The sequence below is a fragment of the Erinaceus europaeus genome, chromosome 11 (genome assembly GCF_950295315.1).
Source record: "Erinaceus europaeus chromosome 11, mEriEur2.1, whole genome shotgun sequence".
NCBI classification, from domain to species: domain Eukaryota; kingdom Metazoa; phylum Chordata; class Mammalia; order Eulipotyphla; family Erinaceidae; genus Erinaceus; species Erinaceus europaeus.
Genome location: NC_080172.1, coordinates 60,702,191 through 60,846,369, shown reverse-complemented (window position 1 = coordinate 60,846,369; position 144,179 = coordinate 60,702,191). Strand labels below are relative to the sequence as shown.

The following is a 144,179-nucleotide window of genomic DNA, read 5'->3' as shown; positions in this document are numbered from 1 at the left end:
TCAGCTTTCTGGTCCTTTTTCCAGCCATGACATCTTCTTCTCAGACAATAACTTGGATCCACCTGCATATTAGATTTCAGGCTCAGCGGAAAAAACAAACAAACTAGTATAGTTACCGGCCCTTTGTAATATAACTAAAATAGGCCTACTAGCTATCTACAAAACAGAGAACCCCCAACTCTTCATCTGCACTATTCCAACCTTTAGGCTCATGATTACTCAGCAATTTTTTTGGCTTTGTATGTTAACTTTCTCTTCAGCCACCAGGTTCCAGATGCTACCATGATGCCAACTAGACTTTCCTGGACAGACAACGCTAGCAATGTGTCCTGGAGACCTGCTTCCCCAGAGCCCTGCCCCACTAAGGAAAGAGAAAGACAGGCTGGAAATATGGATAGACCTGTCAATGCCCATTTCAGCAGGGCAGCAATTACAGAAGCCAGACCTTCCACCTTCTGCAACCCATAATGACCCTGGGTCCATAATCCCAGAGTGATAAAAATAGGAAAGCCATCAGGGGAGGGGTTGGGATACAGAGTTCTGATTTTGGGAAAGTGTGGAGTTGTACCCCTCTTATTTTGTGGTTTTGTCAATGTTTCCTTTTTGTAATAAATAAATAAATAATAAAGGGAGCCAGGTGGTAGTGCAGCGGGTGAAGTGTGCATGGCACAAAACTCAGGGATTGGCTAAAGGATCCAGGTTCAAACCCTCAACTCCCCACCTGGAGGAGAGTTGCTTCCAAGGCAGTGAAGCAGGTCTGCAGGTGTCTTTCTTTCTCTCCTCCTCTCTGTTTTCCCCTCCTCTCTCTGTTTCTCTACTCTGTCCTATCCAACAAAGACAACATCAATAATAACTATGACAATAAAACAATAAGGTCAACAAAGGGAAAAAATAAATATTAAAAAAGAAAAAGAAAGTGTGCAAGGATCTAGGATCAAGCCATTTGTCCCCTCTTCTAGGGGAAAAGCTTCATGAGTGGTAAAGCAGTGCTCTCTCTCTCTGTCTCTCTCTCTCCCTCTCCCTCTCTCTATTTATATCCCCCCTCTCAATTTTTCTGTCTCTATTCAATAATGAATAAATAAAAAATATTTTTTTAAAAATCAGCCAAGTTCTGGATGAGTTGAAAGTGACTTAAAATCTAGTTAATGCAGAAATAAAACAAAACAAAAATCCATAGAGCAATCATAGAATGTTATGATCTCTAATCTCTGTTTTGAAAGAACAAAGAATAAGGGAGGTAGTAGTTCCAGCATCCTTTGTGCTCAGCAGACCACATCCAGAGGATCTGATTCTTATCTGGGAGCTCCCTGTCTGCCTTTGAGACATCTTGGATTAAGAACTTGGTGAGTGGGGCTGCCTGGATGGGGCAGAGTCTTATAGTCCTGTTGCATGCTGGCCAGTTTTGGGAAACTGGGATTTATTTAGCCCAAAGAAGGAGAGAGAATCGGAGGATGCCTGACAACCATTTTAACATATTTGAATGTCTGCCATGGAAAAGAGAAATTTGATTTATCCTTTGAGGCTTCAGTGGGTAGAATTGCTCTGGACTGATGGTTTTGAGTTACAGGGAAGCAATTTGGCTGTGGAATATGGGGAAAGAGCTAATAAAGAAGAGGTCTGGGCTGCCCCTTCAAGTGGCAGGTTCCTGATTTCCTGTCATTGAAATACTGTCCCTGTCCCCCATCCCCAGGAGATGACAACCAGGAAAGCCTAGGAACTTTGTGAGTTGGGAGGACTATCCCACTAAGTGACCTTCAAAGTCCCTGATGACTCTGAGAGTCACCTTGTGTGAACAGAGTCTGGTAGGTTTCAGAGAATTTTCTTGAATTAAGACAAGAAGTCATGTCTTGATTTTGTGCCTGGAGAGACACTGGGGTATGTAGGAATTAGTCTAGTGGTTTCTGGAAAGATGGCATAGAAAGAGACCACTGCTCAGCTTTATATCTCAGCCCTCTGACCTCCTATCTTTGCATCATGGAGAATACCTTGGAGACAGAACCATTTTTGGAAAAACTGTAATAGCAGGGAAACAAAGCAAATATGTGAGTGCTGTAGGAGGGGAGCACTTGCTAGAAGAATTTGCCTTATTCCTCTCCTTTGGTCATTTTTAAGCAGCTTGGCAGCAGACCCATTGGAGATGATTTCTGTGCTCTCCAGTGTGAGTTTCCAAGCATTATAGGCACAGATGTTTTGGAAATCTAAACAGGCTGTCGGCAGCTCCCTTTTAAAGCGAAGAACTGTTTTCAAGTAATGTAGCACTCCACTTCAACTGAAAATTTAAAAATATTCTGTGTTTGTATAAAGAATGATTTTAATTCCATGGCTTGACTGTAACTTCTTCATGGTGATTACCAAAGTGTTTGTGTTCTTGAAATTTGGAGTCATAGAAAACCAGTCAGCAACCAAGGAGATATGCCCCCATCAACCCTTTGAGTCCCCCCATATAAAACTTTTCTTCTTTCAGGGTGGATAAATGAAGTCTCTGTGCCACTGGTCTCAAGTGCTAATATAGTTACTAAATTTAAATCTTCAGGAAGTGGAAGATACAGATTGTGAAGTATTTCTATCCACATAGAGTGACTTGAAGATAGCTGCAAGGTAGCTGACAATTCTATTGGTGGCAAAGAAGGAGTCAAGTCATGCTTACTACCTTACATTCCAGCACAGCTAATGTAACTGCTCTACTTGGCCTCTGTTCTTTGGGTGGCAAATTAGAAAGGAATATCAAGGAAGAACTTGGTATAAACTTGCTGGCAACATAAAGTTTGTTATCTCAAATTAGCTCTAACTAGGGGTAGAAAGCTTTGACAGCTGCATTCAGTAACTCTGGCTAATTGATGCTGTCATATGAATTGATATATAGCCATTCACCATATATATGTTGTCTTTTCCCTTTATTACTTAACGTCTAACTTGGTTGCAAGATAGTCTTGTTCCCACTGAAAAGACAAACTTGTGAACACACATCCTAACCTGCTAGAAACAAAGAATTGGTTGAGTCATTCTATTCTTCAACCATAGGCCAAAAGAAATTCTCTAGAATTGTTTTGCTTGTTAGCTATTCTATATTGCTCCTTAAAAGTGTCTTTTTTTTTCATTGTTGTAGTTGTTGTTATTGTTGTTGATTCTATTGTTGTTGTTGTTGGATAAGACAGAGAGAAATTAAGAGAGGAGGGGAGAGAAAGACACCTGCAGAGCTGTTTCACTGCTTGTGGGGAGCCAAGGGCTTGAGCAGGGATCCTTGCTGCCAGGTCTTGTGCTTCACACTATGTACGCTTAACCCAGTGTGCTACTGCCTGGACCTCCCTTGAAAGTGTCATTATTTGGGTCTGGTGGTAGAGTGTACACGTCATGTGCGAGAAATAGGGTTCAAACCCTGGGTACTTATCTATAGGAGGGAAGCTCAATGAGTAACAAAACAGTGTTGAAGGGTCTTTCTTCAGTTTCTATTTCTCCCCCTACTTTCTACCTCTATCTCTCTGTCTCTCACCTTCTATCAAAATGAAAGAAAAAAAGGAAAATGTAGCCTCCAGTAATGATGTTGTTCAGACACTGAGCTCCAGTGATAACCCTGGCAGCAAGAGAAAGAAGGTGTCTATTTTTTTTAAATGTGTAATAAATAGTTACAATGGGAAAGGAAGAAAAATAAAGATCCATTGACAGGAAGAAACAAACACTGTGTACTACTTAGAGTTAAGAAAGTGAAAAATGACTTCTCTTTCTGGTAATAATTATCCATCTGAAGAGATTATGCCATTATTTGCTCAATTCTCATGAACCTTACTAGTGACGGTGCCTTCCACAAAGAGAAAATTACATAAAAGGAGAGAAAGTGGACAGAAGACTCTCCCTCTTAACCCCGAAGGCCTCTTGCTGTATCCCTCACTTAAGGGACAATAGTTACAGAAAGGATATTAAGTCCGGTTACCCAACATCATATAATCATTTTATCTTGTTAAAAATTGCAACATTGGTTATTCCCTCATGATTATTCTCTCATGATTTTTATTTCCCCAACTAGTGGTGGGGTCATAGTCTCTGCATTAATGCTGGACACACAGCCTTCTGTCAGAGCCTCGTGGTTCAGTCTCTAGGAGATGCCCAGCCCAGTGCCAAGTGTGTTAGCATCTCATTCAAACTTCACTGGAAGCTAGTCTATCTGGTTTCTGCCTCCAGGGCTTTCCCCCTTAGATTAATGAACTATATTTACTAACCCAATTTCTTTGCTCCTAGATGTCAGTCTGCACAACAAGAATTGATTAAGCATGAAAGTGGAAAGGTCTTTGGGTTGAAGGGGTGGTCCTGAAAGCCCTAGAGTAGTAGTTGTTTCATTTATAAAATTGACTGAAGGATTTTTTTTTTAACTAGGTGGGTTAATGGTTTAAATAGATTTGATTACTGCCACATATGTAAAATTTCTTAGTTTTCAGCAAAACATTCTCACCCCCACCCTAGGTCTTCTTCCACCATCATGAAGTAAGACCTGAAAGCCCCCCCCAGTTTATCCCCAATGCTAGAGTCCTTTACTTTGGTGTAATACACCAAACCCAGTCCAAGTTTCTATTTTGTGTTTCCCCTTTCTGCATTTATTTCTCAATTTCTGCCCATGAGTGAGATCATTCCACATTCACCCTACTGTTTTTGGATTATCTCACTTAACATGATCCCTTCATAAATAGAATAGAACTGAGAGCCTAGAAATAACCCTCCCCCACAGGTATGACTGAAGGACTTTAATGAATGCAGAGTTCCTTTAGAAATTTTAAATATCTCTAAAAATACAAGAGGTTATTCTTAGTCATCGGATACTGCAATGGCAAAAAGCTTCATGGGAGTCCTGGTGCATGGTGGTGGAAAATCACTAAAGTTGGGGGAGAGAGTGCTCTGTAGACATATACCATAGTGGGGGTTGTGAAACTGTACCCATATGCCAACTTCTATGTACAATTAGCATCATCTCCAATAAAATGACCAAAAAGTGAATAATTAAAAAAAAGTTTCATCTCAAATTCACATTCCCTGGAAATTTTTGAGTGATTTTGACTTCTTATTTATTGTCTAAATCTAATATCCCATCTAGTTCTTTTTTAATTTTTATTTATTTTTATTTTATTTTATTTTATTATTTATTTTAAAAAGGAGACATTAACAAAACCATAGGAGAAGAGGGATACAAGGCCACACAAGTCCCACCACCAGATCTCCATATCCCATCCCCTCACCTGATAGCTTTCCTATTCTTTATCCCTCTGGGAATATGGACCCAAGGTCATTGTGGGATACAGAAGATGGAAGGTCTGGCTTCTGTAATTGCTTCCCCACTCAACATGGGAGTTGACTGGTCGGTCCATACTCCCAGCCTGCCTCTCTCTTTCCCTAGTAGGGTGGGGCTCTGGGGAAGCAGGGCTCCAGGACACATTGGTGGGGTCATCTGTCCCAGGAAGTCTGGTTGGCATCATGCTGGCATCTGGAACCTGGTGACTGAAAAGAGAGTTAACATACAAAGCCAAACAAATTGTTGAACAATCATGGACCTAAAGGCTGGAATAGTGCTGATGAAGATTTGGGGGGCCCTCAATTTTGTAGATAGCTAGTAGGCATGTTTTAGTTATATTCCAAAGGGCCTGTGGCTATACTAGGTTTTTTCCCCGACCCTGAAATCTGATAGGCACCCACCTAGTTCTTACCTCTGTGACACTTGATCCTGATTCTTCTCTTGCCTTCTCTTCTCTTCTCTTCTCTTCTCTTCTCTTCTCTTCTCTTCTCTTCTCTTCTCTTCTCTTCTCTTCTCTTCTCTTCCTTTCCCTTGCCTTCCTTTCTCCTCCCCCCTCTCCTCCCCTCCTCTCTCCTCTCCTCTCCTCTACTCTCCTCTCTTCTCCCCTCCCCTCTTCTCACCTCCCCTCTTCTCACCTCCCCTCTCCTCTACTCCTCTCTTCTTCTTTTTCATTTTCTTTTTTCTTTATTTATTTCCTTTTGTTGCCCTTGTTGTTTTATTGTTGTAGCTATTATTGGTGTTGTTGTTGGACAGGACAGAGAGAAATGGAGAGAGGAAGGGAAGACAGAGAGGGGGAGAGAAAGACAGACACCTGCGGACCTGCTTCACCACTTGTGAAGAGACTCCCTTGCAGGTGGGGAGGCAGGGGCTCGAACCGGTATCCTGATGTCAGTCCTTGTGCTTAGCATCATGTGTGCTTAACCTGTTGTGCTACTGCCCGACTCCCCTTATTTTCTTTTTTAAATATAGAGACAGAGAGGCTGAGAGAGTGAAAGAGATCACAGCACTGAAACTTTCTTCGGTGTGGTGAAGAGTGGGCTTAAGGCCGAGTCATTCATATAGCATAGGAACACACTACCTAAGAGAGTTGCTTTGCTGACCTGGGACCTGATTTTTCTTTCTTCTGTTTCTCCACTGTGGTCCAGTACCTCATTTACCAACTTTTGACTCACATATTTCCTCTCCCCCTCTTGCTTTTTTTCTCTCTTTTCATTTTATTAGTGATTTAATATTGATTTACAAAATTACAAGCTAATAGGGGTACAACTCCTCACTGTTCCCACCACCAGAGTTCTAAATCTCTAATCCCTCCATTGTAAGCTACAGCAGTTCACCCAAGGTTCCAGATATAAGTTAACTATTATTTCTACAACAATTCATCTATATTTGTATATATTTGCCCATTTTTTTTTAAGATCCCATCTTCTCTCCCTTTCCAAGTCACACATAAACCTATTACTACATCCAAATGTCCCTTTTTCCCTCTTCTCTCTCCACGTCCTGATAGAATTGGAGTTCAGGGCCCTCTGGTCATCTTTCCCCTATCATTTCTCCCCCTTTGGAAGCATGGACCAAACTTCTTTATGGTATGCAGAAGGTGGGAGTTCTGGCTTCTGTAATTGCTTCTCTTGGACATGGGCATTGACATGTTTCTCCATACCCCCAGTCTGTTTCTGTCTTTTCCTAGTGTGGTAGGACTCTGGAGTGGTGAGGCTCCAGGACTCATTGGTGAGGTGGTCTGCCCAGGGAAATCAGGATGGAATCATAGCAGCACCTGCAACCTGGTGACTTAAGGCAGCAAGATATAAAGCAGGACAAAATGATCAATGAACAAGTAACAAAAAGGATGAGCGCAGATGAGAACAGGGATCTTAGGGTAGAAAGAAGGTAGAAAGTCAATTTTAGGCAAACTCCTAGGGGCCCACAACTATCATAGTGTTTTGCCTGAGTTTTACAGCTAACATGCAGTTGAACAAAAAAATTGTCTGAGAAGATGGTGTCAGAGAAGAGCAAAGGGCTAGAAAGTGAGATTAGGAAAGAGAGTAGCTCCCATTCTTAAAAAAAAAAAAAATCTATGAATAAAATTAACTGTTTACCCCATCCACCTGACCTAGGGCCCATATACATATTTATATTTAGCCGCAAAGCCTGTGTAACCTCTGAGTCCCTATTAGTTCTGAGCTCACAGCTCATGGTCACAGCCAGGAACAGTGAAACGCTGTAGTCATTTCAGGACCAGTCTTCCTGGAGTGGCAGGAAAGGATACTCCAGCCTCCCTTTGGAGCCTGGGGAAGTCCCTATCATTGCTGCTTTTATGGTGAAGGTAATGTCCTGAGAAGGCCTGCAGACCTCTTGTTTTCTCATGAGAACCAGGGATGAAGCTCCTGCTTGTTGTTCATACAGCTGCTGTGTGACTTTCTACTGACCTCAGCATCATTAACACATTCTTAAAATTAAATATATTTGCCATTCTAGGATTGTAATTCAACTTTCTTATTTTTAAATTCTTTTAACTCTATTATTGACTTTAAAAAAAAATCTTCTATTTCAGGCATTGTGTTCTATGTTGACAAATATTTTTTTTCTTTTTTTTTTCAAAGTATTGCTTAACTGGTTTATAGTGGTGCTAGGGACTGAACATGGGAACTCAGAGCCTCAGGCATGAAAGTTATTTGCATAACTATTATACTGTTTCCATAGCCCATCAAATCAAAATACCTTAAGGCTATGACACTTAGTGTCAAGGCATTTCTGTGGAGGATGAAGGATTTGGGTTTGAATTTTGGCTCTGACATTTACCAGCTGAGTTGCTGGCTTTGAAAGTGACTGGGATCCATGTGGATTCAGTTGGCTAGGAAGGATCGTCAGTTTCCCCAATGAATGGGTACTCACGAGATGCACCACGGGAAGGTCGATCCAATGCACCCCAGACTTGTCTCAAGTGGCCTCCCACAGGGCTCTGTTCTGGCTCCTATGCTATTTAATATTTACATCAATGACCTCCCAGAAACTTCTTCAAGGAAGTTCATCTATGCCGATGACATCTGCTGTGCAACTCAGGCATCCAAGTTCGACATCCTCGAGGAAACACTCAGGAAAGACATGTCTCTGATATCTGATTACTGTAAAAAATGGCGACTAATCCCTAGCACTGCAAAAACAGTATCATCTGTTTTCCATCTACACCATGCCTCGGCCTCGCGCGAGCTTAATGTGCAGCTTGGCGATACGAGAATCCGGCATGAAGCCCAGCCAGTCTATCTTGGCGTTACTCTAGATCACACTCTGTCATTTCACAAACATCTCATAAAAACTGCAGCAAAGGTGGGCGTGAGGAATAACATCATTGCAAGACTGGCCAGCTCCTCATGGGGAGCGAGCGCTTCCACACTACGATCATCATCTCTGGCATTATGCTATTCCACTGCAGAATACTGTGCCCCAGTATGGTTCCATAGCCCCCATGTCCACTTGGTCGATTCCAAATTATATTCCTCCATGAGGATAATTTCTGGAACCATCCATTCCACCCCAGTTCCATGGCTGCCAGTTCTTAGCAACATCGCCCCGCCAGATATTCATCGGGATGCGGCATCATCTAAGTTCATTTCCCATGTCTACACTCAACCGGACCTGCCAATATACATGGATATCTTCGCCCACCCTGTCCAACGCTTGATGTCTCATCATCCAATCTGGTCTCCTACACCTACACTGAACTTCTCTGTTCCAGACTCTTGGAAACAGTCAGCTGAGGTAAAGAACAAACACCTCATCACAGACCCCTGCAAGCATCAACCCGGCTTTGACCTAGCACGTTATGATTGGGCCCTCCTCAATCGCTATCGAACAGGCCATGGCCAGTGCACTGCTATGTTCCATCACTGGGGAGCCAGAGATGACCCGAACTGCCCCTGCGGCTACAGACAGACTATGACCCACATAGTCAATGACTGCCACCTCTCCAGATTCAAAGGAGGTCTCTAAACTTTACATCAGGCTCAACCTGATGCTGTTGACTGGCTACGGAAGAAGGGCAAATGCTAGAAGAAAACCAGCTGAGTGATCTTGGTTAAGGTGCTAAGTGCTTTTGGTTAAGTTGCTGGTGCCTCATGTGGTATTATAAGTAGATGAGATAATGTCTGACTGGACTATTGTAAAAACATTGGGTGCTATCAGAAATAACATCATAAACCCTTTTTTGGGCCTCTACAGGACCTTGACTTCTATGTAGAATAACAATGATAGAAATTGCCCCACTCTCCGAAGAGAGGCTAGGTGAACATACTCTGTCATTTGAGGAAGATGGGTCCTGAAATGAGTGTACCCTAGAATGTTCCTAGCTATGACCACAGAATGAGAGCTCAGATTTATAGGGATGCAAAAGTTACATAGGCTCCTGTGCTGAATATAAATAGACATGGGCCCCAGATCAGATCGATGGGTTCTATAGTTAACGGTATTTATATACGTTCCCCATAATTGGGAGCTTTCTAGTCCTATTTCCAACTCAGACACCATCTCCCCAGACAATACCTTTAGCCCACCTGCATATTAGCTGTCGGGCTCAGGCAAAAATTAGTCAAGTCATGGACCCCTTGAAATATACCTAAAATGGACTTCCTAGATTTTTCCAAAATGAAGACCCCAAATCTCATCTGCTATATTCTTACCTTTAAGTTCCTGATTATTAAACATTTTGTTCTGCTTTATATCTTAATACTTTTCAGTCACCAAGTTACAGTTGCTCCCATGATGCCAACCTGTCACCCCTAGCAGATGACCTCACCAATGTGTCCTGGAACCCCACCTCTCCAGAGCCCTGTCCCACTAGAGAAAGATAGAAACAGGCTAGGAGTATGGATCGACCAAGGCCTATGTTCAGTGGAGAAGCAATTACAGAAGCCAGACCTTCCACCTTCAGTACCCCATAATGATCCTGGGTCCATACTCCCAGAGGAATAAAGGAAAGGGAAACTTCCAGTCAGGAGGGGATGGGATATGAACTCTGGTGTGTTGCTTAGGAGTTATTCTGATGCAGTCTCCGCCCCCAGGTTTTATTACACCGCGCGAAACCCTAGCATTGCCCCCTTCAACCAATCCTGGCCCTACAAGTCACCTCTGGTTGTCGCCCAATAAAAAGCCCCCTCACCCCCACCCTCTGGGCTCTCAGCTCTCCCTCTCTGAGGTCTCACTCCCTGCTCTCCCCCTGTGGTCGGCCATTGCCGGCTGGCTCCATGTGGTCCAAACCAAACCCCCCCATCCTATAATAAAGATTTGTGTACCCCTTTGCTCTGGACGTCTGCTCTCTTCTCCGTGGTGCTGCCCGACACCAGACCACCACAACAACATCTGGCGCCCAATGTGCAGCCCGACACCAGACCACCACAACAACACTGGTGGAGGGAATTGAATGGAATTTTATCCCTCTTATCCTAATATCTTATCAGTCATTGTTATATCAACAAAAATTGTCAAAAAACCCCACTGTATGCTACTATTATTATTATTATTATTAAAGTTAGCCAAACAGCACCTTCAATTCATTCACTGTACACAGTTAATGCAGGAAAAAAGGAACTGATGGGCTCAGCTGAGATTGACTAGAGGCCTATGTGTGAAGCACAAGTGAAGTATTCTTGGGCTGGTTGGCAGCACACCCAGTAGAGTGCACATATTACCATGTTCAAGGATTGGGGTTCAGCCAACCATTTCCCACATTCAAGGGTAGTGCTCATGAATAGTGGAGTAGTACCTCAGATAGCTCTCTCTCTCTCTCTCCCCCTCTTTCTCTCTCTTTCTCTCTATCCCTCATTCCCTCTCAATTTCTCTCTGCCTCTATTAAGAAAATAAAGAAGAAAGAAAAGGAATGCCACCAGAAATGGTAGATTTTTCATGCAGTGATAACCCTGGTGGCAATAAAAAAATTATGTGAATTACTTTGGTGATGTCACAAAATAACTGAGTCGAGTTTGGCAAAGAAATTCAGTTTCTGATTGTACTGGGCCTCAGTGTAGGTATTGTAGCTTTTCTCCTCACTGCCAGGCAGAGAATATCAGGCCACCTGCCTCCCTGTCTTCCCTCAATGTCTTCTTTCAGTGTTTGCATTTGCACTGCATTTCCTTTCCTAACACTCTGTGCTTCCATTTCTGCTAGGAAACGTAGCTGAATGTGCCTGCATTGCACTGTAACTTTTTTTTTCCTCAGAGGTTTCACAAGCTTCTTGAGTTCAGGGAATATTTTGCTTATGTTTATACCTCCTGCAATGCTCCAGTAGTGGGTATTTTGTTGGTCTGCTTCTAATTCTGCTTCTAAGATCCCTTCTGTTTTGCTTGACATGCTTAATCCTGTGGTCTATTTACATAATCATTGTTTTGTTTGAGACCTGCACTGGTTCTCGCATTTTTTCCTTCTCCCCACCCCCTATCCTATGTAATTCCTCTTCTGACCTGACACTTCTGCCTCAGGAGATATAAAGGACAGGATTTTCTAATGAAGATTGATTGATTGCACTGCATTCTCACTCATCAATAAAGATTGAACTGCGTTCTCAGCTCAGCCATGAGTCCCTGGTCGTCTGTCCCCCGCTCGAGAAGCTAGCCCGGCAGTGTTTCAAAAATATGTTTTGTATACTTAAACTGAGATTCAGTGATTCTCCCATTGATATTCTTATCACCTCAAAACTTAGCCCACAGCCAAAGTGTTCCATTAACTTCAATTTCCATTATTCTCTATGGCTGCTTTTGACAATCCAATTTCCTCATGATCCTGGGAAAAGATAATGTTTATTGTTTTCTGATAGTAGAGTAGTAAAATTCCACAAGCTCTGGTTCCAAAGACACCTGGATTTGAGGGTCAGATCTATGTATATTGGAAATGTATGTTTTGGGGATGATAAGCTTTATGATCAATCCAGAACCTAATCTCATTTGTAAAATGGGGGTTATAAAAAGTAAAGCTTCACATAAAGTACTTGGAGCATAATAGGTGAAATATCAGTTTCAATTCCCTTCTCATTTTCTCTGTAATCACTTCTAGAGATGCTATTTTCCTTGATGTACCTCAAATCTGTTTGCCCCCAATTTTGGTATGTCTGTGTCCTACCACTACCATTAAATCTTTTCATTTTCAACCCACTTGGATGTACTATTCATTCATTAATTCATTAATTCATCAAATGCTTTTTTGTTGAAGTAATACATTGATGTATTTGTAATAACATTAGTTCACTAAAGTATTGTCCCATTGTCTTTTTGATAAGATAGACATAATTTTTACACACCAATGTTCTCTTTTTATTTTTTTCTTCTGGTGAGCATTTACCTATCTCTTGAAGTTAGTCATGCCATGTGACTTGCTTTAGCTAATCAGGTTAAGCAGAGTTGACAGTGCCACATTCAGGCAGAAGTTGAAGAAGTGCCTAACTTATTCTTGTCCTATGTTTTTCTGTGAATACCACAAAACTTAACCTCTTTCAGTCTGAATCTCTTAGGATGACAAGGAGCAGAATTCTGTCCCACTATAACTTATGAAAGACATGCCACACAAATGAGAATTGAAGCAATGATAATTTTATATTTCTGAAATCTGCTAGATGGTCGTTACAGCTTTTCATTAGTCAATTAGACTGAGCACAAGAGCTGAAACTTCACCTACTTATGCAAGTCATATGGTACCTCAAGTAGAATGGCGTGTCTACTGGGTTATTAGTGCCTATTAAACAAACATGTTTTCATTCAATCATAAGCACTTGGAGAATGAGAGAGAGTACCAAGTTCACCTAGTATCAATATTCATTTGTTTAAATCTTATCTATAGCTTTTCTGCCTGGTGTTGAGGTTATTAAAATAATCTCAGTGATAGGCGACTCTTTTCGTTCAAGACAGATTCTCCCTTTAATATTTTCCTCTTCTTCTACCTCCTCTTTTCTTCCTTCTTTATGGAACATAATTCACCTAGACTGTTTAGCCAGGATATAAGCTGATCTCATGTTGCGTCCTACCTTTTGTTTGAAACCCTTCTCAAAATCTAAGACACATAGTAACCTGTGAGTTCTACTCCTGACTGTGCTGGTGCAGAGGAGAAGGGGCATGCTTCTCATCTGAGAGGATATGCATATAGGGACACATGACAGCCTGGACTCTCCTTCTTGCTCAAGAAGAGCTTCCAAAGACCTCTGGTAACTCATAGACTACTTTTGAAACAGATAACTTGGGCACAACCACCACACAAAGGAAGTTATTTTCTTTGGCTCTTCTCCAAGTAGTACTATACATTAATAGAGATGGGGAGGGGATTAAGAAAGGTAGGAAGACTCAGTGATCATAATTTGTGAAGACAAATAGGCATAATGCAGGATTTCATCAATTTTTTTCTCCATAGATGTGAAGAAGCAGCTGCAACTATTGACCACAAAATCACACTCCCCTCTCCAGTCCTGACTTCATTGGTGCTGTGTCTGACCACAGACCTTGCACTTTCTCAAGGGAAAGCTCCCTGATTATGAACTGTGGGAGGCTCCTCTAGCAAGGATATTTCTGGCATGGATCTGAGTAGAAATGAGGGGGTAGTGATTTATTTCTCTGGCTTTGCAGGGGTGGGCTCTTCAGAGGAGTGATTATTATATACTCAAGAGCCTTCATGGCTCTGGAGCTATTCCAGACTCAGAAGAGTCCAGAAAGTTGACAGATGCACAGTAGAGGAAGTCATAACATGTAGTAAGTGGTTCTAAACTATAGGAAAGTGAGCTTTTCTTGTAAACTGTTTTGTTTCTCTAAATTAAAAAAAAAACACCCACAAAAGCTCTTAGATCACAGGAAAACATGATCAAGAGATTTAGACAATTTAAGGGATTGTTCACTCTTTTTTGCCCTTCTTCCCCCTTCTCTTCATTTGTCAAGTCCAAGAAGGAGGAAGCACAATACTATGTTAAGATTTGTGAGAAATGGGTTCTATGACAATTAGAGGAGTCTGTAACTTTCCAAGTCCAAGAGATCCAGTTTTCTTCAGGAAGATAGAAAGAAGAAAACTCGAAACATGGTAAATGTATCTAATTTATCTACTTTCTGTTTTGTAAATACTGGACACATGAAGAATAAGATGCCATTCTTCTCTTCACAGTTGACCTGTTCAATTAATAAATAAAAATTATTTTTATATCTGTGCACACGTACAGTTACTATAAATAAATCAGCTTTCATACATATAATAAGTAATATTTGTTTGGTACCACTACATGTCCATAACTCACTGTTTCCTACTAAAAACTAAAGAAGGTATAGTTATTGCTATGATTTTTCTGTATAGATAGTAGAACTGAGGCATAAGGTGACTAAGTAACATGGTCCAGATCACACAGCAAGTTAAGAGGTGACATAGCGACTAGAAGTTGATCAGTCTGCTTCTATCACCAGTGGATTTAATCCCATATACACATGTGCATGCGCACGCGCGCGCGCACGAACACACATACACACACACACACACACACACACACACACACACACACACACACACTTTACTTAACCCTCCCACCAAACCTAGAAGTTACAACTATTATCCTTGCTTCTCAATGAGGAAATGAAGGCAGATTGAGTAATAACTTTCCCAGAGTCACAGCCAGAGAACAACAAGCTGGGACTTGACCCCAGGTTTATTTTCTAGTGGAAGCCCTGGAGGACAGTCCTAGGCAGTGGGTCAGGACAGAATCACACTCTCAGATACAGCAGAGGTATCCCACACTAACTAATACTCAGCATGGTGCCTGGCATCAACTAGACTCTCTGTGTTTATTGAACAGAATGTAACCTAACCTCCACTTCAACTCCTTAGTCAGTGAAGAATGAGATTTAGGGAAGGATAAGTCTTATCTGAGTGTACTTCATTAGTAAATATAATCAAATAGAGAAGTTACATGCAAGAAGACAAGGGCTGATTATTGAAATTAGGAGTATTCATCAAGATATGCTTAGTTTATCTTTTAGCATTATTGTGACATTTGGGATTTTTAGTAGTATTAATTGAATGGAGTGAGGGGCAGGTATGAGGGCAGCAAGAAAATACACATATATTTGTGAGGAGAATCTTATGATATTCCAGGTTGGAGAGGGTGAACATCTATGACAGGACAGTGTTTGCAGGAAGAGAGGCAACAAATGTGAAAAAATCAGAAGCTAAAACTGGCAGATCACTGGGAATTCTGAGTTACACCTTAGGTTCAATTCTTTTCTCTATCTTAATGCTCCAAAGTTGACTATAAGGAGGATCAAGGCACAATGGAAAAGCCTCAAATGAAAAAAGACTCTTGGAGGAGATTAGGGGAAGAATAATAGCTTGGAAGCAGTGGTATGAGCCCAATGCAGCTCCCTCTCCACTCCTACCTTCTTTTAGGAAAAATGGGGAATAGAGTTGTGAAAAACAATGGAAAGGGTGATACTGGGACAGGGGTATTCTCAGGAAGTGTGAGACTGCAGTTAGTTAGAGGGAAGAGATACAATGAATGATGTTTCCTAGACTGTAAAGGGATGAGAAGAGGATATATATGCTGATTGGAACCAGGAAGAGACAATATAGCACCATGAATATTGTCAATAGATTGATATGCAGTCAGTCACCTTTGTACTCAAGATGCCTTAGTAAAGACCAGAACATTCAGGCATAAGTTCTATTAATTGGACAGAGAAAAATTGAGGGGGAGAAGGAATATAGAAGGGGAGAGAAAGAAATATACCTCCAGCACTACTTCACTGCTCCTGAAGCCTTCTCCCTGCAGGTAGGGACTGGGGACTTGAACATGTCCTTGTGCATGTGTGCCCTCAATCAGGTGCACTTTGCCCAGCCATGGGCACAAGTGCTGAGTGCTACAATGGTTCAAAGACATAGATTTTTTTTTCTCATTGGGCTGAGGGTTATTATCAATGTGATTGTAATGGTTTATGAGGATTAATATGAATCCAGGTACCATTCAAGATGCAGACCCTCTCCTCTCTTCATATGAGAGGATAATCATGGCAAATTCTCTTATAGTTATCTAAAATGTGAAAACAAAGTGTTTTAAGATAACTCATTTATCCTCCTTTTTCTTCTCTTCTGTTAAAACCAGGGCACTGCTCAGCTATGGTTTACGGTGATACTAGAGATTGAACCTAGGACCTCCAAGTCTCAATTATGAAAATATTTTTGTATAGCCTTTATATATTTTTGTATATACCTTTAGGTAGTATAAAAATATAGTATATTTTTATATACTACCTAAAGGTCCACACATAATAACATTCCTATAATTTAAATTTCTCTAATTAAATAGCAGATCAATAAGCCTGACATTATCATTAAAATGTTACTAATGAGAATCCATGCTGCGGACCTATGATTTCCACCTACTCAGTTTTCTAGTAGTTTAGACTAACTGGAATAAAATAGAAGAGAGGAGAAGAGAAATTAAGATTGGCCAATGCTGGTGTTCTACTGGGGTAATTTTGCCAACAATATATCTCTATTGAGCTTACAAGTTGGCATCTTAATGAGCATAAGTCTTCACATATTTCAACAAGGAAGGTGACTTTATGAAGACACTGTGCCCAAATATAGATTTTGTTTGTAATCTGTAGGTCAAGAAAGGCTGATGATGTGGAGAGAAACTTTTTTTCTGATTTTGGGGATTAATAAGTCAATAATAAAATACAGTAACAAAAAATAAAATACAATAGTTTGTACATGTATAACATTTGTCAGTTTTCCAGAAAACAATTCAACCCCCTCCAGGTCTTCTGACATAATGTTCTAGGACCTTAATCCTACTCCCCTACCCCAGAATCCTTTACTTTGGCACAATACACCAAAACCAGACCAAGTTCTGCTTTGTGTTTTCTTATTTTTCAACTTCTTCTTTTTAAATTTATTATTGGTGAGTTAATAGTGATTGACAAGATTGTGGGATAAAAGGGGTACAATTCACACAATTACCACCACCAGAATGCCATATCCCATTCCCTCCATGTGAAGCTTCACTATTTTTTTTCCCTCTGGAAGTATGAACCAAAGCTCTATAAGGGATGCAGAAGATCAGAGGTCAGGTTTCTGTAATTGCTTCTCTGCTAGACGTCAGCATTGACAGGTATATCTATACCCCCAACCTGTCTCTACCTTTCCTTAGTTGGGTAAAGCTCTTGGGAGGTGGGGTTCTAGGACACAAAGATGAGGTCATCTCCCGGGGAAGACAGGCCGGCATCATGGTAATATTTTTCAACTTCTGCCTATGAGTGAGATCATGCCATATTCATACTTATCTTTCTAACTTATCTTACTCAACATGATTCCTTCAAGCTCTATCCAAGAATGGGTGACCAAGTGAAAACATCATTTTTATAGCTAAATAGTATTCCATTGTGTATATATACCACAAATTTCTTAGCCACTCATTTCTTGTTGGACACCTGGTTTGCTTCCAGGTTTTGGCTATTATAAATTGTGCTGTTATGAGCATAGGTATACATAAATCTTTTTGGATGAGTTTGTTTGGTTCCTTAGGATATATCCCCAGGAGGAATTGCAAGGTCATAGGGAAGGTACACTTCTGGACTTCTGAGAGTTCTCCAGACTGCTCTCCATAGGGATTAGACCAATTGACATTCCCACCAGCAGTGCAGGAAGGTTCCTTTACCCCAAGAACTGGAGGGAAACCTAATTTAGAGAATCTATTGGCTATTTGTTCATAGAACCTTCACTGAGCATCTACTTCTGTGTAGGTTCTGGGCTAGCACTAGGGTGTTTCTTCCCGGGCAAGTACTCTCTGGGTTGGAGAGAGCTCAACCGGAGCCAACTTGGGCTAGTGCTTACTCACGGGGGAGAAACCAGGAACTCGTGGCGAGTGAAACGCAATACATCTTTATTGATCAGAGACAATGCTTTTATATCTTAGAGAACCACAAGTGGCAAGTCGGAAAAGGAAATGGCTAGGAAAATGGGTAGAAAAAAGGAAACAGTGGGCTAATGGTAGAAACTCCCTTAGCAACTGTTGCGAAGGTTTTAACCAGTGGGATTAATTAATACCCTGAAGGCAGGGCAGGTCTCTTAAGGTAGAAAGAAGATAGATCAGGAAAAACAATGATTATGTAAATAGGTCATAGTGTTAGCAATGGAGGATAGAGCAGGGGGGCTGCCCAACAGTGTAGGTATGTGGAACAATTGTGATTAACTGCAAGTATCTTCATTAGCAGGAATATAGTCCTAGGGGAGGACTTAAATTCATCTGTATGTGAATGATCTTGCCTATCTAGATGCCACACTTCAATGTACAGTCCCCCTCCCCTTTTATGTCCTGGCATTATATAGCCACATCTCCTAAGACGGTACTCTGAGGTACCACTGTGTTCATGAAAAATGATCTAGACCATTTGGCAGTTTCATTCACTTCTTCATTATTGATCTTCAATAATGTTCCACTTTTAAAAATTTATTTATAAAAAGGAAACATTGACAAAAGCATAGGATAAGAGGGGTACAACTCCACACAATTTCCACCATCAGAACTCCATATCCCATCCCCTCCTGATAGCTTTCTTATTCTTTAACCCTCTGGGAGTATGGACCCAAGGTCACTGTGGGATGCAGAAGATGGAAGGTCTGGCTTCTGTAATTGCTTCCCCACTAAACATGGGCATTGGCAGGTGGATCCATACTCCCAGCCTACCTCTCTCTTTCCCTAGTGGGGTAGGGTTCTGGGGAATCAGAGCTCCAGGAAACATTGGTGGGGTCATCTGCCCAGGAAAGTCTGACTGGCATCATGCTAGCATCTGGAACCTGTTGGCTGAAAAGAGAGTTAACATATAAAGCCAAACAAGTTGTTGACTAATCATAAACCTAAAGGCTGGAATAGTGCAGATGAAGAGTTGGGGGGGTGTCTCTGTTCTGTAGATAGCTAGTAGGCATGTTTTAGTTATATTCCAAAGGGCCTGTGGCTATACTAGTTGTTTGTTGTTTGTTTTTTCCCCCCTTAGCCTGAAATCTGATATGCAGGTTGATCCAAATTATTGTCTGGGAAGATGATGTCATGGCTGGAAAAAGGACCAGAAAGCTGGATCTGGGAAGAGAGTAGCTCCCAAATATGTGAAAGTTGTATAAATATTGTTGACTATAAACCCCACCTTTTCTTTGCATTGATTTGGGGCATGATTTTTCCCCCTAATTGTGGGATTAATGATTTACAGTACAGTTGTTGACAAAATTTATCATCTTTCCATGACATGTGTCTGCAAAACACTCTCACCCTGCAGCCTAGCTACTTTTCCATCATCAAATACCTGGTAGACTTTTGATGTTGGACTCTTATTTTTTTACCTTGATACTCAAGAATTTTCCTATGTTCACTATTTATTGTACCTGCTTTGAATCTTTCTGCTCTTACTGCTTCTGTTCACTCTTCTTTCTGAATTAGCTTGATCCTTTGAACCTTCTTTCTTATCTTACTTTCCTAAGATGATACCACCTATTATTTCTACTGCTTTCTTCAGGGAGAGGGTTTGATGACCAGTTCTTAAATTATAAATTAATTTTCTCTGCTACCCAGTTGAGCTTGAAACTGTATTCTTCCTTAAAGTGTTGTGTTCTCAAAGAATGCCAATATCTTCCCACTTCTATACTGGCCCAAGGAAAGTAAATATAAGAAGAGAAGCAAGTGATTATTCTGTGTCTGTAGTCTCTGTGTATACTTAATGCTTGTAAAATAAATACAGAAACATTTCATCTACTTTATCTCCTTTGAGTTACCTATAAGACCACTATACCTCATATGGCAATAACCTAAGACATAATTTTCTATAATATAAATGGAAAATACCCCCTTTCATAGTCCCTACTAGCAAGCACTCCATAGAACTAATGCTCTATGGAACACATCATGGGGAAGGCTGAGCTAAATCTAGCTGTCTTTCTAGAGATTTTGTGATTGTCATTAATGTTTAGATTTTTCTGTCAAACAAATCAAGGTTTTACCACATGTGAAGCACCAAATGCATATAGACCAGTCCTTCTTTGATGGCAGATGAGTTAAATTTTCTTTGACTCTTCATGATTACAGTTGTTATCCACATGGCTGCCTGAGTGATTTTTTTTTTTTTTTTTTTTTGCCTTCAGGCTTATCACTGGGGCTTGGTACCTGCAACATGAATCCACTACTCCTGGAGGCCATTTTTTCCCCATTTGTTGCTGTTGTTGTTATTGTTGCCATTGATGTTGTTGTTGGATAGGACAGAGAGAAATCAAGAGATGAGGGGAGACAGAGAGAGGGGAGAGAAAGATAGACACCTGCAGACCTGCATCACTGCTTGTGAAGTGACCCCCCTATATGTGGGGAACTTGGGGCTTGAACCGGATCCTTATGCCAGTCCTTTGATTCCACAGAGACTTCGTCATCTATGTAAAATGTTCTCTGTGGTTAATAATTTTTTCATTTTGAGTAATTCTTTATATTTTTAATAATATCTAAATATTGTTTGCTAAACAACAAAATCACATACACACACACTCACACACCTTCTACCCATGCTGAAAATTAGATCTCTAAGATCCATGATGTAACCCAGGTTATAATAAATTATAAAGCATTTTGATTTCTTAAAGGCAATTGACAACATAGCTTATGAAGGTCTTGTAGGTGTGATCAACATGTGGATGAAGGGTTAATTGGCAATTAAACTTAAATAATACTGGTTGTAGTTTGGAACTGATGTGGAGTCAAGTGTTTATCTTGACCTTATCTTCCATCTACTTTCAAATACCGTGGTGACCACTTTTCAGCTTCTATTTTTTCTAGGTATTTCCTTTCCACCAGACCTTTTGCAGAAGTCTATTGTCTCTGTCTAAGATTTTCCCATTTTTCAACCTAACTTGATTGGTCTCACTTATTCCCCACCCACATATAATTTTCTCCTCTTCAAATATTTCAGATTCTTCTATTGTGTGACCTCACATAATTCTATTTGTAGCACTTGATGGATATTTATTTAATGGTAGATTCTCCTTCACCTATCTATAAGTTTCATGTCTGATTTCTTTCACCATCCTTAGCAACCATACAATCATTGGTTTGAGTGAATGAATGACTGAATTAAAATCTAAATTCCAGAGCTAAGAAAATGCATGACCTGGGAGTCATTATGTAGTTACTTAAGATAAGAAGTTGGCAGAACAAATAAAATAAGGAGCTAGTATTCAGATACAATGAGTGCATAGTGATTTTCTTGGACCAAGGTCACATACACAAATGTTTCTTTTAAATTTTTCATGGTGTCTCAACTTTAACTCATAATTATTTCATAGTTAAGAAGATTTATCAGTATATTGGATTCCCAGATCAAGATCCAGAAAGGACACACGATCACCTCAAGTTATTGAGCATCTCCTTCCAGTCCCATACTGTATCCTCTAGAGGGAGCTCAAAATTTCCCCCACCTCTCACTAGATGACTAAGAAGGAAAGGGTGGGACTCTTAGTAGGAGAAATAATGGTTTTACAAATGAAGCCAGGCTGAACAAATATTCTTTTATTCATCATCTATTTCACATTTTCTCTTTTTTGTTTTTGTTTATTTTATTTTTCTTCCTGGCTGTATTTGTTACTAGATGGTTTTATCTGAATGAATTAATAAAAGTCCTGCATAACTCAGAGGTGTTCCAGGTTGCTAGGGTGGTTTGAATCTAGGAATTCATTTTCCATAAACTATTTTCCTAAGTACTTTTCCATGCCAAATATGACTTCATTAAACATGCACACACACAACAGCAATGGGTTAGCAGTGGGTAACACAAATGGGTTAGAAATTTGGACAAATGTGGGATAATGGAGTAGAATTTTCTTCCCTAATGACTTAGGGGTAGAAATATAGAATAGTCCAAGATGGGTCAGAGAAGGTGGGTTCATTGTTCTTGATAGCTGCATAGTATTCCATTGTGTATATATACCACAGCTTTCTCAGCCACTCATCTGTTGTTGGGCACCTGGGTTGCTTCCAGGTTTTAGCTATTATGAATGAACTAAGTCAGAAAGATAAAGATGAGTATGGGATGATACCACTCATCAACAGAAGCTGACTAAGAAGATCTGAAAGGGAAACTAAAAGCAGGACCTGATCAAATTGTAAGTAGGGCACCAAAGTAAAAACCCAGTGGTGAGGGGTAGGCATGTAGCTTCCTGGGCCAGTGGGGGGTGGGAGTGGGCGGGAGGGATGGGTCACAGTCCTTTGGTGGTGGGAATGGTGTTTATGTACACTCCTAGCAAAATGTAGACATATAAATCAGTAGCTAATTAATATGAGAGGGGGAAATCAATTGTATGTCTCAAAGTTTCTCAAAAGACAAACTGAATCTTTTTAATATATAGGCTATGTATTTGATATGCGGACTCTCTCAAAAGCCTAGACCAAGTAGATTAGAAGCTTCCAATAGCACAGCTATATACAAGATACTGGGTACTGTCCAGCAAACCATAACAAAGGGACTTTTCAAAGTTAACCCAATTAACAAATAATGTGATGATAATATTAACTATTGAGTGTCTTTTTGAACCCTAAGACAGCAGGAACCTCACATCTTCACTATAGAGCCCCTACTTTCCCCAGTCCTGGAACCCTTGGATAGGGCCCACTTTCCCGTATGCATCTCCCAATCCAAACCAAATAACATTGCATCTGCCGATCACAACCTAACCAAGGCAACGATTGCTACCTCAACATGCTTCACCTCAGAATGTATCCAGAGACTTCACGTGTGGAATGACAACCCTTCAGCTTCATTACTCGGGTGAGACCTTTCCTTTAATAGTACACTCTAATTTCATCTCAGGTAGTTCACTTTCTAACAAAGTCCCATAACCTAGATATACACCAGTTTCTGTGAGAGAGAGCTTATGTGCACACGTATCCATAAACTACTGCAAAATATATACCTGAAAGCAGGACTACACTAGAGTTTGCAGTGAGTACCTCCCTAACACTTCCTCTCCACTATTCCAAGCTTGGGATCCATGATTGCTCAACAAATTGTTTGGCTTCATATGTTAACTCTGTTTTCAATCACCAGGTTCCAGAGGCCACCAGGATGCTGGCTAGGCTTCCCTGGATTGAAGACCCCACCAATGTGTCCTGGAGCTCAGCTTCCCCAGAGTCACACCCTACTAGGGAAAGAGAGAGGCAGACTGGGGGTATGGACCGACCAGTCAACGCCCATGTTCAGCGGGGAAGCAATTACAGAAGCCAGACCTTCTACCTTCTGCATCCCTCAACGACCCTGGGTCCATGCTCCCAGAGGAATAGAGAATGGGAAAGCTATCAGGGGAGGGGGTGGGTTATGGGGATTGGGTGTTGGGAATTGTGTGGAGTTGTACCCCTCCTACCTTATGCTTTTGTTCACTAATCCTTTCTTAAATAAAAAATTTAAAAAAAAAAAAAGAAATATAGAATAGTAACATGTACATACCTTATATGGTATATTGATAATAGTGATACTCATTGTGCCCTTCTGGACCCATTACTGTTTGCCACCTAAATTGTGCATAGTCTCTTTGTTAAAACAGTACTTAGTTCCAACCATAGTCCATATGGGCTGCACATGTCAGTCGACTGAGCCATATTCATTCAGTGACACAACCAGGATTCTTATTTAAATGCTGTGTTCTTTTTCTAATACTCTTTTTGCATGCCTCTGGGATCTGGGTATTCCATTTTAATTGTGCCTTTATTGTCTTATGTAGGACAAAATCTTTCATAATGAATAAGCAAATTGAAAAGCTTTCTCTTCTTAAAAACCTCTATGACTCACAAAATACACACAAACCACAACTCAATAAAGCCCTGATTAAAGTCTATTTAGAGTAAATCTCTCAGCAAGTAGAATTTTACATCCTGTTACCACAAACCATCTAAACCCTTTGATGTATGTTGGGCCCTCTTGCTCACAGACCTCTATCTAATCATCACTTTCTCCAGTCATGAATCTTTTGTCTGTGTAATTTCTCAGTGGAAAAGAAGTGTTGTCTAACAGGAGGCACAGAAGGGAAGCTCCTGGAACATGTGGAGAAAAATCAGGAAAATGATCTGAGCAAAAGGTAAATCCACAAGAAGAAAATCAGCAGCAAATAGATAACTTTCCTGGCTGACATTTTTGTCTGTACTCAATCTAAAGGTTTTTGAAATATATGAGCAAGACTAATTTGTTGAGAATTTTGCCCACAGCTTGGTCTTCTGGCACTTGTTCCATGCATAATCATGTCTCTTAAAAATAGTTTTGTTATTGAGACAAAATATTTTCATGAGATTATCTTATATTTTCCAAATATTATTGATAGATGTAAACCAAAAACTGTTACTATATTATCTGAATATATGATATTTGATACACACATATAACATTTGATTTGATTTTAATTCTTTTTAGCAATTGTTAATTCTGAGAGAACTATCTAGCCATCTGTTGTGATCAACTTGAAGTGGTTTGAATTCTTTGCAACTTTTTTTTTTTCAGAAAAGTTTTTCTTAAGGTGAATGGATGCCCCATTGTATGTGTGTGTGTGTATGTGTGTGTGTGTTCATGACATTTTACACAAAATACTGACATGAAAAGGGAAAATGACTATAGATAAAGAGAAGAATCAACCAAAGAGAAAAGGGATATAACTGGCTGTTATTTTAAAAAGACATTATTCAGATATGACAGACTGTAAATAAACTATATTGCCCTTTAAGGCTGAGTTCCAGAGGTAGAAACTCTATATATGGCCACCAAGGGGTCTGTGGAGGGTAGTTTTCAAAGGCTTCAAGTGACTACTGTTGTGGTCTGGCTATGGAGTTCTTCCATTTAAAACTGAATGAGGAAAATTCAGAAACTGATGAGAGCTACTTCTTTTACACACTTTACTGTGACATTTTTCATTTTTACAACTACCACAGAGTTATATCAAGCATTATGTAAATTTCCCAAGTTGAAGGAAAAACAACTTCTCCAAGAAGCTTTAGGACAGTCCATATCATCTGACGCAGATAAGGGTGACTTTTCATTTACCTGCTATTAGGATGGAGAAACAAGCTCAGAGAAGAAATTAAGCTTGATTGGACTGAGAGGGAGAAACTGCAGCAGGCCTCTCTTGTGGTGCTATGCTTGTTACCAAGTCTCCTCCTCCTCCCCCTCCTCCTCTTTCTTTTCCTCTCCTCCTCTGCCTCCTCCTCATCAGTATGGTTCTTCTGTTCCAGTCTGATCAAGAGAGAGAGAGGGGGAAGGAGGAGAGGGAGAGAAAAACAAATAGACCACAGCACCAATGCTTCCTCCAATGCACTGGGCTTCAATCTAGGTTGAGTACATGGCAAAGCAAAATATTTCTCAGGTGAGATATTTTCCAGTCTCCAAGTATCCTTTCCTACAAGTAGGACTGAGTCTGGTCTATGAGGCACATGCCTTTCTGTCTGCTTTGCTGACCAACACACCCTTGAGACTGACTCATGCTACTCTGACATGGGCCCATGGTTGCCCCTTGGGATAAGTTATTATCCCTTTGAGACTTTTTTTTTTTGTCTATATCACATTCTCTCCAGAGTTATTCATATTTATTCTTTTCTCTAACTTCTTCCCATCAAGGGAGAGTAGTAGGGCTGACCTTATGGGACACTGGTCCAGGAGGGACACTAAGGCACAAGGTATATTCTCAGTAATTGGAACTAGAGCCAAGAATATTATATTCAGCATCAGCTAGGACAATGAAAACCAAAAAGATGAGTCTGATTAAAGTTTTCTTAGTTAGGGAGGAGGCTAAGAGCAAGAGGAGATCTGGCAAGATAGTTCATTTTGATGTTGTATCTGCTTTGCCTTGTAAGCAGCTCAGGTTTGAGCCCAACCCCCACCACACTAGCTGAAACTTTAGTGCTGTAGTGTCTTTGCTTCTCTCCTCTCTCTCTCTTTCCATCAGAAAAAGAACCTGGAGGTGGACACTCCAGTGATGACAAAGAAAAAATTATTAAAAAAAGGAAGAAGGGAGTCAGGCGTAGCTCAGCGGGTTAAGCGCAGGTGGCGCAAAGCACAAAGATCAGCATAAGGATCCCGGTTCCATCCTCCGGGTCCCCACCTGCAGTGGAGTCGCTTCACAGGTGGTGAAGCAGGTCCGCAGGTGTCTATCTTTCTCTCCCCCTCTCTGTCTTCCCCTCCTCTCTCCATTTCTCTCTGTCCTATCCAATAACAATGACAGCAATAACAACAACAACAAGGGCAACAAATGGGGAAATAAATAAATAAATAAATAAGGAAGAAAAAATGAATGAATGAAAGAAAGAGAAGAGGAGGAAAGGAAAGGAAAGGAAAGGAAAGGAAAGGGAAGGGAAGGGAAGGGAAGGGAAGGGAAGGGAAGGGAAGGGAAGGGAAGGGAAGGGAAAAGGCCATTAGGAGACAACATATGTTCTTTGCCCTTGCTACTCAAAGTGTGGTCTCTGTTGTTTCATCTGGAGGACTGTTAGAAATGCAAGATCTCTGGGTACGTTATCCCAGAGGGATAAAGGACAGGAGGGCTTCCAATGGAGGGAGTGGGATATGGAACTCTGGTGGTAGGAATTGTACCCCTCTAACCATACAGTCTTATCAATCATTATTAAATCAATAAAAAATGCAGGATCTCAGCACTGGAAAAAAGCATCAGACTCTCAAATATGAGTCCCTGAGTTCAAGCTCTGACAACACATGTGCCAGTGTGATGATCTGTTTCTTTCTTGCTCTCACTAATAGATAAATACTTAAAATTAAGAAAAAATGCAGGATTTCAGTTTTTTAAATTTATTGATTTAATTATGATCAACAAGTCCATTAGATAAGAGGGATACAACTTCACACAATCCCCACCACCAGAATTCTGTGTCCCATCACCTCCATTGGAAGCTTTCCTGTTCTTTATCCCTCTGGGAATATGGACCCAGAATCATTATGGGGTGCAGAAGGTGGAAATTCTGGCTTCTGGAATTGCTTCTTCTCTGGACATGGTCATGGGCAGGTCGAGGATCTCAGTTTTCTAACCCCGAATTAGATATCTGTGTAATTAAAGTAAACATTAAAGTTTGAGAAATACTCCCCTGGAGAAATCCAGGTAAGAATGTGGTCAAGGGAATGGGCAGAGTCTAGAACTTAGCGGGGATGAGGTGGGCATGCTCACTGGCCAGGATCTAGCAGGTAGAAGCTAGGTTGAGGAGTCAGGTTGATGGCTGCCAGCACAGCAGAGGGGAGGAGGGGTGGAGGTCTGTGCTCTATGACTGCACTAAGGCTGAGGGATGAAAGTCCAAAATCTTCTAGTCAGCCTCTAACTCAGATATAAGGGTCAGGAGGACTGGAGGAAGTGTGTGGATGAAGGTCTTCTTTCTTGACACAAGTACAGTATCTGTGTACCAAGATGTGCAGTTGGTGTCTGCTAAACTGAACAAATTCCCTCACTCTGTCCTGTCAGTCACACAACTTGGGTGACCACAGAGAAGAGCAGCCATCAAACCTGCCTTTCCCTCAGAGAGTGTTCCAGTGAGATAATATCACTGTGGTATTTTTTTCTTTAAAAAAATTTTCTTTATTTATTAGATATGATAGAAATAAAGAGAGGGAGGGGGAGATAGAGTGGGAAAAAGAAAGACACTTGCAGCACTGCTTCACTGCTTGTGAGGCGTTTTACCTTACAGGTGGGGGTTGGGGGCTTTGAACTTTGGCCCTTGTGCATGGTAACATGCACTAAGCCAAGTGCACTACCACTCGGGCCCCTGAGGTATTTTCTTCAGCAACAACATCCCTTCTGCATCAGAGAGGACCCAGCTTCATATCCAGGCAGTGTCTTGAGAAGACACAGGTCCCCATTTGGGTTTGAACCCACCAGTCTGTCATTTATGTAAAAGGGAAAATGGACCTGTACCTTCTTGCTATTGCTACTCAAAAATCAGGGCTTGGCTGACAAGTCCAGAACTTTGCTGTGCACTAGGGACATTCTTATTGCCAATCTCTGTAGAATCTCAGGATCCAGCTCTATTTGCAGTCACTTCTCCAGGCAAGAGTTAATGCTAAGGTGCAGCCCAAAGAATGTGAAGGCTGGTTCGCCAGCTCAGGATTGCTATTGCAATCAGAAGACAGCCCAAGTCAGAGCTCCAAAGCTCTTTGAAGGGATGCCAGCTCAGACACATGTTCCCAATTATCATAGGCAATCTCGAGACAGTGTGCAAGTTGCACTTTCATTATGTCAAAGTGAAAGGATGGGGAAGGCAAGATAAAGGAAGAGAGACTGCTCAACCAGAGCTCATTCTTAGCTGTGGCATCAAATGTTAGCCAAGGCACTGAGCAGCTTCTCACCATGAAGGTAGGGCTCAACAATGCCCGAGTTTAGCACCTCTCTTTCTCCTACTTATTTTTGAAGCCCAGTAGATTCATCTGACAACTTGGAGGAGGACCCCGTTAGGAGCTACATAACCAGCTCTTTGGAATTTATCTGACACATAGTTTTTGTGTGTGGAGATTGCATAATAATTATGTAAAAATATTCTCATGCCTGAGATACTGAGGTCCCAGGTTCAACCCTTCACACCACCATAAGCCAGAGCTCTGTAGTGCTCTAGTTTTTTTTTTTTTTTAATGTGTGTGTGTTTGTGTGTATGTGTCCAGTAATAATCTTGCAATTGATCTTCTAGTTCCCCAGGGTCTGAGAGTCTAGCATTAGCTCTTCTCTCTCTCACTTGAGATTCGGCAACTGCTTGGTTGGGACTTACCTTGTTTATAAATCTGGAAGGAGTTCAAGCACAAACAATCAATTCTTTTTTTACCCAAACAGTTTCTGTCAGAAATTCTTCACTGGTTTCCTTTTTCACCCAATTGTTTCTCATCACTGCATCATATTGAGGAAATTTCCTTGCACTAATTTGTAAGTTGCTCTGTGTTTTTAAGTCAGTGTGTGGATTGCCTGAGCATGTAGAATGGACACTTCCTGACTGTTTCTTGGTAGTGAGGGAGTATTTGTATATTGTGTCTCTATGTGGAAACATATGTATAAATAGTTGTGTGTATATTTACATAGGCTTTAGTAACAATAAACTACTATGTGCCAGGTATTGGATCAAGTACCCCTCACTACCACTGCCCCCCAGCCTGCAACTCAGCATAGATGGTTGTATTATTACCACACACATTTACCAATTAGGAAAACTAAAGAGAGCTAAGGCCATTTGCCCGGTACCACTGTCATGCTGGTCATGAGGCTGGAGTTTGGACCAGAGAGCTTACCCTATGACAACAGCTTCTGAAAGCCATGGGAATGACTCTTATGTAGTAGGTTCAGGAAGGATCTTGTCTTCACCTCAGACTATTATCACATTCAGTGTGAGGCACAGGTGGGGCTGTGTGTGGGGATGGTGGATTTGTCTCACAAGCCCTAAGATACTGATTGATTTCCTACCTAATAAGGGCCCAGAAGCCAGGGCTCACAAGTGGAACACTTTTATTTTCTTTTTGCCATTAGGGTCATTGCTGGGACTTGGTGCTAGCACTATGATTTCACCACTCCTGGTAGTGGCTATTTTTCATTTTTTAATTTACTTTCCATTTTATTTGGTAGGACAGAGAGAAATTGAGAAGGGAGGGGGAGAGAGGGATAGAGAATGAGAGACACCTGCGGATCTGTTTTTGTTGTTCATGAAGCTTCCCACTTGTAGGTGGGAGAGGAGGGGCTCAAATCTAGGTCCTTCTGCTTGAGAACGTGTGTGCTTGACTGGGTACTACACTGCCCAGATCCCCATCCTTGCTTTTAAGAAGCAACTCTGGGCTGAAGGGAACCTCTTGGGCTTGCTGCTGTGGGGGTACCCTCCAAGATTAATTTTGGGTCTGGGCCTCCTGAGCCAGCTCCACAAAGCCAGGTGAACTCTGAGGAGGTCAGAGCTTTCCAGCTGTAAACCCCAGTGAATTGGAGCAAATGTGCTCCACGTGCTTGCCACGTGCATTCTCAGTGGTTCAGAAACTTGCCAAGGGCCACAGAGGAAACAGAGCCCAGTGAACACCAAAGAAGTTCTCTGACAGTGATATAGACACAAGAAAAGCCCAGCCTTTCGGCACTTTCCTGAAGGCGTTCTGACTGAGAAGTCAGGGGCTCAATCAGAGCTGAGTCCACAGACACTGTTGAGTGCTATGCTGGAGGGTGGTAAGCATTTAGCAGATATTAATGTTCACTATTAGCATTGTTTGTCACAGAATGAATTTGCAACATATTCATAAAGCTGTTAGCCAAGCTCCATGCCTTGTTGAAAGTTCTCATTTTAACATTGTTTCAGGGGTTCTTAGCCAACTATCCATTTCAAAACTAAAACTTATGATATACTTCTCAAATGTCAAGCATTTATATATATCAAAATCCCTAACTTCATCTGCTCTATTTATTCTCTTTTGTTCCTGTTCATTAATCATTTTGTCTTGCTTTATATCTTACCACCTTTCAGCCATCAAATTGCAGATGCTGTCATGATTCTATCCTGACTTCCCTAGGCAGACAACCTCACCAATGTGTCCTGGAACCTCACCTCTCCAGAGCCCTACCCCACTAGGAAAAGACAGAAACAGACTGGGGGTATGGATCAACATGTCAATGCCCATGTCCAGCAGAGAAGCAATTACAGGAGCCAGAATTCACACCTTCTGCACCCCATAAAGAATTTTGGACTGGGAGTCCAGCAGTAGCGCAGTGGGTTAAACGCACGTGGCACGAAGCGCAAGGACCAGCATAAGGATCCGGGTTGGAGCCCTGTCTCCACACCTGCAGTGGAGTCGCTTCATAAGCAGTGAAGCAGGTCTGCAGGTGTCTATCTTTCTCTCCCCCTCTCTATCTTCCCCTCCTCCATTTCTCTTTGTCCTATTTAACGACAGCAGCAGCAACAACAGTAATAATAACCACAACAATGATAAAACAACAAGGGCAACAAAAGGGGAAAAAATGTTCTCCAGGAGATTTGTGGTGCAGGCCCCGAGCCCTGGCAATAACCCTGGAGGCAAAAAAAAAAAAAAGAATTTTGGTTCATGCTTCCAAATGGGGAGAAATGATAGGGAAAGATAACCAGAAGGCTCTGAACTCCAATTCCATCAGGATCTGGAGAAAGAAGAGGAAAAAAGAATGACATTTGGAAGTAGTAATAGGTATAAGTGTGACTTAGAAAGGAAGATAAGGCAGAACCATACAAAAATGGGCAAATGTCTGTAAATATAGATAGGTATAGAAATAGTGAGGGGGGGGCAGAGCCAAGATAGGGACTTGGAGGCAGCTGCTGGTATGAGCTCCGCCAACAGCGCCCAGATAGGCAGGACATTACACTGTCAGCAGGACGGTGAAAAAGGGGTCCTAAGTGTGACACCAAGGAGGTGACTATACCTCAACCTTGGGTTAGAAAATGAAGGAAAAAGAAAGGAAATCTTCTGATTTTTCCTAAAGTGCAGCCCCCCCCCCCCCCAAAATCAGACCTCAGGGGCTGGATAGCTACTACTAGTAGGCTTCCTGCTGAGCTTTTTTCTTTACCAAGATTCCTGGCTCAACATTCCAATTCTTTTCTTATTTTATTTCCTTCTCTCTCTCTCTCTCTCTCTCTCTCTCTCTCTCTCTTTTTCTAAGTGGAAGGAGCTCTATTTGAGTAACAAAATATATGACCAATCAGAGCCTCACTACTGCCTGGGAAAGACTACCTGAGGGTTTTTTAAAATCAGCGGTCATTGCTCAGGCTGCCTAGTCTGCCAAGCTGCAGACTAAGTGTTAAGGTTTTTTACTTTATTTTATTTTATTATTACTATTATATATCCACATGTTCCTCTCCCTCCTCCTTCAGGTTGACCAAAATTAACTGTTATTGTTTTCTCCACTGCTAGGTGACTGGCTGTCCTGTCCATTTTAAGAGGAACTTGTCTCATTCCACCTTTTCCATCCACTCTCTCCTTTTTTTCCTCCTCCTAGCTAATTAAAAAAAAAAAAAAAAACTCTTTCCGTTCACTGATGTTTTTTTTTCTTCTTCTTGTTCTTATTTTCTTTTCTTCCCTACTCCTTCTTCTGCTTTCTGAATTTACTGGTACTCACTTGTGAATTATTTTGGGGAAGAAATCTGACTTAGAGTGGACTATGTGTATATCTCTCTTCTCTACTTCCCTTTCTCCCTTTGCTATCCCTGGAATTTACAGTGGAGAGTAGATTTGCATAATTGTCTATTCTTGCTTTCCTTTTTTTTTTTTCTTTCTCTTTCTCATTCATTTAGATTTGGTTGCTATTTTTTCTTGGACCTTAGGTGTTGTTTAGCTAACTGGTATTGGTTAAACTGCATCAATCCTTGCTTCAGTTACTATTGTTGCAATTTCTGAGGTTGGTGACTGCATTTGTCATAAAAAGTGTTTAGCATGCTTGGCTTATACTCAAAACACAACAGCTGAAGAATGACAGAACAGAAAAATAAAAAACACATCAATTAAAAAAATGGTCAAATCAAGAGGAAATAAAACTGCAACCACAATTAATCAAGACAGGATCCCAGAAGAAACTCCAAATCAGTCAGAAATAACCATAGGTAAGAAAAGTATGCAAGCAATAGTAAACTTAATAATCAGAGAATTGAAGACAACTATGGAGGAAAGGGCTATCAGAATTAGGGAAACAACAGATGAGACCCTCAAGGAAAATACTAGCTACCTCAAGGTAATCAGAGAACTGAAATCTGAAATAGCTGAACTAAAAGGTCAATTAGCAGAACAAGCTAAGACTATAACTGAACTGAAGAAAGAAGCTGAGGGAAGGAAAATCAGGCTAACATAAGCAGAAAACAGAATTATCCAGACAGAGGATGAACTAGAGAAAACTAAGAAATAGGTAAAAGAGTACAAAAAGAGATTGAGAGACACTGAAAACAACAGAGACATATGGGATGATCTCAAAAGAAGTAACATTCGTATCATTGGCCTACCAAAGGAAGAAAGAGAGGAAGAAGAAGTAAATATTCTAGAGGAAATAATAAAAGAAAACTTCTCAGACCTAAACAACAGAAAGGACATTAAGATTCAAGAGGTCCAGAGAATCCCAAACAGAATCAACCCAGACCTGAAGACACCAAGACACATCACAGTTACAATGAAAAGAAGTAAGGATAAAGAAAGGATCCTACAGGCTACAAGAGAAAAGCAAAAAGTCACATACAGGGGAAAATCCATAAGATTATCAGCAGACTTCTCCACTCAAACTCTAAAAGCCAGAAGACAATGGCAAGTTATCTATCAAGCCCTGAAGGAAAAAGGGTTTCAACCAAGGATAATATATCCTGCTAGACTTTCATTCAAACTAGATTGAGTCATCAAAACCTTCTAAGGCAAACAACAGTTAAAGGAGGCAACAGTCACCAATCGTGCTATGAAAGAGGTTCTAAAAGACCTCTTATAGACAAGAACATCACCATAATACTTAGCATATAGCAGAGCAAATAAAAATTGTTGAACAATGGCACTACAGTACATTAAATCCATAATATCAACAAATGTCAATAGCTTAAACTCACCCATTAAAAGGCACAGAGTGGGAGGATGGATCAGAAAAACACAACAAAACCATATGCTGCTTGCAAGAATCCCACCTGACTCAACAAAACAAACACAGACTTAAAGCGAAAGGATGGAAAACTATCATACAGGCTAATGGACCACAGCAAAAGGCAGGAACAACCATTCTCATCTCTGACACAATAGACTTAAAATTCAATAAAGTAATAAAATATAGGCAAGGCCATTACACAATGATTAGAGGATCAATAAACCAAAAAGACTTAACAATTATTAACATCTATGCACCCAATGAGGGACCATCTCAATACATCAAACACCTACTGAGAGAACTACAAAAATACATCAACAGTAATACAATAATAGTGGGAGACATTAACACCCCACTCTCACACTTAGATCAATAAATAAGAGAATCAACAAAGAAAGAAGAGAATTAAATGAAGACATGGACAGACTAGACCTCCTGGACATTTTCAGAGTTCTTCACCTCAAAAGACTCGAATACACATTCTTGTCAAATCCACACAATACATACTCAAGAATAGATCACATGTTAGGCCACAAAGACAGCATCAACAAATTCAAGAGCACTGAAATCATCCCAAGTACCTTCTCAGACCACAGTGGAGTAAAGCTAACATTTAACAACAAACAGAAAATTACTAAAAGACACATAATTTGGAAACTAAACGATATACTGCTTAAGAGCCACTGGGTCAGAGAGACACTCAAGCAAGAAATTCAAACATTCCTAGAAACAGATGAAAATGAAGACACAAGCTATCAAAACATTTGGGACACAGCTAAAGCAGTACTGAGAGGGAAACTCATAGCCATAGATTCACATATAAAAAAAATCAAGAAAAAGCCCAAATAAATGACCTTACTACACACCTTCAGGACTTAGAGGAAGAGGAACAAAGGAACCCTAAAGCAACCAAAAGGACAGAAATCACTAAAATTAGAGCAGAAACTAACAACATCGAAAATAAGAGAACCATACAAAGGACCAATGAAGCCAATATTGGTTCTCTGAAAAATTAAACAAGATTGACAAACCCCTAGCCAGACTCAGTTTAAAAAAAGGGAGAAGACTCAAGTTAATAGAACTGTAAATGATAGGGGAGATATCACAACTGACACTACATCCATAAAATCATGTGAAACTTCTATGAAGAACTATATGCCACCAAGCTAGAGAATCTGGAAGAAATGGAACAATTCCTAGAAACATATGCCCTTCCAAAAATGAACCAAGAAGAACTACAGAACCTAAATGCACCAATCACAGACAAAAACATCAAAACTGTTATTAAGAATCTCCCCAACAACAAAAGTCCTAGACCAGATGTCTTCACAAACGAATTCTACACAACTTTCAGGAAACAGTTAATACCTATACATCTAAAACTATTCTACAAGATCAAAGAAACAGGAATACTCCCTTCCACCTTCTATGAAGCCAACATCACCCTGAGACCAAAAGCAGATAGGGACATAATAAAAAAGGAAAACTACAGACCAATATCTCTGATGAACATAGATGCCAAAATATTTTATTCATTTTTAAAAAATATTTATTTTATTTATTTATTCCCTTTTGTTGCCCTTGTTGTTTTATTGTTGTAGTTGTTATTGTTGTTGTCATTGTTGGATAGGACAGAGAGAAAAGGAGAGAGGAGGGGAAGACAGAGAGGAGGAGAGAAAGATAGACACCTGCAGACCTGCTTCACCGCCTATGAAGCGACTCCCCTGCAGGTGGGGAGATGCCAAAATCTTAAACAAGATTCTGGCCAACCGGATACAGCAGTGTATCAAAATGATTATTCATCACAACCAAGTGGGATTTATCCCAGCAATGCAAGGCTGGTTCAACATATGTAAATCAATCAATGTCATTCACCACATCAATAAAAGCAAAAACAAACACCACATGATTATCTCAATAGATGCAGAGAAAGCCTTTGACAAAATCCAACACCCATTCATGCTCAAAACACAACAAAAAATAGGAATAGATGGAAAATACCTCAAGATAGTTAAGTCCATATATAGCAAACCTACAGCCAACATCATACTCAATGGACAGAAGCTGAAACCATTCCCCCTCAGATAGGGGACTAGACGGGGATGTCCACTATCACCACTACTCTTCAACATAGTATTGAAAAGTCTTGCCATAGCTATCAGGCAAGAGAATGAAATTAAAGGAATACAGATTGGAAGGGAAGAAGTCAAGCTCTTAGTATTCGCAGATGATATGATAGTATATATAGAAAAACCTAAAAAATCCTGTAGAAAACTACTGGAAGTTATTAGGCAATATAGCAATGTGTCAGGCTACAAAATCAATGTATAAAAATCAGTGGCATTTCTCTATGCAAACACTAAATCTGAAGAAGAAGACATTCAGAAATCACTCCCATTCACTGTTGCAGCAAAATCAATAAAATACCTAGGAATAAACCTGACCAAAGTAGTGAAAGACTTGTATACTGAAAACTATGAGTTACTATTCAAGGAAATTGAAACTGATACCAAGAAATGGAAAGACAACCCATGCTCATGGATTGGAAGAATAAATATCATCAAAATGAATATTCTTCCCAGAGCAATATACAAATTTAATGCGATACCCATCAAAGTTCTACCAAACTTCTTTAAGAGAATAGAACTAAAACTACAATCATTTATCTGGAACCAGAAAACACCTAGAATTGCCAAAACCATTTTGAGGAAAAGAAACAGAAATGGAGGCATCACACTCCCAGATCTCAAACTATATTACAAGGCCATCATCATCAAAACAGCCTGGTACTGGAACAAAAATAGGCACACAGACCAGTGGAACAGAATTGAAAGCACAGAACTAAACCCCCACGTCTATGCACATCTAATATTCGATAAGGGGGCCCAAAGTATTAAATGGAGGAAAGAGGCTCTCTTCAACAAATGGTGCTGGGAAAACTGGGTTGAAACATGCAGAAAAATGAAACTGAACCACCTTATATCACCAGAAAAAAAACCCCAACTCCAAATGGATCAAGGACCTGGATGTTAGACCAGAAACTATCAAATACTTAGAGGAAAACATTGGTGGAACATTTTCCCACCTAAACCTCAAGGACATCTTTGATGAAACAAACCCAACTTCAAGGAAGACTAAAGCAGAAATAAATCAATGGGACTACATCAAATTGAAAAGCTTCTGCACAGACAAAGAAACTATCACACAAACAAAGAGACCCCCTCACAGAATGGGAGAAGATCTTCACATGCCATACATCAGACAAGAGGCTAATGACCAAAATATACAAAGAGCTCAGCAAACTTAGCAACAAAAAAGCAAATGACGCCAACCAAAAATGAGCAGAGTATATGAACAAAACATTCACTACAGAGGAGATCCAAAAGGCTAACAAATATATGAAAAATTGCTCCAGGTCACTGATTGTCAGAGAAATGCAAATAAAGACAACAATGAGATACTACCTCACTCCTGTGATAATGGCATACATCAAAAAGGACAGCAGCAACAAATGCTGGAGAGGCTGTGGGGCCAGAGGAACCCTTCTGCACTGCTGGTGGAAATGTGAATTGGTCCAGCCTCTGTGGAGAGTAGTCTGGAGAACTCTCACAAGGCTAGACATAGACCTTCCATGTGACCTAGTAATTCCTCTCCTGGGGATATACCCCAAGGACTCTATAACACCCAACCAAAAAGACATGTGCACACCTATGTTCATAGCAGCACACTGCATAATAGTTAAAACCTGGAAGCAACCCAGGTGCCCAACAGCAGATGAATTCTGAGAATGCTGTGGTATATATGCACAATGGAATACTATACAGCTATGAAGAACAATGAACCCACCTTCACCATATCCTGGATGGAGCTAGAAGAAATTATGTCATGTAAGTCAGAAAGATAAAGACGAGTATGGGATGTCCCCACTCATCAACAGAAGTTGAGAAAGAAGAACACAAAGGGAAACTCAAAGCAGGATATGACTGAATTTAGAGTAGGGCACCAAAGAAAAAACACTGGTTGGAGGGTGAGAGTGAATGTTCAGCTTCATGGGGCAGGGGGTGAGGTGGGGTGGGAATGGGACACAGTCTTTTGGTTTTGGGAATGATGTTTATGTACATTCCTTACAATTTGCAGTCATATAAATCACTATTAAATTAATATAAGAGGGGAAAAATTTATTGAATATCTCAAACTTTTTAAAGAACAGACTGAGTCTTTTTAATACATAGGCTGTCTTTGATATGTTGACTCTCTTAAAAGCTTAGTCCAGGGAGAACAAAAGCAACTAGTTGCATAGCTGTATGCAAACAACATCAAAGGACATGAAATATGGTGAGGGTGTATATGACACAGCAAATACTTACAAAGGGATTTGTCAAAGTTAACCCAATTGCCAAACAATGTGATTATTGCAATAACTATCTATTGTCTTCTTAAACCCTAAGACAACAGGAATCTCCCACTCCATCTATAGAGCCTATGTTTCTCCCAATCCTGGAACCTCTGGGGTGGGCCTCACTTCCCTGCATGCTTCTCTCAAGTGAGGCCAAATGATATTGCATCCACTGATTCCAACCTAATCAATGCACCAAGTACCATCTCAGCATGCTTCACCTCAGACTGTATACAGAGACATCAGGCATGGATTGCCACCCCTTCACCCTCATCACTCGGGTGAGACCTTTCCTTTCATGGTAGTCTCTAATTCCATTCCAGGAGGTTCACTTACTAACAAAGTCCCAAAACCTAGATATAGGCCAGGTCCTGTAAGATAGAGCATATGTTCACATGTATATATAAATTAGGGCAAAATATATTTCTGAAAGGAAAAAAATGCACAATAGTCTTTAGTGGATCAGTATCAAGTTCATAATGAAATAATGTCCACTTAGACTTAGATACCCTCCTCACCTACTTCCTATTACAGTTCTCCCACTCACTCCAAAGCTAACCTTAGCAAAGCAAGGACTGCAAAAGCTGAATAAGGGCAAGAGACTGGCATACGTTAATGATGACCCTTTAGTCACTATCAGGCCATTCCTCCAGCTGGGGCCCTAATCGGGGAATCCTGAGTCTCCCAAACAGACTTGATGGACCTAGACCTCAAATAAATCCCTCTCTCCATTGTTTCTGGTCATCTCTATCAGGAGCAACAAAATAGACCCCTCTGTGTGCCCCCATAGGACCTTGCCCTCAACCTGGATCAATAATGGTAGAGAATGTTCCATCCTCCGAAGGGAGGATGGACAACATAATCTATGATACACCTGAGGAAGAGGGGTCGATACTGGGGCAGCACGGAATGTTCCTACTCATGACCACAGAATGTGAGCTCAGATCTATAGGGATGTAGAGGTCACACAGGCTCCTAAGCTAATTATGGGCCCCAGATCAGATAAAATTCTTGGGTTTTACAGTAATATTTATACCCTTTTCCCATATTAGGGAGCTACTCTTATCCCTGATCCAGCTTTCTGGTCCTTTCCCAGCCATGACATCATCTCCCCAGACAATAATTAGGATTCACCTGCATATTAGATTTCAGGCTCAGGCAAAAAACAAACAAATACTAGTATAGCTACAGGCCCTTTGAAATATAACTAAAATATGCCTACTAGCTATCTACAAAATGGAGGACCCCCCCACTCTTCATCTGCACTATTCTAGCCTTTAGTATGCTTATGTCCATAATTGTTCAACAGTTTGTTTGACTTTGTATATTAACTCTCTTTTCAGCCACCAGGTTCCAGATGCTAGCAGGATGCAACCTGACTTCCCTGGACAGACAACCCCAATAATGTGCCTTGGAACTCTGCTTCCCCAGAGCCCTTCCCCACTAGGGAAAGAGAGACAGGATGGGCGTATGGATCAACCTGTCAACGCCCATGTTCAGCAGGGAAACAATTACAGAAGCCAGACCATACTCCCAGAGAGTTAAAGAGTAGAAAGCTATCAGGGGAGGGCTTGGTATATGGAGGTCTGGTGGTGGGAACTGTGCAAAGTTGTATCCCTCTTACCCTATGGTTTTGTCAGTGTTTCCTTTTTATAAATAAAAAATTTTAAAAAAAGAAGAAATAGTAGGCAACCATATCTGTGACCTTGGGAGAACTACAGCAGTTACCAGTGGAGGTAATGGGGACACAGAATTCTGGTTGTGGAAATGATGTGGAAATATACCCCCTGTTTTCTCAAAATTTGTAAATATATATTAAATCACTAATAAAAAATTAAAGAGAAAAGTGCTATGATTGTTTGCTTTTCATAGAAGTAGAAAGTGAAACTCATACAAGTGAAGCACCTTACCTATGTCAATGTACCTTGTGCATCTGACTTTAACACCTGTGCTCTGAGCCACTACCTGAGAACTTCTAGAAGCTAGATGATCTTTCTCAGCCATCTTGGGGTGCATTGGATTGACCTTCCCGTGGTGCATCCCGTGAGTACCCATTCATTGGGGAAACTAACGATCCTTCCTAGCCGACTGAATCCACATGGATCCCAGTCACTTTCAAAGCCAGCAACAAGCAGCTCCTGACAGCTTTCAAGCTGTTGGTCCTGCTCTTCAAGTCCTCCAACTTAATGTTGAGGGGCTGTCCTTTGCCAAACGAATTCTTGTTGGTCAATTGGCGATACAGCATCAGGCAGATGTTATCTGCCTACAAGAAATACATATAGCAGTTGATGAAGCTGCTCGATTCACCATCAGTGGATTCGATTTAATATGCTATAATCTCCATCCTAAACACGGCCGAGCCATCTACGCCAAATCGTATCTGGTGGACGTTTACCATATGGCCTCTTCGACCTTCTACGACTCCATTACTATTGGAACTATTCAGCTCGTCAACGTATATAAGCCTCCCAGTGCCTCATGGGATAATGAGGTCCTGCCTAGCCCGAATCACCCAGCTGTTTACGTTGGAGACTTTAATAGTCATCACCAAGACTGGGGATATTCCTTCACTCATGCTGACAGCTCTATCTTAGCCGACTGGGCTTCAGCGAATGACCTCTCCCTATTATACGATCCCAAACAGCCAGGCTCTTTTCACAGTGCTAGATGGAATAAAGACTCATCACCCGACCTGTGCTGGATTAGCACAGTCAATGGCCAAGCCTTTCCCGCTACGAGACAAGTTCTCAAGATCTTCCCACACAGTCATCACCACCCAGCTATCATCCACATTTGTCTCCAGCTCCCACTGATTCTGTGCTCGGAGAAACTAAGATGGAACTTTCGGAAAGCAAACTGGCATCTGTTCAGTGATCTTACCAACAAATCTATTCCTGCAATTCCAATTAACTCTATCCCCTCTGAAGATTCCTACAGGCGCTTCTGCCAAGCCATCTTCAAAGCAGCTTCCCAAGCTATTCCTTGTCTTGATGCTGAATGCGAGCAACTACTAAAGCAGTATGATGAGTCGGGCGACCCAGATGTGGCTGACCATCTCATTGCCTCCCTGGATGCAGCACGCCAAGCCCGCTGGCAACAACTCACGGAAAGTCTGAATTTCACCCACTCAAGTAGGAAGACCTGGAAGCTTCTTCATAGTCTGGGTCCCAGTAGCCAACCATCTCCCGTCTCACATCCTCCAAACTCAGTGGCCAGTTACCTAACTCAAGTTGGACATGCTAAGATTGACCCAGTCTAGAAAAGAGAAATTTCCCATGAGTGGTCATCCCACTTCCGTTTATCTTGTCCATCTCCAAAACTCTCTCCCTTTACACTGTCTGAACTGGAAGATGCTTTGAAGAGGGTTAAACCAGGAACGGCTGCTGGCTATGATAATATCACCCCAGAACTCATTCTTAACTTGGGCCCCGCGGCAAAGAAGTGGCTCACTACATTCCTGCCCCACATCTTGGAATCCGAATCTATGCCCAAAATATGGCATTGTGCGAAGATAATAGAAGTTTTGAAACCAAAGAAAGACCCAACACTGGCCGCCAGCTATCGACCAATTTCTCTCCTCTCCGTGTGTTACAAACTCCTTGAGAGGCTGCATCTGTCACGAATTTCTCCTCTTACAGAGAAATTCCTATCACCCGCCCAAGCTGGTTTCCGCCCAGGAAGATCTACCTGCGAACAAGTCCTGGCCCTCTCAACTTACATTGAAAATGGATTCCAGAAGAACTTAAAGACGGGTGCTGTCTTTGTTGATCTCACAGCAGCCTATGACACGGTCTGGCACCGTGGTCTTCTAGTCAAGATCTCAAGATGCCTGCCTCCATGGGTGGCCAACACTATATCATTTCTTCTCCAAAACAGAAGATTCTGGGTGCATCTGGGTGACAAGTCTAGCAGATGGAGACTTGTCTCAAGTGGCCTCCCCCAGGGCTCTGTTCTGGCTCCTATGCTATTTAATATTTACATCAATGACCTCCCAGAAACTTCTTCAAGGAAGTTCATCTACGCCGATGACATCTGCTGTGCAACTCAGGCATCCAAGTTCGACATCCTCGAGGAAACACTCAGGAAAGACATGTCTCTGATATCTGATTACTGTCAAAAATGGCGACTAATCCCTAGCACTGCAAAAACGGTATCATCTGTTTTCCATCTACACCATGCCTCGACCTCGCGTGAGCTTAATGTGCAGCTTGGCGATAAGAGAATCCGGCATGAAGCCCAGCCAGTCTATCTTGGCGTTACTCTCGATCGCACTCTGTCATTTCACGAACATCTCATAAAAACTGCAGCAAAGGTGGGCGCGAGGAATAACATCATTGCAAGACTGGCCAGCTCCTCATGGGGCGCGAGCGCTTCCACACTACAATCATCATCTCTGGCATTATGCTATTCCACTGCAGAATACTGTGCCCCAGTATGGTTCCGTAGCCCCCATGTCCACTTGGTCGATTCCAAATTATATTCCTCCATGAGGATAATTTCTGGAACCATCCATTCCACCCTGGTTCCATGGCTGCCAGTTCTTAGCAACATCGCCCCGCCAGATATTCGTCAGGATGCGGCATCATCTAAGTTCATTTCCCACGTCTACGCTCGACCGGACCTGCCAATATACACGGATATCTTCGCCCACCCTGTTCAACGCTTGACGTCTCGTCACCCAATCTGGTCCCCTATGCCTACACTGAACTTCTCTGTTCCAGACTCTTGGAAACAGAGTTGGCAGTCAGCTGAGGTAAAGAACAAACACCTCATCACAGACCCCTGCAAGCATCAACCTGGCTTTGACCTAGCACGTTATGATTGGGCCCTCCTCAATCACTATTGAACAGGCCATGGCCGGTACACCACTATGTTCCATCGATGGGGAGCCAGAGACGACCCGAACTGCCCCTGCGGCTACAGACAGACTATGACCCACATAGTCAACGACTGCCACCTCTCCAGATTCAAAGGAGGTCTCGAAACTTTACATCAGGCTCAACCTGATGCTGTTGACTGGCTACGGAAGAAGGGCAAATGCTAGAAGAAGAAGCCATCTTTAAAGCAAAAGATATAATAGGAGAGCTGTGGTTTTAGCTTTTACCCAGTCAAGTCTGGTTATACCATATCCATATTCCATGAAATCCACTGACTAGAGGGATTCTCTTCGCCAGTCTGTAGAGTCTGCCACTAAACAGTGACTGCCTTCAACGTTGTTACTCTTCTACAGTGAACACAAGGCTTCACTGGTCTAAAATACTTTGCATCATATTTGCTTGGCCAATCAAGTTCATGTACATAACTTAACTTTGTGCTTATAATGCTGGGACTTGGGAATGATTATTTAAGTTTCCCAGCTGCAGGAAGCCAAGTTTTCACAGATAGGAATTGAGAATTTGGGCCTAGAACCTAGTTCTGTGAAAGCCAAGGCTAGCGTTTGTAGCATTCCATCCCTGCTTCCTCAGAAAAACTCCACTCAGACTTGTGGAAGGAACATCAAATTCATGACTAGCTGGGTCTCTAACCTCCTGGTACTCACTCTTCTATTTAGAGCTACTTATCCTGTCTAACAATCCATTTTATCCAAGGAGTGAAGACCCAGTTGCCCATATCTCCTGCTTTCTGGTTTTCACTGGATATTCCTCCCACAGGGCAGATTATGCTAAGGAGAAAGAGGTGGGACTTTCAGGAGGAGTGTTTCTGTGTTTCCTGAGAAGGAAAGAAGTTACTTGGTAGTGGCTGAATATGTATAGTCCCAGCCCTAGTGCCCTGGCTGGGGGAGGACAGGGTCAATGTCAATAGAAAAGAGGCAGACTCCATATTGCTGTCATCTCCCCTAACCTGTCTTGCAGCTTGAGGGTTGGGCTCTTAGACTGAGGAAACCCCTGTTCACACTCATTTTCTCTGGCTTGTTGAAGTGTTGTTTCCCAGCTAAAAAAGGAACTGAGAGGAAAGGGATCTGCTCTAGCCCTCCTGGGCTCTGGGGGAACAAGAATAGGAACCCCTCAGTGGCACATGTAAGGGATGCACAGGAGGTTCTGTGCAGCTGCACATCCTAAAAGAACATTAGGGGGTAGTTTTGAGCCATTTTGCATAGCTTTCAAGTACCTGGGAACCTCATGATACAGAGGCTTCTGTGGTAAGGGGTGCAGTCTGAGTGAATCTGGAAGTTAAAGTACACCCCGTAGTATGTTGGAAAAGAGCACAGGCTGGAAAAACAAACAAACAAACAACAACAAACACTGGGGTTGTTTTTGGAGCAGTCTGGGGGTTGTTTTTGGAGCAGGACACTGCTCAGTCCTGTATATTGTGTGAAAACAGTGGCTGCCATATCAAGACTCTGGGGTCTCAGCTTAGAGCAAATGTTGCCGCTGGGGAAGACTGTGGTGTTGGTGTGGTGAGGGGTTCCCTCCTCCTACCCCATTCTCAGCTTCCATCCTTCCTCATAGCTTTAGAGATTGCCTTCCCTCTGAGTTGGCAGGGGAATCCGAGACATGTTTTTAATGTCCCAGTGCCTTCCATTGCTGAAGGGTACTTTCCAGAATGCTCTACACTGGTACAGCTGCTTACAAAGAAAACCGCCCCAGCTGAGCATTTCCCAAATGCCTGCCTCACCAGCCCTCTCCCACCATCTCCAGAAAGCACATCTAGACCTGTCCAACCTTAGGAGAAAGCTTCCCCTCCCTCTAAAAACCATTTTTCCCCCTGGGGCGGGGAAAGCAGGGAGGCTGAGGCTACTGGCAGTGGAGACACAAAAAGTCACAGACACAGGTCAGTAAGAGGGCTCCCTTTCCACAGCCTTTATCTGACCAAACATCTCAGCACAGAATGTTCTGGTTGGTGTTTCTTGAACATAAATCTTTATTCCAAAAGCAGAAGCTTTGATAGGAAAAACATCATACCATTACCCTAATCAAATGTCTCTGGTGCCAAAGCTCCCTACATTTCTAATTTGGCTTATCTGGTTTGGGCTGGGATGGGGTGGGACAATGAGCGTTACAGCGGAATGAATATGATTATTGATTTTTTTCTCTTTCAATTAGAGGGACAATTTGGGCCTGTTCTCATTTAATAGAAGAGTAGCATTTCATACCGAGGGGAGTGTGGGGATGACTGGATAGCAAAATTTCCATTTCTATTTTTATTTCATTTATTCTATTTATTTATTTATGAGAGAGAGAGAGAGAGAGAGAGAGAGAGAGAGGGGAGAGAGAATACCAAGGCATCATTCTAGCAGTCTGGGGATGGAATTCAGGACCTCATGGTTGGGAGTCCAATGCTTTATCTGCTGTGTCATACCCAGTAACCTAAAATTTACATTTTAATGTAAGTGCTTTGTTTGAGGTGGACACACACACACACACACACACACACACACACACAATCTCGCAGGTGAGGGTGGCACTGGTTATACATACACTGGGGTTTATCTGTTACCTCCATCCCTAAGAACCTCTTGCTATAGTCAATGCTGATAAGCACACAGCAACATCTCCACCCTCATCCCCCCAATCCAAAGGTATTAGCTTTCTCCAAGACAGGAACAGGTTGGGAAAGGTGAGGTGACATATCTTCCTTCTCCAGCAGACAAAATAGCTCACCTGGCTAATGCACACTCCTCTGCCAAGATTCAAGCATGGCTCCCATAGCACTGAAGGAAGCTTAGATGTTATCCTCCCACACATACACATACACCGTCTCTGCCTTTCAGTCTCTCTCTCTCTCTCTCAAAGAGTCACCATGAAGCAATAGAGATGGCAGAAAAGAAACACAACTTCCTTCTCTCTGCTCTTTGTACCCCTTCCTCACACCACTCTGCTTTCCTCTCTCCCTCTCTCTCTGTCTCTCCATTTTCCCACTTTCTTCCTTTCTGCTGGTGGTTTCCTGGTCAGGCAGAAGCAAAAGCCATTTGTTCCTTTCTATCTTGCCTTATCTCCCCAACACTGTCCTGGATTACATGGCTGGGATTACTCCCTGTATCTTTGTCTTTATTCCTCCAGTCTCTTCTCTGTAGCTTCTTTCAGCCAGTCCACCTTTGGGCACTAAAGGAAATTACCCTCAGAATAAAAAAGTTCCCTAACATTCCTTCCTGGCTGGCCTCTCACTCAACACATTCCTCACCAGAGCCATTGAGAGTTGCTGTGGGACAGATGGTGGATAGCAAGAGTGTTGGAGGTCCTAACATTTTGGACAATTAAGTCTTTCTGCTGGAGCCATTGAAGGATAAATGAGAATGAGCCACTTGTGTGAGAGCAATCTTAACCTGAAGTCAGATCCACTGTGACAGGTCTCATGTGATTACTTGACTACTACTCTTTCAGGCAGCTTTTCAGGAAAAAAATGAAAAAAAAGGAAAAAACAAACAAATAAACAAACAAAAAATTCCCTACACTACCCCCCCCCAAAAAAAAAGAAGAAAAAGAAAAGAAAAAAACAAAACCAAAAGAAAACCAGCCCCCAGGTCTTTGGAGCGTGTTTTCTTACATCTAGATAATCACTCCCCCTCCTCCAGCATCCAGCCTGAGCCTCAGTGGTGTGAGGCAGCCCCTGCTCTGTCCCATCTGTGTACCAGTGTGCTCCTCCACCTTCCAAACAATTAAAATTCATGGAGCCACGTGGAATGACCGGTAATCAACGGTTAGGTAGCTTGGACTCTGGAATACAGGTCGTAGTTGCCATCTAACAGATTTCAGAAATGTGCCCAGCTTCTGCTGATAAATGAAACCAGCTGGCCTTCCCTGAAGTCCTATGACTGTTGGGGCTGGGTTGAGAGTTTCAAGTGGCCCCAAAAGGCAACCTGGGGGTGGGAGGAGTGGGAAGGGGAACTATGCCCAAACTTGCAGAAGGTCAAACTGAGGGGAAAATGACAGGAGGGCCAGCGCATAGGATGCTTTTAAAAATTTAATAAATTATGTTTTTTTAAAACTGTATAAACTATAAATTACCATGCAGTCATAATTTAAAATAATTTACAGGTTGAGGTAGGGAGGGGCCCAGGATAATGGAGAGGGGAGCAGGGAGAGGGTGGGGGCGGCTGGCAGGGCTCAGGCTCTTCTGGAGGCCTTCCTGCTGAGCACACACACGCAGGCCGTGTCAATGCGGATGAAGCGCCAGGCCGCCTGCTTGCCGTCCATGGTCAGCGCCCTGACAAAGGTGTGGGTGGTGGTGCAGTAGGAGTTCCAGTGCTTGGAGTCGATGCCCCGGCACCCGCTGTCGGAGGGGTTTGGGGCTTGGCACTTGGTCTCGAAAAAGTACTGTTTGAACACGCTGTTGTTGATGTTCACCTCGCCCAGCACCGTCACCTCCTTGCCCTTGATGTCCGTGGCAGAGGTCTTGTCCCCCACCCACACGCTGACGCTGTCGCACACCGAGAACTCGCCCCTGTGGAAGATGGGGTGCGTGGTCGAGGCCGACCGCTTGCTCCTGTGAGTCCGATTGAAGGAGGCGGCATCCTCGGCCTCCAGGCCCAGCTCCTGAGTAGCCACGACCTCTGGAGGTGGTTGGGTGCTGAACAACACGCGGGGCGAGTGCAGCCGGCGCTTTCGAAAGAGTTTGGGGTCCACGGTGATGTTGCGGGTCTGCCCGGCCACCCTGGCCGCTAAGCCCCCAGCTGGGGTGCTGCGGACTCTGCGGAGGGCTGTGTCCAGGGAGTGCTGGAGTTTAGTCCAGTGGGCTAAGGGGAGGGCGTGCTCTGCCTGAACATTGCTCTCTGACAGTGGTTCTGCCTGTGTGCCGATCAGAAGAGCTGTGACCAGAGTGTAGAACAACATGGACATTACGCTGTGCACCTGGAAGGGAAGATAGACAAACCACGTTTGTGGTACCCAGCACTGAGGGCCTCACAGAGGCACGTTATGGCTCCATCCCTCAGAATTGACCCAAGAGGACCCTGAGGAGGCCTGTCCCACTTAAATTGGGGCCCTTTGTCCTTCTTTCTTTCCCTGGGTTGACCTAGGAAGGGCCACTGGGCCTTGTCTGACCTCTTCAGCATAGATTACACCTGCTTCTTTTTTTTTTTTTTAATTATTTATTTATTCATGAGAAATATAGGAGGAGAGAGAAAGAACCAGACATCACTCTGGTACATGTGCTGCCAGGGATTGAACTCAGGACCTCATGCTTGAGAGCCCAATGCTTTATCTACTGTGCCACCACCTGGACCACAGATTACACCTGCTTCTGACAATAGCGGACAGCCATTTGTTTGAACCCCAAAGCCTCTCATCTGATTAAAGATAAAAAAAGGTGTATGATCTTAGGGTCATCTTAACCAGTCTCACCTGTACATGTGATACTGATAAAGTTTCTTCATGCCATGTTTTTAACCTTTCCAAATGCACTCACCTTTCATTTCTCATAGTCCATGGAATGGGCTTATTATCATTCTTTCATGTACAAGAAAAGTGACTGAGAGCAAATGACCTAACAGACTCCTAGTCACAAACAAATTAACTAAAAAGGGGTCATAAATAGAATCTGAACCTGATACCGTAATAAGTCAACCCACCCTCTCTTCTTTCTTCCCTGACATTTTTTTAAAAGAAATTCTATTTTTAAATAATATTTTATTTATTTCTTTTGGATAGAGACAGGCAGAAATTAAGAGTGGAGGAGAAGATAGAGAGGGAAAGAGACAGGGCAAGGGAGAGAGGGAGAGGGAAAGGAAGAGAGAGAAAGATATCTGTAGCACTGCTTCACCCCTTGTAAAGCTTACCCTCTGAAGGTATGGACTGTAGACCTGTGCCTGGGTCTTGTGCATGGTAACATGTACTCTTAACCAAGTACAGTACTGCCCGGTCTCCTCTCTCATTCTTAAACACACTTTCTTCTTTTTCAAATCGTTTGGTTTTATGTGAGTAAAAAGTAAATGACTCAAATCTCTCTTTCCCCATGCAGCAGTGGAGACCCCTCTTGACCGTGTACTCAGGCCGCATCACAGTTACCACCACCTACCCCTCCCTGGGTGGCAGGTAGCTGTGGCATTAGCTTTCTGGAGTTCATTTCCAGTGTACTCTGATTCACATGTGTGAATGTATATCCAGTGTCACCTAATCTGTAATGCTTCCCGATTCCCCAGATCTTCCTGGTAGAAAGAGACATCCTGGGGCCAGATGGTGGCGCACCTGGTTGAGTGTACATGTTACAGTGCTCAAGGACCCAAGTTTGAGCCCCTGGTCCCCACCTGCAAGGGGAAAGCCTTGCGAGTGATGAAGCAGACCTGCAGGTGTCTCTCCTCCTATCACCCACTTCCCTCTCAATTTCTAACAGTCTCTATTAAATAAATAAAGATAAAAAATTAAAAAATAAAAGAGATATCCTCTGGAAAGATGGTTCAAACATCCAAGTCTGTTCCTTCTCAATCCTCACTCACCATCCAAGTCATTTGGTCCCCTGCCCACTTGTATTCCAGGCACAGATATCATCTTCCTCTTGAGACCTTTACAGATCACTCCGATATAAATCCATTCGTTCCCTTCTCAAGTGCAGACGTGTGTGTGTGTGTGTGTGTGTGTGCCCATTTACTAAATCAGTGTAATGAAAAGAACTCTGGGGACTGGAAAGTGGCTCACCCAGTCAAGCACACAGTTTACCATGCACAGGGACCTGAGTTTGAGCCCCCAGAACCATAGGGAAACACCGTGTATGACACCAAGTAGACACTCCATGAATGGTGAGGTGATGCTATAGTGTTGTTGTTGTTGTTGTTGTTTTAATCTCCCTGTCTCATTCTATCTGAAATCAAAAGAAGTAGTGGAATTAAATATGATGGAGGGTCCTGTGAGAACAACATCAAAACACCTTAGAACCCTACACTGGGTCTGAGATTAGAACACCTCTGAGTCTCTAACACAACTACTTGTTACCAGAAAGTAGTCACATAAATTTTACTGAGCCTGAGTTCCCCCTGATAAAAAGCAGACAATAGACGTGATTTCAAAGAGCTGTTGTGAGAGCTAACCAGCTGTGCACATGATCTGAGTTCATTCTGAGACATTTCAATCATCTCTGGTCCCAATCTATGGTCTCCTCCAGTTTTATTTCTGGTAATTCTTGAAGTATATTCTATCCATGTTTTCCATGGCATGTTGTTTCACCTATATCAGGCATGTTCTGACATGTAATAATCTGAGCCTATCTTTCCTACTGGCTGCAAGGTCTCGAAGGACAGAACCAGTCATGTCTAGTCTACCGGCAGGCTCCTCACTCCATCCCTGGAGACACATCTCTTGTCATCTATGGAGTCTCGTGCAGAGCCCTGCCACCCTTCCTAGAACTGCAGACTGTCCTTTATAGGTCTGACTGCATGAGAATGTTTTTTTTGTTTCTAATTATTACTGCACCCATGTGCATGCCTGGCATGTAGCATGCCTGACATGTAGCAGGCCTTTGAAGAGAGAAAGGGAAGGAGAGAGAGAGAGGTGAAGAAAGAAAATGAACAAAAAGTGACCCGGGACAGCCAAAGAAACTCACCATCTGCCTTCTCCCTGCCACGGTCCATTTTTATTTCTTTATTCTGTGCATATGGCCACACACTACATTCTTAATCTGTTTCATTCTCCTTCTCTGTGCTGTGCTATTATTCAGCTGGAAATAGCTCTTTGGTGAGACACCAGGAGCAAAACCACCAAATTCTTTTCCCTTTGGCTTTATTTTGAAAAAAAAAAAAAGGTTGTTTTTGCTCTAATTCTGTAGCTAGTCTAACAGGGGAGGAAGTAACACATCTGGGATTCACCTACCTCTGGTTCTATTTTGATGATGGACATCAGGTAAATATCCAGTCAAATCCTTTTTTTATAATCACTGGGGATTCACTGCTCTGGCCTAAGTTTTTTCAGGAAGAAAAAGAGAGAGAGAAATAGAGAGGGAAAGATACCACAGCACCAAAGTTTTTTCCAGTGTGTCAGGAACCTGGCTCAAACCTGGTTAGTATATGACAAAGTGAGTGCCGTAACCATGTGAGCTCTGTTGCTAGCTTTAGCAAACTCTCATAGAACTGATTATTCTGTTGATTACAAATTCAAACCCTCTATGTTTGCTTGCTTGTTCATTTCTTTCTTTGTACAGCATATATCTCTTAAAGGGTGGAGGGGGGAGGAAGAAATAAATCTGAAATTCATCTCTATCCAAATTAGTTAACTTAGGATATGAACAGGGAAATAAAAAATGAGTATAATTAAAAATTTTGATAGTAATAAGGGAGATGCTGCTTTCAACTTCCTATTCCCAGAGGTCTCCACATCATCAGATACTTTCCTCTCTTGTGACCTCTTCCTTTTCTAAAGAGCAGGTGAGAATTCTGTGCAGCTGATTCCATACCCCGGTTTCTAGCCTAACTTCCCCTGTGAAGGCCAGTTTTGAATCTTCAGCTTCCCTATGGGCAACTTTCCATAGAAACTGACAGTTTCAATACCATTCCAAACCAAAATCTTCATACCCATAACCCTCACGCAGCCCTTTATACCCTCTTCCCTCATCAGTAGCAGTTCCATCCTGGACCACTTGATTGCAAAGTAGTTCTGCCACTACTGTCTTCATTCACTGGCTCCAAACCCCAGTTCATCCATGGCCCCTGCCTTTTCCTCTGTGCCCTTTTAGTTCTGCTCTAGTAGCATTTCTTGACATCAGCTTTCCATTCCTGTCTGGATGCTCCTTGTTTAGGTCACGGGACAACCTCCCAAGTCATGTCTTATGTTTGTATCTCTTCTGGTGCTCACTCTCCCTGGTTGCCCCATTTAACTTGTAAACACTTCGCTCAGCCCTCCTCACCCTGATCCCAAGGGAAGATAGGAGTCTAGCGAGCTGGCAGGGCTGGTCAGCCTGACACCCAGGGCCCGCTCTCCTCCAGATACCCTCCTCCCACACACAAAGAGTTCGCTTGGCAGATCATCCTCGCTTTGTGTCTCCTACCACTGCCCTAGGCACACACTCTCCCATGACCTGTTTCTCCCTGTCTTTTCTGCTTAGTGCTGTGGCTGGGTCCTCACTACTAGTCTATTTTATTTTTGCTACCTGGGTTATCACTAGGGCTTGATGCTTGCACGACACCACTGCTCCTCTGGTGGCCTTATTTTTCTCAGATAGAGGGTGAAAAACAGACAGATAAACAATAGAGAAGAGACAACACAGAACCTTTTATTTTTTCCCTGAAGCTTCCCTTTTAATACTTTATTCATTTTACTTTTTATTTTTGGCCTCCAGGGTTATTGCTGAGGTTCGGTGCCTGCACTATGAATCCACTGCTCCTGGAGGCTATTTTTCCCTTTTTGTTGCCCTTGTTTGTTTATCATTGTTGTTGTTATTGCTGTCATTGTTGTTGGATAGGACAAAAAGAAATGGAGAGAGGAGGGGAAGACAGAGAGAAAAGGAGAGAAAGATAGACACCTGCAGACCTGCTTCACCGCCTGTGAAGTGACCCCCCCCCCCCCATGCAGGTGGGGAGCCAGGGACTCGAACCGGGATTCTTACTGCAGTACTTGCACTTTACACCATGTGCACTTAACCCACTGTGCTACTTCCTGGCCCCCTTGATTTTACTTTTTTAATGAAAGGCAGACAGAGAAAGAGATAGATAGATAGATAGATAGATAGATAGATAGATAGATAGATAGATAGATAGGTGAGAGATAGACCAGAGCACTGCTTAGCTCTGGCTATGGTGGTACAGGGGATTGAACCTGGGGCTTCATAGCCTCAAGTATGGAGGGTTTTTTTTTTTTTTTTTTTGTATAATCATCATGCTATCTGCCCCTCCCCCAGAAGCTTCCCTCTTAAAGGTGCTCCCATATAGTTACTCAGGGGTCAAACTCAAAACTCTGAACATGGTAACATGTGTGCTCTACCAGACAAACCACCTGTAAGCCCCTTCTTCCTGGTATCTGAATACCCAACTTAAATGGTCCCTCCAATAGCAAGCTGTTTCTGTTTTCAAAGATAAGCGTTTTCCCTCTTTATTTATAAGAACTTTCCAGGATGCTTTTCATGGGCAGGTGTATCCTTTGAGCTTTTTTTTAGGAGGCAGAAAAGCATCCTATTCCTCTTTGTGGTGTCTTGATGGTTTAGTCCTGGCAGGCAGTGTCATCTCTAAGAATGTGCTGGCAAACACTAGAAGAAGAGGCTGTGCTAACACACTTTCTTTATTTCTCCATCTGAGCCACATTGTTTAAGGTAGTTTCCAACTCTGACAGCCTTTGAGTTCAAGCAATTACAAAGTGCTCTCTGCCTACTGCTTTGTTCATTCTCCTGAACTAACTTCACCAAGTTCTCAAAATCTGATGCTTCCCAATTCACTGTTAGGAGAGTGCGTGGGACCTGGTGACATTTAATCAAAGCAGAGATCTGCATCACAGATTATTTCATGGAGTCTAAAAATGCTGCAAACATACCTCTCAGCTGAGTTTTAGGTTAAAGTATTTTTAAAATTTTGTGGTATTTTATTTTTGAAATATTTTTATTTTTTAATATTTAAAATCAGAAGATTAAACATTTTAAATGCTGAACTCACAAGAGTGTACTCCTTGTAATGTTTATATTAGAACATTCTCCATTTGAAGCCCAGGTGGTGGCACAAGCCACATGGCACACACTTTACAGTGCACATGGACCTGCATTCAAGTCCCTGGTCTCCACCTACAGGTGGAAAACTTCACAAGTGGTGAAGCAATGCTTTGGGTGTCTTTCTTTCTCCCTCTCTATCTCCTCCTTCCATACACTTTCAATTTCTTTGTTTCTATCAAAAGGAAGAGAGAAAGGAGAAAGAAAGAAAAAAAAAGAAGGAAGGAAGGAAGGAAAAAAGAAGAGAGAGAAAGGAAGGAATGTCACCAAGAGTAGTGGATTTCTTGTGCATACACAGAACCCCAGAAATTCCCAGCAATGATGGGAAAAAAAAGGAAAGAAAAAGTCCTTTAAAGAAATTGTCAGTGGCTAAAATAGAAAAGAAAAATGTGTTTTCCAGTCTAGTCTAGTGATTTAATGCCGAAAGACAGTTTATAAAAGAACATTTTCTACTTAGCTGAAGTCAAACATGGGTGGAGTTTCAGTTATTTATTTAAAAAAAACATAAATAAAACAACCTTTGAGACTTTCCTCCTGACTGAGTCTTCACCTACTGGCAGAGCTCTGTGCCCCCAGTGACTACTGAGGAAGGAACAGGTAGGGCCTCACATGAAGGAACATGGTCTGTTAAATGTGTGAATGTGTGGATGCTTAGCACTTGTCTCACTCACATTCAGAATGGGGGATAAATGATTGACTGAGAGTGGGGACACTAGTCAGGTTTTTTTGGTTTTTTTTTTTTTGTCAGCTACTAGCTCCTGCCTGATTCTGCCTCCCCTAGCCCCATAGTAGGTTTCCTGAGGTTCACATTCTCTGGTAATAGTAGGAATTTCCTTCAAAGGTTCTGGCCTCACCTAATAGGTAATAAAACTGCTGGACAGAGCTAAACAACTAGCCCTAAGGCTGGCTAGGAGGGTTCAGTGGCACTGGGGAGCTTGACAATCATGCCTTTTGCAGGTGCATTTTAGAACGGAGCAAGAACACTCCTACTTAGAGCCAAGAGTTATGGGTGATTCTCACGCTAGAGAATGGATCAATAAACCAGTACCACCAAGTTACCAAAGAACAGGTTTTGTAGCTGAAGAAACAGTCTCGTCCTCTTCCTCCTCCTCCTCCTCCTCTTCTTCATCCTCCCCCCATCCTCCTCCATCTCACTAGTTACAAGAGTGAGTCAAGGTCTCTTTTATTATTTATTTATTTATTTATTTATTTATTTATTTATTTATTTATTTATTATTGTCAGCAGTGTTAGCTGGGACTTGAGACCTGCACAATTCTACCACCATTTGTAGTTGCCATTCTCCCACTCCTTTTTTTGATAGAGGGTGAGAGACAGAGATAGGGAGCTATAAATGACAGACAAATGTAGCATTGCTCCACAGCTCATGAAGATTCCTTCTGCCGGTGGGGGCTTAAGCCTGCATTCTCACACAGGGTAGTGTAAGCACTCTACCAAGTGAACAACCACCTGGCCCCTAATCCAAATTCTTGGAGACCCAGCTTAAAATGACTGAGGTGAGATAAAAATAATCACTATTGGGCATAACTGTATCATTAACCATCACTAACTATTTAGAGCTAGGCTTGATTTATTTCATTTTATAAACAGAAACAGAGATGCTGGAAGACTAAATAAAATGACCACAAGCACAGAACTTAGATCTGGGCTTTTGTCAGCATATCTGTCCCTTCTCCCTGCACTCCATGGCTCAGGGAATGGGATGCTCACAGGGTCACCCATCCAGACCATGCAGAAGATGTGTGGAATGTCTGATGGATTCTCTCAGACTATGTGAAACCCTGTGTTGTATTACTTCACTGGTGTACAGTTCAGACTCTTAATGTATCCCTTGAAGACATAGGGTCAGTATGAGAGCATGAATGACAACTGTGTGTCTTTGAGCAGGGTGGGGGGAAGTCCAGGTACTGTGTAACTCAGACACTGTGGCCCCCGTGATCAGCATACAGATGTGATGCTTATTCCTTCACCTGAGTCCTGGCAGCTCTACAGTTAGAACCTTAGAGATAGTGTCCCCTTAGCACTTACTTCAGTGTGGCCAGGACAGAAAGCTGCTCCCTTGGAAAAGCTGTTATTGGGTCCGGACGAGGAGCTGAGCTTGGGTCCAGCATGCCACCCAGTCCCCTGGACTGCACAACCAAGGGCCAGGACTCTGTGGGAGGAGAGAGTGATTATGAGATGGGTGCTTTGCTGTGTTCCTTGGCAGATGGATAGCTGTGCCCTAGGCAGGAGGGAAGGGATGTGCCAACAGCACAAACCCCATCTCCCTGAAGTCTGAAGTTTCACCAGCACTAAGGCTCATGAAGGAGCTAGAGTACAACTACTGAAACTGCAGATGCCAAGGGCATCTCTCTCTCTATAACCAAAGTTTTTGGTTTCTACTATGGTTGATCTTGTACCTCATGTAGGTATTTCCAGCCCCATAGCTGGGTCCTCCTTCAGTATCAAAATGGAACTTATTCTGTACATTACACACTCAGATGAAGAACCAAATTTCACAGCAGCCTAACTAGGGCAAGGCACAGAGAAAAAGTCAAGGTTCTGATAAGAAAGTACAAGTTGATGCTTTGGTAAACATTCAGTTAAATAATGATAGCCAATTAGACAGCCTGGTAGAAGATAAAGAACCTTTAGACAAATAGGATTTGCAACTCAGACAACCATACCAAAAGCCAAGTTATAAGAAACAGAAACTATGCAGATGATAAAATCAGAATAAAAGTATTTCCATATTTAGGCTATGGTTCCTAAAAGCATTAGGCTTCTAGTTTCCTCTCATTTTTATGAGCTATATGTATGATTCACTTATTCATTTAAATATATTTCCTGAGCATCTATTTTATGCTAACCACTCTTCTAGGTGTTGGGGGCCATGCAGTTGAAAAGACAAAGTCTCTACTCTCATGGAACTTATACTCTTCAGTAAATGAACAAGATATCTTGAGATTCTTTCCTTATTGTGATGAAGAAAATGGGTATGGGGTGATGACTGGGTTAGTAATGGCAGACTCTTTAATTGAGAATCACTATAGAAAGAATGCTCAGAGTAGTGGGTAAGAAGGAATGAAGGAGAGACTGTTACAGGCAGAAGCAATAGCAAATGAAAAAAAAATCCTGAAATAGAAACAAGTCAAAAAGCAGGTAGAATTGTGTGGAGTTGTACCCGCCCCATCCTATGATTTTTTTAAATGTCTCCTTTCTTAAATAATAAATAAATAAATAAATAAATAAATAAATAAATAAGCAGGTAGAAAAGACCAATACTGAATGATATCACTTATAGGTGGGACTTAAGGATAAAGGACAGTAAGGAAATATAGGTGAGATTTGCACTGTGTGTAGTGTATTATGCCAAAGCAAAGGACTCTGAGGAAGGAGAGAAAAGGACAGAATGAAGGGAAATTAAAATATTGGTGTGCATCCTTGACACCTATCAAGAGGAGATGAGAAGCTGTGCCTATGTGTTAAAGACTATACTGTAAACCATTAACCCCTCAATAAAATAAAATAAAAAATATACAAGTCAAATGTAATTTCATGCTATAGTCTCTTATTTTCAAAACAACAATATTAAAAATAAAGATACAATTTATTCTAAAAACTTTAAGGTGGAAGAATAGATTTTATTCATAGAACTTCAGGAAGGGAGAAAGACTGTAATATAAGCTCAACTTCTCTTCAGTTGCTCTTCAAAGCAGGGAGAAGGGACAGGGTCAAGATGGTGCTTTAAGACAACTCCTGGCTTTCTCTCTTCAAAGCAGTTGCTTAAAACCTGGGAATTCTGAGCGAGGGCAAGATATACAGGCCAGTGGTGGTGGTGGTGGGGGTGTCAAAGTGGAACCAAGGCAGAAAATCACAAGTTACATATAGGCTGGGAACAGGCTACTGGAAAAAAGGAAAACACAGATACCAGCTACGGAGCTGCTACCAGGGAGAATAGAAGCAACTGGTGGCATTACTTTTAAAGATACAGGTATATGCAAATAGCATAAAAGGACATGAATTATGCTGAGGTCTTATATGATACAGCAAATCCTAACAATAGGATTTTCAAAGTAAACCAAATTTCTAAATAATTTAGTTATAACAATAACTATCTATTGACTTCTTAATCCCTAAGACAGCAGGTACCTTCTCCATTCTCTATAAAACCCACATTTCTTCCAGTTCTGGAACCTCTAGGGTGGGATCCACTTTCCTGCATGCTTCTCTCAATTCATACCAATTGATAGTGCATCTTCTGGTCTCAGCTTAATCAATGCAACCAGTACCGCCTCAGGATATTTCACTTCGATTGTGTCCAGTGATGTCAGGCATGGAACGTCAACCCTCCAGCTTTATTACTCTGGTAAGACCTTTCCTAGATCACAGGACGTCCTAATTCCATTTCAGGTGGTGCACTTCCTAACAAAGCTTCATAATCTAGTTATAGACTAGAGCCCAGGGGATATGGCACATGTACACATACACCTTAAAGCAAAAGTGAACAGTAGTTTTCAGTGACTCAATAAGTACAGCAAGCAAGTATAAAGGCCTAAAAAAGATACTATAAAGTACTTAATCAAATAATTTCTACTTAGATCTAGATACCTTCCTCACCTACTTCCTTTTTCATTTCCCTCAATCACTCCAAGGTTAACCTTGTCAGACAAAGTAAGGACTACAAAAGCTGGATAAGAGCAAGAGACTGGCATACTTTAATAATGGCTCTTTTGCTTACTACCAGGCCACTCCATCACCTGGGTCCCTATTCAGGGAATCCTGGTATTCCCACACATACATGAGAGGCCTAGACCTCTAACAGATCCCTGTCTCCACTGTCACTGGTCATCTCCATATAGAACAACATAGTATACCCCTTTTTGGGCTTCTATAGGACCTTACCCCTATATGGATCAACAATGGTGAGGACAGCTCCATTATCCAAAGGGAGGTTGGGCCAACATACTCTATCACACGAGGAAGATGGGTCCTGAAATGAGTGCTTCCTAGAATGTTTCTAGTCACGACCACCACCACCGGATGTGAGTGCAGATCTACAAGGATGTAGAGTTTACACAGATTCCTGTGATGAATATGGGCCCTAGATAAAATTGATGGGAGTTACAGTTAACACTGTTTATATACTTTCCCCATATTTGGGAGCTATTCTCTTCCTTGATTCAGCCTTCTAGTCCTATTCCCAATTCTGACACCATCTAACAATACCTACATGTTAACTGTTGGGCTCAGGCAAAAATTCGTAAAGTCATGGGCCCTTTGGAATATGCCTAAAATAGGTCTATTAGATTTTTCCAAAGTGGAAACCCCAAATCTCATCTGCTATATTCTTGCCTTTAGTTCCTGGTAATTTAAAATTTTGTTCTGCTTTATATCTTAAAATATCAGCCACTAAGTTGCAGATGCTACCATGATGCCAACCTGACTTTCCTGGGCAGATGACCACACCAATGTGTCCTGGAACCCACCTCTCCAGAGCCTTGCCCCACTAGGGAAAGACAGAGACAGGCTAGGAGCATTGACTGGCCTGCCAAGGCCCATGTTCAGAGGGGAAGCAATTACAGAAGCCAGACTTTCCGTCTTCTGCATCTTATAATGATCCTGGTTCTATGCTCTTAGAGGGATAAAGAATAGGAAAGCCTTTTTTGGGGGGGGGGGTGGACACATGAGATACGGAGCTCTGGTGCTGAAAATTGTGTGAAACTATGCCCCTCTTATCCTATTATCTTGCCAATATGTCCACTTTATAAATAAATTAAGAAATAAAGAATAAAAAGCACATTAAAAAAACAGGAAGAAAGTAAGATAGGAAGAAAGAGCTATATCTGCAGAGACAGAGCTATGGTTTTACCCTAAATGTAGTGGGAATAGGGTGGAAAGCTAAAGCATGAATGACAGAGATATTTTTTCATGAGTAAATGAACTAGTATGTATATTTCAGAACTTGTAAGGAAATGTACTCCCTTCAAAATATAGTTCTAGAGTGGTATACTTTTTTTTTTAGAGTTAAAGCCAGATTTAAAAAAATTTATTATTTTATTTTATTTATAAAAAGGAAACACTGACAAAACCACAGTACAAAACGGGTACAACTCCACACAATTCCCACCACCAGAATTCCATATCCCATCCCCTTCTCTGATAGTTTTTTTATTCTTTAAACCTGCTGGGAGTATGGACCCAAGGACATTGTGGGGTGCAAAAGGTGGAAGGTCTGGCTTCTGTAATTGCTTCCCAGCTGAACATGGGCGTTGACTGGTCGATTCATACTCCTAGCCTGCCTCTCTCTTTCCCTAGTGGGGTGGGGCTCTGGGGAAGTGGAGCTCCAGGGCCCATTGGTGAGGTCGTCTGCCCAGGGAAGTCTGGTTGGCATCATGCTAGCATCTGGAACCTGGTGGCTGAAAAGAGACTTAACATATAAAGCCAAACAAATTGCTAATTATGAACCTAAAGGCTGGAATAGTGCAGTTGGGGGGGTGGTCTCCATTTTGTAGATGGCTAATAAGCATATTTATTTATATTCCAAAGGGCCTATGTATATACTAGTTTTTTTTTTTTCTTTCCCTGAGACTGAAATCTGAAATGCAGGTTGATCCAAGTTATTGTCTGGGGAGATGATGTCGTATCTGCATAAAGGACCAGAAAGCTGGATCAGAGAAGAGAGTAGCTCTCTAATATGGGAAAGATGTATAGATATTGTTGACTGTAAACCCCATCGATTTTATCTGATCTGGTCCCATATTCAGCATAGGAGCCTATGTGACCTCTACATCCTTATAGACCTGAGCTTACATTCTGTGGTCATGAGTAAGAACATTCCAAGCTGTCCCAATATTGAACCATCTTCCTCAGGTGAAGCATAGAGTATGTTGTCCAACCTCCTTTCAGAGTATGAAACATAGAATGGTATCTTTTATCTCTCCTTTTTATCTTCTCTTCCCAACTCTGAAAGCCTCTTCCTCCTTCATGTCTTTTCCAGCATGGACCCCAACACTTATCTTCCTTTTATCCCCTCTAATCTTGTGTTATGGGAGCAAACATCTGTGGAACTATCATGGCCCTCAAGTCTCTCAGCATAGAGGAGTTGAACAACATGGAGGTATACAGGGCTTCAGGAATAGTTTTATAATGGTAGACATAGTGGAGTATCTGCTCAAAATATCTTTTTGGCCATAGCAACCTAATAATCTCTTAATCCTGAAGGTCTAGAATTCAGACCAAGAGGTAACAGCTTATTTAAATACCCTCAAAATTTTCTGTAACAAAGATTTCTGTGATTTCTCTGGTTCACATTTAATCCAGGAGAGGCAGGACAGAGTTCCTCAGGCTGAGATAGGCATTATGGAACTTGGTTCTGTCACTCATGGGCCAACGGATATGATGTAATATATATGTATGATTCATACATACAGACTTCCTTTGGGTATTTAGACAAATGTAATGGCTTACTGGACAGAACTTCTAGACCTGCATCCTGGTCCAGTTTTCTCCAGTTTTCTCCAGTTCTTGATTAAGTTACCCAGTGTTTTTAAGCTTTTCTGAGCTGCTTCTTCCATAGGACAAGGAGTTACTACAGATGTTAGCTAATGTCCGCACCAGCTCAGATCCTACGAGCATTAATACAGTCCAATCTACAACTCTGCTGGATGCCTAAGGACTGCTTCTGCCTGCAATACCATGGAATTAATATATTAACTAAAACATTTGAGTTTGCAGATCCTGTGCAAGCCACTATGGTAGATGCTAAGGACAAAAGAGGATTAAGACAGAAAACTTAACTTCTAAGAGGAAATATTTTAAAGGTGAGGAAAGTTAATAGTATGATAAATATAATGTATACTTGACATGATATAGGTAAATGATGGAGGAAAGAATTGATTTCCAGAGACATATATTCATAGAAAAAGTAATATCTGAGTAGGATTCTTAAGGATAAATAGGAGTTTACCAAGGAAGAGAAGACACCACACAACCCTAGAGTTCAAGAACAGGCTAGAAGGTTTTGACGTGAGGAGAGAAGAATATCCAATGAAACTACTGTATCAGTAGTTGCTAATGAACTCTAGCCTTTCCAGTGATGATAATTTTCTATCTCACACAAACCACCTTCACTTTTAATAGATGAAAGAACCAGGGAAGTAAAAGTGACTATTTCCCTAAATATTCTAGATCTTAAGCATGATGACTTCCAATCTAGATGACTAGAAGGAAGGAGGAGATTGACCTACAAAAATACTTCTGCCCCTTGTAATTAGATCAGTCTTCTTTGGGAATTAGCTTTAGATCAACCACAACTGATTCCTTTGACGTATATCTGCAACCTCTGTGGTCCCTGTCAATAACTTTTAGGTGCCTGGCTGCTATGTTTGAGACACAGTTTAACATCTCTTATGCTCTTGGCCTTCTCAAGTTTAAGTATAGGTAGTTTGCTACTGGAGATTGCTATTTCCTGCCCATAATACTGAAACACTAAGTAGTTTTCAAGGATATTATTATCACTGTTTTTAGTCTCACGCTTGTGAAGGCTATAGACTCTAAAATTAAAAGCATCTTAAATAATAGCAATTTCTAATGCAAATATGATAGGGACAAACAACTGAAATGCATATCTATTTTTAAAACCCTGTCTGTTCTCATGGGGTAATCACTTTAATCAGACAGCTCTTGCACTTTTGCAAAAATGGAAGTAAATCCCAGTTCATCTCAGGATTGTGTTCTATCTCTTCCTATAGGAGATGAAGGAATGCTGATGAAGCTTGGTTTACCTCTTCATCCTAGACTAGCAACTCTTCAACTGGTCCTCAAAACATGGCCTACAGTAATATCAGTAATATCTTAGTATTTGTTAGAAATGCAAAATATACACCTGAAAGCAGGATTACACTAGAGTTTGCAGTGAGTACCTCCCTAACACTTCCTCTCCACTATTCCAAGCTTGGGATCCATGATTGCTCAACAAATTGTTTGGCTTCATATGTTAACTCTCTTTTCAATCACCAGGTTCCAGATGCCACCAGGATGCTGGCTAGGCTTCCCTGGATTGAAGACCCCACCAATATGTCCTGGAGCTCAGCTTCCCCAGAGACACACCCTACTAGGGAAAGAGAGAGGCAGACTGGGAGTATGGACCGACCAGTCAACGCCCATGTTCAGCGGGGAAGCAATTACAGAAGCCAGACCTTCTACCTTCTGCAACCCTCAATGACCCTGGGTCCATGCTCCCAGAGGGATAGAGAATGGGAAAGCTACCATGGGAGGGGGTGGGTTATTTGGATTGGGTGGTGGGAATTGTGTGGAGCTGTACCCCTCCTACCTTATGCTTTTGTTCACTAATCCTTTCTTAAATAAAAAATTTAAAAAAAAAGAAAAAAGGAAAAAAAAAAGAAATGCAAATTCCTAAGTCTCAACATAGTATCTCAAAGCAGAGTTTTAAGAGTCAGCAATCTGTGTTTTAGCAAGCCCTGCAAGGTGGTTCTAATGTGCACCTAAGTTTGAGAACCACCACTTTAGAGAATCTCACTCTGGCTCTCCTCCAAACATAACCACCCCAGGAAAAAGGTAAAGAACCTAAAGCGAGAGAGGGTACTGATCTGGAAGCAGCCTTCTACTAGGGACAGTCTGCTCCTAGGACCCCTTAACTCAGAAAGCTTGTATAACAGGCTCAAGAATCTTCTAGAACTGGAGTTTCTTCTGCTGATCACACCCCACCACCTAAGGATGAACCTATTTATATGTGTTCCTCCATGCTTGACTCAGTGATCCTTCCACGTTTTTTTTTTTTTAAAGATACAGACAGAGGAAGTGCGAAAGAGAAGGAGAGAGGGGGTGTGCCCACAGCAATAAAATTTCCTTCAGTGCTGTAGGAACCCAGCTCAAACGTGGGGAGCATACATGGCAAAACAGTGCTCTAACCACATGAGATATTTTGCTGGCACACTCTTTCAATTTTTTAAGGTTTAAATTATATTTTGGTTAAGGTTTTGAATGAGAGCAAATTGCTTAAAATTCAGTCTACACAGAGTTTAAGAAAACTCTCTGCTTCTACTTATTGGACATTGATGGACATCAGTTATAGTTACTTCATCCTGCTAACTGTCAATCAATCAGCAGCCTCCAAAGTCCTCTGTGCTTCAGATTTGATTTGTCTTCTGCCTCCTATTTCCCACTGTCCTCCCACCCTCAAATTCTCCACAGCAGTGACTCTCAACCCTAGTCACACACCAGAACCATCTGGGGAGTTTTACAAACTCTTGACACCTGTCCCGCTGATTTAACAGGCCTGGAATGCCATCTAGGCGACAGTATTTTGCAGAGTCACCCAGGAAATGCCAAGAAAAAGCCAGAGTTTAGAACTACTGTTGTACAGAATAAGTGGCAAAGCTGGCACTGACTTTGATAAGCTGGCAATTAAGAGGCATTATCAAGAAGTGAGAAAGTATTGGAAAATAAAAAGGCATAGCTCTTATCACACCACAAGGTGATCTCAGAAATACTGAGAATACAGTCTAGACTCTGGAGCACACTGTTACTGTCACTCTTATGGTACACCACTATAGTCAACTTATTAAGTCCATTGTTAAGATGATTATTAAGAAAAACGGTGGTGGGTGTGGTGTAGAACTATATCCTTTAATCCTAAAATTTTAACCCATTATAATCACAAATAAATAAAAAAGAACCCCAAACAAACATGGTTAATATGTTTTAAATAATGGAATTAAAGACTAAGGAATAAAAACTTATGAAACAATGAAACAATGAAAATCAAAAGATTATTTGTTGATATTTGTAAAAATTCAAGATTTTTGAATGCTTGACCAAAAAGAGCTATTAGACTCATTTCTCCCATGTGATCAGAAACTCTATCTAATCCCAAAAGCAGTTTCTACCATACAGAAACTACTAGAACATCTGGTGTGAGCTACTTTCTTCTGGCTTGGTGTTTTGTTAGTGGGAAAATGTATCAAGAGTATTGGCCATTCAGACCATGTCACAAGTTTCCCCTGCTATAAGAAAATAGAACACAATTATTTGGCATGATTTGTTAGGTCATTTTTTGGGTTTTCAGACAGGAAAAGTTTTTTGGGGGGGATTTAAACAATTGGAAAGCTTATTACATTGTGGTGAAGTGGTACAATATAGTATTATTTAGGTACAGCAAACTAGGCAAAAGGACCAACATCAGCTAGTTGTTATGACTGAAGAGGAGAGTTTTTTTAGGCTAAATTTACCAGAGCTTGGTTTCATGTATTTGGTTACCAGGAGATGCAGCATGGTCGTCTGACAATTAAAGCAGCCAGGAACAGCTATCTGCAGCTGAGTTCATAGGAACAGAGACCCAATGTTTGTTTGTTTGTTTATTACATGTATCTTTTGTACTTCCCATTTTGGACAGTTGGAAACCTCTTTTAAGGACCTAATATAATTGTAGGTTTTACTGTTGTGGTTTTTACTACTGTCACCATTCCCTTTAATTTCTTCCTCCCTGCTAGTTCTCACTATGAGCCTATAAACAAACAGAAAATCCAAGGTCTTCTATGTTGTAAATACATTTTTACAATTTTCAGCCTAGTCAAAAATTCTCTAGTATGGATTATGATCATGGTGTTTAATTGACTAGAAGCTTTTTGCGTAGGGATAAGAAATCTAGTCATACACACCAGTTTCTATGAGAGAGAGCATATGTTCACACGTATCCATAAACTACTGAAAAATATATATCTGAAAGCAGAAGTACACTAGAGTTTGCAGTGAGTACCCCCCTAACACTTCCTCTCCACTATTCCAAGCTTTGGGTCCATGATTGCTCAACAATTTGTTTGGCTTTGTATGTTAACTCTCTTTTTAGTCACCAGGTTCCAGATGCCATCAGGATGCCGGCCAGGTTTTCCTGGACTGAAGACCCCACCAATGTGTCCTGGAGCTCAGCTTCCCCAGAGACCCACCCTACAGGGAAAGAGAGAGGCAGACCGGGAGTATGGACCAACCAGTCAACACCCATGTTCAGTGGGGAAGCAATCACAAAAGCCACACCTTCCACCTTCTGCAACCCACAAAGACCCTGGGTCCATGCTCCCAGAGGGATAGAGAATGGGAAAGCTATCAGGGGAGGGGGAGAGATATGGAGATTGGGTGGTGGGAATTGTGTGGAGTTGTACCCCTCCTACCCTATGGATTTGTTAATTTATCCTTTCTTAAATAATATAAATAAATAAATAAATAAATATAAATAACAAAAAAAAGAAATCTAGTCATTTTGAGATAATTTTGCTGATTTCTTAAGTATTTAATAGTTTTGGCACATCCAGCAGGAAAACAGTGAATCTGGTATCATGGATTTAGGAAGACATAAAGGTTCAGCAAAATCACCATTGCATTCTTTAATAAAATACTAAAGGTTGGGAGACATAGCATAATGGTTATGCAAAGATACTCTCTTGCTTGAAGCTCCCAAGTTCTCAGGTTCAGTCCTCTACACCAGCATAAGCCAGAGCTGAGCAGTGCTCTGGTAAAATAAAATAAATAAAGTAAGAAAGTTTTTTAAAAACATGCTATAAGTTCTAAAGTTCCTTTTCATTAGAAGACATTATGTTTTATAAATTTATGTAAATACTAAAGCTTCCTATATTTCTCCCAGAAAGTGAGCAGCTCAAGGAGGAAACCACCAAGGATTGGCTAAACTCCAATTTGAGAATCAGAGAGCATTTGCCATGAGCAGGTCTGGTTACTGGAGTATGTGTCTGGGCTCCACCTTCTGACAATTACCTGACTGAATTCTTGAGCTGTTCAGGACAAGTACCATAGAGAGACATTTTCATGGTGTGAATAATAACAATAGCATTAATGTGGCTGTAGATTTGTCTTCTAAGCCCACACCAGTCTTTCATTATAGAGCTGAAGGCTATATATTTTTGCAAGAATGTGAAGCTAGATAAGTCTGTGTAGTATAGCCTACCTATTAGTAATAACTAATGATATATCTATAATCTGCATTCAAGCACCAAAAGCAAAGCAATCACTTTTTCAAACTTTTCTACAATCCTAAGACGACATACTTTTGGTTCCAACTGGCTGATCCCTTAAACCACAAGATAAAGAAAAAGCTTTATTATTTAAAAAATAAAAGGACATAAATTATGGCGATGTTGGGTATTATACAGCAAATCCTAACAAAGGGATTTTTCAATGTTAACCCAATTACCAAACAATGTATAGTTATAACTATAACTATCTATTTTCTTCTTGAACCCTAAGACAGCAGGAACCTCACTTTCCACTATAGAGCCTATATTTCCCCCAGTCCTGGAACCTTAGGGTGGGGTGCACCTTTCTGCATGCTTCTCTTAATTCATACCAAATAATATTGCATCCGCCAATCCCAACCTAATCAACGCAACAAGTACCACCTCAGCATGCTTCACTTCAGACTGTGTCCAGAGACCTTAGGTGTGGAATGACAACTCTTCAGCTTCATTACTTGGGTGAGACATTTTCTTTCATAGTATTCTCTAATTCTATTCCATGTGGTTCACTTCCTAACAAAATCCCAAAACCTAGATATAGACTGGTCCCGTGAGATAGAGCATATGTTCACATGTATCAATAAACTAGGGCAAAATATATACCTGAAAGCAAAAGTACACAATAGTCTGCAGTGAGTACCCCCAACACTTCATCTGCACTATTCCAGCCTTTAGGTCCATGGTTATTCAACAATTTGTTTAGCTTTGTATGTTACCTCTCTTTTTAGCAACCAGGTTCCAGATGCCAGCATGAAGCCGACCATACTTCCCTGGACAGACAACCTCACCAATAGATCCTGAAGTTCCACTTCCCCAGAGCCCCACACTACTAGGGAAAGAGAGAGGCAGGCTGGGAGTATGGATCGACCAGTCAATGCCCATGTTCAGTGGGGAAGCAATTACAGAAGCAGACCTTCCACCTTCTGCATCCCACAATGTTCTTGGGTCCATACTCCCAGAGGGATAAAGAATAGAAAAGCTATCAGGGGAGGGGATGGTATACAGAGATCTGTTGGTGGGAATTGTGTGGAGTTGTACCCCTCTTGTACTATGGTTTTGTTAATGTCTCCTTTTTTAAATAAATAAATAAATAAATAAATAAATAAATAAGAAAAAAGTAGAAAAAGCTATGCTTTTGGCCTTTAGCTGTCTGATGTTCCCATACTTGGGATTCGGAGGAAAGAGATTTAGTGAAGAAAGGGGGATTCTCAGGATGGTCAAAGTCAAAGATGATATCCCATAGTAGTATTATCAAGGCCCCCAGCCCATCACAGACCTCAGATAGCTACCTGGGATTTGATACATGAATGAAAACAAAGACAGTGCCTTCTAACTTAGCTCTAAAGCCTGGTTTCTCATTGCTTTGTAGGAGTAGATGTCCTCAGCTCTTCTGGAGTTTGCCTTTTCCTCTCAGTGTGTGGTATGTTTTCCAAGTGATAGGTCAAGAAATGTTATAGCACATAAGTCTATAATGCAGTTCAGATGTAACTTCAGAAATTAAGACAAGCTAAAGATCTGTAGTCCTGAAAAAGACCAGGAAAACATTCTGGCTGAATGTAGTATAATAGGACTTTTTTTCCCCCCTGCAAAGGCAGGCAAGTCACCCTTCAGTTTAAGAGGGATAAGGGATGATCTTTGTAAACTGGTTGAAAGGAACCCCTCTCCCCCAAATGTCACTCTTACTCTTCAAAGTGTCTGTGAGATGAAGCCATTTCTATTGGAGTAGTTAGACTTCAGTTTTACCGCAAAAATGGTTGCACTTCAACCACCATCATCCAAGAAAACATGGAGCGCTAAGCATACCCTGGGGGGAAACTGAGTCCTCTAGACATATGAGATTCCTTCCTCCAGCATACCTGTCTAGAGTGACAGCTGCCACCATGTTTCCAGCTCACTCACTCTTCTGCTCTGACATTCCCTGGCTTGTCTGCTGACTTCACACCCAGAAAATCTGACTCCAGGCATGAAAGAGAGCACTCAGCCCAGCATTGCCCAGGCATGTAGTACATGCATGTCCTGGGTAGCCTGAAGCTAAAAGGAACTGAATTCCATGTGTCTGTTGTCTGGGGGTAGGATTGGGAGTAGGGAGGTTTGTGCTGCTTTAGCTACTTCCTCCGTATGGCTTTAACTACCCAAGTCCCAACTGGGCTCCTACCCTACAGGAATATATCCACTTGATGGGGGAGGTCAGAATGTCATCAGAATGCTTAGTTGTAATGAAGGGCTATTTGATTGGCTCCGCAAAGCCTATTAGAAGGAATTTCATCTTGCTCTTTCATTACCTCAGGGGGAAAGGTCAGGGGAGATGAAAACCTGCTGTCCCATCTAAAGTCACTTGATTCTCATGTAATTATATTTCAGAAGACTTCCAGTCTTCTAGTATTTCTTCTTTTAGGCTTCATTTGACTATGACATCACGAAAAAAAAGAAAAATGCTGTACTGGGGAAATTCTCTCCAGCACTCAGAGGCTCACAGAGGGCATCTGTCTTCAGAGACACTGAAGGTTGTGGGTAATTAGAAATTCCAAGGATCAGGACAGAGAGTTTTCTCCACTCGACTACACACACACACACACACACACACACACACACACACACACACACACACACACACGGCTGGGGGCAGGGGGGGGGGAGCAGAGTGAAAAAGACACCAAAACAACTATTAACACTTATCTTGTTGCTTCTAAAAAGCTAAGTTTGAATACTTAAGATACAAAGAAACAGTGACAAGTTCATTTAAAAAAAAACGGTTGTTGTTTTACATAGTTACAGACTGTTGCTAGAGCTGAGAGGAGATAACTATGAGTGACTCTGCAGCCTGGCTGCTTCCTTTGACAGGAAGACCAGAGAGGTCCTGATAGCCAAGGTCCGTTACATTAGTTTCAGCACCACTGATGATTAGCTGTGTAACCTTTAGTGCAAGACTTAACCTCTCTGTGCCTCTGAGTCTCCTCTCAAAAAGCAGAATTAATTATAATTTCCTCAGAAGGTTATCGAGAGGTTTGAACAGAATAAGCACTGAGCCTAGCACTTGTCACCTAGTTGGGCTACATGGTTATTAGGTATACTGATAAATGTCACCAAGGACATTCTGTGAAAACCAGGGAGAGACACTGGCATTCAGGTGGAGCACAGGAAGCATTGCCTCTTGTCCACCCACATGTCTCTGCTGGCCCATCTCTGGCAGGATGTAAGCCACATGCTGAGTGGCCCCATCTGAGCAAGTGTAGACTGCTTTGTATGCAGTTGTGAGGCCATTATCCATAATCATTTGCTAAAAAAGATTCTGACTAATGAAGAGAAACAGGTGATTTTGAAATAATTCCTCTTTTTCCCCTCAGCTGTGTCACAGAGAGAGAAAAAAAAAAAAAAAACTCCCTCCTATCTATCTATCTATCATCTATCTACCTATCTATCATCTATTTCTGTGTCTGAAGCTCCATGCATGCATGATTTCACCTGTTCCTAGGCAACTTTTTCATTCTGATAGAAAGACAGAAGGGAAGTGACCCCACAGCACCAGAGATTCCCTCAGTGCTGTGACACTTCATGTGGTGCTGAGGCTCAGGACTGGGTTGTATGCAGGGCAAGGCAAATGTCCTATGCTGTGTTCTCTCTCTAGCCAGAAGCTGCTTCTCTGTGACCATGATCTGGAGAAGGCAGTGGTCTTTGGCTCTCACTGAAACTTTTCAGGCTCTGTGGAGATAGAAGTTTCTTTGCTTAGGGGGATAGCTGCTATACAGAGAAAAAGTCAGTCACTAGGAGACCACAGCATAGAATATCCTGATTGTTTCATGTTCAGATTTTAGCCTGGTTACTCAGGGACTTGGAACAGATGAGCACATCTGCTGGCCTGGTAACTTTCTGAGGTTTTAGGTATTCTTCTGTAAGGTTGTTCCAGACTTGACACTTAATGGATGCATATGCACCAGAACTGCAGCACCACTGTTTCTGATCAAGGCAAAGCACTAGTCTATATTAGCAAATAACAAGTGGTGCCAATTTATACTCCTGAGTAAATGAGTGTTGCCCCCTTGCACTTTGGCAACATGGTACTTTGTATAAAAAGGAGAATGCCCCTTCCATGGGCTGGCAGGTGCACTGCTGAGGAATAGCATGGAAGCTCCCCACAGCCGGCAGTGTGCAGCCTGCCTCAGCACCAGTGCCCAAATGCAAACATTGGTATTGTGCAAAACAAACTTCTTTTCCCTGCAAGCTTGATTATATTTTTTTTGTCCAGAATTTCTTTGGTGAAGGTTGTACTCCATTCCAGACACTGGTTATGTTGTGCAATTCACCGGAGTGGCAATCGCACCATTGTTTAGTTACAATCTATGAAAAAGAAAGTAAAAAGCAGAGTACACATACAGACTGAGGGTGGAGGCTTTGTGATGATAATGAAAACCATTTGTTAGCATTTCACTTCTTTCTTTGTAAATGAGCCCAGTTTCTGGCACTAATCCTCTGTGGAGGGTGCTGCACTACCAAGGCGTTCCAAGGACTTGCAGTCATTTCCAGGCTAGAGTATCACTCTTTGTCCCCAGATGGACACAGGGCAAACAGGTCCCTCACCAGAGGGCACCTGTTGATTCTGTGTGATTATGTGCTGACTTTACTTACTTTTTAAAAAGATAATTATGGAGCATGGGAGTAGATAGCATAACGCTTATGTAAAAAGACTCTCATGACTGAGGCTCCAAAGTCTCAGGTTCTACCCGCCCCCCTCCCACCACACACACATGTACTTCCATAAGCCAGAGCTGAGTAATGTTTTGCTTAAAAAAATGGTTATGCAGGAGCAGACACAAAGAGACCACAAAACCGAAGCTTCCTTCAGTGTAGCAGGGGCTGGGCTTGAACCTGGATCAGACACTGTAAAACAGCACTATCCAAATGTGCTATGTTGTATGTCCCACCCCCACCCCAACGCCACTCTCTTTTTATTTATAAAAAGGAAACACTGACAAAACCATAGGATAAGAGGGGTGCAACTCCATATAATTCCCACCACCAGATCTCCGTATCCCGTCCCCTTCTCTGATAACTTTCCTATTCCTTAACCCTCTGGGAGTATGGACCCAAGGTCATTGTGGGATGCAGAAGGTGGAAGGTCTGGCTTTTGTAATTGCTTCCCCGTTGAACATGGACGTTCACAGATCGATCCAAACTCCCAGCCTCTGGTTATTTTGATGTTATGCCTAAATCAGACTTTGGTTTGCCTTTTTGGCAGGGCCCACCACAGCCTACACTGCATCTAACCATCTGAGTTAGGACTTTCAGTCCCCACATTCTCTTAATTTAATTTTTACTTATTTATTTTTTGTTGTTGCTGGAACTTTACTGCTCTGGGGGTACAGGCCTGGAACCTGGGTTCTGCCCATGGCAGACCAGGGATCTTCCCAGGTGAGCTGTCTTGCTGGCCTTCCCAGCCTCTTTGTTTGTTTGTTTTCTACTTTGTCTTCTTTCCATCTGACTTTACTTTTCTATTCCAAAATAAATATTCAAACTTTTTTTTTTTAGGATCGTAAGTAAAAGTCAATAAAAATTGTAAAATAATTCAACAAATGACATTTTCTATCCGCTGTATATAAACAGCAGAGCAGTCTACATCAGTCTAAGGCTTATAGTCTTCCCAAGAGAGCACTCTCCTTGGAGAGGTGTGTGCAGAGGTGACAGGCAGAAGGCAGCATCAAATGCCCTGCGCACTAGTGCTCGTTAAGTTTGATTTTCCAAGTGTTCTATCTCTTCTGTCCCACATTTTAAACTCATCATAGCAATGATACAAGTCAAGTCACTAACTCAGATCTACAGAGATAGGCAACATTATCTCCCTCAATGACCATCACCATCATTGTCTCCCCCACCACTGTTGCCACTACTACTACCTTCTCCATCACCAAGACCACCATCATTCAAGCACCACCATCCATCCACCACCATCACTTCCACTGTTTCATTATCACAGTTGCCTCCCCCTTAATCAGTACTGCCATCACCATTAATACTTTTACTACCATCACTAATCACCACCACAAAATCAAAGATGTTTCTGGAGTCAGAGAAATCTGGTCAGTGTTTACTCAAGGTCTCCTCTCAAGGCATCAATCAGCAGAGCTAGAAGAACAAAAAGATCTGAGGTCATTAATCTCTTCCAGAGTAGATGAAAGAATTGTTGAGGTTGGTGAATCCTCCAATTAAGAGATAAATTAAGCTAGGACTGGAAACCAGTATTCCCGCTTTCCCTTAAATTCCATTGTATTAGTCTAGCACTAATCTAGAAGCTTTTTTTTCTTTGTCCTGAAGCCTATGCACATCTCTCTCTCTCTCTCTCCCCTCCCTCTTCATACTTTGTATTTCCAATAACATAGATGACAAACTATTTCACTTAGGTCAGCTTTTGCAAGACTATCTCCTCAGCCACTGGTTCAGACCAGTAGGGCACTTCATTCTCTTTTACTGGACCAATGCTAGAAGGAAGTTTGAGTTTGGGCTTGAGGGGTTATGGAGGTGGGGAGAAAGAATAGAAGTGGACTAGAAATCTCTTAAGAAGTCCCTGTTGTAGCTTAGCACACTTTCCTGCCAGAAGCCCCAGAAGTTCCAATTCAATCCTCAGCACAGTCATATGCCAGAACGGAGTAGTGTTTTGGTCTTTTTCTTTCATGAAAATAAATAGTTTTTGTTTAAGTTTTTTTTTTTTTTTTGGTCTTCCCCTCAAGCTGAGAGACACTGATTAAGATGGAATTCCTTCCATCTACGGTATAAAATTAAATGTAATATAATATGGTGTATTAAAATATATCATTGCTTCACTAGCATAAACTATGTGTTAGAAACAAATATAGTGGGGCCAGTTGGTGGTGCACCTGATTGAGCACTCATATTGCCATGCACAAGGACCTGGGTTCAACCTCTCCTCACCTGCAGGGGGGATGCTTCACAAGACATGAAGTATGTTTTCATGAAGTATGTCTATCTTTCTCTTTCACTCTCTCCCACACCCTTCTCAATTTCTGTGTCCTGTCAAATAACATAAAAATGGGAAGAAAAAGAAGAAGATGAAGGAGGAGGAGGGGAAGGAGGAAGAAGGAGAGAAGAAGTGAGGGAGGGAGGGAGAAAAGAAAAAGTGGCAATGAAGAGTGACAGATTTGTAGTGCCAGAACAGAACCCCAGCAATAACCCTGGTGGCAAAAAAAAAAAAAAAAGCTAGTATACCACTAACAATAAATAAAACTTCTTGTATATAATATGCAATTTTCTATACTACAAGGATTCCTAAAGACTTAACAAATCTTCTAAGGGTTGAATTATCCCCATTTTACAAATAAACTCAAACTCAGTACAAGGTGAAATATGCAAAGCAATGGTGCTGAACAAATGTCCAGGTTCATATTTCTGGGGTCGATACCTCTTCCACCTATTCTAGATTGCTCTCAAATCTAGCCATTGAAAGGGTAACAATTTTGTTATAGGCTTTGTACTCTAGACCCATATATGCTTCTGTGATATCAACAAAGTTGTTCTCTGTATATTTTCTATCCTTGAATTGACTTAGTTGCTTTTAGAAACCCGGTGTCAAATTTCTTTTCTTTGGTTAACCAGAGCACCACTCAGCTCTGCCTATTTTGGAGTGCTAAGGATTAAACCTGGGACCTCTCAAAGGCAAGAAATGTGCACAATTACAGTGCTCTCTCCCTGACTCTGACTTTTAAATGTATATAATATTTTGACTTTGAGGCCTGACAGTGGTACAGCTGGCAGAGAGTACATATTGCAATGCTCAAGGACCTGGGTTCAAGCCCTAGACCCTACCTACTGGGGAGGGGGAGCTTCACAAGTGATGCAATATTGCTGCAGATGTCTCCCTCTCTCCCTCTCTGGTTAGTCCTTACCTTTCAATTTATTTATGTCTTTTTGGAAAACAAGTAAGTAAAATATATATATATTTTTTTTCCTCCTCCAGGGTTATTGCTGGGCTCGGTGCCTGCACCATGAATCCACCGCTCCTGGAGGCCATTTCCCCCCCCTTTTGTTGCCCTTGTTGTAGCTTCGTTGTGGCTATTATTATTGCCCTTGTTGACGCAATTCATTGTTGGATAGGACAGAGAGAAATGGAGAGAGGAGGGGAAGACAGAGAAGGGGAGAGAAAGATAGACACCTGCAGACCTGCTTCACTGCCTGTGAAGTGACTCCCCTGCAGGTGGGGAGCCGGGGGCTCAAACCGGGATCCTTACGCCAGTCCCTGCGCTTTGCGCCACATGCGCTTAACCCACTGCGCCACCGCCCGACTCCCGTAAGTAAAATATTTAAACAGAAAGGATAGCATTAAAAAAACAGTACATTGACTCCACTTGTCTGTTATGAAACTGCTTGTTCACAATCTTAAACTCGCTCATAAACCACACTTGCTCCTCTAACTACCATGAAACCAATTCTGAAAGAACCCACTATCCTGATAGACACATAAGCACAGAAAGTGGAGGTCTCAGTTAGCTTGTGCTGAGCAATGTATAGAGTGGGAGGTGGCTATTCCACTTACTCTCATGGATTTCACAGGTGAGATTTATTCTTTTAAAAAATAATTTTTATTTATTTATTAGATAGAGACAGCCAGAAATTGAAATGGAAGGGGAGAGTAGAGAGGGATAAAGATAGAGAGATACCTACAAAACTGCTTCATCACTCATAAAGCTTTCCCCCTGCAGATGGAGACCGAGGAATTGAACCTGGGTCCTTGTGCATTGTAAGATGTGTGCTCAACCAGGCGCTCCGCTGGCCCCAAGGCTTACTCTTAATTGTGATATCATGAAATAACAAAAAATAACCCATAGGCAAGAAAAAACTACTCACTCTGGGCTAGGATGTGATTCTCTGTCAGTTGGCTTTTTGAGTATTAGAGACCAAGCCAGAGGATGGTCAAGCCAAGTGGAGTCTCTTAATATTTCCATTCATGGGCATGCAATAGGAAGCCATCTCATACATTTATAGGAAAACATTGAATACAATATCTTTGTTGAACTTAATCAGAACCAGAGTAAAATTCCAGTCACTAAGAATAGCAACAGATCCTAATGATTTCATTTCTAGGCCAAAATATACAGTGTTTCCTCTGCCTGGCTCTGTTTGTCACTTTCTAAAACAAGAAATTACCAAGCTATGACTTTGGTTTGAGGGACAAGTGGAAAGTGATAAACACAAAACAGAAAAGCAAAGTGATCAAATGTCAAGGGTTTTTTTGGTGGATGGTCATTCAAGAGTGGATTCAGTTTGTGAATTGTTGAGTTTGTTTCCCAGAAATGTGTGAATCACTCAATCAGGGCTCAACTGTCAGGGCTTCATGCTTTCAGCAGTGAGTCCATTATAAGACAGAAGTAACTCAAAGGCAAAGAAAAGTGTGTGGAACTACCATCAGGGTGTATTTTTTAAAGTATTGTTTTATGCAGACAGTAGTTTTCAGTGTCAGCAGGCAAAAACACCTTTTTCTGCAAAAATGACAGTGTTACAGAGAAAAAGACAAGATGCTCAGACAAAAGAGAGCCATCTTCTTCTGATTTGCCTGAGTGATTCTAGAAACTCATTTGATGGTAGGAATTAAACTTGTGTGTATAGCACTGGGGAGCTCCCTTTCAAGTACCATGGTGGAAATCTAGAAACCTTGTTAGCTCATCAGCCTACTCACTGTCTTCAGGAACTCTTTCAAAGAGACAGAGTCACCATCTCCTTTTATCTTTTCTGAAAAAATAAAAGTAATGAGAATGAAAGTATAATAAGCAATGGCTGTCACCTACAGGGCAACAGTGACATGAGGCAGACACACCAGAAGAGTGTAAGGGCCATGAACTATGTGACTTGACTGTTCCCAATGGACAGCAAAGGGGATCTGAGAAATGCTGGCTCTCAAGGTGACCTTGGCTCTAGGGCTGGGTCTATTGCTTCCAGTGGGGACCCTAAATGAAGCTTAGATCAGGTTGGGGATGGAGGGAGTAGTGCTTGTTTCACTTCCTATTGGTTTAATGAGTGTTTGTGGTATGAATGGATAAATCATCCCTGAGCACTGGAAGCAGACCAGCTCAATACCTGCAGGCATTGGGACAGATTCAGTGAGCTGAGATTCATCTTCCCCTTAGGAAACCTGATGTTGTAAAAGAGAAAACAGGAAGAGGTAAATGAAGAAGATGGAATTAGTATATACAGTGACAGAGAAAGAAGTGTAGAGAAAGAGAGCAAGGATAGCAAATGAAAAGAGGTGTGGGCAATGGATGACAGACGAATGGATAGAGCAGAGGGGGATGAAGAGGGAGACATCAGCACAAAGGAGTAATGCTGAGAAGAGCTTCAATAAGAACTGAAGTAAGGTATAAATGGAAGACAGAGAGTTTTTGAACATGATTCAGCCTTATCTCTTGTTGAGTGGAAGAAACCCCCACACAAATCACAGACAGACTGTTCAGTGGGTATTGGCAAGATGGGGTTCCTGGATTTCCTTAGAGGAAAAGTCCAAGAAATAGTAAACAGAATCATTAAAATTGGCAACTCACCCCAAAGATGATTTCATTGAACCTGCTTCTGGTAAACAAGAGAATTCTGATGAGTTTTCAACTAATCGTCTGTTAGAATGTAATTTCTAGTGGGGAGTTTCCAAATCTGAGTCTAAACCCAATGATAACAGAGCCTTGGCAGAATGATCCAGTGATTTCATTCGATAGATGAGGATAAGGCCACATGCCACGGTATGCAGCATCTTCAAATACTCCCTTATTACAGAACCCCTATCCTGGGTGTGCCACACTGATCCCCAAAATAAACAAGATTGGATGACCTCACCATTATCGGATTCAGAGAGAATGCCTTGGAAAAGAAATTGTGAGTGAAAAGGACACCATCAGGGGAATTGGTGCTTCCCATTGATGCATAGATCCAGCTGGAGTTGCTTACAGTGTAGACTTGGTTTAATCAAGTCCTCTGTCATTAATTATGTCCTCCCCCAAACCAAATCTAAACACAGACAAATGAAGGTGTGCTCAAATTTCATGATGGGCTTGAAAACTTATTCCTCCAGGTACCACCCACAAACAGGGACACAAGCTGCTGGAGCTGCTGGGGCAGAGAGGCTGCCTTGGGGCTGTGCTTCCACCGTCCCGTATGTTATTGTTATTTCCTGGTCACCATAACCTGGTCATGAATGGGTTGTGAGTAAATTACAGATTCTGTCCAAGATCATTCTCCTCTTCCAGTGTGGTTAGTGTTCAAGTTAAGTCAAGAAGGCGGTGCACAGGGAAACCACCCCCTAGCAAAAATGATTGAATATGGATTAGAGGTGTGACAAATCTAGGAAAGTTCTCCTGGAAACAGGGAGAAGTGCTGCTCTTCACTGTTCTGGGTACAGCTGGGAGAAAGGCAGGTATGTTTTCAATACGAGGTCACAAAGGTTGTCTAACAAAAGGAGTCATTGCCCACCAAGGCAAAGTCTGCCATGAGTTATGCGCAATTCAGGCTGAAGAAGTAGCATGGTCATCAGACTAGAGTTTTGTAAGTGTGCAGGTTCAATTATTGGTGATCAAAACAAATAAGAGGAAGGAAGGACAGGAGAGTTAGAGTGAATAACAATGTAAATAATGTGGTAATTCTTTGCTGTCTTAATAAGCGGTCAGGTGAGGCAGAGACTTGAATGATCACTTTTCCTTCAGGATCAGTGTCCATTGATCTCTCATTCAGTAAGTCTTTGTGTCAATTTCCTGTTAAATATCTGTATGGTTGGAACAAAACGACCCTGTTGAAAGGCATCTGCTTCATTTGCTACTCAATTGAAGAAGAGTAATACGTTATTGCACTGGAGGGACAGTTAGCTTATTGAACTCAAACAAATATCATGTTGTTCTCTAAAACGGGCCTTCCAATGTTTTTTTTTTTTTTTCACCAGTGAGTGAACCCAAGCCCTTGGGTATGTGTGACACCATTACAACCATTATAGGGTGGTCTTCCCAGACCAATTTCTTCTTCCTCTCCTTCTTCTTTCCTCTCCTCCTCCTCCTCTTCTTCTTTCCCCTCCTCCTTCTCCTTCCTCTTTCTTCTTTTTATGTTTGCTTCCAGAGTTATCACTGGGGCTCGATGCCTGCACTAAGAATCCACCGCTCCTGGAGGCCACTTTTTCCCATTTTATTGGATAGGAAGGGAGAAATTGAGGGGGCGGATAAAGAGGGAGAGAGAAAAATAGACACCAGCAGACCTGCTTCACCATGTATGAAGTGACCTTCCCCCCTCCCCCTGCAGGTGGGAGCCAGGGGCTCAAACTGGGATCCTTGCTTGCTTGGGTTATTGTGCTTCATACTATGTGTGCTTAACTCGGTATGCTACTGCCCAGCCCCTACTTTCTTCATTCCTTATTTGAGAAAGAGGGAAAAAGAAAAAAAGAAAGAGGGGATAGTGGAAGAAGACATCATAGCACTGTTTCACATCTCTTCATAGAGCTCCGTAAGTGCTATCTATTGCATTCCCTTGTAGTATGGGGTATGAACTCTGGGCCTCACATATGGAAAAGTGTAAGTTCAACCAAGTGAGATATTGCTCAGCTTTCCCTTCCCCTATCAGTTTTAGAAAGTAAATTTAGATAGCTGTTACTCATCTACTTCAGATAAAAATCTAATCTGATAAGATCTGACAGGAAGAAAGTGCAGGTGGGGAGGATTGGGATAGATTAAATTCAACAGAAGGTAGAATCTGTGGAAGAGGCTGTTGAGTACTGAAGTAACATGCAACTTCCAAGCTATACTTGTAGGCTAGCAAAACCTCCCTTTATTATGGCCACTCAAAACACTCATCTGACTGACTTAGTTAAAGCTAGTGTCATTCACAACTGCTTATTTAGCAGTCCCAGGTTTGGGGAATAGTAAGATATAACAAATCTTAGATTTGAAAATTGTTCTAGTAATGGCTACATATTATAAACCCACAGCTAACATCATTTTCAATAAGAAAATGAAAACTTCCCCCCTAAACTTTGGAACTAGAAAAGAATGTCATTGCATTAATATACTAAAGAGAGAAAAGAGAAAATGCTTGACAGCAATACAGCAAGTGGTGACAGTAGCAAAGCTAAGGAACTTTTAGTGAATTAAAAAAAAATACTTTTCTGTATTTTAAGTATGTTGCAATGAGTTATGGAAACTTTTATAATCAGAATACTCTAATACAAAATAATTAGAAAATATTATATTTTAGATTGAAGAAATGGCCAAGACTGTAACAATTTAAAAGTTTAACCTAAGAAAATGATCCTATATTTGAGAGGTGGTACACCTGGTAGAGCACACATGCCATCATGGGTTTAAGCCCACACCCCCACCTGCAGGAGAGAAGCTTCACAAATGATGAAGTAATGCTGCAGGTATGTCTCCTCATTCCCTCTTTATTTCCCCCTTCCCTCTCAATTTCTCTGTCTCTATCAAATAAATAAGTAAATATTAAAAATAAAATTATACTAAAAGGGGAAAAAACTGTTCTCACAGGCTTTTATAGACCCATCAATACCCATGTTCAGTGGAGAAGCAATTACAGAAGCCAGACCTTCCACCTTCTGCATATAATGACTCTGAGTCCATACTCCCAGAGGGATAAAGGATAGGAAAGCTATCAGGGGAGGGGATGGGATAAGGAGTTCTGGTGGTAGGAACTGTGTGGAGTTGTACCCCTCTTATCCTATGTTTCTTGTCAGTGTTTCATTTTCATAAATAAAAGTTTTTTAAAGACCAAATTAATTACAATGACAAAATCAGAAAGCAAGCATACTAGAATAGTGGGATAGTTGCTTTGTGGGATATCTTTTTCAAGAATTTTTCTATGTAACTCAAAATGAAAGATACAGTGACCAGAAGAAAGAGAAAAACTTATAAGTTAAAGTGAGATGGGGGAGAGCAGGTTAGAGGAGACTATTAATAAAATTACTTTAGCTAAGGGAAATCACATGTGCTTAGAAAACTGGCCTGGAAGTCAACACATAAAATAAAAACAGTTGCATTGAGTGTTGAAACTTTGGATGGTCTCCTTCACTCCTCCTCCATCTTCATAATGTTGTTATAATGCTTTTATAATGAAAATAAAGTCCATAAATCCTTCCATATGCTTTTCTTCTTTCTTTCTTTCTTTCTTTTTTTTTTTTTTTTCCTTCTTTCCTGTTTCAGGCAATTCTCAGATATGCTTCCATGTTAAACTGCTTGGCCTGGAATTCTTCATTCTGAAGTTGCACAGTCAGTGTGGCTGGCTAAGCCAGTGGGTTTATTCCCTGACTTTGGGTAGGTGCTGTTGAGTGCCACATGCCACCAGCAAGCAGCTTCTTTGTTGACTCAAGTTACAGCTTGATCATATTGAACAGGGAAAATGTGATGAATAGTTACCATGTGTGTGCATACACTCTCTGCTTGGTAGTTCTTGGGCATGAGTGCAATGGGGTGAAGACTGTGCTGCTCCTTTATCTATTACTAATTCAGGTAGTTATGTCCTCCAAAGCATGCATAAGGTTTGAATATAATGTCATCTCTTGATTATCTGTACTATGGAAAGACAGAAAAAAAATCAGAGCAAAACCACCAAGCCATTTCTAATGCATAGCATTTGGTTATGTTCAATACAGGCTTTAGGGAAATGAAGGAAGACAGAGGGGTGGGAGGAGGCTAGGAAGAACAACTAACATTGTATACTCAGAATTCTGACTCTTGTAGATCATGTAGATCACTTACCACTTATCTGACAGGCAAGGAAACTGAGACCCTTAGAGGCTAGGTGACTTGTCCAAGGTCTCATAGGCTAAAAAGGTACTATCTGATTCCAAAGTACAGCAAGGACTGATTTTTATTCTCTGAGCACAGACTATCAAATAATCTACAAAATGAAAGAACATTCATGTCATTTATATTTGACTTTAATCATCATTAGTTCTCAACCAGGTGTAATCGTGACCTTCAACTCTACCCCCAGGGGACATTTGGTAAGACCTGGAGACATTTGAGGTATCATAATGTGGTCTGGGTTTAACACTGACATCTAGCAGAAGCCATGGTGGCTACTAAGCATCCTATAGTGTATATAACAAATACCACTTTCTACAGCAACAACAACAAAAATATTTTAGGATAAACTATTAATGGTGCTGAAGTTGAGACGCTGAACTATCACAATAGAACTCATTGTAGTTTATCCCCATGACACTTAACTTCCTCGGTCACTTACAAAATTAAGTTTCTATGCTTCTGAGCACTTCTTGAATATAAAAACCATCCGGAGGTGTGGCCTGTTTACTGATCATACAATTAGGAACTACTCAGCATATGTAAACCAAATAAACATGCATACAATCTGAATGACAATGCCAAGTTTAAATTTGAAATTTATGAAGTGAGTTTACAGTAAAATTGCCAGCAAGAAATTAACAGCTCCTCAAGTGTTACCAATTGTGGCTAGCCCTAATCTGGATTAAATTGTACAGTGAATAGCTAAACTTTCACTTGAGTCTCAGGATTCCCATATGTAAAATCCAACTTGGCTGTTCGCCTCCTACTATAAGGTCAAATCACTAAGATTTAACATTTCAGCTGTGTTTCTAAGCAGAACATAAAATGTTTTAGCTTAATGTTTTCTTATTTGGCATAGTAGCACACATTACTGTGGCAGATAGCCCCTGGGAAACTAGAATTAATTAATTATTCAGTGCTTTTGTGGCTCACCATAATTTTGTAGACACAGGATTGTACCAATATTTGACAATGACTCTTAGACCAACAAAACTGAAAAGGACTCAAGGGATCATTTAGTTTAGTCTTTAATCAGTCAGCCAGCATTCACAGATGAACTACTGTGTGTCCAACTACATGCTAAGTACTACTGGGAATACTAGACAAGTAGAAAGGCATGAGTTTGGCCATCAAGTAATAAGGAACATAAGGTAGGTGGTAAGACAAGTCCCAAGGAAAGATTTAGCAAATAACTTGGGTTCTACATTATGTTGTACAGACCATCAGCAGTGAAAGAGTTCAAAGAAGCCTATATAACACATGAAATTGTTGACATCTGTTTACATATTGCATACTCCTGTTTTGCTGTAAGCTATCCAAGTGCAGGAACCTAGACACTTTCTCCTTTGTGTCTGCCTTGGTGTCTAGAGAGAAGCCATCCTCTAGAAGTCAACTAATAAATGTCCACCTAATGAGCCAATGAATGATCTCAATGGGAAATTGCTCTTGGCCTTGAAGTCATAGGAATGTCTAAAACCAGAGTTTTCCATGCCTGGGATGTTAAGTGAGGTTTGGTAAAATAAGGGTTGAATCATCTGGAATGGCAGGGCTCGTAATAGCTTTCTTTAATCAGAGCTTTCCTATTGCCATTATGTATGCATTTGGAATCTCCTTAGTTGAGGTCAAACTTATTTGGCCATGGAAATATTTTACCAAAGATCTGGTAATGAAGATTTTACTCAACATACCAAGCAATTAACTGTTAGAATAACTAGTCTATAAACAATCCAAAGCAAATGACTTCTGGAAAATTGAACAATGTTTGGAAAGCAGGGTAATAGATCCCATAGATGGTGATTAGGAGAATTTCTAGAGAGAAGGAAAAGGAAGTCCCATACCTTCTGCCAAATCCTAGTGAAGGAAAGGCCAGGATCCTTTTTGACCCTCTTCAGTAACTTTCCTGAGTGACTTTTTCATAGCTCTGGTTTAGAGTCTTGCTTTGGATCTTTGTAATGGTTTGAGCCCTAGACACACACACTAAGAAAAAAAATTAGATGAATCTTTTCTTAATAGTCCCAGTGGGTTTGTACTTTTATTTTTCCAATGTTGTTTGCCCTGAACTGCTCAATTGGGCTTGATAAATTCTCAGAAGATTGTTGGCCCTAGAGTCTTAGATGACTTGGGACAGCTGTTGTTTGTTTTTCTGTGAATGTACACTTGCCTTATTTGGGGGGAAATTCCTTGCTGGGTTCCCAGTTATAAAGGTCACTTATGGATTGCAACCTACTAGAAAAGTAAAATAATTAAAAAAATCTGTTTTTTTTTTGTTTCTTTATCTTAGTAAAACTTTTTTTTACTTTTCTTTCTTCATTTTAGTTTAACACATCATTTGAAGTTATAGTTGTTTTACTATTTATGATCAGCTTTTAAAATAATATCTTCTAGATCTCAAAGGGTTTTTACTAAAAGGCAAATATATTTTAAAATAATTGATGTTGAAGTGGGGAATTGAGTAACATTTGAAAGCCAGAGGAGAAAATAAAAGCAGGCACAGTGACACATTTGATGGATTACCTCAACTTAAACATTTTGAATTTAAGATATAGTTGCAGGTAAAGCTTGCAAATTCATGTCAGCAAGTAGCTTTGATAAATCTGTAAAATGACTCCTAGCATATACTGTATCATGCTCTAGCCCAGTTTCTAAACCTGAATTTTGTACCTGGGTTTCTTCCAGAAGGAATAGGTTATTGGGAAGAGGCCTTCTCAGAACATAACCTCGCCTAATGAGAGACCTGAGATCCTGACATGACATCACAGAAAGACTACAATCCATCACTGCAAACAAATGGGCCTGACTCCATAGTTAAGGAACAAAATTGTCAAGTTTTTTTTAAATATAGCAGAGCCAGACAGGGCAGAAACACAGTGCTACTGCATACACACAGTGAACCCTGCCCTCCATGGCAGACCCTTAACCCTAGTGGCTCAGGTCCAATTAGCGTCTTGGTCACATTCACTTCTGCTTTGACCAGAGCATAGCTTTGAATGCTCAGGCCTGGCAAAAGGTCACTGCAAACAGCCCCTCTGTGACCACTCCCCTGTTTCTCCACCACACAAAGCTCTGTTTGTGCTGTTCCTCCTCCCCTCAGAAATGCTGCCTCAGTTCAAATGAAATTCTGGGACCATCTCTCAGGAAAATCAATAACCCCCTTGGGCATAATGCCTTTTGTAGATGACAGGAACTGCGGCACAATCATATGATCTGTGCCTCATACTTAGAACTAGTTCAAGTTAATTCAGAAGATATGTAGTGATCACCTGTTCTTTGAAAGTGTACCACATGAAGAACTGCAGGAATTATCACAGGGAACAAGACAGGTTTACTTGGGCATGATAAGTACACAGATAACAAAACTGAAACATGGTATGTAAGTGTATTGTCCAGTCTTCTGCTGCTCCTAAATGCTTTTAGCTCTATGAGAAAGTGGTAAAATCTGGGAGAAGCTTTTGCTTCTCTCTGCATCCCTGCTTCAGTAAAACCCAGATCATGTTAGTGTCCCTTGGACACCAGCTATGGAGGGTCTCCTTGGGCCACATCTCCCCAGAGCCCCCTACGAGTTGTTCATAGCCTCATAAGACCAGTTCTGCTGGAATTGCTCCCACAGAATATTTGAAGACCCACCAGCCACACACCTTTGTGACAGCAAACAATCCAACTCTCTTATTTTCAACCCCACTCAGCAGAGGTCACTTCCTGCACATATGTTAATGCACTTTCATTGTATGTTAATTATTCATTCATTCCTTACTTCCTCTGCCTGGGTGGAGAGAGGCAGAGATGAGAAGACCAAGCAGGCCAGCTCTTATATGGCTTTGAGGACCCTGGTGAAGGCTTTGGACTATTCTAAGGGAGAATAGATGCCATTAGAGGGCTCTCAGCAAGACAGTGAGACAATCTGATGTGTATTAAGGGAAGGGCTCTCTGAGCCAGCAGATGAGATCAGGAGTAGAAAGAAGAGTCTTTAGGCAATTCCTGTTGTGATTTGCTGAGAGTGATGTTGGTATGGCCTAGATGCACTAGGATGGCATTGTCAGGTAGGTGAAGGGACACTGTACCTGGGATGCATTAGAGCAACTGGACAAATAGAATTCCTGAAAGGTCTATGGTATGGAGAAATGAGGCAAAAAAAAAAAAAAATTCAAAGCATCCAGATGGAGGGAGATGTTTACTGGGGTGGAAGACAGTGTGGAAGGAGCAGATTTCAAAGGCAGAATTGGGGGGGCTGGGTGGTGGCACACCTAATAGAGTGTGTATATTGCAATTCTCAAGGACCCAGATTCAAGCCCCCAATCTTTATCTGTAGGAGAAAAACACTGTGCACAGTGAAGCCGTGCTGCTGCAGGTGTCTCTCTTTCTCCCTCATTATCTTCCTTTCCCACCCAATTTCTCTGTCTCTATCCAGTAAGTAGATGAACATATTTTTAAAAGGCAGAATTAAGAGTTTAGGTTTGGCCATGTTAAACATGAAATCCCTATTAGACAGACAAGTGGAGGACTCGACTAGGCAGTTGAGCTAGGAATTTGGAGTCAAGATGAGACATAAAGAGCAATAAATGTAAATTTTGGAAAAACCTGACTTTGAAAGTGAGCAGGTATATGAAGCCTACAGAACTGATTCACTGAGGTTTGTGATGTGATTTAGCTTATGAACTTCATTTTCCTGTATATTAAACAAATCTCTCCTCTCTCCCCCCCTCCCCCGTCCCTACTTTGCTTTCCCTGATAAATCTCTGAATGTTTTCTGGAAGCTAAAAGTCTACCTTATTTAGCTTCCTATACTTTATACAGCTCAGATGTGCCGGCACATCAAAGGTAACAAACTATTTTTGAGCTGGATTGAGTGAATCTCAGGACTATCATACAAGCTATATGATATTATACACTATAAATACAAATAGAGAGTCAGTATTGTTATCTGTCAACTGGTAGATAAATTGTCCACCACAATGAAAAGAAAGCCTCAAATAGTCAGGATCCTGGAGTCTAGTCTTGTCTTTGTTCCTCCATAATATTGAATAAGTCATCATGCATCTGAACTCAGTTGCTTTGACTATAAAGAGATTGGGATGAATTATCTCTAAGACTCTTTCCAGTCTTAAATTACTTTCTCACTCCTAGTTGGGGTAGCTGAGAAGAGATTGAAGGTCTGATGCAGACTGGAGAGCTAGATTTGAGTCATGGCCATTTGTTTCCTACTCAGATCTATCTTAGGCCAGTTGAGAAAAAAAAAAAGGTAATTTCTACCTGAACATTTGTCTGTTTAGTTTTGCAGATTTAAATGTTGCTTTTCAACAAAAATGAAATTATGGCTTTCATATATAAAATAAATATTTATTTAATTAAATTATATAAATTAAAACAATTATATATATTATAGCTAATGTTTATTAACCCTCATATACATGCCAGGTTTTGTGGTTCAAATATTTTTAATGCCCTCTTTATTTTCCCCTTCATTCTCAGTTTTACTGTGTCTCTACCCAATAAATAAAACAAATAAATAAAAAATAATAAAAACAAAGCAAAACTGGGGAAAGTGGTGATGCAATTGATTGAGTGCACATTTTACAATGTGCAAGGACCCAGGTTCAGGCCCCTAGTCCTTACCTATAGGGAGAAAGCTTCACAAGTGGTGAAACAGTGCTGTAGTTCTCTCTCTCTCTCTCTTCCTTCTTTCTCAATTTCACTTTCTTTATACAATAAAGTAAATAAAGAAAATATATTAATAAAATAAATATATTTCAAATGTATACCCTCATAATATTCAGAATAGATATGAGTAGATCAATTGCTTTTTTGCAGAGGTGAAGCTGAATATAGATGTATATACATATATACACATATACTCAGCATATACTCAAATATATAAGTATATTTGCTTAAGTAGATCTAATAGACTGTTCAACCAACCAACAAACTCAAGCTAATTTCATGTTTTACCCAGATTACATAATTTCAATTTAGAAAATCTTTCAATGTGTTCTACATGAAACTCTTGCATGAACATATTTGAAATAATTAACTTGAGATAAATTTTTTGAATCAATTTTCATATTTTTAAATGAGTTCCTTGTAACCTCAGGATGTGCATGCACATAGAAAGCAGAATACTAGTTAGAGAGTATAATTTAAGATGTGTTGTCCTGTTTTTTTATTCTAACCCCACCTGTCCAGACACAACTAATATTAGGGCAATCTGTCTACAATAGTCCTTGGCATCTGAGTTTTTCTATTACTGCTATTCGTTAGAAGTATTATTTTAACAGGTATCTGACTCCTCTGCATGATGGAGAAAGGAAAGTCTTTCTCTTGCTCACTTAATGAAAGTATAATTTTGTCTTATGATGCAGAATGGAGATACGGTTCCTTTAATTTTCCAATGTGAGGGTGCTTCCATGGAGGCACATCTGTTTGCAGGGCAGCCTGGAGGGCGTGCATCTGATTTCAATAAGCCTGGAGAGCAGTTCCATCCTACAACGCATTAACAAGCCAGCACATCTGCTCTGTCTCCAACTCCAGAAGTCAAAGGAGCCTTCGTCTCTTGGAGCCCATGGTCTGGCTTGATGACAGAAGACAGTAGTTACTGTTGGGACTTGCCTTCATAGAGGTCAAGTTTTGACCAAAAGACTTTTGGAGCTTAGAAGTCAAGCTGGTATTGTGCTTGGCCATTAGCTGTGTTGTATCAATTAGAGAGTGTTCTTGTATACACACAAACAGACACATGCACACGCATACACACACATGCATACACACACACACACACACACACAGATATACACACATCTATAAAGTCTGGCCATTAGCTGTGTTGTATCAATTAGAGAGTGTTCTTGTATACACACAAACAAACACATGCACACGCACACACACACATATACACACATCTATAAAGTCTGGATGCAGAATTCTCAAGTTTGGAATTCCTCCCACATATGGAAAACAAGACTCACTCAAGGGAACAATGACACTGTGTTTGTCACCCACATAACTGGTGATCTGACCACAGAGAAGAAATATTCTTTATCCACCTGGGAATGATGTGGTGCTGAGCCACAGTCAGGATCCCCAGCCAGAGTGCTCCCTGCCTCATTGGAAAGGAGTCCATTGGCTAGAGTCCTGTATTTGCTGTGATGTTTGGATAATTTTCAGCAGTAAAATGTTTCTATTTGACAACATCTAGACAATGCACCATCATAACATAAACAAGTTAATTTTTTAAATCTTACTTAAAAAATATCATCTTCAGACCATATGGCTGTCAGTGGAGTAAGCAATCACCCTGTGACAGTTCTAGGTGGCCTTTTTAAGGAAAATCCATTGGCCCCCAACTCATCCTGATATTAGGAGTTCTGTGTAGGGCATGGATAGCATAAGCACAGGGGAGAGAGACTCTATTCATAGTCTCTCTGCTGATGACTGGATGGGGAGCCCCTTGAAATACTCTCATGGAGCCGTAGCATCCAGGTCAGGCCTCTGAAATCTGTCTATTGCCAGAAGAATCCAAAGATGCCCTTGAGCTGTAAAGCAGTGTCATAAAGGGGCCATGGAGGAGACAGAGCTCATCTTAAGCAAGTGGAGGTGGTCTTCTTCAATATCTACCTATATTTTCTTTATGTGACTGTGGCCAGCCCACCCAGCATTAACCTCCTTTCCAAACCTATGACAACTGGCCAACTTCTCTCCTTTGTTGTTTTCATGGTACTTTGAATTTGTGGCACCCAGAAATAACAATGGCTTCAGCATTGCTACCTATCCCACCAGGCTGGCAGCCAGCAGCTGCTCCCCTCCTTTCCAGCCACACCCCTTTGGGGGAGACTTTCTCCCCACCTCCTCATCTCCTTGCTGTCCTACCTGTACAGTTGGACAGTCTGAGATATGAACTCCAGCCTGGTGTAAAGAGCTGGGGATGTTGCTCTGATTATTGTTGGTGTTCCTACAAAGAAAGCCAACTGAGACTCACTGTTTACCCCAATAATGAACTTGTGCTGTGGATAGATTATGTTGGAAGGACTCACAGAATATTCAGAACCACTCTATGTAAATTCTTGGTGGGCTCTCACTGTGAATCCTGGCTTGAGACTTAACTGGTGCCCTTTTTTTTTTTTTTTTTCAAATCTGATCAGAGGTTTAGCTAGTAAATTCTTGTGTTTCCAGAGCATAACCCAGGCAAAGTGTGATAGTCACTGATCAGAAGGATAAGGACTGTATTTATTGAGAGTGTCTAATGTCTGCCTCCAGTCAGACCCTATACTTGTCTTTTCCTTGAAGAGACTCCATTTTATAGGCCTGTCTGCCTGTTCCTCTGAACCCTGCCCTGCCAGCCTAGCCACTCTTTGCTTTTTCACTTATTCTGTGTGCATAGTTCATGTCACACACACACACACAAGCACACACACCACATAGCCTAGAAACAAAGGTGTTTGCACTGCAAAACTCCATCTCCAGGATGTCTACCCAGCTAGCTTTGCTTCCTGCCAGTCTTTCTAAGAACTCAAAATGCATTTTTCTCTTTAGAGCGCAGAGTGGCAGTGGGAAACTCGACCAAATCACTCAGATTGTTCGCTCTGTTCTCTAGACTCATGGTGTTTCCTGTGCCTAGAGCCACGGAGAAAGTAGTGGCACCACCTCCTAACCCGAGGCCCTTTGCCGGGCTTTCAGTCCCTGGTTCTTGTACCCCAGATTCCTGGGTTACAGTAAAGAAGAACAATGTCAGCCGAGCAGCCTCAGCCAGGCCCTCAAATTCCTGAGGGGTCAAAGCCTGACTTTGGATCTGCCTGACCAAGTGTCTTATACAACTCTGGGTAGGCGTAGGAGGTTGATAAATATCATCTGATGACAGGGGGTGGGGGGATGGAGACCACAAGAAGGAGCTCTTTCTTAGTCACTGACCATTAATTTGCAGTGATGTCCTAGATCCCATGAGAAGCCAGATGGCCCAGGGTCTCAAATAAATAGCCCCAAGGGCTCCATCACTTGTTCACAGTGCCTCTCTGGGAATCAATTCTTGGTAGCTTGTTCTGGAAGGATAAAGGCATTTAGCTTAAAGGGCAATGTCTACACAGCCCATAGCTAGGAAGTAGGAGAAATACAGAGAGCCTGTAGCTTTTGGTAAACTCAAGGAGAAAGAAGCCGTGACATGTAGCATCTGCTGCTATGACATAAATGCCCCCCACCAGAGCCAAGGTTGAGCTACTGGAGTGACCTCACTGAGCATGGAGTTGGAAAGGAACCTCAGGATGGAAAGGTGTGAGCCATACGAACTGTCTCCCACTCACTGCTGTCTGAAGCACTATTCTGGATGAGAAACCACTGGGATTTCACTTAGCGAGAAATCTTGGTCTTTAGAATAACTCTTTTCCTTTTCTTTCTTCAACCTGTCAGATCTCAGTTGAATCACAGTTTCCTACAGGAAGTGCTCCATTCTCTCTCATTCCCTCTCTCTCTCTCTCTCTCACTGTCTTTCTTGTAACACTAGGGTCTTATACCTGTGCAAGTTCACTGTTTCTGGGCTGACACTTAAAAATTACTTTTCTTTTAGTGAGAGAAACGGAGAAAGAGAGAGTTGGAGAGAGAGAGAGAGAGAGAGAGAGAGAGAGAGAGAGAGGAGAGAGAGAGTGCCTGAAAGAAGGGAAGAGATACCACCAGTGCTTTCCCTGCTGTATGGCACTTTTATGTGGTGTTAGGATTCAAATCTGGGCTCACACATGGCAAAGCACTCACCATACCTGTGAGTTATTCTCCAGGCCAACCCTGACCTTCTAACAATATGTGAGTCTCTTACTCATGGTCCTTACTCACCTGAGAAGAAACTTGTCTGTGATCACAGTCTTCCTGATTTGTGTGTAAGGCATGTGTGTATATGGGAAAGGGTATGTGGTTTTCTCCACATTTCTACCACCCATGCCAAGCACAGCTCCTTGCACAGAGGGGATAATTAAAATAAACAGATTGGGAGTTGGGCGGCAGTGTAGCGGGTTAAGCACATGTGGACCAAAGTGCAAGGACCGGCATAAGTATCCCAGTTCGAGCCCCAGGCTCCCCACCTGCAGGGGAGTCGATTCACAAGCGGTGAAGCAGATCTGCAAGTGTCTATCTTTCTCTCCCCTCGCTGTTTTCCCCTCCTCTCTTGTTTCTCTCTGTCCTATCCAACAACAACTAAAACAATGAAACAAGGGCAACAAAATGAAGTAAATAAATAAATATTTTTAAAAATAAGCAGATGATGAAAATGAAAGAAGGAAATGCACTCAGACCTTACCAGCAGTCCTGTGATTTCAGTCAAGGCATTTCACCCACTAGCAGAGTTAGGGATGCCAGACCCTGTGAAGTCAAAATTGCACATCTAACTTTTGACTGCCTCCAAATTTACCTACACTTTTGTTCCAGTTGGATGATTTCACCATCACTGTGGATCCTAAAATTCACAGATGCCTAAGATTCTCTACTGTTGACACTTGGAGTCTGTGGGTTCTGCATCAGCAGTGGGTTGAATTTATGAATGCAGAGCCCACGGATATGGGGGATACGGAGAGCCACCTGCCTTTATTATAAGAGGGGGGGAGAGGAAGAGAGAGAGCTCCATGGTCTAGTGGACCAGTGCAGTTCAATTCTGTGTTATTCAAAGGCCAGTCCCACATATAAGAAAAGGACTATGTGGGAGTTGGGCGGTAGCGCAGTGGGTTGTGCACACGTGGCGTAAAGCGCAAGGACCAGCATAAGGATCCCAGTTGGAACTCCAGGCTCCCTACCTGCAGGGGAGTCGTTTCAGAGGCAGTGAAGCAGGTCTGCAGGTGTCTATCTTTCTCTCCGCCTCTCTGTCTTCCCCTCCTCTCTTCATTTCTCTCTGTCCTATCCAACAACGATGACATCAATAACAACAACAATAAAAATAACTACAACAACAATAAAAAACAACAAGTGCAACAAAAAGGAAAATAAGTAAATAAATATTTTAAAAAATAAAAAAATATTGTGTGAGTACTCAGTGTTAGGAATAGAGGTAGTACAGAGAATGAACTTCCACAAGACCTCCACTTTTTCACATAACAGCTATGTGTGTGTGGGGGTGTGTGTGAGCATGTACGTGTGTATGTATATGGTAGAATGTTCACAGGAGCCAGTGGGGAGAAGGAAATCTTGTAATAATTTTTTTCCACATACAAGGTAACCGGGCCATAGAAAAATCCAGCAGACAGCCAGTGTTGTAGTATGAGATTTACCCCAGTGATTCTTTTCAGACAGGCTTAAAGGCTTCCTTGTAATTAGAATGGAAGTGATACAGACCCAGTAGCTCATAAGTTCCATGTGGGTAAGACTGTCTTAGATGCTGCCACAGCCCAGGAAAATCCTACCACACAGCAAGATTCAATGATAGCTGAATGGTTAGTGTTAAGACAGGCTACACCTTGGTAGCAAGATGAGTTTGAATCCCATCTTTCTTTGTATCAGAAAGTTCTTCCATGTTTATGTCTGCTTAGAAATGCACAGGCTGGACCATCCTCATGATATTTTATAAGTTTTGGCATCTAGGATCTTGGATGAAACAACTCCATAACTGACTTCTTTCCTGAGAAGTTAGAGGCCCCTCCATTCTGAGATTGCTTTTTTGTGGAGGTCTGATACTTTCTGGCAGTGTCCATGGCAAAAGCTAAGTTCTTGCCTTCTCCCCACCCTCCCACTGCCTTTTTTTTCTTCTGGCTGTTGAAGAAATTCATCGTAGGGGTATGGTCCCCTTATGTTTGTGAATAGTCCAGGCATAAGAAGTAAGAGGGAGGTGGGACCACCTATAGGCCTTTGGTGTGAAAGAAAGAAGCTGTTCCTATCTGTGGGTAGTGTGCCACTGCCTTTCCTTGTGACAAAGTTACATGTAGTGAGGAGTGGAACCCAGCATTCTGTGGAATGACCATTCTAGTTGACCCTTAATGCCTGTGAAAATCATAGACCCTTGGCGGCCAGAGAGAGTTGTCTCAGTTTAAATTCAGGAATCATGCTTAGGAACTCAGACTGCAGCTATCTCTGCAGGATCTTTGATTAAAATCTTTGAAATCTTGGGACAACAATAAGGAAATTTTCTGAGGGTCCTGTGCTTGCTGCTATATTAGCCATTTTATTAGCATTACTATGGATACTCATTGTAATGGCTTTATTATGACCCTATTTTACAGGTGGCTGAGTCATGCTTACTCCAATGGGCAGTAAATCTCACGGCTATATATATCATGTTATTGAACTGCTATCTTCCTTGTCTAGGTTTTCTTTTCCTTTTACTTTACAAAGAATTCAAAAATTCCTCCATAGATTGGAGCCTGAATTTTTAATGAGGATGATAATGATAATGATTATACTAGAAGACTGCTCATCTCTGGCTTATGGTAGTGCTGGAGATTGAACCTGACATCCCTAAGACTCAGAAATGGAAGTATTTTTTCCCAAATAACTAAATTATCTCCTTAGCCCTGTGTCTGGAGTTTTATTTTTCAATATTTTAATAATATGAAAGTAACCGCCAAATGCTTGGAGGATAGCTAAGTATCACACCACTATGTATACTCTCTCAACTAATAACTATATAAAGGAGCAAATCTTTATTTAATTTCTACAGCTTAGGAAGAATTAATAGGAAGGAAAGGCCAAGGCCAGCTTTGCAGTAGTGCTGGTGTGTGTGAATGACTCCCTGCCTTCCCACCAGACTTGACCGCTGCTAAGAGAATTCGTGTGTGGTGTGAGTGGCAACTTGTGTTATTATCAATTATATGTTTCTTAGTATAAAGAGTCAGAGACCATCTTTTGATGGAGCAGAAGCTTGGGGTCATTGACTCTCGTATGTATCTCATTCAAGCTGGGGGGGGAGGTGGGTGTTTGATGACAAACTGGCAGACAGGATTTATGAATGAAAAGTCAGAGTGCCATGTCAACATCTCTCTCTCTCTCTCTGAGGAAGCAGGAAAGGGATGGTCTGCCCCAGGTTGTTTGATGACTGCCTGTGGCTGTGTGGTAGACTGGCCTCATCACCTGACTCAAGGAGGTACACAGTGCCCAGGCAGCTATGAGACCACGTCTGGAGAAATTCATATTTCTCTGCCCTGAGTCAGGGCTGAATTAGACAGTAGGGTGATCCAACACATCTGAATTTCATCACCATTATATCATTCTTTAGGTCTTGTAAAAGTTCCTAATGATATTTTTGGTAGGCAGGAGTAAGCTGTCTACATATGAGGTGTATTACTCTCAACCTACATTCACAGACCAATAAAATGAGGTGTTGGCTGGCTAGGCTCAGCTCCTGTAGTCATATTTACATAAATTTTCAGGCAGCAAAATGAAGCAGAATCACGAGTAAGTGTCCTAAGGTGGCCCTGACCCTATTGTGCCACTTGGAGAAGATGTCAGATGGACAGAGCCTGCACAGGCAATCCCTCCCATGGGGAACTCCATGATGTCCATGGGTCCACAGAAAATGGCCCACAATCAGCACTTCCTCAACCATCCATCTTCTGTAGGAAATAGAAATCAGCATCCTTACAGTGTGATGTCCTGGGGTGCTGACCTGGAGTGAGGGTATACCCATATATCACCTGGCATGTGCCAAACACAGGGCACATACAGCTTTATGGAAACTATTTTTTTCTAATGGATGCAAGGGTCCTGGTTTGACAGTTGGTGGGGGGTATTTGGAACCAAGACTGTTCTGGAACCATGATGTGTTCATACTTTTTTTCTTTTTAACTTTTTATTGTCATTTTTTATTTATTGGATAGAGACAGCAAGAAATTGAGAGGGGAGGGAATGGTAGAGAGGGAGAGAGACAGAGAGATATCTGCAGCCTGCTTCACCACTCACAAAGCTTTCCCCCTGCAAGTGGGGATGGGGGATTTTAACCCCGGGTCCTTGTGCGTTATAACATGTGCACTCAACCAGGTGTGCCACCACCCAGCCCTTTCATAATTAGTTTGTATGGTACCATCTCCACACATGTCACAACTGGCTGGCTGCCTGAGAGGTTTGATTTTATACCTTACTCACCTTTATAGACACTCAGGTCCAGGGCCTAATGGCATAGTGGTTACGTAATAGACTTTCATGCCTGAGGCTTTAAGGTCTTAAGTTCAATCTCTGGCACTACCAAAAAACCAGAGATAAAAATATATATATGTATGTATGTATGAAATATATATGGAAGGGGGAGTTACAGTATGCAGCTCCAACCCACAGTTCATCACTCAGCTGTTAGGGGCAGAACATCCCTCAGTTCTTTCTCCCAGACCTACTTTCTGCCCACTAGGATGAACTAACCAGGAGACTTTCCCTGGAGTGAGTGTCCCCCTTTCCCTGTCCTCTCCTTCCTCTATTCTGGGCTGAACTTCTCATCTGAACCAGCTTCACTCAGATTTCCTGCTGCTTCTCTCCCACTCCCTGTCTCTTATTCAATTCCCCGTACTTAATCATACATCCTAGACCTCTGATTTCCCAACTTTGCTCTTCATCCTATCAGGATTGAAGTCCATACTGTCTCTAATCTACACAAGGGTCCCTCAGGTACATATATACTTGACATATGCTTGTTAGAAACCCCCTCTAAGTGATAAATGATAAGAGGAAGTTGACCAGAAGGCTCTGAACTCCAACTCCATCAGGACCCAGAGAAAAAAGAGGAAAAAGGGAGGGTTATTTAGATGTAGTAATAGGTGTATATGTGACTAGAAAGGAAGAGATGATGGAACTATAGGGAAAAATGGGCAAATATATACAAATATAGACAGTTGTAGAAATAATAGTTAACCCACATCTGCAACATTAAGATAACTGCTGTAGCAGTTATGGAGGGATTGAGGATTCAGAACTCAGGTTGTGGGAATGGTTAGGAGTTGTACCCCTGTTATCTTGTAATTTTGTAAATCAGTATTAAATAATTAATATTTTTTAAATGAACCCACCCAAGTCTTGCTCTGTTTGTGGTCAGTTTAGCTCAAAAGACAAAGACTTCAGAAATTTGCAGTGCAGTCCATGTAACATCTCCTCTAGGAAGTGTTCCCCCACGTGTTGGATCCTACTGATTTCCTTATCTAACTTTCTGCTGAAATCCATGGCTCTGCTGTATTTATTTGCTCAGCAAATACTTATTTACCTTCTACCCTGTGGCAAACTACTTGATGGATACACCAAAGTTCCAGCCCTCATTCTTACACTCCTGTGGGAGAGATAAATAGTAAACAATAAATAACAGAATTGAATATTGTGAAATATACAATGTAGGGTAAGGAGGGAGTTACTGGTGGCAGGGTTTGGTAGAGCTGGATATAAATATTAGCATGATCAAGAACTGATATCTCAGCAATCCTAAATGATAAGCAAAACGAATGGTGTGTGGATTGAAGTTTTCCAATTAGGGAAAACAGCAAGTGCAAAGGCCCTGAGACAGTAACAAGTTCAAAGTGTTAAATATATAGTGAAAAGGTAAGTGTGGCTGCTGTACTGCAGCTGAAGGGAGGAGTAAGATCACAGGCTGGAGAGTTGGGGTTCAGGCTTTATTAAGACAGGGTTTCTTTTTTTATTTTTATTTATTTAATATTGGATAGAGACAGAGAGAAATTGAGAGGAAAAAGAGAGATAGGGAGAGAGACAAAGAGACACCTGCAGCTCTGATTCACTACTTGTAAAGCTTTCCCCCTGCAAGTGGAGACCAGGGATTTGAACCTGGGACCTTGAATACTGTTATATGTGCACTTAACCAGGTGTTCCGCAGCCTGGGTCCCTAAAGACATTTCTTCATCTCATTTCTTCTTCTTCTTCTGCCTCTTCTTCCTCTCCTCTCTCTCTCTTCCAACCTTCCTCTGCTTCCTCCTTCTCCTCTTCTTCTTCTACTTGGCATTGAACTTCTGAAACATGTACTCTACCTCTGAGCTACCTACATCCCTGTCTACCTGCCAACCTAACAACATTCTCTGCTGTCAGGGGCTGTCCTGGGCACTGTATAATGCTTAGCACATCCTAGACTCTGCCTATTACTGATAGATACCAGTAGTAATCTCTCTCCCCCCACCCCCACTTGTGACAAAAAATATTGTCTCCAGATGTCACCAAATATCTTCTAAGGGGCAATCACTCTTGGTTAAGAACCACTGAAATAAGGCCATGTAAGGCAAGTGTATGATTTTAGCCTACATTCAGTGAAAGGACACCAGGGAATTGAGAGTTGGGTAGCAATGTGACATGATTTATGGTTTTATAAAAGCACACTGACTGCCTGTGGATGAAAAGGCTGTAGGGGAACAAAAGTGGAACCAGGGAGACCAAAAGTTGTTTCTACAGCAGTCAAGGGTTGAAGAGATATAGCTTGAAATAAGTGGCAGCAGAGGGATGGTGAAAGCGGATGGGATCCAGAATTTATTTCTAAGAATGACAAGAATGACTGGTGGTTTGGAAACAAAAGCTGATGAGGAAGGCAAAGTCAGGGACAATTATTAGACCTGGCATCTGAAGCACAGTGGAAATAATGATGCCATTAACTGAGATGGGAGAGGCAGAAAGAAGACTTGAAGAATAGCCTGGGGCAAGGGTGGAGATGGTTAAGAAATCAGTTTGAGACTCACTCTCCATATGGAGGCCAAGGGACAGGTTCAAGTTGGAAACAGACATTGAGAACTCATATGTCATATTAAATGCCTAGGAATGGGGGCCAGGAGGTGGCATATCTGGCAGAATGCACACATTATAGTGCACAAGGATCCAGGTTCAAGACTCTGGTATCCACCTGCAGCAGGGAAGCTTCATGAACAGTGAAGTAGTACTGCAGATACTCTCTCTGAATTTGTCTCTACCCAAAAACAAATAAAATATTTTTAAAAAACAAAGTGAAAATAAATAAGCAAAATGAATACCCAGGGATGATATAGCCATGAAAGAAGAGAATGAGAGAGAAAAGGGCAGTGTATTTCCAACATAAAAGGTTCAGGAGAAGGAGAAACTGGCAAAAGAGACAAAAAGAACCAGTGGTGAAGCCTTCTTTAGGAGAGTTCATGCCCCCAAGGCACTTTGTTGGTATCCAATAAGCCTTAGATCATCCTCAACCAGGCTACCACTTAATCAGAGAGCATCTTGTACCTCCTCCCCAACTTTATTGAGCAGAGGGAGGTTAATGATTTATAGTACAATTGTTGGCATATAGGTATAAGCCTTTCATCTCCCCATGGTAGGTGTCTGCAAAACACTCTCTCCCCAGCCTAGGTCCCTTTTCAACATCATGTCCCTTGATCCCAGGGGTCCTTTATCCCATCTTTTCCCTTTATTCCACAGAGTACTTTACTTTGGACTTTCTCTTATCTTCAGTGTTAGTGATCACTACAATTACCAGCCTTGGGATAGCCAAATGATTTAGTAGGATTCACACTCTTCAGCCCTTACACTAAGAAGTATCATTTGTCCCATCCCATTGCTGAGGAAGCAGGCAACCAGAGAACTGCAACAACTTGTCCTCAGTCACATGTGCTTGAAGCTTCACTTGTAGGTGAAGCCCTGGAAAGTCTGATTTCAAAGTGGGGCTCCTTCACAATACCCTTGGCCTCTGTCTGACAGGGGTTCTGCTCACTGCCTGGAACAGCCTTACCTTCCTACCATGGTTCAAAGTGCTCATTTAATACCCAGACTGATGTGAAACATGTCTACATTTTAGCTGCATTTCGGGTGGGAAGGTAGGAAAGTTAGGGTTTCTGTGGTCGGTAACTGTCAAGGCCCCTGACATAGATAAGGGCAGAGTCAGTCCTGATACTCAGGATCTCACTCTCTTTGCCCAAGCACTTCCATGTCACACTTTAAAAAAATTGTTATTAATTATAATTATTTTTTACCAGAGCACTGCTCATCTCTGCTTTACTGTAGTGTAAAGGATTGAGCCTGAGGCTTCAGGCCCTTAGTCATGAAAGCATAGGACATTTTTTATACCTATAGCCAAGGGGCCTCCCCAGCAGGGAGCCTTATTCAACACCATAGTCTTGCCTTGGAGGCAGGAGGGATATGATTGTTCTCACTTTATAGATTAAGAAACAAAGCTTTTCCCAATTGAATTATTGGTCCAAGTTACAAAGCTGGAAGAAACTAGGGCCAGGAATAAATCCTGGTCTCCTGATTCTCCTCCATATTACTAAACTGAAGTAAATAATCTACATATGACAGCCATTTTTCTATGTTACATCACAAACTCCCCAATCCATATAAGAAATAACCTATAGGCAGGTCTGTGGAATTTTCCCAGTAAAAGTGTTGCCAGTCAGAACAGTTGTGTGTTCACAGTCACACAAGAAGTCAATTAGAAATTAGGACACTGTGAAAAACAAAACAAAACTATTGTGTGGAGTTGTACCCCTCTTATCCTATGGTTTTGTCAATGCTTCCTTTTTATAAATAAAAAAATAAAGAAAAAGCAAAAACTGCTCTTTTGTTTTTATGCTTAGTCATAAAGACGTTTTTTAAAATAACTTTTAAAACTTATTCATTGTTTTACTAAGTCTTCTACTTTCTGATGTGCCTGACCTGGGGGAGGGAGGATTAAAAGAAACAACATTGGAAAGATCCTACCCTAAAATACTTTTGTTTTCAAGAAGCAGAGATGCTGACACATGGGTATAAAATCTGCAATTATACTTTGCTGTCTGACCTCCTCCAAAAGAAAAGGAAAACATTTCTAAGTGTTCACACTTTCCCTTTGAAAGGATAAACACAACATCTGAACCCAGATGAAAAGAAAGGTAACTCGTTTCATACATAAGAAATATTCATGGTGGTGTGTCATGTTCTAGGACAATTGATTTCATTTGTCACTGAACCTTTTGGAAAGGGTGAAAATATGTCCCTTCAACAACACAAAAGTAAGACAGAATTGATTTTTTTTAAAAATCTAGGTTTAATGGCAATGCATTTAAAAGTCATTTTGACTATTTGGCTCTCTACCCACTCAGTATAATCCACCTACTGGTGGGGCAAGGGTGTGGATATAATGAGGAAATGTCTCTCTTCTGCTATACATTCTGTTTAAAATGTGCAACTGGCCTGTTGATATTAACTTTACAGGTATCAGTTGAATGAGTGGTGGCGAGGAAGGAAGGATACTTCTAAGGAGGTGAAAATTATCTCCAGAACCAGGTCCATTTTAACTCCCTCTGGCCTCCAAACCCCTGAAACCTCAAACAGAGATGTCTCAGCTGCCCAGTAAGTAACATTTCATCTTAGATCTGGATGGAGATTTAGCATTTAAGGAGATGTCACTAATAATCCTCTCTGAGTTTTAGTGTTGAAAATGGAGCCCAGTGGGATGGCATTTTACAAGGAGAAAGTTGGAATGAGCCCCAGAGAAGTGGGGGTGGGGCAGGGATACAGCAAAGGGGGGGAGGGGTAGATAGAAGCTTCCACAGGAACAAAGAGCCAGCTCATTTGTCATCACACATCTATCTTTAAGGGCTACATTAGCCAAGCTCTCAGGATAATTGGGATGCATCACCTTTGATGCCCTCAAGCAGAATCAAGTGTGTGGGTTACTCCTTGCCAGACCTTCTGTAGGGAAGGAAAGGTCCTGGGGTCAGAGAGAAATTGAGGGTCTGGTTGAGAGCCTACATGAGGATTAAGGTTTGGTCAACCTGCAGGTATAAATTCCAGTGTTCCTCTTAAGAGCCTTTAAGCTATTTGCACCAGGAAAAGACCTTAAACCCTCTGCATTAGGCAGCACAGAAAGAGTTAGGCTTTACATTTTGGGTGGCTATATCTTCAGAATGTTGGTATCAACACTTAAACTGTATCTTAGCCCTGGCATGCTACTAAAAATGTACCAAAGAATGATGATATTTGTGAGGACAGAAACTCCTACTAGAGTTTCTGCACCCTCCCCAGGACATAAGCATTTATTTGCATCACAAAATCAGCAAAGGTCCTGATTCCTCCTGGGGCAGTATAGCCTGCCTTGTGCCCCTTGAACTACTATGGTCAACTCAAAGAAACAGAATCAGAAAAGATGGCTCTGCAAGCAAGAAATGGGAGAAAGGGGGTGTAGAGGTGGGACTAAGACAAAGTCATGGCCATTTCTCTGCTGTGTTCGTCAGAAAAACAGCAGCACTCAAGGATAAACAAAAAACATTTAGGCAGGTTGTAGTTTTGATGAGGTTGAGTAGTTTCAAAGAAGAGGAGGAAGGAGAGGAGAGGGAGAAGGCAGATACTGAGAACACTCTCACTTCCTGAGGGCTCCTTGGTGGAAGGCACAGTGCCAAACATTTTCTATATGTGTGTCACTTTGCAGAATAGCACAATGAGGGAGTGATTAGTTTGACCTTACAGATGAGGACACTGAGGCTAGGAGAATTTAAGTTACCTAAACTACACATCCAGGAATCACAGAGCTAGAGTTTAATCCCAATTTTTTCTAAAGCATGCTGCCCTTCCTTTATAGCAGTCACTTTTCAATGTTTGTAACCACAGTGGGAAAAAAGTGTTTTCCACCAAAAGCCTGTTTTACTTTATTCATTTATTTTGGGTAAAGACAAAGAGAAATCAACAAGGAAGGAGGAAATACAAAGAGAGAGAGAGAGAGAGATACCTATAAAATCACTTCACCTTTCCTAAAGCTTCTCCCTGTAGGTGGGGGCTGGGGGCTTGAACCCAGATCCCTGCACATTGCATTGTGAGTGCTTGGCCAGATGCATCATCACCCAACCCCCAAGAGCCTTTTTGCACATATGTCTGTTATACATACATATATCTAGGTCAAAAGTTTCATGAATAATACTTTTCTTTGGCTATATGCAATTCATATTGGCTTTCTTTTTTTTTTTCACTGATTCTCTTTCATTAAAGAAATAAAAGAGAGAGAAGGAGGGTCTCATACAATTGATTTCATATCCTTGTCATTGGACTTGACCTGTTTTTAGAAAAACAGCATTTTACCTCTAGTTTATGACAGTAGAGTTGAAATGCTTTTCCACTTCCTGATTGAGCTACTTGGTTGCTGAACAACATCTTTGCTTCTGAGGCATGCTGCTAATAACTTGCTTCGAACTGTCCCTCTGGTGGAGGGCACATCATTAATCAAATATTTCAGAAATTACAAATATCTGACAAAGCCATTTGCTTGGAAAAGAGTCAGTCCAGGAAATCATCCAGAAAACATAATAACTGATCTCAGGCACCCCCTAGCAATATTTTAGGCAGCTGGTGCATGCTTTCACATAAGAAGCTCATCTCTCTGCTTCTAGAAACTAAAGAACTTATCTGTCCCCATGGGGCAGCATGTAGTTGCCACGTAGCAATAAATGTCTAGAGAAAAGACTGATGCTAGGGGTTTGGAGAGATGCGATCAATCCATCCTTAAGAGTAGGGTTGTCTTTCTTAATTGTGGGAGAGTCCACCCAGGATCTGCTCTGGCGGGTGCAGGGTTGGGGGTGGGGGGTCAGCTCATGTTTCCACCCTGGTTTAGGATGTTGGGGGGCGGTTTTGTTTCGACAGCAAGTGGGCAGTCACACAGGGTTTACTGAACCAGATTTAGCTCATGGAAAGTGAAGTCCAGATCAGGTGGCCCTGTGCAAGTCAGCCCGGATAAGCGGTGGCTGTGGTGACTTCACTCTAAGCAATGTGCTCACTAATTGAGAAAACATGTTCCTGGGGGACGGCCCCATTAGGAAATCCAGATTCACCAACTTTTTTTTTTTATTCCTAAGAATTCCTTAAATATTTTCTGTGCGTGTCTATACAGGCTCCCCTCCCTATTGAGTAGAGGTCTGTTTTTCTGTTGTGGTCCAGGTCAGGTTTGTAAAAGATGGAATTCTGACAGAGCAAGAGGGCTCACTCACAGCCTCAGGCTGGGGGAGAAGCTGGAAGGGGGCAGGAAAGGAGAGAAATAACTGATTTGTCTTTAGATAGAAGAAGCAGTAGAGACTCAAATCAAAGATCAAGGGATGGTGAAACAGCTTACTTGGATAGTGTGCTGCTTTGCCATGTGTGTGACCCAGGTTCAAGCCTGCCCCCCCCCCCACATAGAAAGAAACTTCAGTGCTCTGGTCTCTCTCTCTCTCTCTCTCTCTCTCTCTGTTTCTATCAGAAAAAGAGACAAGGAAGGAAGGAAGGATGGAAAGAAGGAAGGAACGAAGGAAGGAACGAAGGAAGGAACAAAGGAAGGAAGGAAGGAAAGAGGAGTGAGCTCAGGCTTTCTAGGCACTAGACACTTATTCCACTGCTGGTTCTGGGCTACCACAGAGCTTTCTGGCAATCTGTTTTTCTACTCTCAGAACTCTCCTATGAGATTGGCATTGTTTTACAAAGGAGGAAACTGACGCTTAACTGGATTAAGTAATATGGACACAGAGCCAAAGAACTGCAGAACTTGGATATGAAGATCTTTCTATTTGATTTGTAAAATTTTATGCTTGTGTGAGGCCCAGAGTTAATTCTCAAACACCGCATAAGAAAAAAAAATTAAGCCCAAAGTTTTGGCTTCTTGGAAAGTTGAAAGATCTAGTGTATGTTGTACACTGAACCTACAACCCTGCAAAGCAACAAGTAGCCTGTCTAGTTTCAGTAGCATGTGCTCCTTGGTGGCTATATTTGCCATTGAGCTTTTAGTCATGTTAACTCTCACTCCTGAGCAATTTTTTTCCAGCAGGACAACTTATTTTTATTATGATTCCCCTACAGTGTCCAGTTTATGGCTCAGAGGTTATGCTCTGCTTAGCATTTTAGTAAGAGAAGGAAAATCAATCCAGGGATCTCCCCAGGGAGGTAGTGTGCATAGGTCCCCTTTAACCACAGGTGACATGCAATTCAGTAGCCCCTACTCAACCACTGGCTCTTGGTTGTGGAGGGAGCAAATGCCCACTGAGGGGGGAGATCAAGTTCTTTTTTCCTCTTTTCAGCATAGTGAATCACAGAAAATTCCAAGTTTTTTTTTTTTTTTTAAGATTTATTTACTTAGAAGAGAGATGGAGAGAGAGAGGGAGAAAGGGAAAGAGAGAGAGAGAGGACACCAGAGCATCATTCTGGCACTTGCTGGAGGGGGGGCTGTCTAACTCTGGCCCTCATGCTTGAGAGTCCAATGCTTTATTTACTGTGTCACCTCCTGGGCCCAGGGAGAAGGGGCTGTTATGCAAGGTAAGGAACCCAAACACTCTAAGAGCTGGCAGGACAAATGGCCATCCTCAAGAAGTGCCTTATTTAGAGAGTATTGCTTAATACTTTGGAAGTAAAAGTCTGAGAAGTTTGCCTCTGGAAGAAAATTGCAAGGGGATAGTCTCCAGACTCTCCTTACCTGGATAGGATGAGGCCAAGATAATTCAGAAGATGAAATGTGTGATTCAGACTTTATGAAGATGTGGCTGTTAATTGCAGAAGGTCAAATATGGGTGAGTTCCTAGAGAAGCTTTCACTACTGCCAAAAATGTTTCTTCTCTCAAAGCAGTGAAGCTTTATATACACAGAAGCAAATGTGATAATGTGCACCCTGGAGTGAAAAAGCATGAAGGAAGGACCTGAGGGATAGGAAATCATGTTTGCTGAGTGCCTACTATGTGCCAAACCTAAGTTAGTGTTTCACGCATATCATATCCCCCTCACTGCTCAGCAGCCCCATTGAGTGAAGGATGCATCACAATCATCTTCTGCCTTACAGAAGAGAGAACTAGAGTAGAACAGATGACCCCCCTCACCCAATTATTCATCTCATTCCTCTCTGCCTACCTAGTCTAGAATCCTTCAGACAGGCAGACCCCAAGATGACTGCTCCTTCCTTTGAAATCATACCTCAAAGAGAATCTGTCTCCATGGGAGTCTTTCACACACCATGGAGAATCAAGTGTGGCTATCAGCAAGGATAAGGGGTACTGCTCATCCCCATCTGGAGCTCAACTGTGAAGGCATTTACCAGATAACCTTTTGGAGCTCACTTGGAGGCCACAAACAAGGGGAAAGAGTATGTTTATGCTAACTCTAGCAAAATGGAAGAAACTGCCAAAGAAAATGGGGGGACAGCCCACTGTAGTTACTGGGGAACGCTTCCAGTTATAGTGACTATATGCACCCTGGAAGTGGACTGGCTTCTGTGTGAAGCTTGGATTGTTCATGCCACTGACAGCAGCTCCATCCACTAGCAGAGTTCTCCACCATCAATGTTGCAAAACATCTCCATTTGTTTAGATGAACTATCTGACTTTAGCCACTACTGCTACTACCACCATGACTAAAACAATGACTAAAATCACTGTTACTCAACTCACTTGATATCTTTCATGGTCAGCTAAGGCTCCATTGCAAGGGGTGGGGGGGTATATGTCCTAAGTCTCCAAGGTCTGTCCTTGTTTTGGCCTCATGAGACATCAAATATAAACTCTGCCACTTTATTCAGTTTCTTTTTCCTAAATTGTGGAGATGAGGAGCAAATAGGTGTTCCTCTAAGATTTGTCAGAGATGTGATCCATTTGAGTCTTTTGTACTATGAATGACCAAATAGTTCTTCATATATATATATATTACTTTTTCTAGAGCACTGCTTAGCTCTGGTTTATAGTGGTGCTTGGGATTGAACCTGAGATCTTCGGTGCCTCAGGCATGAAAGTATTTTTTGCATATCCATTTTGTTTGCTTATCTATCTTATCTGTTTGTCTGTCTATCTATCTATGTATCTATCTATGTTCTCCAGTGAGACATGAGATCTTGGAGCAGAGCTGAGGAAAACATGAACTGTTCTCAAAAACAAGCCCCAGACTCCAAGCACCATCCCTCCAGCATGGTTTTGCTAGCTCACATTTTTCCACCACATGATTGATTCCCATTTATTCTCACAGCTTGTGCACAGTTGTATTAATTTGATATCAGCATGCACCTGTATTGTAATGAGTGCTGTCAGTATAGGAATGATTCACTTCCTTGTCCTCTTATTGAGGGAAGTGACCCCCTGGTGCCAGAGTGCGATCCACTTAGTAAGGGAGAAGGAGGTTTTCTCTGCAGTGCTGGGACACCCAGGGAAGGCAGTCTGCTTGTCTTTTTGATAGTATGGCAGAGAAGGAAGCTGTCATGCTCTATTACCACCTGTCCTTCCCCACTCCCATCTTTGGTTTTCTTTTCATACGGCTCCTCTGTAGCCATACTCCACTGAAAAAAGGGGAGGATGATGTCCACTGTACTGTTGTTCCTGCCCATGATTTCCTGGAGCTCATATGAAAGATAAATCCCAGGGCTGAACATCTACGACCCAGACTCAATGATTTAGTGGCTTCCCTAGAAGATAAGCCCTTGTGGGTAATTCCCAATGAACTTTTTTTTTCAAGCAGTATCATTCTTTCAATAAGCATGCAGCCATACATGGGTCAGGAGAAGAATGGAAGAAGCATTTCTAGTTGTCATCATGACTTCTGGAATTTAGCAGACAAATAAGGGATGCTAGGTTATACTGCAGTATGCAAAGAGGTTATATGGTACTAAAAATCATCACCCAGTGCAGCATTTACAATGAGAAATACTACTGATCCAGTAACGACTGTTCCATGGATTGGGAAAGTGAAGTCTAAGACATTGAAGACGTGATTTACTTCAACTTCACCGAGCTACCTCTTCTCCTTTTTCACAGCTCAGGAAAGCATTGCAGGAAGCTTACCCAATTTACAGGAAAAAGACTTCATCTCAATGTTTCAATCTGATCGCCTCGGATGTCATAAACCTGAGGTCAATTAGCTATAGAGACTCCTCAGAAACTTGTAGACCATAGAAGAAGAGTAAAAAGATCATATTGTTTTAGAAACTCTTATTACTTTATGCTTCTATAATTCTGGTCTTAGATGAGCCCTTGAGGTCTGTCTGTTTCTTTGGCTCCACCAGGAAACATTCTCTCCTGTTCAACCCACCCATACAGTCAGTAATCCAAAAGCTTCAGTGTCTACAGCTGCAATTCTTTGTCAGGGCTCTCCTGACTTTATTACAATAGTTCTTAGGAAGGTAACTATTTTCCCATTGTTAAGAAGCAAAGTTACTGGAAAGCAGGTTGGGGTAGGGTCATTCATCTTCATTTATTTTCTTGGCCTATGTGTTGGTCTGTGAAGCTGGTATATCACAAAAGTGATTTATTAGCACTGAGTAAGCTTGAGAGCCAAGGCCTGACTGCAAGGTCTGAGACTCTAATCAAAGAAAGAGAACACAGGTTACTTACATAGAGCTAGCCAGAGGTTTGACATGAATCCTCAGCAAGTCTTCCACTTCTAACAGCAGAGTGTGTCTGCTGTCAGTAAAGGCCTTCAAGGCCTGATCTGGACTCAGGACAGAGTTCTTATGGGGAGAAGATGAATGGTTGAGGTGCTGGCTTCTGTTCTTTCCCTGATGACTGCACTGGAGTCTGGACCTTGCCCTGCTACATGTTCCATGGGGAAGAAGTACAGCCACCTATCTGGGTTTTTCTGTGGTTTCTGTGCAGTTACTGCTTCAGCTAGGCAGTGCATGAATGTGCAGCAGTACTGCTCAGAGTTCTTTTAAAAGTGAAGTCTCACAATTTCCTCACCAGTTTCATCTCAGTAATGATGAGAAACTTCCCTCAGGCTTCAGCCCTGCCCTGCCATGCCCTACCTCCCTGCTGATGTCGGCAACTGGGGGCCCCTTCCAGGCTATGACAGATTTTTCTATGGAAGAGAACAGAGGTGTGAAACTTTAACCACTGCTTCCTCTGGCTCTGGAGGCCTGTGAGGCACTGGAGAAGATGAGATGCTCCCTCCTGGAGGAAGACTAAGGGCCTGGGAGACTCATAAGTATTGACAGAACTGAGTGGGCCCGACTTTCCAATTCAGTAGTGGGCCCAAGGTGCTTTAAGGTGAAGGTGGCACACAAGAAAGGTGTGGTGCCAGCAGCTACTTATAGAATCTTCTGAGGTACTCCTCCAGTGATACCTCCTTGCCTCAGAGAACTTGTTTCCTACTTGTGGTATTTCTAACATATTTCCCTTCAAGGATCCCCCTTTTTTATTTTTAATTTAATTAAAAAAATATTGTCTTTATTTATTGTATAGAGACAGCCAGAAATCAAGAGGGTAGAGGAGGTGGAGAGGGAGTGATACAGAGACACCCATAGCACTGTTTTACCACTCACAAAGCCTTTCCCCCTGCATGTGGGAACTGGGGGCTCAAACCCAGGTCCTTGTGCATTGTAACATGTGTGTGTTCAACCCAACCTCTGCCCTCCCTTTTTTAATTTACCTACATTAAAATTTGGGGAATAGCATGGGATTGGTAGCACATGATGTTAACTTTATCCCCCTCCAACAAGCCAAGGATGACAAACATTCATTTCTCCTGTGATTTTTGCTACCAGGGCTAATCTCAACCCCAGATCACTCTCATACTCTATTTCCTGGTCCCCTCTGGACCTCTGGGGACACTACCCACCATGAGATGATAGTGCTGGCTTATGACTTCTTTCATAGAAGTGACCTGTCCACGTTGAATGCTATCTGCTTGACTGTGGATCCAAAGAGGGACAAAGTTCCAAACACTCAATAGGAAACTATAAACACAGCGAAGGAGGACTGGAAATGCCATCTACACTGTTCTGAAAGGGAGTTCGCGCCCCTCTGGCCTCCCGAACTGACAGCTCAAGAGCTTGAAGACTAGAGAAGTGACTGGTGACTTTCAACTGCCTTTTTAAAAAAATTTGCACAAGGCAGCTGGTCCTGTATGCCTAGGGGGAGGGGCTGGCAGTGGGTGAACCCAGAAGATGGAGCCAGGACAATTAATCAAGCGCCTTTTCTCCAGGATCTGAACAGTCCTCAGATGACAGATGAGGCAGAGACACCCAGGAGAGCCCTATTTTGGTTTCCAGCTGGGAACGTGCACTAAGTTTTCCTTAATACCCCCAGCACCCAAAAGGCTTTGCTGTAATACACTTTAATGCACTGAAACACCCATAAATTATATTTCAAACGGTTACAACTTCCAACCTGGAAGAACTTGGAAAAACCAGCCTAGCAAGAGTCCCTCTCTCTCTCTCTCCCTCTCCCTCTCTCTCTCTCCTCTCGCTCTCGCTCTCGCACTTGCTCTCATATCTCAAGCCACAGAGGGGAGAATTTCATGAGGATTTCAGTTTTGTTTGTTTTTAAAGAGAGTTGTAATCAAACAGAATTAAGTTGCTTATGTTAATTCAGTTACCCCTTCCCAGACCCCTAGTCCTTCTCTCCTTCCTTTGGGTGTTATCTTTGCCTCCTGGCCCCAGGGTACTGCCCACTCCAGCTCCTCACACATCTGGGAGCTTACAGTTGGAAATCAAGAGTTTGTGACCTGAGGAGCTGGGTCACCAAGCCTTGGCGACCTCGGTCCAAAGCGGCTCGATTTGTCTGTGAAAGTTCCTTGCAAAAGCAGACTTTCCATCCTAAGCCTGGGCCCCCAAATCAGGACCCCCCCCCAACTCTCCAGCTACATAAGGTGGAGATGAGAAACACCAGGTCCAGCGCTCCCGACTCCAGCGACCCCGACCGACCTGGGGGCGGCGGGACTTATTAGAGGCCCAGCTCGCCCCCACCCCCAAGCCGGAGCGCGGTGCACAAGCTCCTCTTCGAGCAGACCACCCTCCCGGATCGGCCGGTTCAGCGGGAGCATCCCTCTCCCAGCACTCGCTCGCTCGCCCTCACTTGCGCGTGTGGTCCCCTTCCAGCCCTTGAACTTGTCCCTGGAAACGCCCAGCCACGCCTGCAAGAGGCAAGGGGTCTCCTCCCAGACTTCATGGGCCACCTGGAGACCAGAACTCTGCGACGAGAGGGAGTGCTCCCTCCAGACTCCCCTGCCCGCCTAGGCTCCCGAGCTCCCGCACCCACTCGGGACACTCATCTCACCGCTGCACCCTAGGCCGTCGGAGCCCTCAGAGTGTCCTGCGATCTCGCCGCGCCGGGATCCATGCACCTTCTCCCAGGAGCCCCACTACACCATGCCAGTCCCCGCCCGCGCTGCTCCCCTCTGAGGCTCGGCTCCCGGCAGCCTGACTCACCGCTGCGCTCCCCTCCGGCTCCCGGCGCTCTCTGCTTGCGGGAGCTGGAGCTGATCTAAAACAGGCTCCTTAGCCCCTCCTCCTCTTCCCAAACTCCTGAGTCACTCTAATTCGCCCCCCCCCCCCCCGCCCCCTACCTTCTACCCTCCCCAACCCCAACCCCGCACCTGCTTTGGCTCTGCTGAGGTGCCCCGGCTGTGGGCAAGGGAGTCTTGGGGACAAACGATGGAGCATTTCCAGACGGGCGAGCTCTAGCCAGCCAGGGAAGGGTTCAGACTTTCAGAGATCGAAGGGATACGCACTAGGGTCAGGATGGTCACGTGCAGAAAGGCAAGTCGGAGATTTTGGGATGCATCAGTCACAAGTGATGGCCTGGATCCCTGTAAGCCCACCGATTTAGGGGTGGGCGGGGTTGCCCAGGCGCCTTGCTCTTCCTTGCTCTTCTCCTGCCTTGCATGGCAGGGGGTCTGCCTGACATTGCCCCCTGTGTGTGCTCCAGGGGCAACTGCTCCTGCTAGCCCAGAGAGAACGCCTAAAGCTATACATTTAGGATGTCATCCTGCCACCCCGGGAGAAACTTGCACCCATGTGCAGGTGCAGGCTTCTCTGGCTATGAGAAAACATGCAGCTCAGAGAATCAGAAGGCAGGGAAAGCCCTGCAAGTCCAGGCACTGGTGACAGAAGATGAGTTTCATCTTTGTCCCATTTCTAGTCATCCCATTTGTGCATCAAGACGTAGACACAGACCCTTAGGTCTTAGACTTGTTCTGGAGTTCCTGAACATGGCAAATTTGCATGACTGTGTGTAGTGCTTGCATTTTTCTGAGTAGAGGTTTCACAACTCTAAAAAATTTTTGCAAAGGGCAGTCGTGACTCTAAACCCACTCAGACAAAAACAAAAACAAACAAACAAACAAAAAACCTTCTGCCCCATCCCAGGATCTACCCAAATTCCTCTTTATTCCTACTTAGCTGACTTTCAGCAGAGCCAGATCTCCTGGCTGGCCCTCCAGATCTTCTTGCTTTAAGTCTGACATAGAATGTGCTTGACACGTGGGGTGTCCTTTCCCATTCCACCCACCCACCAAATATGTATCCTTAATTGTAATAATGTTCTGAGGAGTTCATAGGTCTCTGAAAATTAATGTGCCTACTTGGCCCAACCAAGATGTTCTCACATCTTGAATAAATTGCATGCTGAACCTCTGATAGTACAATAGAGGAGTGATTTAGTAAGGTGCAGGGGTTCCTGCGATAACTCTGGTGTTGGTGCTTTACCTCCCAGTTGAGGGCACTAGAGCAGAGTGAGGTCATGTCTGGACACTTCCAACTCCTTTAGCACAAATAGACCTGAGGTCTCCAGGTGTTTCTGTTTTCACTTTTTTTTTTTTTTCATTCCTAAAAGCCACCCAATTTACAACTGTTCTGAGAAGGAGCAAGTAGAATTGGAAGGTAGCACAGTAGCCTGACCTCATTATTTCCCATCAAAAACCTGCTTACTGCATTGTTCAAAGATAGATCAGTGAACAAACACATATAAATGCCCCCCTTTTTTTGTAATAACAACATCAGAGTCAGGATGACCCATTAGGAAATTTATTCCCATGAATTAAAATATTTTTAGACAATAGGATAAATTTATTCATTAATCATGTCATGTATGAACCTGTTTTTAAAGCACCAGCCCTAAGCCTTAGCTAATAGCTTAGGAAGGGAGTTGAGTATTTTAGAGTAACAAAGAATATGGTTGTTGAATGCAAAGATATCGTGTGTACACCTGTGGCATCACCTTGAAGGAGAAAAAGATTTGGGACACTTGTGAATACTTTTTTTTTTTTATCAGAGCACTGCTCAGCTCTGGCTTTTGATGGTCTGTGGCGGGGGCGGGGGGCAGGAGATTGTGGTCTTTTTTTTTAATGCAGTATGTAAGGAGGAGATTTAAAATGATGTCAGCAGAATGTAAGTCTCAGTTGCTCCACCCCACCCCCCAATTGCTGATCATATTCTCATGGCACATGCTGGTTTAATAAGAACTCCTTCCCATCCCTGACTAGCTCCATTTCTGTTCTTGAACTTTAAAGACTCTGAGCAAATAAGAACATGTAAACAGCACAAACTCCAAAGATCAGTGATGGAGAGCCTGTTATGTGTCAGGGGTGGCTGCAATTTCTGCTTCCAGAAAGTTCTTGCTGGACTTGGTTACTAGACCCTGGCCTTATGTGTATCTTAGAATCTGTAGCCAAGAGTGTGCTCAGCACATACTAGGTGCTCAGGAATGGTTTGTTGCATCCTCAAAAGGTCAAATCAATTTGTAGTTGTTGGATACATTCTAAATCACTCTGGATGGCTTGGCTGCAAGTTCTAGAGCAGGTTAGCCTCGGTACAGAGTATATAATCAGTTGTCTCTTCTTTTACTTCTTATAGTTCCACAAAGGGCTCAAAGTAAATCTCCTTCTCCTTGAAGGGTCATTGAGAGAGGGGCTGTTGGGCCTGGGACAGTCATTTTTATAGAACTGAAAGTAGCTGAAAGGGCAGTGTGCTGCAGGAATTGCCCGGACAAGCAGCAGATAAAACTGTTTTTCTGCACTGGGTTTTCTTGAAAGAGCTTTTTTTATCCAGCGTATCAAAATAAGCAGCAGCTGATGCATTTGCTGCTTCAGAGGACAGATTGTGGTGTGAGCTGTAATTGTTGTTATTTCAGCCTGCAGCCATTGCATTGACTGTCTCATCAGCTGGGACTCTCAGGCCAGCACACAGCTCCTGCCTCTCTTCTGCCTCATTTTCAGAAGACTGGGACAGAGAGCACAGGCTATTGAAAACACCAGAAGGCTCATCAGTGAACTGCTAGCATGGCTGGAATCATCAGATCAGCTTGCAGTTATGTGTGAAGCAGAAATATTGTTTCAATTGCTGGACAATTGCTCCAAGCTCAAAGATATTTTCCTTACTTTGTAATCAAAATGAAGAAAACTTCAAAAGAGGAAATATTTCATAGTGTTTAGTGAGAGGACATGGCTATAGAGTCACTAGACAGTCATTTCAGCCACTTTCTTTGTGACATTACCCTCGATTTCTCTTACCCCTTCTGATAGCTTCAATTTCCCCATCTCTACAGTTTCCTCCTTTTCCCTTGTGAGCTTTCACATTGCCTTTACGCTCTTGAAGAAATTACTGGCTCTGTAGCTGCCCAACCACTGGATTTCTCAACTTCCGTTCACTACCAAATTCCTCAGCAAAGTGATCCCCACCACTGTTTCCTTGGCTCCCCTTAACTTCCTGCAATCTGATTCTTTTATCTTCTGCCCTCCCCCCACCTATTGATATTTTCTTCTTCAAGGTCACTATTTGCAATAAATACACTGCCACCCAGGTAATCACCCCAGGTAACCACCCCAGTGCTTCCTAAACTTTCCTTGTTTCAGGACTAGATGAGGCTTTTTTGGGGGGGGGTCCATTTGTAGATAAGGAAGCAAGACCCCCAAAGAGGTAAGTCTCTTGTTCAGCATAATCACCCCATGCCCATCAAATGATTGAGCACAGATCTGAACTGTGATTGTGATGTTCTTGCTATCAGACACCAGACTCCCTCTTCCTTTCAGTTAAGTTTAGCAGGTTCTGCTGGTTTTCAACATCCCCTCTCAAGGACCTCCTGCATGGAGCACTCTCCTTTGGACTTTTGTGACTGTGCTACCCTGGTTTACCCTTTACCCTTTGCCCTTTACTCTTTACCCCTCTGCTTCCTCTGTGCCTCTTGCATTGTCTGCTTGTGCTCTGCACTCTCAGTGTTCCAGGTGTTTCTTTTAAATCAGTCTTTCTCTCTCTCTCTCTTTCTTTCTTTCTTTCTTTCAAGACAGAGAGGCAGAGAGACCAAGAGAGTGAAAGAGCCCACAGCACCAAAGATTCTTTTGCTGCAGTGGATACTGGGCTCAAACCTGGCTCATGCACATGACAACTTAGAGCATTATCCAAATGAGGCATTTTCCCAACCCATGTTTCTTCCTAATTTATGATTCTACCTTCAGCTTGAATGTTTTCCTTTTCTTTATCTTTCCCCTTCTTTCTTTCCTTCCTTTCTTTTTTGATCACCCTATGTTTCACTGGTCCAGGATGACATTTTCAGATAAATATATATATATATATATATATATATATATATATATATATATATAGAGAGAGAGAGAGAGAGAGAGAGAGAGGGAGATACCACAACATCAAAGCTTCCTTCACTTCCTTCACTGTGGTGGTGGTGGGACAGGCTCAAACCTGTGTTATGCACATGGCAAAACAACATGCTATCCAAGTGAACTATTATGTCAACCCTAAAATTTTGTTTTCTATATTGATAGTGCCTTTTTTCTATTGTTTATCCTGAGAGAGAAAGGGAGGGAGGGAGGGAGGGAGAGAGAAAGAGAGAGAGAGAGAGAGAGCCCAGAGCATCACTCTACTAGCCTATCACATGTATTGCTAAGGATCAAATCTGTTGTCCCAAGCACAAAAGTCTTGCAGTCTATCCACTAAGCTATCCTCTGACATTTTGTCTCCATAGCTTTAACTTTGATCTCTCACACATGTTCCTTTAGTCACTGATGTTCTGAGTGTCTTCATGTGCCAAGTGCTAGTGAGGTCCTTGTTTAATAGCACCTGAAAAGGGGCTAGCAAGAATGGCCTGCTATATTCCCATGCTATCCTTAACCTGCTGCACCTGCATCCAGAAGTCTTTGTTTGAACTCAGGCAGCAGCTAGCCCAGCTCATCTTTGGAACAGACAGGGAATTGACTTGGACCAATTTTCTGTTCATTTCAGCTCTTCTCCAGTAGGGGCAGTGCAGCCCAGGAAAGTTACCAACTTGGAACTGGGAAGCTTTAGCTCATCTATGCCACCTCTCTTCTTAAGTGCTGTGACCTTCAGGGGAAATTTATTCACTTTCAACCATAGTAATGACAGGTTACTTACAATTACAAAATTAAATACAATTAAATAATTAAATACTCCCTGAGCTTCTGTTCGGTGCCATTCCTATTCTAGGTTCTGGGAATTTCATATGTGAAGAAACATGTGGTTACATTTTAGTAAGCTGCTTCACACATTTATAAACATATATTAGGACTGGTGAAATAGCTCACTTGTTTAGTGTGCTGCTTTGCCATGTGTCTGACACTGGTCCTCACTCCACTAAAGGAAGCTTTGATGCTGTGGTTCCCCCCCCCTCTCTATATAAGATATATTATATATATATAATTTTTTATTTATTTGTACATTGTAAAACAGGCAGAAACATAAAAATAGGATTGTGATTTTTGATGAACATGCTTCAAAAAGAAGGATGAGATAAATACAGAAAGCATCAGTGATGAAACAGTTGTCTCCTTTAGTGCAAGGAGTTGAGTTAATAGATTCCTCTCACCACTGTCACTGGTCATCTCCATCAGGAATAACATAATGGACACCTTTGTGGGCCCCCATAGGACCTTGCCTTCAATGTAGACCAACAATGGCAGGAAATGTTCCATTATCTGAAGGGAGGTTGGATAACACACTCTACATACTACCCAAGGAAGATAGGTCCTGAAATTAGTGCAGCATGGAATGGTCCTAGCTGTGACCACAGAATGCGAGCCCAGACCTACAGGGATTCAGAGGTGACATTGGCTCCTAGGCTGACTGTGGGCCTAGATCAAATCGATGGGGTTTACAGTTAGCAATATTTATACACTTTCCCCATATTTGGAAGCTACTCTCTTCCCTAATCCAGCTTTCTAGTCCTTTTTCCAACTATGACACCATCTCCACAGATAATAACCTGGGTCCACCAGTATATTAGATGTCAGGCACAGGCAAAATCTAGTAAAGTCATGGGCCCCTTGGAATATACCTAAAATAGACCTACTAGCTTTTTCCAAAATGGAGATCCCAAATATTCATGTACAATATTCTGTCCTTTAGGTTCATGACCTAAATTTGTTCTGCTTTCTATCTTAACTCTTTTTCAGCCACCAGATTCCAGATGCTACCATGATGCCAACCTGACTTCCCTGAACAGATGACCGCACCAATGTGTCCTAGAACCCCGCCTCCCCAGATCCCTGCCCGACTAGGGAAAGAGAAAGGCTGGGAATATGGATCAACTTACCAACACCCATAGTCAGCAGGGAAGCACTTACTGAATCCAGACCTTCCACCTTCTGCACCCCACAATGATCCTGGGTCCGTACTCCAAAAGGGATAAAGAATAGGGAAGCTATCAAGGGAAGGGATTGGATATGGAATTCTGGGGGTGGGAATTGTGTGGAAATGTACCCCTCTTATCCTATAGTCTTGTCAATATTATCATTTTATAAATAAAAATTTTAAAAGACTCCCAGTGAAGGAGGCTGGGTAACAGCTTAACTCAATATAGTGCTTATCTCATCATGCTAGAGGATCTTGATTCAAACCTCTATTCTCCATCTGACAGTAGAGATGGGGGTTGGGGAGCTTCATGAGTAATAAAGCAGAGCTGTACGTGTCTCTCTTCCTCTCTTTTTCTCTCTCTCTGTCCCTCACTTTCTATCAAAAAGAAGGAGAAGGAAAAGAAGAATAAGGAGAAGGAGGAGAAGAAGAATAAGGAAAGAAGGAAGTAAAATAAAGGAAGGAAGCATGCAAGAAGGAAAAAAAAGAAAATAGATACTAGAAATGGTAGAATCATGCAGGCAAAGAGTTCTAGCAATAACTCTGGTAGCAAACAAAAATAACTAGTGGATTGGAGTCTGCCTTCTTCTCTTCTGACCTAAACAGCTGTGAGCCTCCACTTTGTCAGTCTGATCTGACTCTATCTTTACAGGGTCCACAATGCCTCCTGGCTGCCAAGCAGACAGACCAAGTCAGGTCTTCATGAGTGTCATCTCCACACACCTCTCAAGCTCTACTCTCACTAGGGCACGTCCTTACCACGCAGCATGAGCCACCACAGTTTTGAATCCTCATTTTGGTAGAAAGGTAGGAGATCAGGGCACTGGGCAGTGGCAAACCCAGTTAAGCACATATAGTATGAAGCACAATGACCAAGTCAAGGATCTTGGTTCAAACCCCTAGATACCCATCTGCAGAGGGGTTGCTTCACAAGCAGTGAAGCAGATATGCAGGTGTTTATCTTTCTCTTTTGCTCTCTATCTTCTCCTTGCCCCTCAATTTCTCTCTGTCTTATCGACAAAATGACCACAGGAGCAATGGATTCTTAGTTCAGGCACCGAGCCCCAGTGATAAGCCTAGAGGCAACTTCATCTGGGATTGGTGTGTTGCACCAAAAGAAAAGACACTGGGTTGGGTGTGGGGCGTGGGGGTAGTGTTCAGATCCTGGAACGTGATGGCAGAGGAAGACCTAGTGGTTGAGTCTTACGCGGAAACTGAGAATTGTTATGCATGTACGAACTATTGTGCTTTGCTGTTACCTGTAAACTATTAATCCCTCAATAAAGAAATTAAAAAAGAAAGAAAGAAAAAGGGAAAGTAGGAGATCAAATACAGGAAAATATAGAAGTGGGTATGCAACAATAAATTGCTATTCCCACTAACTCTAAAATCCTAGGAAATGGGACTGAATGGTAAAGGGCACACATTTATTTAAAAGCGGGCAGGGCATACATTCAAGTCTCTTGTCTCCTCCACCTACAGAGGGGAAGTTTCCCCGAATGGTGGAGCAGTGTTATAGGTGTCACTCCACCCCCTCCTCTTGTCCCTTTCCCCATGTCCCCCCTCTATCCTTTAATCAGAAACAGAAATGAAAAAAAAAAAGAGTGAGTCACCAAGAATGGTAGAGTCATACAGACACTAAGCCCCAGACATTACTCTCGTAGAAAAAAAAAAAAAAACCACAAATATCTATCCTAACATCTGAAATGGAGTAGGCCATCACTATGTGCATAGTCTAGAAATGAATAGTCTGGAGCTCAAAGAGTTCCAACAACCCGCCTCAGGTTGTTGAAAATAATCTTTTCTTCATCATGGTGGAAGCTAGGAAGGTTGTGTGCACACCAGTGTGCTATAGATTAATTCCAGTGGCCTGCCCCTGCCTCACTGAGTCTGCTCAGTTGATTTTATCCAGGGTATCTGTAATTCAAGTGAAAGAGGTCTTTTGGAAGCCACAGGTTATGGGGGGAGGTGGGATTGTTTGAAATAGTTTTTTATTAATTTATATATTGTATAGGACATATGGATTGAGTCCTCTCCATCTGCCACAGGACCTTTGCACATGCTCTTTCCTTTGCCTAGGATATTTCCTCTGCTTTGCAGCCCTTTTACCAGCATGACACCTTTTCCTCTTCTGAGTGCAGATGTGACTTCTGGAGAGCCGAGTGCTCAAGCTTGGACTTGTGTCTGTCCTCTGTGCTCTGTGGTCCCTCTCTGGTTGGGCCTCCCCACATCTATGCTAATTCCCAAGGCCTGTTTGCTTGCTGGCTTTCTTCTCCTTGCCCAACAAGTTAATTTTTGTGGTGATAGGCACTGTAGCATCCCCAGCACCTAATGTCACACCTGGCCTGCACACAGTAGGTTTATATGTGCATGCATGTTTTCACACAGCATCTTCAACTCCTTACTCACCTGTGTGCGAATGTAAGCCAAACAAGGGAATGCATCTCAAACATGGATGATCATAGTTTTTTTTTTTTTTTTCCATTTATTCCTTCCCCTAAAAGAAGCAAAACCAATAAAATTAAGTCAACCCCAATCTTTAGAGCCAGAAAGGCCTGGCTTCCCAATTCCAGTTCCTTCACTTACCAGGCCTGAGAGCTGTCAGTTAAAATGACACCTGATCTAGGAAGGTCTGGGAGAGGATTTGCTTAGTGGTGCTCCGTAGATTTGGGTGCATCCCCTGCTCCACGCATATATGCCTCATGAGTATGCCCCCTGTACCTTCCATATACTGAACTGGATGGCTAATAGCAGGGCACTAGCAGACTTGGGGAGGCTTCAGTGACCAGTACAAGGTTATAAAAATAAAGGCTGTCAGAGGCTTGGGGACAACAGAAGGTGAAGCAGCTGACCAGAGCTCTTCAGCTGGTCCTCAGCCCCTTGGGCCAGCAGAATGTCCTCAAGCTGTCTTTCCTCTTTCCTTGTTCTGTAAGCTTGAGAGAGCTTTTTTATTCCCCCCCCCCCTTTTCAGGATTGAGGTTTATTTAGCTGCAGTCTAATTTTAAAATTTCTCCATGTGCAAAGATGACTTTGATCTTCAGCAGGGGTTTATTTCTTCCTATTATCATCACATTATACAACCTTTGACAGATTAATCACAGCTATTGTTGCATTGTTTATTCTACTTACTGTATAATTTTACTTCCAAAATGTTATTTTAATTAGGAAGGAAGTGTATTAGAGGAAGGCATTTTCCTGACTGACAGACATGCTTCTCAGGCTCCACTTAGCAGGTGTGTCCTCTTGTTACTTCCAAAGGCAGTATCTTCTGCAGAGTTCAAGTCCAAGTACCTGGTAGAAAGTGAGTCTTGGGGAGTCAGGTGGTAGCACAGCAAGTTAAGCACATGTGGCACAAAGTGCAAGAACTGGCATAAGGATCCTGGTTGGATCCCCTGGCTTCCCACCTATAGGGGAGTCACTTCACAAGCGGTGAAGCAGGTCTGCAGGTGTCTATCTTTCTCTCCCCCTCTCTGTCTTCCCCTCCTCTATCCATTTCTCTCTGTCCTATCCAACAATGATGATGACAACAATAATAACTACAACATTAACAAACAACAAGGGCAACAAAAGGGAATAAATATTTTTAAAAATTGTCTTATTAAAAAAAGAGTACTAGGCTTCCATGATATCATAGGAGGACAGGAGCAACATGGTGGAAGCCCAGTAGGGTTTTTCCAGGAAGTTTTATTTTATTCTATTTTTCAAAGGGATTTCACTACTTGGGGTGATCTTAGAGAGAGAAAGAGAGAGAGAGATACAGAGATATACCACAGAGCCAAAGCTTCCTCCTGTGTGATGAGGCCAGCTGGAACCAAGTTTAAGCACATGACAAAGCAGGTGTACTATCTAGATGAGCTATCTTTTCACTGCCTCTCTGTCTCAAGAAGTTTTCTTATGAAAAATTATAATTATTTTGTATTATGGAGCTTAAAGAATATGGCTGGCTGTTTAATAGAAGGCTATGTAGACATTGAGGTTGGGTTTATGGTTTTCAAAGGCCTTTTGTCCTAGGCCTGACTTCAGCCACTTTAGTACTTTTGTGACCTTCAGAGGAGGAAGCTTCCCATCAGGGATACACATGGAAATGTGGGTGATGTAAGTAAGTAAGTAAGTAAGTAAGTAAGTAAGTAAGTAAGGTACTATAGGGTGTTTCTTGGCACATGGTGAGTATTCTGTAAAGGGTTCACTGTCTGATGCTATAGTTACATTCTCCTTTGTCGGGGTCAAGTGAGGGGTGATCTGATGGGAGGTAGGCACACTCGACCATTAAGTCAGCTTTGCAGAGGGCTCACCCTGTTTTGGAAAGAGTAGCCACTCTGAAACCGCAGAATCCAGAAACACATTTCAGCCTTGCCTTACCCTCAAGTTCTGGACCCAGAGCCAGATAATGAGTTGAAGCAATAAGTTCATTTTTTTTTTCAAGAAAAACATTTTGTGGTGAAGGAAAATATGCTTGCCCAAGAAAAAAAGCTCCTATGTGTGATACAGCCCCACTGGATTCAGATTAAATGGAGAGCAATGCTGTTACCAGGGTCTCTGAAAGGAGCTGAGAGTCTGTTTAAACCCTGCAACTGATGTATCAAAGCATCCTGGTGTAATCAGGTTAGTGAAGAGCCCTCCCAGTGTCTGTTGGAAATGAGTATGGTCACAGAGGACTGGCAGTCATAAAAGATTCTCATCCTATTGTAGAATTCAGAAGCCTTCAAATCCCTAACAAATAAACTGTAGAAATAAAATAAATAAATAACCTAAAGTTACTAGAGGGGAAGCTGCCATTTCCACTTGGAATTCTCTATTTGGCCCCACCAGAACAAAATTCAAGGGGTAACCACAATCCTTTTGTTGTGTTGGGCACTTGTCATTTCAAATATGGGGCCTACTTAGGTCGGTTTTTTTTTTCATCTCTCTGCTTCGTCAGCAGACCTGAGTACATACAGGACTTGGTTGCATTTGTCTTCAGCAACAGTCATTACACTGAATAGAGTAAACTCATTCTATGCAATTGGCCGTTGTTTAGGAGCATTCATTGCAGAGAATTCTCTGTTGTGAGACTACTTGAATAGTGAGTGTACTTTAATAACAGCTGGGATTTGTTAGGGTGGAATAAAGGTATAAATGGGGGTAAAAATGAAGACAGAACATATGGCATTGTCATTAATGGAATTTAGAATGCAGTTAATATATGAAACAGGCCATGGACCCAGAAGCAGCATATAATGTCACAGTGTTCCAAGTTTGGCTTTAGCCATCTTTCCAAACTTCTTGCACGTGTGCAGGGAAAGACAAAATTTGTTTGCATTGGAAGAAAGCACCGTTTACCCAGGACATCAAGTAGTGTTTGTAGATCTTTCAGCAGAACTGAGGCACAGATCATGCCTTTTTATGGGGACATTTCTTTTCCAGTGAAAGCAAAATCATTGGAAACACTCTTAGTTAAGATTTCTATAAGCTGCAATATACTTTCAGCACTTTTATATAATACAGATATTCACTGAAGCTTCAGAAAGGAAAGTGAACATGATTTCAGTTTATTCTACACATTTTTTCAATACTGGATCCTGGTAAACAGTACAAGCTGTTGCTCAGTTCTGAGAGTTGCTATTTGGCCTCTAAGGCTGTGAATCTCTTGTGTAATGTTTTTCTTCTTTTAGAAGAGAACCAAATCAAACCTCCTTACTCCTCACCACTATGCTACTGGTGGGGAATGCTTGATCAATGCCTTAAAAGGTTTTGTTTCCTCAGACCCCAAAGTAGGCCTAGGATAAAAGTCACCCCAAAATGGTCCTTGGTCAAGATTTGCAAAGGCCATGGAGGGGTTTCAGTGTTAACAGTTTTAAATAGTTGTTTTAAAAGGTGAAACAAATAACAAAACTGTAATAAAAATTATAGCCAGACACTTCACAAATTTAACACACAACAGAAAAATGCTTATACAAATGATTCTAGCTGACATGCTGGGATACAATGTGCTAGGATACAGAGAGGCGTGCTGGCATTGTCTGCTTTTAGCTGTGCCTATCCTTGGTGAGAAGTTAAGTTCAAGAATGCTTTGCAGGAAGAATGGCACAAAGTTGGCAGTGCAGAACTATAGCAATAAGATGCAGGGAAGAAGGGGCTTGAATTCTTTGCTTGATAGGTATCAAAAACAAATACATCTGAACAAGGTATATGCTCTTCAGTGCCTTTGATTGCATTTTATGAATTCAGTGTCTTACCCCTGCTTTAAAAATCGGTAATTTAATAATGGTTTACAAGATTATAAGATTTGAGTGCTATTGTTCCATACCACATACACCACTAAAGTTCTGTAACACTCCCTCCCCTAGACACATACTGTAATTCTCACAGAAACTTAGAGATTATTTGGTCACTCCTTTTCTTCTCTCTCTTTCTTCCTTCTCCTCCTCCTTCTTCTTTCCTCCTCCTTTTGGCAAGTTCATGATTAGTAATTTTTCTTCTCAGAGTATTTTTGGATCAGAACCAGAGAAGTCAAGGTTTGTGTGGTAGAAGACTTTGCAACCATGAAGGAAGATGCTCCTTAAATTCTTTTCAGAACTGGTCCACACAGTACAGTAAAGAAAACAATGTCCCTTTTCTATGTCCTCCCTCTTCCCATAGCCCATCTAAATCCAATGCGTTGCCAGGGCCTCCCCCTCTCCCCTAACTGGACAAGAAACAGAGAATGTAATAACTGGGAGCTACATGTCCCCTTTAACTCTCAGCTTGACACTAATTTTTCACAGGAATTTGGGCCCAGTTTCTCCAAAAGCAACAATAGGCTTGAATTAGGTGATTTCAAGGGTGTCTTTGAATTTTAAATTGCTGAAATTCATCAATCTAAATTAAGAAATCAATCAAGGGAGTCTGGCGGTAGCGCAGCGGGTTAAGTATAAGTGGCATGAAGCGCAAGGACCCGTGTAAGCATCCCGATTAGAGACCCTGGCTACTCACCTGCTGGGGAGTCACTTCACAGAAGCAGGTCTGCAGGTGTCTATCTTTCTCTCTTCCTCTCTGTCTTCCCCTCCTCTTTCCATTTCTCTCTGTCCTACCCAACAACAATGACATCAATAACAACAACAATAATAACTACAACAATAACAAGGGCAACAAAAGGGAAAATAAATATTTAAAAAATCAATCCATTGTGTATTTCCATTTTGAAATAAGCTTCCAGAAAAAGGCAAGTCTTTTCCAAGAGTAATGACTCTTTAACAGTGAAATTTTAAGCATTTTGCTTGCTGAATGACAAAAACAAAAAACAAATAAGCAAATAAACAAACAAAACCCACTCCTTTAAAATTGTGCATGTGTTTTACTTAAGTGTTCATCTAGAGGGCTAAGCACTTTTTCTATCTTTCAGTTGTCACACCAAAAACCTTTGAGTTCATCTTTGACTTATTTCCCCCACACAATGTGCAACTCATTACAAAATCTTTCGCAGAACCCCAATGCTACCTCCCAACTCCCTCATTAGTAAATTTTAGCATTTCAGTTTATGCATCTATAATTACTTCACTTTTCATGGTTGCCAGCATTATTACTGGTCCATTATCTCTTGCCTGGATTATTGCAGTACTCTTGTACCTATTTTCTTTGCTTCTAACCTGTATCCTTTCAATCAATTCTGAACACTAGTTGCTGCTTAATTCCACTTTCCAAAGACCTTTCTTGAAATCTGGATCAGGTGATTTGGGCTAACCTATACCAAGATACCAAATGACACCAAAACACCAAAATCCAACAAAAGTTATTTTATTAAAACCTTCTACCTGAGAGGGGCTATGCCACCTCTGCTCCCCTTTTGTTAACTGGCAAGTCACATGGCCACACATAGCTTCAAAGGGACTCTCAAAAAGGGCACATTTATTAGAGTCAGATATACTTTGCAACAAGCACAATGATAAGGAGTTTCCCATCATTCTCTGATTATATTCCACTCGATGCCTCACTCATCATGTCCTCCAGAGCCCTACATGGTGTGACTTCCCCTTCTCACTATGCCTTTGATTTCATTTTGTTCTACTTTTCCTCTTCCTCCACTTTAATTACTTTATATTTTAAGCAGGCTCCCCTCCATATTCCCAGGGCCTGTGTTCCCTTTCTTCTATATTCTTTCTCTCTTTCTCCCTCTCTCTCTCTTCTCCCTCACCATGAGGGTGCCTGCATCATGAATCCATCACTCCTAGTGCCATTTTTCCCCCTTTCACCATATTTGACAGGACGGAGAGAAATTGAGAGGGGTATAGAGGATAGAGGAGGAGAAATAAAGAGAAATACTTTAAGCACTGCTTCAATGTTTTTGTAACTCCTCCCTGCAGGTGAGAACTGAGGCCTTGAACTCAGATTTGTGCACCCACTGCACTTTGAATCTGAGTATAAACACAGAACCCAGAATACAGGTGAAAGAAATTCAAGTATTATCTATAACAGCAAATACTTCATCAGCCAGTCCACAACACTGTGAATTTGAACCCTGCCCTTGGTTTACACAGCACCAGGAATGCCTGTCCTGGTTGAAATGTGGCCACTTATAATTATCATGATTTTCCCCTGCTTCTTCTTCTTCTAGCGTTTGCCCTTCTTCCATAGCCAGTCGACAGCGTCAGGTTGAAAGCTGTCAGGAGCTGCTTGTTGCTGGCTTTGAAAGTGACTGGGATCCATGTGGATTCAGTCGGCTAGGAAGGATCGTCAGTTTCCCCAATGAATGGGTACTCACGGGATGCACCACGAGAAGGTTGATCCAATGCATCCTGCTGTGGATGTTCCATCAAGAATGCTAGAGGCTCGGTGGTTCTAATGGGTCAGGCACACTATTGTATAGTTTATTAAATGAATGTACCACAGATTCAGGTGCCCATAGAGTGGAAGTCTCACAGTTCAGATCCTTTCTAATATGTTGCAGGGACATTTGTTTCCCAAATTGTGGGAAATTGTAGGGAGAGCCACCAGAGCCTGTTTCCCCTCTTGTAATTAAACAAATAAGTTTCACAGCACAAGATGAAGACATTTTAATAAGAGCATTTGGATTCCTTGGACATTGTAGTACATTGGGGTATAGGTTATCAACCCTTACCAAGTAGAATGACCACCTGAGGGAGTTCAGAGCAAAAGCAGTAATTTCCTGATCTATCCCACCTAGGTTGCACTGAAGCTTTTCGTGGACAAGTCTGCCTAGGATTACAAAGCAAAGCAGAGATACCAGGAGGAAAATTCCTGGCTGTGAGGACTTGGAGGGCACTTTGTGGTTTGAAATCTATCACATATGGTGATCTTTCAGGAGGATGGAGGGAGAGGAGGCCCAGAGGGGCTATCAGATATACTGTGGCTCTCAGGTCTGGTCTTGAGTCAGTCTTGCCAACACCTGATTCTGTGTGAGGCCTGTGGGGACTCTCGTTTCTATTTGCTTCTGCACTCAACTGTCAAGCTCCAAATATAAAAGGTCAGCAGGAGTGCACTCATGATGAACACATCTGAGGGGGGATATTTCATGGTTTCTTTATGTCCCACCTTGGTACCTGGTCTGGAAAAAATATGGCAAACATATCTGTTCCAGTAGGTGCACTTCTTTCACGTTACATGCTGGACACCCTACCCTTGCTTCACTCTATGCCTATTCAGCATCCATTCTCTTACTGGGAAAGCAGAAAGGAACTGCCCCACTGTTACTTGTTCAAGGATTTTCTCTCAAGGAGCCAGTGTGAGGCAGGTGAAACTTACCTGTCTATATCCTTCCCAACTGTTTTGCTTCTCAAGATCCTCTGTGGCTCAAGTAAATGCTTCATTTTCTTTATAAAATATTGATGTCATTGTCTTTAAAATGACACTCACAATAGAATGTTTGTTGTTAAAGTCAGTTGTTGAATTAGATGAGATAGTTCCCACAATGAATGTTTAATACTATCAATATCTCCTCTTGGGAAAAGCACTAGTATTATTGAGGTATAAGTCCTTACTCAGTGTCTTCTATAATCTTCTAGAGATGCCAGGTTTAAATAACACAAACTATAGTAAAAGCTGGGTCCTCTAATAACATCATTTTGTTAGATGTTGGCAAGGATTACTTTGTTCTCATCAAGACATCACAAAAGATGTTCAAAGAGAGGTCATTGTTGAATGTTGGACAAGCCAGTGGATCTAAGTCAGCATTTTTCTGGACTCTGAGGAAGTAGTAAATGTGATCTCTATGGGATCAGGCTGCTGACCCAGAGCAATAGGCAAACATTTAGGGGAGACTCTCTCCAAGGTGAGAAGCAAATTCCCTTTGCAACCTGACCTTTTTTGCTTAGGCAAAAGGCCAAAATTAAGCCTTTTTGCCTGGATTGTCCTACTTTCAGATGTTTATGTCTTGACTATTTTCCCAAATCCTAGAACTTTTTCAGCTAGAAGAGATCCTTCTTAGAAGATTGCCAGTCTTTCCCTGGACTAAAAGAAATCTCTGTGTTCTCATCCTTGTCAAGAGAAAATTCCTATCAAGCACAATTTTAGTTCTACGACTGACTGAATATCTGTTTTTATCAAAAGTTCAAAACAAATTTTCCAAATCAACAAACCAGAAAAATTCACACACACTATATGTCTAGCTTGGTATCTGCTCCCATGCCTCCCACCATGAGGTGTATGCTGTTGGGGAAATCTGTAATTGAATTAACCATTCTAAATGGTGCCATGTAGATGCACTGAGACCTGATCCTTGATTCAATGAAAACAGAAACTATTGAAAAAAAATTTTGTTTGTTGGCTCGGAGATCATTGGCTCTTGAAATTTCTCTACTGTCAAATCACTGAAGGAACATTTGTTTATGGAATTTGTTGTCTGGAAAGAAACAAGTCTGGGAACTAAATTTCAAAAGATTTAGTCCTACAAATATGGCCTCATATGGGATAAGACATGTTTTTAAACTTCTTCTATAGATACTGCTATGTGACCTGCAGATTTTGGAACAGTGTGTGTGTGTGTGTGTGTGTGTGTGTGTGTGTGTGTGTATGTATTAAGAGTACAACAAAGGCCTCATTTTATACAACCTAAATAAAGAGGATTTTTCATACCACAGATACATTTTTCAATGTCCCTTTAGGTCCCCAAATTTGAAAATAAAACCCCCTGGTCTTAAATTTAATTTACACAGATTATCCAAGGAATGAATGTTCAGGGAAGCCATCCAGAGTGCCAGGCACTGAGCTTTAGAATTTAGACAAGGTATGGATTTTCATCTGACCAACTCCACCTTTTAATTTATTACCAGGGATAAAAATGTTATGCTTTGGTAATAAACTTTTTGCTATGGAAACAAATCACAACTTTTTAAAGGATTTGTTTATCTTCTCCTTTATTGCATTGTTTTTTTCTTGGTCTTATGTAATTTTATTTTACTTTATTTTATGAGACTTTTCTAAGCCTTCACTAAGGCTCTGCTAAGCCCTGAGATAGGCCCACGCTCTATAGATTCAACACACTACGTACCCCCCACACACACACATACACACACACAGCTCATTCTGAATCAGTGTGAGCTTGTGGTCTAGGCTAAGGCAATCAGTGTGTCACATTCTCTGGTCACAGGAATGTGTTTAGGAGTGGAGACCTGACTTCATGAGAGCCAGTGGCATATGATTAGATTTTAGTGGGAATTCTAGGACAGAAAGCTGCCTTTCCAACTTGAACTGAGGCAATAAAAGCAGGAGCCATTTTCATTTTGCTGGAGCATGAGGTTTTCTGTGAATGGAGCCTTTAAAGAGTTGTGGGAGAGCTGAGACACAGGAAAAGGGAACCTTGACCGCTGTTGCCAGCTATGCATGAAGCTACACCCATGTTTTAGGTAGATTGGGCACTAATTACAAAATAGTGAGGGTGCAGTCAAGATGGCTGCATGAAGACAATACCTAGGCTGATTCTCCTCAAGACAACTCTTCAGATCCTGGAAACTCTGAATGGAAATGGTATTTATAGGTCAGTAGGAGAAAAACTGCCCAGAATCAGCTGATACAAGAAGGAAGAAAAGCCAGGCTTCTGCATTCCAGAGGTAAGGACCCAACAGAGAATACTTTCCTGGACACATTGAAACACTTTTTTTGTGTGAACCTGAACAAAAACATAAGGTGGCATTCCAGAGAATTCCTGCTCTGGTTCATGACCTGCTCCTTTGCCACTGCCACTGGAGATGTGCAATATCATCTGTCTTATTGGTGTTGTTCCCCAGAAGACACAAATCTGGCAAAATACTGGTAGGCTGGACTAAGGTAGGTTTGGCCAAGGAAGCACTCTCTGGGATATTCAATCTCCTGGCCTCAGGAAGCCAGTATCAGTTCACTTTAATTTACTCCGCTATGTTCCATTGCTGGGGAGCCAGAGACGACCCGAACTGCCCCTGCGGCTACAGACAGACTATGACCCACATAGTCAACGACTGCCACCTCTCCAGATTCAAAGGAGGTCTCGAAACTTTACATCAGGCTCAACCTGACGCTGTTGACTGGCTACGGAAGAAGGGCAAACGCCAGAAGAAGAAGAAGAATTTACCCCTCAGATCTGGCTGTAATTCACCTTCCCAAGAGTTTTGCAGTGACAGGAAACTACTGCCTGGCAAAGCCTCACTTAGTCTGTTTTTGTTCAAATTCACAAAAGAGGTGTTATTCTATTTGAATTCACATGGAACGTTCTAAAAGATAGACCATATGTTAGGGCACAAAGAGTATCAGCAAATTCAAGAGCACTGAAACTATCCAAAGAATCTTCTAAAATCACAGTGAAATTAAACTAATACTTAGCAACAAACAGAAAATTAGTAAAAGTTCCAAAATATGTAAACTTAATAGTACACTGCTTAACAAACACTGGATTAGAGAAGAAATTCAGGAAGAAATTTAATGTTCCTAGATTCAAATGAAAATAAAGATATGAGCTATCAAAATATTTGGGCTATAGCTAAGGCAGTATTAAGAGGGAAATTCATAGCCATAGAGGCACACATTAAGAAACAAGAAAAAAGAACTTCAAATAAACAATTTGACTACACACATTAAGGATTTGGAATAAGCAGAACAAAGGAAACCGAAAGAAACCAGAAGAAGTGAAATTACTAAAATTAGGGCAGAGATAAATAGCATTGAAAATAAGAGACCAATACAAAAGGTCAGTGATGCTAAATTTTGGTTCTTAACTACATCAAAATGAATATTATATCCAGAGCCATATAAAAATTTGATGCAATCCCCATCAAAGTCACACCATTTTTTAAAAAAGAGAATAGTACAAAAGGTACAAATATATATCTGGAACCAGATAATACTTAGAATCACCAAAGCAATCTTAAGAAAATAGAACTGGAGGTATCATGCTCCCAGATATCAAACTTTATTATAGGGCCATTGTAATAAAAACTACCTGAACTGGATAAAAAATAAATACACTGATCCATGAAATAGAATTGAGAGCCCAGAAATAAGCCCCCACACCTGCAGATACCTAATATTTTACAAGTAGGCCCACATTATCAAATGGAGAAAGGAGAGTCTCTTTCAACAAAGGATGTTGGGAAAACTGGACTGAAATGTGCAGAAGAATGTAACTGAACCACTACATTTCAGTACATACAAAAGGAAACACCAAAAACAATCAGAAACTATCAAATACTTTAAGGAAAACATTGGCAGAACTTTTCCCATCTAAGTAGTGTAGGCATCTGCAATAGCACAAAGAATACAAAATTAAATAAACCAATGAAACTATATCAAACTGAAAAGCTTCTGCACAGCAAAAGAAACCACCACTCAAACAAAGAGACTCCTAACAGAATGGGACATTCCATACATCATACAAGAGACTGGTAACCAGAGCTCACCAAACTCAGCAACAAAAAAGCAAATAGGATATATTGGTATAGGATATATTGATTAAATATTCATCAAAGAAAAGAACCAAAGGCCAACAGACACGTGAAAAAGATGCTCCAAGCATTCATTTTTAGAGAAATACAAATAAAGACAGCAATGAGTTACCACTTCACTTCTTTTTTTTAAAAGTTTTTTTATTTATTTATGAGAAAGATAGGAGAGAGAAAGAACCAGACATAACTCTGGCACATGTGCTGCCAGGGGGATTGAACTCAGGACTTCATGCTTGAGAGTCCAAAGCTTTATCACTACACCACCTCTCGGACCACACCACTTCACTTCTATGAGACTGTCATACATCAGAAAGAATAATAATGTTATGCATGTACAAACTATTGTATTTACTGTTGAATGTAAAACATTAATTCCCCAATAAAGAAATAAATTTAAAAAAATAAAGGATAATAACAATAGATGCTGTAGAGGTTGTAGAAGGGAACCATCCTGCACTACTGGTGAGGATGTAAATTGGTCCAACCCCTGTGAAAAGCAGTCTAGAGAACTCTCAAAATGCTAGAGATGAACCTACCATATGACTCAGAGGTTCCCCTCATGGGGATATATCCTAAGGAATCAACCACATCCATTCAAAAAGATCTATGTCTAATATGTTCATAGGTGCACAATTTGTAGTAGTGAAAGCCTGGGAGCAACCTAGATGTTCAACAACAGATGAATGGTTGAGAAAGTTGTGGTGTATATACACAATGGACTACTACTTAGCATTAAGAATGATGAATTCACCTTCTTCAGCTCATCTTGGATGGAGCTTAAAGGAATCATGTTAAGTGAGATAAGCCAGATAAAGAAGGATTAATGTAAAATGATCTCACTCATGGACAGAAGTTGAGAAATAAGAACAGAAAGTGGAAACACAAAGCAGAACTTGGACTGGGTTTGGTGTATTGCACTGAAGTAAAGACTCTGGGGGACCTTCCAGGTCATAATGCACAACAGTAGAGCCTAGGCTGGGGATGAGAGTGTATTGAAGAAAACGGAGAAATTTTACACATGCATCAAAAACTATTTACTGTAAACTATTATTCTCCCAGTAAAAAATGAAAAAACAAATACCTGGGAGTCGGGTGGTAGCACAGTGGGTTAAGTGCACATGGCACAGAGCAGCAAGGACTGGCATAAGGATCTGGGTTCGAGCTCCTGGCTCCCCACCTGCAGGAGAGTTGTTCACAGGCAGTGAAGCAAGTCTGAAGGTGTCTATCTTTGTTTTTTCGCTCTCTGTCTTCCCCTGCTCTCTTCATTTGTCTCTGTACTATCTAACAATGATGACATCATAAACAACAACAATAATAACTACAACAACAAAAAACAAGGGCAACAAAAGGGAAAATTAATTAATTAATTAATTAAAATTTTTTTTAAATTTAAAAGTCTTTTAAAAAAATACCTATACTAGGTCATTGAAAGAAATGGAAATTTGTTTCTCTCAGTCCTGTAGCCTGGAAGTTCAACGTGAGACTTGGCCACCATCATCAGATTCTTGTGTGGATATTTCTCCTGCTGCCTTCCTACTACCTCCCTAGATGGTAGAGAGAAAGAAAGAATGAGAGTTCTCTGGCATTTTCTTATAAGAAAAATGAAATAAAGAAAAGGAAATCCTACTAGTTGTGAAACAATAATGGAGTTAAATGATTTTATGCTCAGTCAAATAAGTTAGAAGACAACACCGTTTGATCTCACTCATATATGCTAGACAAACACCCAAATTTCTATACAAAGTAAAATCTGAGACATCAATATGAAGTGAGGGTCACCAGAAGGGAAGTGGGAAGGAGATGGATAACTTCTATAAAAAGTGCTGTGTGGTGGTGGATGGAAACTAAGCTTTTGGTGGCAAACATAGTGTAGCATGTGCAGGTTAAGGCTGTACATCTGGAACTCATGTAAAGCTGAAAACTGGTGTTACTTTAATAGGAACAGTGCACTAATTCAATCATAAAGCTTTCATGACCTCATCTATATCTAACTAGTTTACCCCCAAATATCATCATAATGAAGAGTAGACTTTTGCTTTTCTTAGTCCATAACAATCTACCTCTGTACTTACAATATATGGATCCATAAACTAATATTCTGCTTTTGACTAATATAGATTGAATTCTTAGTTATTTGTAACTCAGAGAAATACATATTGGAGATAGGCATATTCAACTCATACCCACTGAGAATCCCCCTTTTTCCAGGACTAAAGTTACTTCTTTCCACCCATTTTCCTGAGTGCAGGTGTGTCCCATATTGCAACAGCCTGAACCAGAGAGTTATAGTACAGGTTTATTTATATACCTAGCCTTTAATTACAGAGTAACTCACCAATTATTGTAACAAAAAGGTTATGAAAAAGATTTAGACTAAGTTCTGTTTTCATCTTCCTCCAGGTTTCCCTATAAGATCATTTCTACAATAAATCTTTACACAGTTCATATTTATTGTGAGTTACATAATCAGTTTTTTTTTTCCATAAAGGTTACCTTTACCTGGTGCTTTACAGACTGTCTTGAATGAAAAATCTGGACAACCAGATGGCTCCTTGGTGATCTAAAATGTAGTATTTGATATATGGGGTTTGGGACCAAATATTTCATTATTTTTTCCCAGAATTATTTGTATATATTTGTCAACAGTTATACTCTGATGAGATCTTCCAATGCAGTTCTGTGTTCTTTGGCAACCAAGGCCAGCCTCATTTCTGGGGTGAATGAGGAACTTGGGAGACCTCTAACCACGGACTTGATGTGAACTAAAATTAAAATATAGCATGTAGAAAAAAAAGGTATATTTGAAGCCATATAGGCTTGGCTTGCAATACCAACTCCATAGTGGGGCTTCGACAAGTCATTTGACTACTGAGTCTTAATTATTCATCTGCAAATTTGGAGGGGTAATAATACTCACTCATCAGGCTATTATGAAGATTTTAATGTTCATACATCAAAGTTGCCAGATAAGCACTCAATAGTTTTACTATCATGAAATGGAATGATGAACTAGAATTATAAAATTATAGTTCAAGGCCTGGCTCTATTCCCCACTACTATGACACAGATCAAGCCTATGTCATGATTGCTATTTCACAGATGAAGAAACTAAGGTGTAGAGATTTGGACAAAGCCACAGACTACTATGAGAGTTGGAAATTGAACTCAGCTTGAAAACTGACTGATCCTCTGAACATTATGTAGTGCTCATCCCTATCTCTTTAAATTTTATTTATTTTAAAGTCTATCATGCCAGATATGAGCACAGCTATTTGTCAGGCATTAAGCCAGCCCCACCTGTTCCATCCTGCATTGCTGATACTATGGCCTATTTACATAATCATTGTTTTGCCTGAAAGATCCCCACCCATCCCACTGATCTTTCTTCTTTCTACCTTGAGACGCGCCCTGCCTGCAGGGTAACATTAATCCCACTGGTTAAAAACCTCAAAACAGTTGCTAAGGAAGCTTCTACCTTCCCAGAATGCTTTTGCCTTTTTCCACCCCTTTCCTAGTCATTTCCATTTCCGACTTGCCACTTCCGGTTTCATCCTATAAAAGCATTAGCTCTCTGATAATAGATCCTTTTGCATTACCTTGCACCACATTTTTGGTTCCTGAGTCATCTATCTCCTGCATCGCTGATTGAGTAGCAGCCCAGGCTGTGTCTGGGCTCAGGTTCTCTCCAACCCAGAGAGCATGCGCCTGGGGAGGAAGCACACCCATGCTAGCCCGGCAGCAGTTCCTGCCCCTTTTTGTTAGCCATTGGCTTGTATGATAGTTTTCCATCCTTTCACTTTGAGTCTGTGTTTGTCTTGTTGAGTTAAGTGGGATTTCTGCAGACAGAATATTGTTGGGTTGTGTTTTCTGATCCATCTTCCTACTCTGTGCCTTTTAATAGGTGAATTCAGGCCGTTGACATTTATTGATATCATAGACTGAAGATATTTTAACACCATTATTGTAGGTTTTTAGAGTGTTCTCATATATGGCATATTTATGGTGATCTGACTGTTTAGAGTAGACCTTTCAGAACTTCTTTCAGGCTTGGTGATAGTTGATTCTTTCAACTGTTGTTTGTCTGAGAAAGTTTTGATGCCTCCATCTAGTCTGAATGACAGTCTAGCAGGATATAGTAGTCTTGGTTGAAAGTCTTTCTCACTGAACACTCGATAGATATCTTAACATTCTCTTCTGGCCTGTAGTGTTTGTGTGGAGAAGTCTGAAGCTAATCTTGTGGGTTTTCCTCTGTAGGTGACTCTGTTTTTCTCTTGCTGCTTTCAGGATCCTTTCTTTATCCTTATTACTTTCCATTCTAAATATGATGTGACTTGGTGTCTTTAAGTCTGGGTTAATTCTGTTTGGGATCCTCTGGGCTTCTTGAACCTTTATGTCTTTTATGTCGTCTAGACTAGAGAAATTTTCAGCTATTATGTCCTGAAGAATGCTTTCTTCCTCTCCCTCTCTTTCTTCCTCTGGTAAGCCTATAATGCGTATATTATTTCTTTTGAAGTCATCCCATATGTCTCTGTTGCTATTTTCAGTATCTCTTAATCTCTTTTTGAGTTCTCTTATGTCTTTTTTAGTTGTCTCTTGTTCATCCTCAATCTTGATCTTGCTAATTATGTCTTCAGCCTCATGTATTCTATTTTTTCTCCTCTCTACTATTTTCTGGAATTCTTCTATTTTGTTACCCTATTCTGATAATATTTTAGCTTGTTCAGCTGGTGTGTTCTTAGCTATTTCAACTTTTAACTCTCTTTTAACCTTGAGATAATTAATGTTTTATTCCAGAGTCTGTTGTTTTGCATTTCTGATAACAATTCTTTCAAACTCTGTACTCACTCCTGTGATTATTTCCTGAACTAGTGTTTGGATGTTAACCTCATTATTTTGTGACTCAACCTTTAACTTCAACCCAGGGGGGCTTTTAGCTGGACTCTTGTCCTGGTTCATATAGTATTTTATGAGGTCTCACTCTCAGTACTTTTTCCAATTACTGATCACTCTTGCCTGGATTGACTTGTTTCTAAATAAGGTAATTAAAGGGTTCACAGTTGTGGAAATTGACAGTTGTTTCAATATTATTTTAATCCCTGGGTTGGAGCTTAAAAGGCTTAAGAGGCTTAAAAGCCTCTTTTGTTCTTTTTCTTCCCTGTAGGCTATGAGAGCCTGAGGGCTTTTGAACTATAAGTAGGCTTCTTAGCTTAATCACTGACTCTTGACCAGGAGATAAAACAGGGTGTGGCAGAGATAATCCAGTGGTTATGCAAAGAGACTCTCAACACACCTAATCACCCGTTAGTGCAAACACATGTGGCTCTCCCTAGGCTTTTTTCTGTCCACAAGCCGCACGTGTTTGCACTCACAGGTGATTTGGTGGATTCCTGAAGTCGTGCTAGTCCTGTCTTGTTGTGGTCCCAGGTGGTCTCCTTTGGTATTCTTCCCCAGCTTGACAAATGAAAATTCCATCCATCAATACTTTTACCCACCCACCCACTTACCTCTTCCATTGAGCAAACACTTGAGTAACTACTCTGTGCAACCATATTAAGAGCTTCATTTATAATGATGAACAAAATAGTGACTGACCTCATGGAACCTAACAGTCTATGGAGTACAGTCATTTCCTTTCTACTTCGCAGGGTAATTCCCAAGTCCCCATGAGAGAAGGCATATTGAAGTGCTTTGTCATTTATAAAGCACAGTAAAACAAAAATATGATTATTATTCTATGTTAAAACCTGCTAATATTACTCATATAAAAATGTTTCCCCTAATGCTGATTTGAAACTTAAAAATATTCCTACATATATGTATATGAAAGGAATCAAGAAGATTGCAAAAACAGTGAAATGCAAACCTTTAAACTATGAAAAATAGTATCAGGATCTAAATATAATACACAGCCAACCAGTGAACTATAAAAGGGTCTCTATGAATCCCAGTATCTAAGGAAATGTCCCAGTTATGCTTCTCTCCTGGCATCTGCCTTGGGTATGGTAGCATTTTGTTATCTGAAAGCTGACTTGAGGGTACAGGTGAGTGTTCCCCAAAGACTCCCCTAACTATCCTCTAAGAGAATCCCATGTTCTCTGTTTTATAGTGGATGGTTCAGAAGGTGTCAAGAAAACTGTGAACTTCTCTCTGAAAAGAAGATCTGCCTCCTACAGGACACCTTGCCACTTCAAAGAGTCTATGTACTCAGCTCATGAACCCAGCCATTCACTCTTCATAGCAATTGAGTCATTGTGGTTTTCAAGAAATATGTATATTTATGTCAATCATACTTATTTGGTATTCATTCAAGGTTCCCAGATTGAGGCTCCCAAAAGTCATGGGATTTCTTAGGTACTGAGAATAACAAAGGTGTCTCTTGCTGTTTTAATGAATGTAACTTTGGAGGAGCATCTTACAGAGCTGGTTGCCAGAGAAACTAATTATATGATTCAAGGGTTCTGAGTTGGTCAGAAACACAGATTGTAATCTGAGCATATAACTGGCATATGAAGTCTTGAGGAAGAAATCTCCATGAGGTCAGGCATAAATTTGTAGTTGTTGCTGATGTGTTAAGTGGAAAGTAGTCTTGGGGGACTTATTTTATTTATTTTATTTTTTTTTTTACTTATTTACTTTAAAGAAACATTACTTTCTTTTTCCCCCCTTTTATTTGACAGGACAGATTAAAATTGAGAAAGGAGGAGGACACAGAGAAATAGAGACAGCTTCCTCCCTGTAGATGGAGACTAGAGGTCTTGCATCCAGATCCTTTCACATGGTAAATGTGCACTTAACTGGGTGTACCACTGATAAACGCTGGGAACTGAGTCCTTAACCTATGGAAATTGACATAGATTCTAAAAGTGACAGAACAGAGTTGAAATCTTAGTTATCCTGTTGGTATGTGAGAAATGCTTGAGGTGTGGGGAAGCACACACACACACACACACACACACACACACACACACACACATACAATATTGGCGTTAGGTCTGAGGATAAAAATGTAGAGCTGCTTGAAGATAGATGTTATATGGACCAGCATTTGTGGCACAGTAGAGGGTGAGCCCCTCATGGCCAGGCCAACTGCCTCTGTGCTTCCAGACAACAGGCCACACACTGTTGCCACCTACAGAGCACACTAGCCCACCCTCCTCAGACTGGGGGCCTCTGGAGGGGCTCTTCCATGTTGGTTAACTTCACACACCCCAGTTTCCCTCCAACTGAAACCTGTGAAAATTGTTAATATATGGCTGGGAAAAAGGAAAATAAATTTTCCCAGTGTTTTTCCCATTCCCATTCCCTCTTCTACAGAGAAGACTGTAAGTGAAGGGGAGGAGGAAAAGGGCTGGGGGGAGAAGCTTCATACCAGAGGCAAGTTTGCAGTGAGAATCTCTGAGTCTATTTTTGTCCAGTACCATCTGGACACAAATCAAGAATCTAATTTTTCCCACTACTCTCTCTCTCTCCCTCTCTCTCTCCCTCTCTCTCTCCCTCTCCCTCTCCCTCACTCTCTTTCTCTCCCTCTCTTTTGCCCTTTCTTTCTCCCTCTCTCCTTCCCTCCCTCCCTCTCTCTCTTTTCCTTTTTGTACTTTTGCTGACTCTGAGAGCACAGAGTTTGAAACCAAGTTCTGACCATAAAATTCCATTACAATATAAAAAATAAACAGAAAGAAATTTCACTGAGTTCCATGGATTATTTCCTCTACCTATAGCACTCATGGAAGCCAGTGCTCTCCTTGGAAGAGATCCTGGATGTGCCATAGGGTACAGTGAGAAGATGGTTGAGGTTGCAGTGGCTGCCCCCTCCTTGTGCAGCCTGGCACCTTGGGCTATGACTGGAGTGGTCTGTGAGCCCTGGGGTGGGAGAATATAAGTCTAGTCATGTGATAAGTCACTAGCTACCATCATATATGTGCTGGCAATCTGCTGGTGAACTGAATCTAGCCCCTCCCGCTAGAGTGAACCTGGAGCCCCTCAAAAGAGGGACATTGTTCAAATGACAGACCTATTATGTGGATGTAAACCAATACTCACTTTCTTCCCTGAGCTAAACTATTTCACTTCTCCACTATGGTCAAAACCCTGGAAAGACACCTACTCTTACATACCAGATACTTTCTCTCTATCTTCTCCTCCTCCTCCACCTTCTTCATTTAAATTTAAATTTAATTTAATTAATTTATTTTTAAAAATTTAATCTCACCACAAAAGGTCTGTGTCACTAGCCCCACCCCCTATAGTGAAGCTGTACCCAGAGTCTTTTACTTTGGTGAGATACTCCAAACTCAGTCAAATTCTACTTTGCCTTTCCTTGTCTATTCTTCCTTCTCAACTTCTGATTATGAATGTCTTTCTTTTTTGCCTCCAGGGTTATCACTGGGGCTCAGTGCCAGCACTACAAGTGATTTTCTTTTATTTATTTATTTATTTATTTATATTTATTTATTATTGGATAGAAGAGATAGAGAGAAATTGAGAGGAGTAGGGGAAATTGAGCAGAAGAGGAAGACAGAGAGACACCTGCAGCCCTACTTCACTACTTGTGAAGCTTTCCCTTATAGACAGAGACCAGGGCTTGAACCTGGGATCTTGAGCACCGTAATGTTTGTGCTTAACCAGGTGCGCCACCACCTGGCCCCATACAGGTGATTTTCTTAACATTGTATTGAATAGCAGGTGAGGGTTTCAAGTCATTAGGGTTTGTGTAGTAGGGCAATTCATTTCTCAAATTTTAATATTTATTTATTTATGCCTCCAGGGGAATTGCTAGGGCACTATAAATCCACCACTCCCAATGGCCATTTTATTTATTTTATTTTTTTATTTGATAGGATAGAGAAAAATTGAGAGGGGAGGGGTAGATAGAGATGGATAAAAAGATAGACATCTACAGACTTGCTTCACCATTTGTGAAGTGTCTCTGACACAATTGGGGAGCAGGGACTTGAAGCCAGATCCTTACATGGGTCCTTCCATATAGTACTATGTGTGCTAAACTAGGTCATGCCACCACCCAACCTCTGAAGGGCAAGTTATCTTTAAAATTATTGGTGCCATACAATTTTGTCTTGAAAAAATGAAATATCTGGGGCTCAGTGGTGGCACACCCAGTTGAGCACACATATTACCATGTGGAAGGATCTGCGTTCATAATTCTGGTCGCGAGCTGTAGGAGGCAAGCTTCTTAAGCAGTAGAGCATGCCACAGGTATCTTTCTCTATCTTTCCCTCTCTTACCTATGTCATTCTTTTTCTATCATAATAAAAACTAAATGGTCACTGGGAGTGGTTGATTCATTATGTAGACAGCAAGCCCCAGAGATAACCCTGGTGGCAAGAGAGATAAGGGAGAGAGAGAGAAAGAGAAGGAGAGGGAGAGGGGGGGGAGCGGGGAGAGAGAGAGAATATGAAATATCTGAGGTAGATGGAATCTCCTATGTACTGTGTAACAGTAAACATATTGAGTCTGGACTTTGGAAGCATAACATCATGTTCTATTTGTCTGCCTAGTAGAATCAAGACACATGAGAGTGGGGCATTGCCATTTGGATGTTTAGGAGACTGTTGGTCTGCAGGTAAAAGGACTGCCAAAGCTTGATTTCTGGATTTCTTTGCTCAGTGTCTTGGTCTTCCTCATACATTTACTGGGAGTAGAAGACATGACATGCTAGGGGCTACAATGTGTCCAGTCAACTGGGACTTTTTTGGGCAGGATGCTTGTTTTTGCCAAAGCAAAGAATTTTAGGGAGTTCTTCACTGGATTATGCCTCTAGGAAGAGGCAAAGAGCCAGCTGGATGCTTAGTGGTTCTCTGGCTGCCAGCAGGACAGATGCATCAAGTCAGGTTTATAGGAGAAGTTTTCCCAGACTACTATGTCCAAACTTCTGTCCATCTTGCTATAGTCACTGAAGTTAGATGGATGAAAACCAGACCAATTAGGTCTTGTATCTGTACAGGCAAGAACCCAAAGAAGAAATGTAAGGACGGCACTTTTTCCACCTGAGTAGAATAACCCAGGGGATGAAGGGGTTGGAAAGGTGTGCTCTTTGAATGACATATGAAGCTATAAGACAACAAATGACCATAGTCGTGCTTACTCAGGGGACCTTTACTAGAATGTTTCATTGCATTGCTGAACCTGGGACCTTCTAGATATAGAAATGACCATAAAAAGAAAGCAGACAGATTCCCATGCAGAAAAAGTGACCTCTCCTCTGAATTCCATGCTTGGAAAAATACTTATTTAAAGGGAGGGGGGAAAAAAAGTCAACACATAGCAAAACCTGGTTTGTTTAGATGACTTAGCCTAGGAACATGGCAAGGGCAGAGCCCAAAGAGCATGTCTGTCTACTGCCCACTGCTGGCTAGGAAAGACCTGGTGGTCTCTTCTGAGTTCTCCGGCACAAGAAGTTTGACATGGGGACCTGGAGTGTGGAGAAGCTATTCTTATCCATGAAATAAAGGAATACCTTCTTACCAAATATTTTAACCAATTGTTTGAAACCATGGTTAGGTCATTCCTATAGAATGGAGACAACTTGTCTGGGTTCTTTAGAACCAGTCAAAATGGTCACCAGGTCAGATTTGGTTCCCATCTTAAACAGCTGGTGAGGTAAAATCTCACAGGACAGTCAATAGAAGAGAGAAACATCTAAAAGTGATGTGGAACACAAACAAAAGCCATCAGTTATTCTAACACTGAAGGCTGAAGAGATTCAAGCATCTTTAACTTTCAGTGGTTCAAAGAGAGGTGAGTCGGAAAACAAAAACAACAACAAAAAAGGGTAGACTGGACAGTGCATACATGAGAGACCCATACACACATATGGGTCTCTCATGTATAAGACCCAATTCCAGGCCAATTCCCCACAAAAGAACTTCTAGGAGACCTTCCCCTTAACTCCCCTGGGGAAGGAAATAACATCATTTGTCCTGGGAGATGCAAGGTATGTTGAGGCCTGTAGTTTTTGATTCTCACACCCCCGGGCATTATCTTCCTAGCCTCTCAACTTCATTTAGATTGGGCTTCTGTACTGTAATGCTTACAGTAACTTGTAGAGGATTCTATAATAGAAAAGTAGTATGGATATGATATTTAAACTCTAGAATTTTAAAAATATAATTGCTATCAATGAACCTAAACTTGAAGAAGACTTTTTGGAAAGAATATTAAGAAATTACATAAATTTTTGATTTTCATTTTGCTAACTAGAATTGGTTACTTTTTACAATTTCTAGTTGTTGGATTTCCAATTAATGAGGATAAAAGAAATTTTCCCTTATATACCTTTTAAAGTTTTGTTTTAAAAATTGAAGTGGAGCAGAAAAGTTATGAAGACAGTACAGAGAGTTTCTTTTATTTATTTTCTGCTAACATTATTACCTACTATGGCCATAATACATTATAAAAAACTAAGAAGTAAACATTATAATATCATGAACTAAATTACAGATTTTATTCCACTACAGTTCTTTTTCTGACTTGACAATTAATTGAGGGTCCCCTATGACATATAGTTATGATGATACCCAGTCTTCTCAGTTCTGATATGATTTCTAAATCTTTTCTTGACATTTACAACTTTAGCATGCTTTGAGAGCTTCTTACATTGATATATTTATAGATTCACATACAATTGTAAGTAAAGATAGTAGAGATATCCTTATTTGCTTCACCCAGTTTCCCCAATTGGTATTATCTAGCATAATTACAGTATAATATTGCATGCAGAAATTGATACTAGTACAGTCCTTACACTTGATTCAGATTTCATCAATTTTACATGAATTTAAGTATTTGTGTGTATCTATGATTAGTTCAGTGCAATTCTATCACAAGTGTATTCTTATGTGATCAACACCAAAGAATATCTTCATATCAAGGATTTTTCATGATTCCATTTTACAACTACACCAATCTGCCTTCCTGCTCTACTCCCTAATACCCTATAACCATTCATGTCTTCTTTACCTATATAATGTTGTCATTTCTTTTTTTAAATTTTTATTTATCAAAAGGAAAGACTAATAGAAACCATAAGATAAGAGGGGTACAACTCCACACAATTTCCACCACCAAAACTACGTGTCCCATCCCCTCCTCTGATAGCTTTTCTATTCTTTATCCCTTTGGGAGTATGGACCAAGGGACATTATGGGGTATAGAAGGTGGAAGGTCTGGCTTCTGAGCTTCTTTAATTGCTTCTCCACTGAACATGGGCATTGACATGTCAGTTTATTCTCCCAGTCTGTCTCTCTCTTTTCCTAGTGAGGCAGGGCTCTGGGGAAGTGAGGCTCCAGGATGTTGGGGCTCTGTGTAAGCTTGATAGAGCTTAGGAAGAACTCCCCCATCCTTGGATGGAGGTCTGAGAATATACCCTCTTGTTAGTCTCTCTCAGCTGAGGTGAGCAAAGGGGAGAAACCATATCTCAGATTAAGTTCTTTCCTTCCTGACTCTCAAGCCCACGGAGACCTCACTGCCTCTCTCCATTAACTGCAGGCCACATGGCTGCCTGCCTTACGGTTCATTCAAAGTTCACATAGTCACCCAGAGTTCACACAACCACCCTACTTCTGATCACTAGAGAAAGCATACTCCATCACACACCTCTCTGACAACAGTCAGTGAAGCACCAAACTGTATTTCCTTATAGCTCTGATACCTGCCATGCTCTATTTATCTTTACCCTATCTCACCCTGCTGAGAAAGCCGACACCAGGTACACATGGTGAGGTTGTCTGCCCAGGGAAGTCCAGTTGGCATCATGGTTGCATTTGGAACCTGGTGACTGAAAGAAGAGTTAACATATAAAGCTAAATAAATTGTTGACTGACCATGAACTTAAAGACTGGAATAGTGCAGATGAAGATCTGGGGGCCCCTGTTTTGTAGATAGTAGGCCTATTTTAGTTATATTTCAAAGGGCCTGTGTATATACTAGTTTTTCTTTTTTTCTGAGCCTGACATCTGATATGCAGGTGGGCCCAAGTTATTGTCTGGGGTGATGATTTCATGGCTGGAAAAAGGACCAGAAATCTGGATCAGGGAAGAGAGTAGCTCCCAAATATGAGAAAGGTGTATAAAAATTGTTGACTGTAAACCCAATCTGATCTGGGGCCCATATTCAGCTTAGGAGCCTATGTGACCTCTGTATCCCTATAGATCTGAGCTCACATTCTGTGGTCATGAGTAGGAATGTTCCATGCTGCCCCCATTTCAGAACCCATCTTCCTCAGGTGGAACATAGATTATGTTATCCAGCCTCCCTTTGGAGAATAGAATATTCTCTACCATTGTTGATCCATATTGAGGGCAAGGTCCTATGGGTGCCCACAAAGGGGTCTATTGTGTTGTTCCTGATGACCAGTAACAATGGAGAGAGGGATCTATTGGAGGTCTAAGCCCGTCATATCTGTTTGGGAATCTCAGGATTCCCTGACTAGGGCCCCAGCTTATAGGGTGGCCTTATAGTGACTAAAGAGTCATCATTAAAGTATGCCAGTCTCAGCTATATACAA

The 144,179-nt window shown here is 41.6% G+C and overlaps 1 protein-coding gene across 4 annotated transcripts; it reads right to left on the bottom strand.

The window, feature by feature from the left end:
* Positions 1-47,135: 47,135 nt before the first annotated feature.
* On the bottom strand, positions 47,136-110,846 carry NGF (nerve growth factor). Of its 4 annotated transcripts, none has more exons than XM_060201830.1 (3): positions 110,777-110,846; positions 55,852-55,975; positions 47,136-48,040 (listed from the first exon to the last, which is right to left on the bottom strand). In XM_060201830.1, exon 3 carries the CDS (start codon positions 48,026-48,028, stop codon positions 47,297-47,299), a length of 732 nt encoding a protein of 243 aa, XP_060057813.1. In that variant the 5' UTR covers positions 48,029-48,040; positions 55,852-55,975; positions 110,777-110,846; the 3' UTR covers positions 47,136-47,296. The 4 variants fall into 4 exon arrangements, with proteins under 4 accessions (XP_060057813.1, XP_060057814.1, XP_060057812.1 ...); XM_060201831.1 differs by lacking the exon at positions 110,777-110,846 and adding an exon at positions 110,610-110,652; XM_060201829.1 differs by lacking the exon at positions 110,777-110,846 and adding an exon at positions 110,458-110,599.
* Between the last annotated feature and the right edge of the window lie 33,333 nt (positions 110,847-144,179).

Coding starts and splice junctions, on each gene's coding strand:
- NGF (XM_060201830.1), bottom strand. CDS start 48,028: ATGTCCATGTTGTTCTACACTCTGGTCACAGCTCTTCTGATCGGCACA.